Consider the following 111673-nt stretch of genomic DNA (forward strand, 5'->3'; position numbering starts at 1 on the left):
AAGTTTATTTTAAATCCATACCAATTATTCCCAGGGATGCCCCACATTCTGAAGCATATGTACATATTTTATTGCTGCCACTCCAACGACACCTCAAATAAAAACTGGTTCATTTTAACCCACTCTCCCCTATAGACGGCCCCTATAGCAGTGTCAAAAGCTGGCAGGAAAGAAATGTCTTGAAATTGATCGAGTGGGATGGAAATTAGGCAAAGCAGATTTTCATTTTCTTATCCTATTCAATGTCATCTGTTACACACTATTGAAGTTTCCTGTAAAATCCTATGCAGTATGACAAGCTGCTGAAAGACAGTCACTTTCAGTAAGATCAACAGCACCCTCTGGCTGCCATAAAATGTATTTCTTCTTCCTGCAATACTCGTCACTCCAGCAATTCTCAACCAAAAATGACCAATTAACCCTTATCAATTTAGAAGTGGTTCAAACTGTGCATTTGAGAGGCTACGCTCTGATCACTTCGCATAGATGTGACTCAAACAGTGCACATCGTCATTACGTTTTTGCTTTTGCCTTTTCTCTTACAAGAAATTTAATTATAGCAGCTCCTCGAGTCAAACGCAACACACCGGATACAAATTCAATCAAGAATCTTCACTTCTCTGACCACAAGTGTTACTTTGTTCAGAACAATTATTTTATTACAACAGGCACCAATTCAATAAAGAGTGTACAGTTCAGTGGCATAACTCATTTATTATTGAATAAAAGTTGGACATGAACACGTGCAGACTAAAAACCAGTGTAACAAATTGACAAACCTAAAAATTTTTTAACCAAGTCTGCGTTCCCTGCTGGAAAAATAAAGGAGGGGGGAGAAAAAAGTAAAGTATATAACCAGTTTGCTTTTTTGCAACTGTACAAAATACAGCTTTTGCAACATACATGTGTTCAATAAAAGAAAAGAAACAAAAACCACTCGCCTGTCAGTCCCCTACTGTGCAAACATATTGATCTTTCCTGAATGACATTTTTATTTTACATTTATTCATTCAATCCTTTCACTGAGCTGTTCGCTTTTATAAATCAAAGCATTCACATTTTGTCAGTGGGTATCAATCCAACTTTACACTGTAAATAAGTTCCTTTTCCCCCAAAAGTCCATAACTTTACATGTAAAACTAAGAACACAAGGGTAGGCTAGATGGTTGCTTGTAGGTGTGTGTGTGTGTGGTAGGGAGGAATCATGGGAAAACAAGACGACAGGCCTGAGGCTGATGTCACACTGCACTGATGCCTGTCCTTACCTACAGATTTTATCTGATTAGGTGAAAAGAGGCTCCATTACACAAACCCACTAACAGAACACTTCATGCTGGTAGTTACAGCTGCAGAATATCAACCACCTCTACAGGTGAGCTGCTGCACAGAAGCGATTCAAAGCAACAATGTTGCCACTGAGACAAAAATAATAATGGTACTCAATGTTTTCTTTGACTCACATCAACAAAAATAAAGGAAATGAAGAACCAGGTTAATTATAGAATTTGAACAGTCAGTTTTGGGATGCATATGAGAAACCCAGAAACAAAATTTTGGAGGAATAAGGCTTGGAATATACCAAAAATCCAATCCAACTTGACAAGTTCTCAGTCATTCTCAGCATTTGGCCACAGTCAGAGTGCTTAATGTGTTGACATTTTTGCAAGTTCTTTGTGTCCCACAAGAGACATGTCAACAATGCCATCTGACGGAGTACAGAGAGCAGATATTTGGTTAACTTCCATAGCAAATTGTTTCTGCTGAATTTACTCCATCTGGCGTTAAATGAACAGACCATGTCAGCAAACGCTACTTAGAGAACATGTCCAAGCTGATCTTGTTTTGCATATACTCAAAATACTTCTGTGACCATCAGCCTCAGAGCTAGTCTGTTGTTGTGTCTCAGCGTCGATGTCGGCCATGTCCTGAGTGCCCACTACTGCTGTGATGTTTGCTCTTGTGGCTACGCTCCCTCTCTCTGTCCCTGTCATAGGAGCGAGACCTCTCCCTCTCCCTCCTGTCTCCTCGATGGCCACCTCCTCGCTCATGTTTGTGTTTCTTGGATGACGGGTCAAAGGAGCTTCGGTCTCTGTCTCTCTCCCGCTCCCTCTCTCTGTCACGGTCCCTGTCTACTTTGACTGGAGTGCGGGACCGCGACCGAGAGCGCGACCGCTTCCTCTTGTGACCAGATCCTCCACCTCCGCTGTTGCTGTGACGACCGCTGGGCTTGGAATCACTATTGCCATGGTGGCTGGACTTGGACTTGAGGTGGGGTAGGAGGGGTGAGGGCTGATGTCGCCGAGGCGATGGACTGCGGCTGTGAGAGCGAGAACGTGAACGAGAACTGTAGGTCCCTGAGCGACTTCGTCTGCTGTTGTAACTGAAAAATAAAGAGAGAAGATGAGCAACTGATTCAACTGAACAGAAAGATTTCTTAACACCTTTAACAACATTTACAAGTTAGTGCTACACTGTCATACAGGTTGATATTTTAAACTAGCACAGTAATAATGTCTATGCATGTAGAAGAGCTTACTGTCTGCGAGGGGAACGGGATCTAGACCGGGAACGTGTTCTTGAATGAGAACGACTTCCACTCCTACTGTTTCTCCCAATCTTTACTTCCTTCCTTAGCCTGGAGAGAGAACAAGATTAGTCTCGTCAAGTTAAAGACACCTACAAATACTGTTATGTAAGTAGTAGAGAACATTTGCCAGCTTTAATTCTGAAATAAATAATGACACTAAAATGCCCTCAATAAAATTCTGAGTTCATTTCCTACCCGTTGTGTGGGCTTTTGTTCAGCTGAGTCCGGTTGTCTGGCTCCTTCTTAACTGGTTTGAGTGTCTGGGGATTCGGCGATTTCTCCTCGACCTTGACCACATTTGGGGAGGAGGGCTTGGAAGCAGGAGAGAAGCCACCAAGTGTGGAAAGTGCAGGGGTACCGTCAGGGTTCAGGCCCTTGGCTTTCAGTTTAGCCTCTGCCAAGAAAACCTTCCTTCGCTCCACCTCCTTCTCCACCTGGTCATAGTTAGGCTGGGGGTGTAAAAAAAACAAAACACACAAGTCAGTCCACACAAACACTACAGCGAGTACTGCATTTGTATTAACAGGTAGTTTGCACTGTGGCGAAGTACGCAGAAGTCTACACCATTGTTGTTTTGAGCTCAGTGGACTGACGTCATAAGGCACATCTCCACAGGGTGAAGAACAGACAATATCTAAAATGATTGCAAATTACATTATGATCCAAGGTCAGACAAATCCTACTCAAAATAATTACCTTCTTCCTTGTGTACAGTTTCAGGGTGGTGATGCAGATCTCTTTAATCTGTTCTTCACTGGCTCCAAACAGCAGGTACCAATGAGGTCTAGATGGCAGCGGTATCTGGGAAAAACATGTACACAAACAAGGCTATAACCTCTAAAAGGGACAATACTGTACAGCTATAGTTTTAATGTAATGACATTTATTGCAAAAGCAGGACCAGCTAAAAACAAAAGTAGACTTATGACAATGTGAAATTACTTCAGATAATTATTTCCTTTTACCTGCAGAGCTCTGGCAGCGAGGTATATACAGGCACAGGCGATAGTCTCAGCTTGGAACCTCACAAACACGTTTGTCCTCAGGCTGTCATTCATGTAGTTCCTAAAAGGCAAAAACAGCATAGAAACAAACATAGCATCTTCTCCACACAAATCCTCCTCACACTCATTCCCATCTTTTAAGTCATGACATGCCTTTAACCATAACTTTATACTGAAGGTGAATAATCTGCAATATTTACTCTCTTTTAGTGCCAACTCCTCATCAGGGCTTTAAAAAAAATCATGAAGACTTCTATTTTTATATACATAATCATAGTCTTCTCCATTTGTGGTTGGTCACCTCTGGACAACTACCAACACTGTAACTGGTCACTGATTTTCTGGAGGCTACCATTTGTGGATATGACCGGCAGCATTTCAGATTAATCACTGACTCTGGTATACAAAGACAACAGCTAAACATTTTTAGGTAACAGTAATTAAGTGAGATATACATTTTCTTCTGTCATGTTTAACTTTGTCCATTTCTCTCTGGGGTATCCATGGGAGTGCTGTACGTCACAGATAAAGCATGAAGACACAGATGGGGAAAAAATTTACAGATGACCCCGCCAAGACCATCTTACCACACTACACCCTTAACAGTATCGAGATTACACCTAATGATGATTGAGACAATGACACATGCCTTGTAAGGTGGGAAACATGCAGGCATACAGATGTATCACAATCATCTAGAATGCAGCTGCCACTTTCAGATTGTTAGATCCGAAAGAAATAAGTAGGAACAGCATTTGCAGTGGCATGCAACAGCTAGTTTTAGTAGTCAGGACCCTGTTAATGTGCTAAAATGATGCAAAACTCACGGAATTTTGTGAATAATAAATATAAGTATTTTAACCATCATGTTAAGAGGTTTAGCTGCATAAAAGCAACCATATCCCACTTACAGTAAATGGCTTCAAGTCATTAGCTACAACTAACCCCCATAAAGCCACCAATTCTATTCACCTGCAATTCCATTTCACTTGGTGGCATTACAAGACTCCTTTGAAAGACAGGTGGAAATCTATTACTCACTACTTAGACTGAGTGAACTCTGTGAACTACGGAACAGATTATGTGTCATAGGGTTGTCTAGGGTAATGGACAAATGAGATTAGCCAATGGGAGGGTATCATGGAAAAACAAAATGGCCAGGATGTGAATCAGGCAAACACAGGGTGATGAGATCATCTATGTCTTCGAGAAACATAGAGCTCGTGAAGACAAATAACATGTTTGAGAACAGAAACATGATGTTAAAACCCCTTGACTAAGTTAACACTGATCCCACTCAGAATATTTTCAAAAGGAACTACAACCAGGCAAAAAAACTACAGATAATCTCAAGGCAGTCAAACTTCCTTTATAAGTGGTGACACTATGCCATACACTGTGTCAGTTTCCACCCATACATATAATTTATATGTACTGCTTCAGTGGAAGTTTGGTGCAAATGTTGAAAACCAGCCATACAGAGATTACTTCCAGTCTAACCTGCCTTCGACAAATGACCTGACCGGCTCTTTGACAGGTCAGTGTGAAACTGCCATGCCAACGCTACTATAGACAACACATGGCCGTTGGATTCTGATTGCTGCGTGGGTGAAACAGGTCCGTGGAATCAAAACCTGAGAACTGGATCAGCCTGTAAGACAGACACATGTCTGGACACCACGTCAGTTGGGGATAAGACACAGTATTCTACTGTCAATATAAAAAATAGGCAGGTAAACTGGTCAAAAAATGTACTCTGTTCTGGCTAAGTTTACTTCATTGCTAAATGCAAGTAAACTAGAAAAAAAGTTAGAATGTGAATCTATCTGTAGCTACTTGGCAAAAATAGGTATCACAGTTGAAAACCTTTGTAGCAACACCAAAAAATACAAATCCTTTTGGACACCCAAGAGAAAACAAGACGATGTTGGCTGTTGGAAAAGGCCCGCCCGCCCCCTTCAGTGAATCTCGGCATTGGGATTGGCTGTCAGGAGAGGGGCAGCCAGCCAATGGGGGGAGCTTCCTGAGGTCATGTGGTTGGAGGAGGCAGAGTTCAGAGGTTCTTTATGTGACTTACCAGCATGGACTACCCTTTAATCAAAGAGTAGAGAGAAAGGACAAAGTTAAACCAAGTTCCCTGGGCACCGAAAATCAAACAGACTTTACAGCAAGCCATGTAAGGGCAGACAAGAGAGTGAGACAAGTAGCAGGTTTGCAATAAAACAAATTGCTCCATCAGAAAAAAAAAAGAGGTGGGAGGATTCAAATGGAGTGAGGGAATGTCGCTGTCAGACCTGGGCGAAATGGTTGTTGAATGCTTTTCAAATTTACACCTTCAAACTTGAAGGGCACTTGAATATCACTTATCTGACAGGTGTTGTTTCCATATATGGGTCTGTCCCAGGTTCCTACCAGATAAATCAAGTACTCTTCAAAATTCAACCATTTGAAACTCGTTCAACTTCATCTTTAGCCCAGGTCTGGTGGCACTTCTTGCAGACATGACACAGGTTGCTGCTGTGGGGGGTGGTCAGTGAAGAACTACAAAGGAACTTACCAGGCAGTCTGGACCAGTGTCTGGTTCTTTTCACATTCCAGGACTTGTAGGTACATGACGATAATCTGGAATCATACATTGACTACATGTTAAAAAAAGACACAGAAATCAGCCCTGGTGTGCCATTGTTCAAGTTCTAACTGCCTGAAAAGTAAAAATGGTCTGCTAAGTCTGCTCCTTGTGTTTTGCATCTGCACAGCTCAACACAAATTCAGTAGCTAAACTACACTGTATTCCAAAGTGAAAATAGGTAAAAATGTAGCTTAAACTCACCTTGTGTGGATGCTTGACATGCACACAGAAGCCCAGCTCCTTCAGCACCCGCCGCTCCGCTTTGATGACTTGGTTTTTGGTATTTATGTAGTTCTGATCAAGTATCAATGAACTTGGAGTCCTAGTTTATAAAGGAATCAAAATAAAATAATGTACCCCCTTTCATTATAAACGTAAAAGAGACAGTGCCCTTTTGAATCTTGTACTCTTTTTCTTTTTTCCGTTTCAACCAACTCAAAGCAACAGGTTCAACTGTTTGAATGCCTGACAGTTTGCTGGGGGTTGTTGACTCCTGTGGTTCCAGTTAAAGCTTGTGGGATCTCCAGAGAGCCCTCGACCTCAATCCCCCCATTTCAGCACTTTAACAGAAATATCAACTCAGATCACCACCAATGTCATTGCTTTAACACAAAAACATTTTGTTCATTTAAACTTGAACTATAAACTCAAACAGGCAAACTCACAACCTCAATATTTCACTAATAATTATCACCTATGCAAATGTGCTATATGACTACTCAATTGTCAAGCAACAAAAACAGACTTCATACTTCAGTACAGCACAACATCCAGAATCAAACGAACAGACTGTCAGACGTACAGTTTTCCTTGTCTAGTGACACTAACTATAATATATGAGTCTGCAAGACACATGCTGCTTAAACACTGATAATTTAAAATCATACAAAGTTCTAAAAAAAGAGAATTTTCCATTTAAGAAGTAAAATAACTGTAAAAAACAAAAACTTTGACCACATGAATTCTGAATAAAATCTGGTACAAATCGTAAATCGGTTAACAGAACACCTGTCAATCTACTTAATATTAATGATCCACTTTCTGCATTCAGGCCCATCACAGATTAAACTAAATAAAATCAGGCAAAAAAATCTCACTAACATCCTTCAAACGCATCCATCACCTGTGTAATAAATCAGCGTTTCAACAATTTAGAAGCAGCAAAGTTCAAATTTAGCTTCCAAATCTAGTGTTTTGATGTCAAGTTAAGAAACTTAACTGTGAATAATGTCATGCTACAAACCACATGCACGGCAAAAAACTTCAAAGACCAAAGTAATATCCAATATTAAACATGAATCTTTAGAAGACAAATCTATACCTACAGAAATGCCTTGTACAAGTGCATCCCAATTATTGCTACACTTGATTTAAGACCGATTCAAATTAACAGCATATAATGACAAACTATTAAAGCCGCAGTACATGCACGGACCATAACTCACATGAACAGCAAGTAACTAATTAATTATTCTAACTTTAACAGACAAGTTGATATTTCTTTAAAGGCCATGGGCCACAGTTGGTGAATGAGGTCTTGCTCTTGAAACACAATCAAATTAAAGGGTGAGGAGCAGCCAGAGAAGAAGACTACATTACCCAATGGTCCGCAGATTGACGGACAGATACCCAAAGCTTAAGACTGAACCACAGGAGTCCTCAAGGTGCCCCAGGGGCCAAGGACCTTCGGCCAACCTGTCATCCCCGATCCCAGTGCCCTGCGGTGGCTCAGACCACGGGAGTCTCCCACAGGACGGGGTGGGGTGGGCCTGGGGGAGGAGTGAGACCCCCTCACATCATGGTTGTCATGCCGACTGCTTCATCTTACGTACCATTCCACATCACCCAGGCTTTGGTAAATGTAGCTGGTCGCTGTTAGTTGGTTGCAAGGGAAAAAAGAAGCCAAGTTAATGCCAAGGTCTACAATACACACATGAACAGATTTCTATGAAGACAGAGGCACAAATTAAGTAGTCGTGCCTCGTCTTACAATGTTTAAAATGCACTCCGTTTTTTGAAGTGAGCTTGTTGAGATATCAACTTCAGTGTAATGTCTAGCTGATGTTTAATGTAGACAATTACACTTCTGAAACTACCAGTGAAGCGGAAACTGAAAAGTTTTAAAATGGTTTAGAGGACATGGATAAACAGAAGAGCACTGTCACAGCAAAAACACATCAACATCTTACATCATTGGATAAACACAAAAAAAAGGTATAGTACAACATGTTCAATGTGACAAACATTAGTTGATATTCCCATAATGAGAATACTGGATTCAATGTTGATGCTTACTTTTTGCATCTGATCTGTCTCAGATGATGGAAAACATTGATGACATCTCGTATTCGTCGTGGTGCTTCTTCAATCTTTGAGGCCAGGTTGATACAAGCCATAGCAACAATCTGGGGAAAAAAACATAATCAAAGCACAAGTTGGAAGGAGGAGTTTAGTAACTCAAGGCATGCAACCAGAGGAGTTTCCACATGTGAGGAGCAGGGTTGGGCACGTGACAAAATATGCCACAAGAACAGTGGAGAGATTGCCATGATTAATGTGTGCTTTTGATAAATTAGTAAATCAAGATTATATGGTAACTATGATCGTGTTAACACTACATTTCTTAGTCTGCAAATACGCTGTTTAAGAGGTATATCATTTTCAGCCACGTTCATCAATAAACCAGCCTTAACACGAGTCTGAAATGTATAACATTGCTAAGTGTAATAGCACTGGGTTTTACTTCTTGATGACTTGACGTCTGCCACTAGAGAAAAGCAACAATTTTTTTGATCCACAGTTCCTTTCCACTTTTTAGTTTGTGTTTTGTCGTTCTCTTTGTTCTAACGCAGTTCGGAAAGTCTTGGTCAGCGTATTGACAATATGGCTGCCACAAACGTAACTATAACGTTATGCTATGCTAACATCACCGGCAGCCGGCGGCATGACAATAATCCAGAAACGTAAACGTACTTACCTCAAAGCTGTGCTTGACGAAGGACTTGGAGTAGAAAAAGCGTTGAAAAAGCACCTGCGCCGTCGCCATCGCCACCTTAAGAAGAAAAGACAGAGCGTGACATTTGTACTCCGTCTTGTGTAAGCTGGCCTAACCTTGCACAATGGACCGCCGCCATTTTAACTCCACCACGCCAACGTCAAAGAGCTAACATTAGCTAAGTGCTAACCAGGCCGTGACGTGCCGAGGACTAGAAAAACATACCATTTCTCGCTTGTTTTGTATTAAAAGTTGGCCAATGTAGGTTCCTGTAGGTATTTTAACTATTACAGAGGGCTTACCTGGGGCAACCGGAGGAGAATACCCGCCGACTGGATCAGTTCGCATCCAAGGATGCGAAGGTCGGTCTCCGTGTTCAGGTCGAGGCCATCGAGCATCGACGGTGTCGGCGAGAGCCGTTCCTCCGGTATAAGCGAGTTGTCTATCGTGAGGTACACTTCCGAGTAAACTTTATCACCGATGAGGATGCCATCGTTGTTAGTGGACGCATTGGAAGATACAGAGAGAGGACCCGCGGCCATGTTCACCTGAATAACAGCAGTTACCAGCGACAGCTCAGCCTCGACAGGACGATGGCGAAGCAGCGGGGCGACTGGCAAAGTACGTGACGTCACCGGCCCGTCGCGACGCTACCGTTAATGCCCATCCGCAGTGGAAAAATAGTTCCATAATCATTGAACACGAACTAGACAAACCCTGAAATAAAGTTGATTCAGCGTGTTAAATATAATAAACACATCTATTTATTTTTTTCATTATTTAGAAACATTACAAGCCATGTTTCTTCATTGAGTTTTTTTTTTCTGCAAAATAAGTGATCTTCAGCTATAAACTCCAATTATTCATATGTCTCTGCAATATTTGACCTGCTCTGTGCCTTACATTGTAACAAATACAGTTAAAATACAATTTGACATAGATCTGAAGGGTCAGTTCAACTCATAAAATGCAGTTTTTCAGCCCAACATTGTGACTGCACTGTTATTAAGGCTTCAAAATAACTTCATTTCATTCGGGAGGATTGTACTTTAAAGGATTATAACCCAAACAATAATTCCGAAAGCAACAATTTCTTATGATGAATGTCCTCATAAATCATGTTAATTACAGTTTAAACAAGGGCATACCTAAAAGGTACAGATTGACATTAGAAACAATAGGCTACTGTAGGATGCAATCACACTAAATGTCATGTCTGATTATGCTATAAACTACATTTTTTTGGTCACAATTATTTGGTTACAAAAACGCTGCAAACAGAAATGCTTTTGTTGCTGCCACAGACAAAGTTCTGTGTATTTGCAAGTTCGGACATTTTGATCCAGACAGAAGCAGCTGTAGACATATATAAACTTGGTGATTAGTTTTTGGCAGAGGATAGCTTTGTGACACAACAATGGCACAAGTTTTCCAATATTCCAAAGTGTTTTGAAAGACACGTCATTTCCAAAACACAAATTTTTCCCTGTTAAAAGGGTGTTTTCCTTGCCACTGTCGCCTTTTGGCTTGCTCTGGGGGTCAGGCATATGGGTTCTGTAAAGCGTCTCGAGACAATTTGACTGTAATTGGCGCTATATAAATAAAATTGAATTGAATTGAATTGAAATGCTTGTTGCTCAACGGGATCATTATCATGACAAAACAACATTAACGCCCTGATACTCCAGAAAATGTAGTTTTCTGGCATTAATAATTAACTTGTCTCAACTAATTCAGTGCACTTTTAATTACACAGAGGGCCAGTTTAATTCTAATTGTAGCACTACTTCTATACATTTAGCTCTCTAAGTGACATATGTTTATATTTTATTAACAGAAGCATCTCAATTGATATAATTTTAGTAGTACAGACCATGATTGTACTTTTTTTGGTACATCATTACGTATTCAACGTCACCAGGAGGAAACGACTCACCAGCAGCGGTTTCTGTGACGTAATTTACGGGAAAGTCCGGACTTCTCACTAGTACCTCTGGAACATATCCATCCGCCAGTTTAAAAGAAAGAAAGAAGGAAATAGACAAAGCAGAAATGTATGAAATGTTATTAAGAAATCCCTGTTGGTGTAGTCTACACACTGTGTACTAAGAGTTTGTAATGTCTGCCTTACATCTGTTTAAATATACAGCAACTCAGGCAGGGAGCAGAGCCAAATGGTTCAAGGCTGTTTATTAATTTAATTTTAACACCCTTGCATTGATTGTGTAAGAGAAGGCTCGGCCCCTGTAAACAAATAGTACAGGGAACACTATGTTCACTCACGACCTCGCCATCAGGATTTTATAGCCCGGAGCCTTGTAGTAACTAAAAATGGTCAGCAGAGGAAACTAGAGACCCACCAGTTAAGGTTTTCTGAAAATATGGGCCTCAAGTGAAGCAATAGGCATCCTGAGGTTAATGAGAGCTTGTTCTGTGAGCAGTCATACACTGACCTCGGAGGGCTACTGAATCCTCACCAAGAAATCGATGGTGTTGACAGTAAACAGCAGTGCTTGAGTACAATTTCACTGTCGTCAAGTGAATACGTCATGCTCATTCACAAACATGTCTCTGCTGGTTTACATCTGGGTCTGTTGGCAAAGACAGCAACTGTCCTGCATGGAGCCTCTAAACCTCAAGTTTAACTGCCAGTTATGAGGCACTTATTGATTTGAATAGTTGCATTGTGAGGGGAGTAGATGCAATATGTTATAATCAAAACGAAAAATGTAAACTGTGGAAAATCTTTGTAGAGGCCCTAAGTCGAACTGTAGTTTTTGGATTTATCGGCTTGAAGTTTCACAATAATCAGTGTCCACCTCTGGGACCGCTTAATTTCAATATGTGCTTCAGGTTAAAAAAAAAAAAAAAAAAAGAAAAATCAAACAATAAAATTTCACAAAAAAACCCCCAATAATATTAAAGTCCTAAAATGAAGACGGATTCCAATTTGTGTGACAAAGCAATGATTTATTTTTTTTTATCCTATTAAAAATCTTGTGACCTCTCGGCTTTATCTTGTGACCCACTGGACCAGTTTATAATATGCTTATGTGGTGCATTTTCCAGAGTAAGTTGTTTTTAATCAACATATCACAAACTAACTGGCACACAGCGAACTTGGGGTCAGGTAGTTTCACAGCAACAACAGCTCTCGTTCTTTTTCCAAATGCAAATACAGTGAAGTTGTCATTTGCTGTGTGCAGTAATAACAAACACAACTCACAGACCCACGGGCCCCACTAACAGGTTGATCCGGCCACGGTTGGTTATTTCCTGAGGTTTTATGCGTTTGCGTGTGTGTCTGTAGGCCTCTGAAGCTATTGTAAGCAACAGCTGTAATCATGTGAACGCAGCATAAGGGTCCACTTTCATAACCTGTCTGAGGGTCTGTGCGACACGACGAGGACAGACAGATCTCCACACACACTCGCAGATTTACCTATCTTACTTTGACTAACACCCCACATGAAGCGGCAGACTGAGGTCTCATTGTCCGCGTCATTAACCAACACCTACAACCAGCACCTCCGGCCCCCACACTTACGCAGTTACCACGACGACAAGAATACTGAGCATTCTTTCTCCGGTTGCCCGGGTGACACTAATTATAGGGCGTGGGAGGGCTCACGGGACGGCAGAATTCCGAAACGACCATAACGACGCAGCAGAGAGGCGTTCAGGGACACCCAGTGACGAACAAGGGCTTAGTTATACACACACGCCACTCCCTGGAGCGTGTGTGTGTGTGAGAGTGTGTGTGTGTGTTTACGAGAAACTTGCACAGATTCCCCAGGGACACGTGTGCATGCCTGCCCTGCTATGATAATTGCTGTGAGGAGATCACACTCCCAATGTGTGCGCATGGCATGTGTGTGTGTACATATGCATGTTTGTGTGCAAGGGCATTTGTTAAGGGTGATTAAATCTGAGCGATCAAATACGTCATCCGTGTCAACATACTGGGGCTTTATGCTGTGCGACTGTTACGCACGTATCAAGATGCAGTGAGAGCTTGAAGGAGCTGTATCTATTCAGACCAGATCCCTCTTTCTCACACATGCCCTGTGGCTCGTTTTCAAACACACATGCACACAAACCAGGAAGGACACCAGGTCAAGGGCTACAAAGCAAGGGCACGAGCAAAGGAAAAAGCCCCAGTAAAAGAGCAGAGGGGAGTAGAAAAGAGGGAGCTGACTGGATCAAAAAATAAAGTGAAAGTACAGATAGCTGAGGAGGAGAGGCTGAGAGGGAATTGCTTTTTAGCAACAGGGTCAGAGGGTTTGAATACCAAAAGAAGGCCGAAGAGATTAAAAGAATATTGACACAGAGACAGATTTATATGCGTCTGTGAGATGCAGAGGGAGTGAGGGAGACATGGAGGTTTGTGTTTTTGCGGACAGCGAATGCTGTGGGATGAAGGAGGAGCAGGGAGAGCATGTTAGCGCCTCTGACTGGCATAGAAGGAGTTTTTATTTCTGCATATATGCAGCAGAAATGCAGGTCATAGCTGGAGGAAGTAGAAACAGGGATAAAAGGGGAAGGTCTCAGGTCAGAATGTGAGCAGCTGTCAGAAGGTCAGCACACGTTTGGAACAGACCCTCTTTTCATGGTAGACGTTTTGACCAGTCAAAGCAGGATCAGCGCAGGTGTAAGTAATAGCATTAACGGTAGCTTTGTTCCATTCAGTGTCCCAGTAAATGTTTGTCAGTGGGCCAGCATGTCCACCAGCCTACCAGAGCCGTGGAGGTAGCTCATAAAAACAAGCTATTATTAAAGACCCCCTCCAATGAAAAACAATCTTCTTTTGGCTTTAACATGTCCACATGATGTTTTTTGTTTTTTATGTGCTGGAGGAAGACATCATGAACAAAATAAGCAGTCAGTGACTCGGGGAAGCATTTTGACCTTCAAACTGTTGCTTCTCAAAAACACAGATTCAGACTTCTGGGATTTCATACATAAAAAAACGAAGAAAGCAATCCTGTCAACTTGAAGGGTGGGGTTTTATCATCGGAATGAGTCTCTGGTTCAAATATGTGGCTGAAATACCTCAATATTACAGCTTACCATTGTGTAGCATAGACTGGTTTTACAATGTTTGGTGAGCTGGTGTGCTCAAGCTTCAGCAAGCAAAAAGCGGTTCATAGATTTGCATACTCTTGAGGAAACAACGGCGTAGAGTTACATCTAAGCCTTTCTAAGGCAGGAAGAGATGATTTTCATAGAAAAAGCTTCTCAGTACATGATTTTAACACACAGAGATGAGTTTTTAGTGGTTAGTCAAAGACCACAAAGGGATTTTAGTATTGAATGTCATCAAATCCAACTTTACTTTTCCAGTTTTAAAGAGAAATTGGTCTGCAAGGCTTGGTGTTAAACCTCAGTAGCTTATTGGAATTGGTCACAAGGTGTCTGTTCTTCCAAGTACCTACAACTACAAAGCATTCAAATCCAGTATGACTTTTGTAGTCTCAGTCATGGCTAGTTATTCTTTGATTAGACAGGTTCTAATCTAAATCAGAAATTTTCTAATTGACACATTTCAAGTTAAGATCTCCGTACTCTTTTTTTCTCAGTTTTCTATGTTAAGAATGAACTCATAAAGTCACTCTAATCATTGATTTAACCCCTAAAAATTCATCTCTGTACACCAGTGTTCTACATTTGGAAGTGTTCACCAAAATAATAATCCCTTGGTAGCTGGAGTTCATCAGCTCACCTATGACTCTGCACGGACACTGTAAAACTACTGTACCCTACACAATAGCAAATTGCACTACTGCAGTCATCCAGTATATGTTCAAGCTCATAGGATTAGGTTTTTAGGTTTGTTACATATGAAACCCTGGATGAGTGGAAGTGGAAACACTCAGATGTTATGTTGACTGCTTATTTTACCCATGATGTGTCTTTCAACATAAAAAAAAAACACCATATGGATGTGTTAACAAAGTAAAAAAATATTTCACAGGGTTTTTAAGCTATTCAGGATAATGAAAAATACAAAACAACTACAGTTTCATGACAACCGAGCAAGCGGCTGATGACCTGTGATAGGGTCAGAAGAAAATAAATGAGTAAATAGACACTGAATTGAGATTGTTCTGTCAAACGATGTTTCCAAGGACAAGAATCAACTGTCAAGCTTATTTGTTCAACCTATTTTGTTAAATGAAACACAGTTTGGTAGAGTAACCCACTCTATAGTAAGTATAGTAAGTAATGACAAAATAATAATTGCATACTGAAAAAGATATCGTGCGCATTCCCACAAGTAGGTAATGTCTTCCAGTTTCACCCACATAAACACACACTAACAAAACACTGTGATGATGACCATAAAATCAGCGACTTTCAGCAATAATACATGATTACAAAAAATGAGTGATGTTGCTGTTATTATACAATTACTCCCTGGAGACGCACACACACGCACATGCACGCGGCAAAGTGTCGTGCAATCAGTAAACATACACAAGGCCACACATTCAAAGACAGGAAGGTAACATCCAGTGAGCTGTACAGCACAAAAGCAGCTACCTCTGCCATATAAATCACATCATAGGAAGATGTATTGTTATTTTTTGTCAAAGGGAAGTCTATTCACTCAGAACTCAATGAAATTGCAGCTTGTAGCACATGAAAGATATTTCTGTAATTATGATTTATTAGGACAATTTAGGTAAAAATCTTAGGCAACCAAATGGATTGAATGAATTAAAAACCTACATTAATGACTTTACTGTGGGTTCATGACAGTCAGTTCAGGAAAACATTCACCATTTTTATATGTGCTATAGGAAGTATCCCAATTAACCCCCTAGGAAAAACATAAAAGGCTGAAACACAGGTTTTAATGGCACATAATGTTCTGCATTTCAGAACAACCTCTCCACACGGACCGAGGGTTTTTAGCAGATAAACCATATGTGTGTGTTTTGGCAAACAGGAAGCGTTGGCAGGACAAAATGCTTTTCTTCCCACCTTTTCTGTGAGAACGAAGCGCACGTGTGCATTGTCTCACAGATGGACTGGAAGAGAGCGACACGGGGGAAGTCAAACTAAAAGCTTGTGTGCATGTGTGCCAGCGAGGGGGAAATTAGTTCCATGCCACACACACACACACACACACACACACACACAACACTCACACTTCACGCATTTCTCCCATCATGCCAATTCATCCCAAATGTAGAGGGAGAGGAAGAGAGGAGGAGGAGGAGGAGGAGGAGGGTTGGATGGAAAGACCTTCCATGGAGTGAATGATGTCAATAACACACAAAGCCTGAGGGGAGAGGGCTGGGTAATTGTTGTGTGTGTATCTGGGGGTGTCTGCCGTACAGTGTCTTTTGTGTTTGCCTGTCTTTTGTTTGTGTCCACGGGTGGCAAGGGACATGCTGTCATGCTCCTTCAGCCCTGCCCCTGTGACAGGCCATGTGTGTGTGTGTGTGTGTGTGTGTGTGTGTGTCTGCGTGTACACGAGTGTGTGCGTGCGGGTGTTTGTCTGTGAAATCCTGTGCGTGCCAGTGGGACTGCGTGACTCAGGTTGTGAGAAAACAAGTGCATGTCTGTTGGAGAGAGTGTGTACAGGGAGTTACTGGTGTACGAACAGGACTCAGAAGTTGTGCGTAGTATTCTGCTCACGTGTGCGTATGTGTGTGTGGAAACATAAAGGGGTATTTGAATTTAAGGGGAACAGTAACAAAGAGTAGAAAAATCATTTGTATCAAAATGCTGTTAAATTACTACCCAACTACAACAGGTGGAGTAACTGTTTAATCCTTCATTCAGTTTGCTTGTTACAGTTTCTCCTTCCTCCCCATCCCTATGCTGACCTTACGTTTCACTTCACTGGCTGTGCTGCTTGGTTTTAGTCGAGGCAGCGCACCCTCTTGTTTTTTTTCCCCACCTAACACCCCACTGCTATTCCAGGACTCCAAACTCCTCCCTGCTCCTCTTCCATCTGTGCCCCAGCCTTTGTCTTTGTCCGTGGAGGCAGGGGAGGTTGAAGAGCGACTAAGAGGTAGCCGAGCTTGACTAGAGAGATGGAAATTCTTGTTCCCCGGGGGTGTGTGTCTCTCCGTGGGGTCTGGAGGAGGCCTGGAGATGCCCTGATGAGACATGAGGGATCGCAGCCCAAACAGCTCCTGCTGAGCTTGAGACAGAGCAGCGGTCAGCTCCTCCCTCTCCTCACACTCCCTCCTCACTGTCTCCTGGAGCAACGCCACCTGCAGGCCGGGAAGGGAGAGAAACATGAATGAATACCACATATTCACTGGACTGGGTGTTTCTCTAAACTGATTTATTTTTAATCTCTACCAGTTTAAGAAATAGTTCATAACTTTGGGAGGTTTGCTCATTTACTTTCTTTTGAAGTATGCTTTATATTTACATCAATGGTAACCTAATCTCTACGTGTTAATCACAGCACTGGAGTCAGGATGTAGTTAGTCCAGCTTAGCCTAGTTCAAAAGTCAGACCACCAGCAACACTAAAGCTGACTTATTTACACAGCGTGTCTCATTTGGTGTTTAATCTCTACAGGGACAGAAATGTAAAAATGCCAATTTAGAGGTTTAAGGGGAGTTATTTGCTGGAATTTGACACCCTATCTGAGGGGTGTACTATGGAGCGAGGTTAATGGGTGAGTGGCTGTATGTGAAGCCCTTTGCTGCTACTCTCTCCAAGTGATTCGCATTCTCAGTCGAGGGAAAACGTTGCATCTGCAAACCTGTTGAGTTGTACATTAGTAATCCCACTGATCAAAGCTGTGTTGTGACAGCAGACAAACTGTATGCGTCACATGCCATGGAAACCTTTCAGGGTACTTTAAAAAGTTCATGGCCTCCTGAGAAATAGTCACAGAAGAAAGATTGTTCTTGCATTATTTTTCAATGCACTTGGTCCACTGATGTTCAGGCTCATCAGGCTTTCTCTTCACGATTGCTTTAAACATTTGAGTTTTTGTGGACAGTGATGTAAGGCTTTATAGTGCACAGTTAAGCAAAAAAAAAATCAGTTTTGTCACTTGATTCCTGATGGGCAGAGAACTTTTTGAAGTACCTTCATATGTGCATTCAGTTGGAGATGTAAAAACTACATAAATATGTTTTTATGCTTGGTTCTGATTTGCTGTCAAGTTTTGTTTTACACTGCTGGCATTGCACCTACTTGAACATAGATTAGTAAACTGATTAATCAATTGGTATTTATCACAGAGAATATTTAACCAATATCATTAATTTCAATTTAATTTCACTTATATCCTTCATTGTATGATAGTAGCATAGTGTCCAACCGTAATCCACTTCTTGAGTTTAAAACTTAAATAATTGGAGGTTCAAGTTTACCAGCTGTAATGTGCAGCTGGTAAACTAGAAATATGCGGCTACACGGAGAGTGCACTAAATGCTTTAATAAATATATTCACTTACATGATTAACAAGGCACCCACTGCAAAGAAAACTGACTATAACAAACTCTCCTTGTAGTACATCCCTCTAGCAAATTGGGAATAAAATGATTTATTGATATCCTGTGCAGTTTTTTTTTTTATAAACAAAGCTTCTGCCAAATATATTTAATTCCTTCTCATGAAACATCTCCCATGCCAATTTTCTGAACACTGAGAACCTGCATTACACCAGTGATTACCAGTTTTAGCTACTAGCCTTCTCAACAGTTTCCTCCTACCAGTGCAATAATGTGCAATTTTTGGACAGAAGTACACACACATATGTGTGTCCTTGTGCTCAGATGTGTAAAAAAGAGACAAATTGGGAGTCCATTTGTGAGAACACTGCTTGAAAGCTTTACTAGTGGTCAAAACTTCCACAACAAACCTTTAAGTCTTTGTCGTGAAAGCCAAAGTGTTAGCCTTAGGGAGATAAGTATGGTTTGAGAGAGGAGAAGGGGGTGTAAGAAATGGAGGCAACTTGCCACTTCAATCTGAAAATCTATTTTGTTACAGGTGTAGTACAAAAGGTGACCATTCAGAGCGACTCAATGACACTGAGAAACTGGCACAGTCAAAGAGACTCGGTCAGCAAGACCCGACAGTCAAGCTACCCTAACACAGTCACAGCGATACAGTATTAACAGCACACAGTATGATGCACTACAAAGACAAGCATACAAAAATAACCAAGTATAATTTAAGTGTTCCTTTCAATACGCACTGTATAAAAAGTTCTCTAAAAAAAACCCCAAGAAAATCTGGCAGCGAGGTTTAAAAAGAATATATTAAAAAAGGTGAAAAACTGTAATGGGTGATATCTGTGAAATTATGAGTTTTAAAAAAAAAGAAAACAGTGTCATTTTATGGTTACACATTGTAATAAAACAAATTACTGTTTGTAAAAATACAGATTTTTGATGTGGACATTATGTACAATTTGGATCTGGTTTTTAAGAGGTAGCATGTCATTTTACTAGTTATCTGTAATTTAGCAAAACATCAAAAATCTGCAAAAATAACCATAAATTGTTCAGACTCTTTTTTAAACTGCAAAAAAAAACTTTCATTTTTTAAATATACTGCACTTGAAGACAAAATGTGCCGATGCAAATTGATAAATACACAAACATGAAGTTTGTTTCTGTCAAAATCACAGAAGAGCTTAGAGTAGACTTTGGATGGACTGTATCACATGTGGAAAAGGTAGCCAGAATGTGATTCATTATAATGTTTACATTGTTAGGTCTACTGACAAATAAAGCTTCTTCCACTAAATCAAGTCTGATTAAAAACAAACTGCAGTTCTTGTTATGTGACAGCCACACAGCAATAGCTGCTCACTTTACGCTCCAGGCCAGAGTTTAAAAATAAAAAGCTATCCTTTCAAGGGCCTCCAGTTTTCTCATGATTTTACATGCATTCCCCACCAATATGCCACACTGCCATAAATACTGCTCACTGGCTCATTTAATTACAAACATGTGCCATTTGAATGGTTTACACCATTACGGCCATCTGCTGTTTGATAACAGACACGTGTTACATGCAGTACAAGTGACGAATCTAAACACTAGTATTTGACAGATACTTAAAGATAGATTAGATTCAGGCAGATTCATAATGTAATTAACACCACACTAATCCTAAGTCACTGACCCTCACATTTGGCACATTTGCACTTTTGTCACAGCAAAAAAACACCCCAAAAAACATGGTAGTGGCTTGATGCACTGACTGTGTGGCTTCTATGGTACATTTGCTACATTCCAATTATCAGACATAAAAAGACAAACCATTTTACTCACATCACGAAAATTAGATTTTTGCCGAACAGCAGGCACTTTGGCTACAAGTGATAACCACAGAATAATGGCAAATAAGACATAATTACGAAAGTTTAAGAAGACGCCTCTTAAAATTAACAACTCAGTTACACACCAATGTCTATTAAAGTTTGGTAACATTAACTATTGGTCATAACGGGTCAAATAAGGCAGTAGCAGGTAAATGAAATTAATTATTAGTATATTTTATTGATTTTTAATGTTACTTCTCATTTGTTTGTTCAAAATGAGATAGCCACTGGTCAATATTGTTGCTTATTTTCACACAATATCAGATGAAACACCTAGATTTAGTCAACCTGCATTGCCAGGTGAATAAAATGACACCACAATGCGGCAAAATGTGGTATTTTTTCAGACCATGCTGATAAAATATAGGGTGGAACATGATAATACATTTTTAACTCTTAATATTCTCACTAGCTGCACTGTACATCAAACATCAATGAATCCATCAGCTTCACCAGGATGATACGTGATGCTGTGTAAACAGCTCGACTCTTGCCAGCACGGAGGAAGATTAAAGGTTAGGGCAAGCGCCAAAACATACAGTGTGCTCACTTAATGAGAGATGCGTGTGTTTTTGAAAGTGAAATACGTACTATATCCATCCACTGCTATGAGTTAGTTAGCTGTGTGTGTGAGACTGTCTATGTGTGTAAAAACTGCTTCATTTGTGGTGAACATGTTCAGTGCTCAGTAAAGGGAAACCCCTAGTGATGCAGAACACATAATAAATGTGTGTGCTCTATTACGCTCATATGTCATGTGTAATTTTCTCTATATGCGTCTATAATTATCGACATATGTGTATGTGTTAATAGGTGCCCATTTGCCCCAATGCCCATGTTCTGTGTGCAGCGTGTCACACCTTGCGCTATTGTATGCAATTATTGCAAGAGCGTGTGACAGTTTGCGCACACGTGTTGGGCGACTTCCGTTTGGTGTGTGTATGAAAGACTTGGAGTGTGTGTGTGTGTGTGTGTGTCTCCTTCCTGCCTGTTTATATGCAGTGTGCATGTGTTAGATCATGTAAGCATGTGTCAGTGTGTGTGTGATGTCGTGCATGCCCGTCTAGCTACAGAGAGAGACAGCCATCATTAGGGGCTCCTAGTGAGAGCAGGATTACAGGGCTATTAGATGGAAGTCACACGCAAACTCGCAGAACCCCGGCTTTTAATCTAACACTGTAAACCACATTCCACTGGCAGCGCACACATAAAATGCAGTCAAGGATCAGCGTATACTCTATGCCGAGGTGCTTAGAAGGCTTGCACTGAGAAGGTTTTGCACACCCAGCTGCACACACGCACATAAAGCATGCGGATACACAAACAGCAGGCGCAGATTTTTGACCTTGCATGTGTTGTGTGTCCTCAGTGCTTAGCGGGAGGTGAAAGGTCAGGCGTCTTTTACCCCAGACACAGTGACCTTTTCCGCTTGTCCTGGTCAACAGCAACAAAACCACAGACAGAGAGGAGGGGGAGGGAGACAAGAAGAGACAGGGAGGGCGCTGAGAGTGACAGAGATGGGCAACATAAAGAAAGACAGAGTTTGGGTGGGGGCAGAGAGGATAACAAAGCCAGGCAATGAGGAAGAGGAACCACTCAGACTGAACGGGGACCACCTGTGTGTTCCAAAGCCTAGTGTGCATCCATGTGCACATTTAAACACCTATTTCCTGTTTTATCCCCATAAAGCCTCAGCCATTGAATGACAAAAACAGCATCGGCAACACTATTGTTACATACAAGGTCTTAAATTTATTATGATACAATTTATAGTCTAAACACGTTGCTTCAACCACTGGTACATAAGCGAGAAATGGGAACACACGTCATGTTTAATAAACATGAATGGTTTTCTCCTTACACACAGGCTTTATAAGCCTCCTAGGAGAGGACACAACTGTTGCTTCTCAAATTCTTTAGCCATTTGGATTGGATCTGGAAGAAGATAATCTTTCTTAAAGAGACAAATCATAAATGTAATCACTAATACAGTGTCATATTATTGGAAATGCTAGTTGAGGTTGTGCTTTCGGCACAGTTTTTGACCTGAATTTTCATTGATCAGGCCTAAAATGACTCCTTCATCCCAAGAGATTGATTATTATTTTGCTCTCTGGGAAATTGCCAGGTGAAAGGTCACTGATATGCTCCATCACTTGCGGAAAATGCCCAGGCCCTGCAACAGTCTCTTAGCAACAGAGTGATATCACAAGGTCACGATCAAAACCCAATTATCTCTATACAACACGTGCGCGCACACACACACACACACACACACACACACACACACACACACACACACACACACACACACACACACACACACACACACACACACACACACACTAACATTTACGGATCAATAGAAGTTTTACAAAGAAAAAAGCGATAAAGGCCTGGGCTTGAATTAGATAAGAAGTGGGAGCGATCATTAGAGACACAGATGAAGAACAGAATAAAAAGGGTAATAATACAAAGAAAGAAAGAAAGAAAGAAAGAAAGAAAGAAAGGAAATCCATCTAAAGGGATTATACTGACTGATCTGCTTTAACTACAGCACAGTAAAAAAAAAATGGCCCCTTTAAATTAGATGAGAAAGAATAGAAAGACAAGGGTGGTGGGGGGAAGGAGCTGCTGTGCTGAAGGTCCATGAATGACATAAAAGAGCATGTCAGCTGTGAAATTGGCATCAGGGCACCTTGAACTGGCTGAACCTATGTGGATAGGCACTCTGAAAGGCAGGCAGTTAAAGAGACAGTGGGTGGACAAAAAGGGAGGGCTGTTAGAGGGCTGTCAGACTGCAGCGCTACAAAGCTCAGCTGGATGAATGAGAGAGGGAGGAGGTGGAGAAGAGACATGGAGTGATCAAGGAACGATGAGAAGAGGACAGCAGGCAACGACCCGATTTACTGACCTTCATAGAGGAATGGAGGATCTCAGTTAATGACTTTTCTGTGATACCGACTTGTGCTTTGAAATCGAAAATTGAAAATTTAACACAAATTAACAAAAAGAACTATTTTTTGCAGCCTTTAATGAATCATCGGTGGTGGTACAAAATTGATAGTATAGACACTTTGGTGTTGTATTTTGGCATGCAGTGTGTGATAAACTATTCAAGGAGAAATCCAAAACAAAATATTCTGTAGAATGTTTTCTCCCTCATTTATTATTTCACTGGCAGCGCTTGAATTTTTAACAGCAATTTTGCAAATGAATATGATGTAGAGCTGACAGTTTTAATACAGTATGTTCCCTCCAGCTCAGCCATGTGCTTTGATTAAATACATTATCATTTTAAAGCTGCACTAACGTATTTTTTTCAAAGCTGCATCAACAAATATTGTTTAAATAGTGAATCAAACTTCTTGTAATGTGGAAGGTGTTTCTTGTACACAGAAATCACCTGATCTGCAGTTAACCTCAGCATCTACGGAACCCATTAGCAACTTTCAGTTCGCTGTTTTGGTTTTACAGGTTACAGCTTCAATACAACTCTCAAAAACCTTTTTGTCAGCCACAGTGGGAAGCTGTTCTTGGCAAAAAAAAAAAACTCAAACAAAATAATGATTGTTTCCTGTAAAGTACCAAATAACTAATAGGCAAAGCTACCAACAAAATCCAGCATTTTGAAGTTTAAATGATATGTTTTTTTTTCTTCTTTTTGCCATTCTCTTGTCTTATTCAGTTTCTCTATTCAACTTAATAAAACACTTTTGTTTTTCAATTGAATTTCTTTTTAATTACATAATCCTTGATACCTTGGGAATATTGTTGACCTGATATTCATGTCAATAAAGCAAACTGAATTGAATTGAATTAAATTGTTGAAGAAATAGCTCCCAAAGAAGTGTAGCTCCAAGCATGCTTGCTATCCATGTAGACAGGGTTAATAATATGTCTGTTGTGTCTGAAATGACCAAAATTTTGAAAATTGTGGAACAATTTCATCATATGTTATTGCCATAAATCCCATCGTTATGAAGTAATTAAGAGTAAAATATACGGACAAAAGAAGCATTAGATAAAGATGCAGGATAAATAATAATAATAAGAAAAAAGTAAAGCTCCTGCAGGCAGAAATTTGGAAAAGGAAACAAACAGAACAAAGAAACAAAACAAAAACAGCTCCCCTTTCTTTTCTCAGCTTCTCCCACCAAATGGCCACAGGGGTATTCAAGTGTGCACAAGTATTCAAGCTAAAGGTCAGCATGGACTTATGGCTTTACACAGGATTCCAATCCAACTCTCCTTTGGAGAGAAAGTCCTCTGTTTATTCCTCTGTAGACTTTGTTTTTCTGAATTCTGAAAACAGAGTCAAGAGGAGGTGAAGAAGTTTAGTTTCCTCTAAGACCACTTGAATTACAATACGCTGGAAATGTTGGCCAACAATGGGAACAAACACTGCCTACTCCAGCTTTGAATAAAAGGGAAAGTTAAGTTAAAGGGCTGACATTAGGCAGTTTGTTTGTCTGGGACTGTGTGTCATTGCAGATAGTTAAGGTGTGTCATGATATCTCCCATGTCACACACACACACACACACACGCAGAAATATACACATTCACACCGAATGTCTAGCAAAGCCACTCTTGGTCATCACTTTTGGAAGCTGTCCTTCCTGTCCTGTCTTTGTTCTACCTCATAAGATTTGCTCCCTCGGTCTCTTTCATTCACTCCCTCACTCACTTGCATACACAGCGGCCGTCCTCCATTCCTTTCCTCCATCCAAACTCTTTATATGTACGCCCCCTCCTGCTTCCTCTGTGTGCCGCTTCCATCTTTTCACATTTTACTTCACAATTTAATTCAGCTCCATTTGGATGGTGCTGGCACAGACATCCATCACTGCACACTCTGCTGCCAAAGCAAATATGAACTCTGTCTGTCTCTGGCTCTCCCCCTCTCTCTCAATATAATACTCTCTCTCTCACTTCCTTGTGCCGTGATCCCATTCTCACAAATACACACTTTCTAAATTTAATCCAGTCCTGTATGAATAGCACTGGCATAGAAACACACTGGTGGAATATATGAAGCAAATGCAAATCTCTTTGTTCTCACATGCACAGTGACAACTTCTGTCTGTCTGTCTGTCTTATTCAACTGAACACCACACGATTGAGAAACATTAGAAGCACTCATGTGGAGACGATCACACACCTCCTCTTGTAGTTCAGCATTCTTCTCAGCTTGGCTCAGCTGTAGTGCCTCCTGTTGGTGGATCTCCTCCTCCCTGCTCCTCCTCTCCTGCTGTAGCTCCTCTTGCAGTTGTTGTACCTCCAGCACTTTCTCCTCCAGCTAAAGAAGAAGATTATATAAAGGGAACAGTTGTGTTGCTCTATGTGGGTCATGCTTGTCACTCGTAATGCGCATGTGATATCTTAGATGCTTTTTTGGCCTTCTGCTTTTACACTGACTCGTCCAAATGCGCTGCAGGAATTACAGGGAAATCAAGATGACAGAAAAGTTTAAAAGCTTCAAGGGTTTCTGTGTCATATGTTGGGGGCAGCATGTTTTCTGTGACCTTGTCTAGACTTTGTGCAGGAAGTGGGCAGGAGGGGAATTTGCAGTGACAGACACAGTGGGAGCTGAAGGGGTTGAGGTGGAACTTAGCATTTTACTACACTGTGGAAATTCATTGCCTGTCAAATCTTAAGCCTGCTGAAACGTCCTTGTCTTGTGTTGTTACTCATACAATGAGCGGTTATACTGTGGGCGGATATGTATATTTCAGGGTGTGGGAAGCCTGTTCACCTATATGCTGTTGTTTTCTGCTGTCTCACCTCCACTGTCTGGATTTAAACTCTGAGTTTTCTCATTGTCTCTCTTCCTTCTTTATTCCCCTACACTAACCATATTGTTGCTTTCTGCATGCAGATGTTTGTCCCAGTAATGCTATAAGCAGAAATACGCTCAGTAATGCAGACTGATCAGACTAGCTCCTGGAGGCAGTTGCCCCAGCTGTAATGTAAGTGTTTTCTAAGTAATGATTTACATATAACTAAATTTAAGCAGGTTGAACCACACAAACTAGTTTCACTTAGATGTAATGGTTGCCTAGCAGATAACCAGCAGTCTCAGACAAAAATAACAAAATGCAATATGTCTCATTTGCTAGTTTAAAACTAGCTAGTAGTTACAAAGAACTTAAGAAGGACTCTGCACAGAAACTATGACAAAAAAACAGGTGCAACCAAATCCTGGTCTTACATTTTTGGAGGATGTAAAGTCACAGAGAAAAGACAAACAAGCAGAAAGATAGACATGCAGGGAAATTGTAAGGGCAAAGAAGAACAGACAAAGGAGACAGATGGCAAATTACAAAAGAAAACACAAGAGTAATATATATACTGAGTGAAGCACATGCTCTGTCCTATTCTCTGCAATGTCAGAATGATTTCTCTCCAGCCATCTGTTCTGATCACTTCCTCAAAATGCAGTAGATGAAATTCAAAGTGTGAAGGGAAAGAGGTAGGAAGGTAAACACAAGAGGATACTGAATAAAGCTTGATATTGTAAATAAAACTATTATTTATGTAGCATAACATGAAGTGTTCAGTGGCAATTTTCAGCTAACAAGTATGCACCTTGTGCTGTAGCTTTGAGTTGTCTTGCTGGTACTGTAGAAGCAGCAACTGGTTCTTCTCCCTGTCGACTGTCAGCTCTAACTCCACCTCCCTGCGAAGCTCCTCCATCTGCTCCTTCAGGTGCAAAGCACTCTGGGATCTCTGCTCTTCTAAGGCAGCAGACAGCTACAATACAAGATAAAAACAGGATAGGCTACCAAGATCCATTTACTTATGCATGAGAATTAACACGCACAGGACTGGACATATACTGCAAAAATATTTCAGAATTGCGGTTAATGACAGTAAAAAGTCATTTTTCATCACGAAAAACATTCCTGTATATGTAATGCGTGATGAAAACTCCAAGCAGAGTTTGTCTAGCCCACATCCTAAGGCCTGTGTCCAATTCAGAGTTTTAAAAGAGGCCATAAAGTGTTGATTTCTCTGTGATATAAACAGGAGGAAGGAAGGTCACACAATGCTTTGTCAGTGCAATAACAACAACAACAAAAAAAAGACAGAAAGAAAGCGCAGTGGTGTATTTAACAGCTGGGTATAGAACACTGGAAATGCATCTAATGAGGAACACCTTGGTAGCTCAATAGTACAGTATGTGCTGCATAACCACACAAGGTGCAACTGGGACCTTTGTTACATTTCATTCCTCTGTTTCTCCCCTTGTTTCTTGTCCACCTCTTCACTTCTGATTGATATTGCTCTCTAACCTTTTAAAACACATCAACACTAACCTTAACTCAAGGGCTGTCTGACTCCTTGTGTCTAACCTCTAAAAGACACTTTTGACAAATATTTGTTTGTTCCGTATTATGCTGCATGCCATTGGTGATGCAAGTTCATATTAGAAACAATGCTTTAACAGAGGGACTCTAGTCATGCAAAGCTTTGCTTGTGAGTGTGACAATGATAGCAGCATGACTAGCCTTCACATCATATTCTCGCAGTCAAAAAATAAATTGTTGGGGGGACATGAAACACCAGTTTTGGCTCTGAAAACAGTGGGGCCAAAGTTGCATGTGACATATTTTTAGTCAGGCTTGGCCAAGGCCACCTTGTTTTCTTCCCACCAGCACAAGAGATCAGACAAACTGAGTGTCAGCGCCACGGGCTTCGACCAATGCGATTGTGTGTGTGTGTGTGTGTGTGTGTGTGTGTGTGTGTGTGTGTGTGTGTGTGTGTGTGTGTGTGTGTGTGCGCCTGTGTGCATTTGTGCCTGCAAGTGTGAAAAAAAGAAACAGTGGATGTGGGTGTCAGAGGGGGAAAAAAAGGCAGATTGGCGTGTGAAAATGTGTATATTTGACCCTGTGCATGCGTGTTATGGTTTTGGTTTGAGAGTCTGTATGAGAGACTAAGATTGCGTGTGTTGGATCAAATGAGAAAACACCACTTCCTCTTTGCTGGGTGAATGTGCGTGTGAGGAGTATGGATGGTTTGTGTCTGTATATCCTTTTGTGTGTGTGAGTGTGTGCGTCTGTGTGTGTGTATGTACACAGCTGCCGTTTGTATTTAAAAAGCACACCAGAGTGACCACTTCCTTTTCATGGGTATAAACCCCTGTGAGATCAGGAAGCTCAGAATGAACAATAACCTGCATGGATGTGCGTGTGGGAACATCTGAGAGCACACACAGTGTGTGTCAGTGTCTTCACATGTATGTGCATCCATGTGTGTGCTCAACTTTCCTACAGCATGTGAAACTTTGATATCTACATTTGGCACTTTTTACAGATCTGAAAAACTCAGGCGTAGCAGTGCAATGTCTTCAACAATCCCAGGATTATTTACAGTGTACAACTGAGTAGGAGAATAAAACAGAAATAAAAGATCAGAGCAGAATAGGCCTCGATAGATACAGAAAGTGTTTCAGATGTTTTTAACTCAGCCGTCACATGGAACAGACAAGCTTCCATTTCATCAAGTGTATTAGTCCACACTGACTCAGAGACTCGTGCCTCACCCCAGGATCCTTCAGATTTGCTACGCTTCCAAGTCTATTTTTTTCCTCTGGTGCACTTAGTGAAGTGTTTTGCCCACACAAATCTTAGCTGTCTACATATTCTGAATGTATGAATAGTATCTGCAATGTTTAATCAAGGCTTCCAAAATCCGTATGACCTTTTGACAAGTTTCTGTTTTCAGTTAAACTATGCAAAACAACAATGTTGATTTCTTCCAACATGAAAACTATATTTTTTCTGGTAAATTCCTCTTGCTAGTCAGCTTTGTGGAAACAGACTGTCCAGCCATTCAACTTACAGCTCCTTAAGAGCTGTGCTGCTGACAGACAGACAGCTGGATCTGATGAGTGCGGTGGCTGAAGGGAGGTCGGAGTGGATTGAATGGACCAAATGCTTCAGTAGCCCTTTCACAATCTCATATTTTAAAGTGAATTCCCAGCAAGACAAACTTCTCATCTGTTTAGAGAAACTCTGTTTAGAGTTCTTTCTTTGATCACTGTGACCAAAAATGCTCGATGACAGAGATTTCAGGGTTTCCAGTGATGCATTTTATGGGGTTGAATATGTCTTAAATGTAAAATAGAAATTGTGTAGAGATGAAGTTTAAGTCAAGTAAAATGTAGAACAAAAAGGAAGCAGTGTGTTCTGTAGGACTTCATTTTATTATGATCAGCTCTGTTCAGAAATGCTCTGTTTAATGGAATTTGCTTGATTCTTTAAACCAGCAGCAACACAATTGCTCTTAAGAAAAGGCAAAGCACCATAAGCACTTTTTCTTATATGAAAATTAATTAGTGAGAAAAATACAAATGACACAGACAAAAACTAAAACAATAATTTAATTTCATTCATTTCTTTTGGTGAAATGCCGTCCTTTGTTGTGACGTACAGCTAAACCTCAGTAACTCTTGTCGCCAGACAGGCAGACAGTCAGACAGTTCAAGACACACTATTACACTGTTTGACTAATAAAAGACAGGCTGGTTTTGTGTGTGTTCGTGTGCTCATTTGTGTGTTTAGTTTATCTGGTGTCAAACAGACTGGTGGTCTTGGAGCCTCATAATCTCATCCACATTGTGTGTGTCAGGATTCTCCCTATTAAACTCCTCTGAACTGTGACAATGGTTTGGATGCTTTCCTAAGCGTCTGTTTACTTCAGCACACTGGAGCTAAATGTCTGCCAGTCATAAACTGATACACCCACACTCAGAGAAGTTTTGATTTGTTTGAATTCATCATACATAATTATAACATGACATCATGCACATTGCATCTGGGAAATAAGACTACAATGAGAGGACTGTTGGTTACAAGATTGTCAAGGTCTTTGATGACTATCTGCCGATGCAGTTTATTTGCAGTATTAGTTTTTTTTCTACATAATTCAGCCGCACAGTGTGTAGTCCCTGCAATATTCAAGATCAAAATTCGAATCTGAATATGTTGGACAGCTGCTAAGTTGCTCATGGTGATGTGGTGCTATAATGTGTTGGAACGGATCTGGCTTTTCATGTTAAATATACACAAATTTTTATCCTCTAAAGTGGCTGAGAACACATCTAAAATGTTACATTTTTACTGCTGTTTAATCGAGAGTAACAAGATTAATATTAGTATCAATAAGAATTACCTTAGTGGCCAGTTGATGTCTGTGATCCTCCTTCATCTCAGTCAAAGCTCTGCCATGAGACTCGATCAGAAAATCCCTGTAAACACAAAAACAACACAACAAACACACACACACACCCTGACATTAGTTCATCCAAATATTGTGTTTTGTCATAAAAATGATGTACTATAGTTTTCTCGCTTTAACTAATACAACATGTCAACATTAAGCAAGCATACACTGTGTACTAGGAAAATAAAAGTAACATCAGGTCAACTGCAACATCTGAGACCATGTTCAAACAGCAGCTGCCCTAGGACTAAATAACTCATATTCCCCGAGTTGATACAGCCGAAGCCAACAGCCATCTGTTTCTAAAACCAGAGGGAAGACTGCTGCAAATGCCCTGAGATTCCCATATGAGACCAAATAACATGTTCACAGTCACTGGCTGCTTTAGCTTCTGAAGTTTCACAAAGACTCCCAGTGCCCTCAAGGGCACAGACAGATAGAAATACAAAATAATAAATAACAAAAACCACAACAAACCATCTATATATTCTATTGCCAAACACAAAACCACATAAAGATTTTCACAAATGTTTTAAAATAATAGCATGCAACAACACAGGCTGCATTAAATTTTAACTCTGACAGTCAGTGAATGAAGCAACTGTGAAAAAGTGTAAAACGCTCTCTCTCTCTCTCTCTCTCACACACACACACACACACACACACACACACACAAGATTGCATTAACCATTTTAACAGTGCTGCACTTTCTGCAGTTGAATAGATAAGTACAGTAAGTAAGCCAACATCACATCTATATCTGTCACGATCCAAAAGGCTCTGATAATATTTACACATGCTTCTTTTTCTGACGATCCTCTCAGCATGTCAGGTTGCATAAAGAATATTTAACAAGAAAACTCCTAATGGTCTCTGGGGAGTAAGAAAGAGGATAAGAGAGGAAGGGCGAAGAAGGAAAAGGAATAAACTAAGAAAGAAAGAAAAAAGAAAGAATCAAAAACTTATGTTTTAAGTATGAAGAATTGCTCTTTCCTCGATCCATTTTTTGCTTTTCTACTTAGACAAATTGGCCACAGGAAATTCAGCAGTTGACCTTGATGTCAGTAAGATGTCAATAATGTACTAAGTGCTTTCAAAAATGAAAACAGAAAGACAGAAAGAGAAAAAGAAAGAAAAAAAAGCGATGTGGTTGAGATAACTTGAAACTTGATTGATTTGTTGCTCTTTTGTCCAAATATAAGTTGTCATTTCAGCAGCTGGTCTCGCTGATAAGATGTGAAGGAGCATAAATCTGAGGCCAAACAGAGACAAACTGAGGAACCGGCAGTGTTTTTGCGAATGTTTATACAGTTTGATTTGGCGGAAAAAGGCTCTTTGTGAGAATATCCAAGCAGCATCAAGCAGCATTAGGCGAAAAGCAGCAATCATCCAAAAACAGTGATGCCTGTAAATAAATATGACTTTTGGATCTTAGCAACGCCAGTAATTGCAAGCAAAGTGGCATGACACTATTCATGCACAGATTTTTTTTGGACACTGCCTTCTAGCACCATGTGTGAGTTATCTGAGGCCATGTGTATAAGAAAAGTGTCTGTGTGAGGACACTTGACTCTGTATATCTGATAGACGAGTAGACAATCTACAGTATAATAAAGAGCAGCACTACGTTCCATCTCTTCCCAGTCAGGGCAGACACAATATTATTCACTCCACTGGCTCTGGCTAATCACATCAGCCTACTCACCACACACACACACACACACACACACACACACACACACACACACACACACACACACACACACACACACACACACACACACACACACACACACACACACACGTACAGAGAAGCACAAAAATAGACGCAGACAGACAGCCATGCATGAACGCTCCCCAAGAGTCGCAAGTTTGATGCCGAGATCTGACTCCCATTTAAATAAAAAGATGGGGTTTTGAGAGGAGATGTAAGCTAAAGAGGAGCCATCGCCGCTGAGCATTATGAAACTATCCACCGGAGCGAAAACATTTCTTATAGATATGTTTGGAAAAGTTACCGCGTGGCACGCACACCTCTGAGATAATAGGATTTTTTTTGGGCTATTTTGTGAGTGTGTGTGGGTGGGTGTGTGTCCAAAGCACAGACCCTTCAGGGGGTTTTCAGCTAAGTCTTAACTCTTGAAAAACCCTGAAAGTGAGGATTTGACAGTTTTATGAAGCGTTTTTAACATGTAACAAACTGCTGATGCATACAATATTTGTGTATATCTGCATGTGAGTGCTTGTGTGTGTGTGTGTGTGCGTGTGTGTGTGTGCGTGTGTCACTGTCAGATATGATTCCCCTCTGATTATCAAAAAAAAAAATTAAACCCCTGCAAAGGTTGTGCACCAAGAAATTTTAAGATCAACTTTTAGCCTGAGTGTGTGCGCATGTGTGTCTCTGATAGCATGTGTGTGTGTGTGTGTGTGTGTGTGTGTGTGTGTGTGCGACCCCCCGGGGAGCGTGAGCGTGCAAATTCAGCCCTCAGAAGGAGGTCTGGGGGGATTACAGGGAGGAATGATGGGAAAATCTGGGAGCACTCTCTCATTCGCTCACACGGCAGGCTGCTTTTAAGGACAGGCAAGTGTGTATGCGTGCAGTGTGTGTGTGTGTGTGTGTGTGTGTGTGTGTGTGTGTGTGTGTGTGTGTGTGTGGAGTGTGAGCGGCTGTTTCCTCATCAAAAGGCACATTCCATTTTTTGCACTTCATGCTGATACAATCTTTGCGTGCACGAGCGGACACAAGAAAGCCGACTCCACTCCAAATGATGGCCCGATTTTTACAGCAAAGCTCAAGGTCCAATTTAAATGGTTTTTATGATGCATTCATCAACAGCAAAATAGATCAACAGTTAACAGGAATCTCCACTGACATCATACATCCTCCGTGCTTTTTTACAGGCACAAAAAGTCTCCACCTGGAAATATGATTAAGATTTCAAAGTCAAGGTACTCCTCACACTCAGACTTTCAAAGCAGAAATGGACTGCCTTGTAAAAAAATTTGACATAAATTTACAGCAAAGGCAATTTATGAACTGTGAATAAAAGGGACTGAGAGCCATAATAAAAAAGTCCCAGACAAGGATGAAATAATACTTTCCACTCAAGAAAACAGAGAGGGAAAAAAAAGAGAAAATACAGAAATAGAAGAGATTTTTAAAAAAGAGCAGCAAACACAGATGAAGGAGTCATCTTATGGATGTGTTGTTGACGTTAATCTTTTCTTTTATTAACCTCTGTGAGGAAACCCGAGGCGCTAAACCACTTCTCTGCACAGGGACAGCCCGACCGGAGAGCTTTTGAGATCATAATTTTTGTCACGAAAACTCTGCCGCTCGAAACCACTTGAAACAAGTCCTCTCACATTTAACAGCTGGATGAGGAAGCACACAGATACTCCTGACCTCTCTTGACTTTTAAATCTTTTACTCTCTCCACTTTCTGCCACTTTCACTCTTTTTTCCTCTCTCCCACCTCTTTTCCTTGCACACTCTGTCTCTCCGTTTTTAACTTTGTGTCAGTTATAGTGAATCAAGGGCAGGCTGTCATGTTCTGCCCGCGTGTGTGTGTGTGTGTGTGTGTGTGTGTGTGTGTAGATGGTGTGCGGCCCCTGTGACCCAGGCTGTATGCATGCGAGAGCCAGACAGTGTGTGAAGTAACCACTGAAACCACAGTCACGGTCTCCAGCCCTCCTCCCTGCAACAATCCCTGCCTCCCACCACCCGCTCTGCTCTCCTCCCTCTGCCCTCCCTCTGTTTCTTCCCTTATTCCTGCCTCCCCCTTCTCCCTCCTTTACCCCTCATCCGTCCTTCCATCTAGCAATCTAACCAACCCTCAATCTTAACCCTGCCTGAGGAAACTACTGCCTGCTGGGTACTAAGATTGTCTTTTTTACAGACTTCACAACTTGTTTTCATCAGCAGCTCCATTGTTTCCCCTTACAAGATCTATAACTCTAGTTTCAAACTGACCCATAGACAATGGAGAAAATAATCACCGTTTCTGGAACAGAATGACTTTCTTTAGTTACAACAATTTTGCTTTGACGTTTGCTATGAATTTATCATAACACAACTGCCCCTCATTTTAAGATCCTCAGATTCAGAGAACAGATATTTCGAACAATTTTCCAGTTATAGTCCTGAATAAATCATCGCATTAGTTAATCCCCTGAACCTCAAGCAGATTCTGGATCTTTTCTCATCCCCATAACTAGAAGTAGAGAAAGTTAAAAAATATCTTCTGTGCAGTATGACAGTTATAATGCCATACATCATTTTAAAGTTACATTTCTTTGTGTATGCTTACTAAACTATTTTTTGGTTAAATGTGTAGCATATCAATCACAGGCTCCTATGTATTCAGAAAAGCTGAAATGATTAATTAACTTCAACTTTAAAAGTGCCAAATACTGCATACTATTATAAAATTGCAAGTATCTGACTGCCTTCATGCTTACAGCAAGAGACATATAGATTACACTTTACATGAAAAGGGAGTAAAACTCTAGATGTAACTGTCATACACCCATATTAACATGTAGAGGCCTTACTAGACATGATATATGGTCTAAATATTTCACATATTTTAACTCTAGTAAACACTTTACCACAGTTACAACATTATTGCATAAACAGGTCCTTGAGGGCCAAATAATGACGCCTGTTCCTGGTTATATCATGCAACAAAAGCATGGAACCGGTGCAGTGACAGAGTGGCGCAAAGGGTGGAGTGTGTGTTTGGGGGTGGACGTCAACAGGGGTCAGAAGGGGACAGAGATGGAGCTAGAGAGCCTTTAAGAGGATGCACAGGAGGAGTGGTGACAAGGCAGATATTGCAGAAAGGTGAATGCGTGACTATGTAAAAAAGAACCAATGCACAAACAAGACAACAGTGTGTCTTTTGGTGGGTAACCATGTTGCAGATTAGCAGAAGTAGACAAATCTCCTGACTTAAAAACAAGGCTTGTGTGTCTGTGTATACGTATGTGTGAGGGCTTAAAAGTGAATTTAGTCAAGCCAGTAAACCTGCCTTTTCCACTCTGGGCCCTTAATCAGCATCTGTGGTAATAACTTCCAGAAACATGAACTGATCATTAGGCCTCCAACAACTGCACTCATTTCACATGAGGGCTAACAAGCTCTTTGTGTCCCACCAAGCCACTCAATTACATGTTTAGATCAACTAGAAATATTAAGCTATTTCAGCCAACAGGGGCATACTTTTCCCAGGTTACCTCTGAGGTTTAGCATTCCAACATATGGGGGATATTCTTACATGACCTTACTGAATTCCAAAAAACAAGTTGTTGAACATCAAGTTGTGCAAGAACAAAAACCTTTAAAAGGACATTTCAATAGAATAAAAAATAAATTAATAAATAAAAAGACATTTTTAAAAATGTCCTGCAATCTATACACATTATGAGACTTTGATTTCATCACACGATGCTCACTGCTGTCTCACCTTCCAGGATGAAAAGGGCACAAAATGGTGCATTTGAAAGTACAAAGCACTGAGGTAATTTTTGATGAAAACACACACACACACAAGGGATATGTCCACAGCTATACATTTGTATAGACACTTGGTAATAAACACCAAACCCTCTTATGCAAGATGTCAGGCTTTTTCTATGCTAAGTCAACTCCTGCCACAGGTTGCAGTGCAATTTAACTTAAGAGAAATACTACATAGACACAAATCTGCTTCTACAACGCTTCTACACTTATTGTTCTGTTGCTAAATGATAACAATGCTAATTTATGCTTATTATTGGGATAATAGCAGATGTTGGTGGTTTACAGAGCATGCGGAGAAAACAGTCTAATAATAATGAAAAGAATGTATTTTAGATTGTGTGTGTCAGGAGTCTTTGTTGACTTGCTTTGTTGAATTACTGGAGGTATATTGTCGGGTGAGATTGTGTTAAGTGTGCTACTTAGTGTAGTTTTGCCTCAGATGGTTTATGGTTGTTCTGATTGTAATGGTTCCTTGGACCATTAGGTTTTGTTGCACTGGAAACTGGTGAATTGATTACTTTAACAGAACAAGGATTCAGCTTGCCTGCAGTGTCCTGTGTTCTGGGGTCACAAGCCGGTCAGTTTGCTTGGCTGCATTATCTGAAGGTAATAAGCTTATTCCATCATCCCTGCCTTGTGTCTCCATAGCCGTAAGTCTGTCACCAGTGGAGAACCTTGATCAAGGAATATCTGAACCAAGGATGTAGTCCTCATGGACAGAGCAGAGTTGGCTGCTGTGATTGGTTCATTAGTGATTCCACTGACTAATCAAGACATAGCAGTTTAATTGTCTTGTGTAAAAGGTGGAGGGAAAGTATGTTTTTCATGTAGGATTTCAGTTGGTGCTGCAGTGAAGTTGGTGAAGGCACTTTTATATGTCACAGCATTTGAAAAACACACACAGGCCTATGGGACATTCCTCCCATTGTAGTACAAGAGAACTGTATACATGAAAGATTTGTACATTTGTATGTACTGTAAATCATTTAAATATCTTAATGGAAATGCACTGTAACCTATCAGCTTCAGCGCCTCCTAGATTTGACATGGGAAATACACCAGTGTAAGGTTTTGATGTCTGTAATGTGTGTGTGTTTATTACATTTTTTATAGTTTCATTTCTATATATGTTTTAATAGTCTTCTGAATCCCAAAAACATGCTGGAGGCTTTGAGAGGCGTGTTACCTTTATAAAACTTGAACAACTGATCTGCGACATGCTGTTTGGTTAGAACATTTAAAAATGGAAAAAAAAAAAAAAAAGGAACCAAGTCAAATCTTAAAATTGTAATTTCATCAAAATCATCTAATTTTACATATCTCATTTAAAAATAAAGTTTTCACAAACCAGATGGTAAAAACAGAACAAAACTGCTGGACACCTCAGCGCAGACATTAGTGACTCAGCTGTGTACAACAGTATTTTTCAGCTGAACTGCATTCAAATAGTAAAATAGTCTATAAAGTCACTATTTTCCCCCAGTACTGTTAACACCTGTGGGCACTTGGAAAAATGCTGTACATGTTTATTATAGGTTTTTCATTATGTGCAAAATAAATTTTAAAAAATTTAATTTTGTATTTTCTTTTTTAATGAATAATGGCATGATACTTTTGCAATACTACACAAAAGACACATTTTGAGTTTTTTGTACTTTTGTACAAGGCTTTACACTACAATAAAAATGAACTTGGAATTAGTAAAAATGTGGCAATCAAACAGTGTACATGGTTAACATTAAATGTTATGTATTCATCTAAAATTTTTATCATTGCTTCATTGATATTTGTCTTCATGAACCTCAAGCCATGTTAGGTGTACTTTTTTTTGGAACAGCAAACAAACCAAAACAAACAAAAAAAAACTAACATTATTTAAATAATTCTAAAAGAAGTCACAGAGACTAAAAATAAGCCTGCAGGTATTGACATATTTCTTATCTATGCAAAAGATGAAAGAAAAAGTCAATTTACAGGTTCATTGCACTTTGAAGTTAGTCAACTCTAATGTTACTGAGAATGACAAATTCGTGTTTGTAAACTTTGGTGGGGATTAGTTGTATTTGCAGTTATGATATTTACACTTAGAAGATAATAAAAAAGAAGAGAAAATATAATAAAAAAAAGGGTCATTGACCTGTTTATAAACTTCATTTATAGCTAAAAACATTTTTTTTCTCTTCTCTTAAAAATGTGTAAGATAACCGGCCGCAAATAATAATCTCATCTTAACTGAAGAAAATGACCTAATACGGGGTAATTGTAAAAGCACTACGTAACAACCCTGAAAGCCTGAGCTCTGTTCAACATTATCTGCGGACACTGTAATCAGGGACATCTAGTCAATGTGAAAAGCAGTAGATAAAGTATTGACACAGATAAACAACCCTAAATGCAAGGTTATTGAGCAGTGTGAACCAGCCACACAGAGAGAGGTAACACCTTACGTAAGAAGCTGGGAACAGATCCCAACACTCTATTAGATCTGCACTCACAGTACTGCACCCACAGAAAGGATGCAGGCTTTTGATTTTGTATTGATTCCTGCCGATCTATACCCAATGTCCTCTCAGACACATAAGAGCTGTAAATATTTATTATTAGAACCAAACAGGTTCCCAACTATGGCTTTAGACAGGAACTGCACGGACATGCACTAACACTGGCTCCCATTGTGGTTTGATTAGTCAGTACTTCAACCAAAAGCAGCTACTCTGACATTATGGTTCATTATCTGAAAATATCTTACAGATATGACATGGGTTTCTCACTTGTTTTAAAGGGCCAGCACGCCAAAGTATTTTTTTTTTTTTTTTTTACAATAGCAAATTCTGTTAAGCATTGTTAGTGACTGAATTAGAGCTGCCTCGTATTTTGTTTCTTGCATTAGTAACAGTTTTACAGGTCAATGTTAGCATAAGTAGCTGTTTGACAAAATGGTGAACTAATCCTTTCCAAATGGTGAAAATTCATTTTTGAATTTTTCACTCCCAGCATCTGTAAAACTGACAACCCAGTGGATTACTTGTATTATTCATGGCAATGTCACCTCGACAAAACGAAAATCCTTAGTGCCAGCACATTGTGTGGCTAATGTGGCTAAATAGCTCTGGCCTCCAGTATATTGGCGAATTCGGTTATTTGTACTTAATTTATTAGCATGATTTCTTTTTAATATGTTGTCTACAGACTTAATTACTTCTCTGTCTACTTTTCTTACTCCATGTAGGTTTCCCAGAGACTATGGGTTGAGGAGGAACTGGAAGTTTGTCGGCTTAGACCTGGTGTCATTCCATCAGTGTTAAACTTCCCGGCTCATCTTGGAAGAGTACGTGCCAGAAAGACCATGACCAAGCAGCCTTGAGATCTTAGGCAGCATCTCCCTCAGGTGGGTGTCGACGGTGTTCACGGTCAGGTCTGTAGAGGGGGGAGGCCGCCACCCACCTCCCCGCCTACTCTCTACCCTGACTCCACCCAGACTCCACCTTGGCTCCACCCATGTGGTCACTTTATTTACTACGATGCCAAAGGGACGACGAAATGCCTTCTTTTCATCTGATCTGTAGCTCAGTGAGTTAAGGGTTTACCTGTAGAGCTGCAGGTTGCTGGTTCAAAACCAGACCCTTCTTAAAGTTTATCAAAATCCTGACAAAGACAAAGAAAAATGCCAGTGGTGGGTCTTGAACCTACTACCTTCCACTTGGTAGTCTCACTTCTCACCCCCTGAGCTGCTCGCTCAGATACTAAATCTTCTTTTTTTGCGCATTTATCATCTATTTTTTTGCCATTTTCGAGTTTTTTTTAACTTGAGTCTCGACTCGACCGTTTTTCTCAGGAGGTTGGACTTCAGCCTTTGTGCTGGAGGGTTGAACCCTCAGTTTCAAGACTTTCCAAAGCCTCCACACCTCCCGAGTCCTCAGGACCTGAGCTTTCACACAGTCTGAGGGCTGAAATTTTCTAAGTACCACAGTAGTTATCTGTTAGATTGAACTTCCAGACAGTCCAAGGACTGATATCTTCTAAGTTCCTGAGTAGTTCTCTGTTAGTTTGAACCTTCAGACAGTCTGAGGACTGAAAACCTAAAAGTTCTTCAGTAGTTCTCTGTTAGTTTGAACGTTCAGACAGTCTGAGGACTGAAATTTTAAAAGTTTCTCAGTACTTCTCTGGTAGTTTGAACTTTCTGGTTAACAGAAGCCTTAAAACTTGTGACCATGAGTCTTGATTTCACATTTAGATCATCCATCTGAGTTCTTCTCAGACTTTCACCTGTGGGTTTTTGAGAAATCCTCAGCAAACTTTGATTCTCTTCACTGAACAGTAAACTTTGTGGAGATCAGAAGGTAACATTAGTTTGATAAATGCCTTCAACTACTAGTAGACTTTATCTGGAAAGCAGTTTTCTGAAATGAGTTCTTAGTAAATCTGTCCACAATCAAACCAAGAACGTAGAAAGAGGAAATGTTTGCAGAAACAACTTGATGTTTTCAGACTAGAAAACACTTTAAGACTTTTATCTGTTGTTGCTCTTTTTGATCGTTTTATTGTCTCTTCTGTTTAATTTGATCTTCTAAAGTCTAACTGGTGTCTTTTGAAATGTTTCATCTTTAGTTTGATTCTTCTTAAATGTTTAGTTTTGCTCTTTTCTCACCTTTTATTCTTTTCTAATGTCTGATTTGATTTACAAATGTTTTGTCTTTTTAATGTTTAATTGTTTTTTCAAATGTTTTATCGGCTTGTTTGAGTTTCTTTTTCTTTCCCAATATTTAATGTTTCGATTAAATCTTTAAGGTTTTTCTTTTTAAATGTTTTACCACCTTTTAATGTTTAATTTTCTTTTTAAATGCTTCATTGTATTTTCTGTTTAATTCCTGTTTGAAGTTTTACTGTCTTTAAGATGTAATTTTCTAATTAAACATTAAATTTTTTAATTAAATGTTTTGTCTTTTTATTGGATAGGCGTAGTGAAAGACAGACAGGAAACGGGGGAGAAGAGTCGGGGGAAGACTTGCAACAAAGGGCCGCAAGCAGGAATCGAACCCGGGACGCTGCGTCAGAGACCAGCCTCTGTACATGGGTCACCTGCTTAACCCGTTGAGCTATATGGGCACCCATGTGTTGTCTTTTTAAGGGTTTAATAATCTGATTAAATGTTTTGCATTTTTTTTTAAATGTTTAACATTCTTCTTGTTTAATTGTATTTTTTAAATGTTTAATTGTGGAAAATACTTTATCTGTAATTTCTAATATTTGTATTTTAAAAATATTGTTTAATTTCATAATGACATGTATTGTATCGTGTTGAATGATCTCATTCAATATTTTGTCTGTTTAATAGAGTTAAACATTAAATTACATTAAATTATATTAAACAGACAAAATATTGAATGAGATCATTCAACACGATACAATACATGTCATTATGAAATTAAACAATATTTTTAAAATACAAATATTAGAAATTACAGATAAAGTATTTTCCACAATTAAACATTTAAAAAATACAATTAAACAAGAAGAATGTTAAACATTTAAAAAAAAATGCAAAACATTTAATCAGATTATTAAACCCTTAAAAAGACAAAACATTTAATTAAAAAAATTAAATGTTTAATTAGAAAATTACATCTTAAAGACAATAAAACTTCAAATAGGAATTAAACAGAAAATACAATGAAGCATTTAAAAAGAAAACTAAACATTAAAAGGTGGTATATGTATATATAATTTAATTGTATTTAATGTTTAACTCTATTAAATAGACAAAATATTGAATTAGATAATTCAACAACATAAATACATGTCATTATGAAATTAAACAAAATTTTTAAAATACAAATATTAAAAATTACAGATAAAATATTTTCCATAATTAAACATTTAAAAAATAAAATTAAACAAGAAGAATATTAAACATTTTAAAAAATGCAAAACATTTAATTAGATTATTAAACCTTTAAAAAGACAAAACATTTAATGAAAAAATTAAATGTTTCATTAGGAAATTACATCTTAAATTTCTTAAATCTTTTTAATAATAAAACTTTTTAAAAGTTTTATTGTATTAATATTTTTTCCTTTGATTTAATTGCTTTTTGTTATGTAGTTTATTTCTATAATCTTCTTTTTCTGTCAAGATTTTAACCCCAACCTTAAAAATGAAATAAACCCTTAGTTAGTCACTTATTCAGTTTATCAATTCAACTTTATTTGTTTAGCACCTTTTACACAGATGACAAAACTAAACAAGCAAAGAGAAAAAAACTATGCTAAAACTAGGATTAAAACTCAAAAACATAAAAAAATAAAATAAAAAAAAAAAACATTTAACATGGTAATAAAATGTGTTGTGTCCACGGGATGGAGGGAGTTTATTGAAGTCTTCTTGGGCTCACATGGGAAATCATTTAAAATATAAACTTGATATTCAGTCTAAGGAAACTGCAGAGTGACAGAAGAACCAACAATATCTCCTGTTTTCTCCTTTAATGAGTCGACTCTTCTTGTGCTTTCAGACCAAAGAACTACAGACTCTTCACAACCTGCTCAAACTCTTGGTACAGGACCTCACCACACGGGTCAAGAAGGTTTCTGTCTCATTTCTACTCTGAAGATCACCTTCTCCTGCTCAAACTGCTGACAAATGTTTCTGCTGCTCTAAAGTCTGGTCTCCAGAACTTCCTAAAAACTCTCAAAGTCTCTTCTGCTGCAGGTTGCTTTGTAGAACTGTTGCAGAAAACCTCACTAAACCACATGGAGGGGCCTCAAGATAGTCGTCCAAATGAAACCGTACAAAAACCAAACTAGCACAACCTAAACACTAAAGTCTCCTGCAGCCTACCAGAGAACCTCTGAGAACAGAGAATCAGGACAGGAACTCTTACCTTCTGGACAACCAACATTGGTTCTCAAACAAGAATACAGAATGTGTCTGACCAAAAACCTCTAACGACTCACTACAGCCAAGATAAAGACACAACTCAGCTGCACCAAATCCACTAATCACTGCACACATTAGCACCATGTACTAACTGTGGCTAAAGAACCACATTTACCAAGACAACTATCCAGTACAAAGCCCTAAAACACACCAAGAAACACATTAAAGACGATTTTACTGCTGGAAGCTGCAAGCCAACGCCTAAAGAACAAACTACAGCAATGGAGCCAAACCCAGTTCAGTGGTGAAGAGAAGCAGAGGAAATGTTTGTCTGCAGCTAAATAAAGCAGGAAGACACTGAGCTGCTCAGGTGTTCCTAATAACACCAAGCAGCCACCTGGACAGCCAATAGGAACACAGCCACCTGGACAGCCAATAGGAACACAGCTTCCTGGAAGTCCAGAGGGCTGGCTTAGTGAAGGAAATTTAGTTTAAAGTTGAAGCAGAAAGTTAATAAAGAAAGTTGAAAACCACCTTCTGATACCTGAAATCTCTGAGTTTTCACACAAAGAATGCCTGAACATGTCAAACTGGTTCCATAGTAGAACCATCATTGTAAAAACGTCATAGTATGGTGTGTTGCTCAAAAAACATTAGGACCTGGCTGTCAGGGGACAAACATGTAAGAAACATGAGAACAGAGAGAACCCAACCAGTAGGTCACAGTTTATCATCCCCCAGTCATCTCCTGAAGTCCATATGGTGAGAGACATCAGTATCTGGTTGTTAATTTACCAGAGGATGCTTATAATCATGCTGATGTGGTCTGTACTCTACAGTATTTTAGTGACTCAATAAATGCCTAAGTTGTTTTTTTTTAAATGCTTTTTAGTTTTTAATAAACATTTAACAGCCTATATGTAATCAATAAGTGGCCTTTGCCTATCTTAAGAAAAATTCACTCAGAACTCTGATATGTTAACAGTACTAAATAAATCAATAAATACATGCATACACACAAAAATAAGTTAATACATTAACTGTGTTAAGATAAGATTTAGATTTTTTTAAAAAGTTGTTTATGTTTTTGCAGAATCCAGTATTGCTCACTGGTTGGTCATTACATTTTGTTAGTTTGATTTCACTGTTTAAAATGATGCCACCTCTTTTCAGACAGAACCTGTGATAATAAAACAATACAAAATTTTTAGTTCCGTGTTAATAAAGCACTTAAAGCTTTAAGTATGGCTAAATGCTTTTTTCAAAATTAAATATATCACTCCTTAGGTGGTAGTGGCCCCAAGTTCAGTAAAGTTGGAAAGATATTCACAGATTCGGACTTCCAGCATCAATAACTCATTAGATATAGGTTGTCAAAACATAAATGGTGCCTCTTTCCCATTGTTGCAAGGCAGACAATGTGCTACAAGCCCAGTTTTATCAAAAGTAGCTGTCTTTCAAGCTACAGGAATAACATTGGTGTCTATGGAGTGAACAGGGTCCGTCTGCAATTTGCAAAACTGCTGCAACAGTAAAGAGAGACAAATATTCAATAACTTCACTCTTATACATTGTAGTGTCACTAAAATCACTGTAGCCTTCAACTGGCTCCTGTTGACAAAGTGTTTTAACAGAAATGTAAATGCTGTAATTTGATTCTTTTAATGAACCATGTAACTTGAATGGATGTGATGCTGGTGTGACCACAGTGCACACGTCTGATGTTGCTCACAGTGGTCCAAGGAACGCTCAGGGAGTTTGTGTGTTTGTTCAGACTCATGGAAAATTACAGGGAACATTGATCATGAGGTTTAAAGTATGTGTTGAATAGAATACTATAGAATAGTGTGGTGCCCTGAAAAGAGAAGAAAGTAGAGCTGAAAAGACATGACAATAATGACCTTTCTCTCCTTAGTTCTTTTGTTTCCTCCTGGATCCTCTCCAAAGTTCTCCTCACTTCAGTCACTTCCTCGACAGCTGCACAATACTTCCGGTTCATTTGTTTCTCTCTGTGGTCCCATGACGACAGCTGCTCCTGCAAGGCATCACATCTTTGTTGGCATGACAACCATCTCTCATGTTCCTCCTCCAACTCCATTTTTAACCTGTTGAGAAGACACAGAAGATGAATGGTTGCGCAGACGCGTACAGCGGCTATCCATACTGTAATATTCTGGGAGGAAGTATTCTTTTCATCTGCATTTGGATAGGGCATGTGTATACATGTTCAGGACAACCGCACAAGCCCACACACCTGCAGACGCACAGTAACTCAATGCTCACGTCAACAGGTGAGCGTGAGCATCAAACCAAGTTTGTTACATAAGAAAGAAGCTGTTTACTCTCCAACCTTACCAAGTTTCTTTGACGTTTTATTCAGCTGACGCACATAGATATCAAAACTGGGTCAAACTGTATTTTAAACATTCAATTTTATGTTAGCAACAGTGATTTGGTACATCACGTAAGGTTGGGAATAAATATAGTACACATATGAAAGCACAAAGGAGACAATAATAAACACTTAGAAAATGTGTGCGCACAATATATCAGTGTCTGTGGTGGTGTGTCTGTGCTTCCTTTTATGGACTTCCCCATTTATCAGGAGATAAACTAGGATGAATAAAGGTTATGAAAAGAGAGTTCAAGTACTTTCTGTATTGTAACTCTCTTTTCATGAACTTTATTTATGCCAGGGACAAGCTGACAAAGAGGACACAGAAAGAGGTTGCATCTCATCTCATCTCCCTCCTTTACTCTTAACTTTATCTCTTTCACTTTTTAACTCAACAACCACAAAGCAGCAACCTACATAATGAAAATTTCAAGTTTTGTGAAAGCTTTGGATCATGCAATAAGCCTTTTTTTTGATGAATTAACCATTTTAATGACAATGAATGCCTTGTATACAATGCAAATGGGAAAGGAAAGAATGTTTTTCCCCCTTATGCAGAATGGCTGCATTTTTGGATGTAGGTCTGGCTTTGTGAGACTAGTGATTTAGCAGTCCCTGTGGTATGTGTTTTAGGTCACCGTGTGAAAGGAAACTGCAGAGACATTAACATAAATTCGTTTGAAACCATTTCAGCAAAGATAAACTTGATGGATTTACAGCCCACTTAACTAGAAAATCAGCACCAAAAGCACTAGCACCGATGGACTTATTGATTTGGCCAGATTAGCATTGCCTTTTTGCACTTATGGCCTCCTTTATCGGACAATTTGGTGAATTGTTATCTGCCGTTACATTTTCTCACCGCTATGGAGAGGTGCTCCCTCCTCCGAACTCTCATCCCTTCTGAAATAGCCTCCACCCCCCAGTGGAGCGCTATCATATGTTGAGCTGCATAGGAGCCAGAGGGTTAGATCAGAGACTGTTGTGTGGGAAGGGAAATAAATTGACAGTGTAATTGAACACACCAGGCTGCCAGTGGCTTAGAAAGGGAATACCAGCAGATACCATGTGAAAAAATACACACCCTACATACATCTAACGCCTGCATGGAAAGATGAGAGGCCCTGTGTGTGTATGTCTGTCTGTGGGTATACACATGTGGGTTGGGTGTGGGTGACACACATGTGCCTGCCTGCGTATTAGTGTGATGCACTCCAATAGAAGTGCCACTGCGCCTCTGCATATCTGCATTATGTGCGTGCCTCTGTGCACAGATGATTGTGTGTGTGTGTGTGTGTGTGTGTGTGTGTGTGTGTGTGTGTGTGTGTGTGTGTGTGTGTGTGTGTGTGTGAGAGAGAGAGAGAGAGAGAGAAACATGACTCCACGCCAGCTAAGAAGTACTTCCATCTGTCGCGCCAGCTTCACACGAGACTCTGCTGTGTCACTGGCACTTTATGGAGCCTAAGATCTCCTCAAATTATCCAAGAGCTGATCTCAGCTGACACTAATATGCCCACCTCTCTTTGGGAGAAAGGAGAAGGGGAAGAGCACAGGAAGGGGATGATTTGGAGACGAGTGAGTGGGATCAGAGGAGAGATTGTGGGAAAGTTGGAGAAAGGAGATAATGGGAATTTATCACATGAGATAAAACAAAAGTCTTTGGAAGAAAAGAAGAGAGATGAGCAAACCTGAGTAGTTTTCCTCTGTGCTCCTCCTCGGAGTCTTTGTGTTGGGACAGCTGCTCCTCCCTCTGTCTCTTCTGCTCCCTGGAGACACAAAGTGCATGGCATGGTCATGCAGATTTCACCACTTGTGAGTCAATAAATTTATGGCCAGGATGAAATGACACAGCTTAAGATACATTAATATTTTGTTTTCCCAAAAATGCAACTCACATTAATTGTACCCACATTTCCCATTCAGGCAGAAGGAAATGTAATATTTACTTGCTTAGCATGTTTTTACAATCTCAAGTGACACTGTAAAGTACTTGAGCAAGATACCAAATCCATATAATGGCTATTCTGTGTCCTCCTACGCTTGAATCTCCATGTGGAAGAAGCCAAGCTTAACAAAGAATTCTCCCTCTGGGATCAGCAAAAGTTCAGGAAGCCTTCCTGTATATCGTAATTCCTTGGGCATGAAAAGTGCTGGTTGTCAGTTTACAACTGAATTTAGGTGTGGTGTACTTTCAATGAGTACATATTTTTGAGTTGTTAAACTCATAATACATAAGCTAAGTGTCTTTGGCTTTTCTTCCATGTACAGCTGCTGCCTTGTTCTTGAGAAAGTAAAGTGGAAATCAGTTGTAATTCTGAGTCTGCGTGCTATGACAGTATGTGGTACTCCTGCCCTTTGTGCACACACACACACACACACACACACACACACACACACACACACACACACACACACACACACACACACACACACACACACACACACACACACACACACACACACACACACACACACAGACTTTACCCTAACCCTCCTAACCCTGTCGGCTTCTCAACCTAATCCCCTCTCTGGCGGCATGATCAGTTAATGTGTTTGTGTGTGTGTGAGTATGTTGCTGGCTGTCTAGCCCCATGACCTTGCAACCACACGCAATGAGGATACAGAGTGAGAGGGCCTGAATGTCTGAGCTCACAGGCAGACAGCCTGTTTTCACTTCCAATTTCGCAGATTTTTCTGACAACTGTGTGGATTTATTTGTGCATTTTATTAAAGTGGACTCAGTGAAACAGCCAGTACAGCTCATCCCTCTATTAATAATTTATTTTATCTGCACATCACAATATATTGTATCACTACTATAATGCTTTGATGCTATGATGAAGTAATAGTGCAACAATGTCTAGATGCCGGAAACTACCAAGATAATGCCTTGGAGTATTTGGCTAATATTTATAGCAATGTCATCACTTAACCCTCTGAATTCCAAAACTAGGTTCGAAAGACATGTTCAAACCATTTATTTATTCACCATTTATCAGAGCTATAAATGGTAAAAACAGAAAGAATAATTTTATTTTCTACTTTCTGTCTTTGAAACCCTCATTTCTGATTTGCCATTTTGCCAGGAAAATTATCCGTGTGAGCTTAAATTTTATTAAAACCACTTTTATCTGTATGTCTCATTTTCAAATTTGCCAAAAACAGACTGTTTGGACTAAGCAAATTCTACAAAAAACAAAAAAGTTGGTGCTCCTTGTTACAACCTTGAGGCCACTTGTAACCCAGTTGCAACCAATAGTCAAATATCGACAGGATTTACAGTGAACATTTTTTCTAATATTGGTCACACCTGTGGGCACTTAGATAAAGACTGTACATAATGATTCCAGGCATTTTCAATTTTTATCTTGAAAAAACAAAACAAACAAATAAAGTAAACTTTTCATGACTTAGGTTTATACCTTTGTTACATCGCACAAAATATATGTTTTAGTTTTATCTACTTCTAGTCTTGGTTGTGCTGGTAGCTCAGAGGTGCAGGACTTTATATTGCTGTGAAAAATGACCCCACGGCAAAACGGCTTGGAAGATTAACCCTCATCCTACCAAGTGGGGTACCGTCAGACTCCAGAGGTATCATGTGGGACAAGACTAAAATAGTATATGTTGTCATGCATGTGACCGACATGCATTTACAGCATGATCATGTCATGATGCGGGGAAAAAGCACTAATATTTCAGGCTGCAGATGGAAGGAGCTAGAACAGGGGTATGCAGGGTGAAAGATGTGAGGAGGTTTTTCCTGTCTCTCAGAGCAACAAGATGTGTTTGGCTATAATAAATAATAATTGGGAATGTACATGGAATAAAAACTGCAATATATTTTCAAGAAAATGATCTGTTTTTATAGTATTAAAAGCAACTGTAACGTTTCTGAAATAATAATAATCTTGTTGTTACACTCCTGGGGTCCTAAGGGATGGCAGTTGGTAGTCTTTGTGAAATAGTAAATATGCTGGTAGAAGGACATTGGCCTCACTGCTGTCTGACACCATGACCACCGTATCAGCCTCCCTCTCTTTGCACTCTCACACATCTCCATCCCAGTTCTTCTCTCTTGCTCTTTTCCCCTCTTTTCTAACCTTCTTTTCCTCCCTTGATGTCACAGCCACTGATGATTTGGAGCAGGCCCCTGAGTACTCCTACATTCCACCTATTTAGCTACAGCAAACAGTCTGCTGGGTCTGTCAATAGTCTCCCTGCCTCTCTCTCCCTTTTGTGTCTTCACAGGCAGAGATGACATGAAATCTTATTCCCAACTGCTAGTTTCACAATTTTTCATTCTCTGGTCTCCTTTTACTGACTGTTTTTTTTCAGAGGTGAAAAGGGCACTTGAGGAAGAGCAAGAGGAGGAGAGAAAGACAGAGGTTGGTGGTGTTTTTGTGAATTGCATATGGTTCAAAGTACAGTCAACTGTGCAGCGCACAGTAAGAGTGATGAATCAGTTTGGGTATTTTTGTGACTGCAGGCATGTGGAGCACCCAGTGTGCACATGGAAACAAAGTAAGACTAGGAAGTATCTGTTATAATATATTATCAATGGGTGTGCTCGGTGCAGGTTATGATCACAGGATGAGGATTCCTCTTTAAAAAATGGAGAAAATGTTTTATTGTCTTATAATTTTCCATGGAAAGGAGTGTACCAACTGCATGTGCATGCATGTGTGTGTGACCTAACCCTTTCTCTACCTGTAGTGAGTTGTATAAAATAAGAAAAGGAGTGAAAAAGTTTCCTGGTTGCACAAGATTTAATCAAAGTAACAACAGTAAATCTGGCATCACGTCTGACAGCATGTGTCACTCAAATTACAGACTGCAGATGAAACACATACCAGCAGCCCTTAGCTGCCTGTAAAGATCGTTAATCAGCTGTTCTGGGTGACAGATTCTAATAAGAATCAAACATTTGTCTGTATTTTTTTCTGTGTAATTAGATGTGTCAACCAGTCAAAGAATGAATCATAAAAGTGAAACCGACAGGCAAAACATGTGAATGTGCCTCCACAAATTAAAGCGAAGAAGACTGAACATAGTTCGCTGTTGATTCAGACAGGTGGCAGACACTACAAAACATGGTGAATCTTGACACTAAAATTGCAATGTACCAGTGGCTCCCTGTTGAGTCTCTCTTCCCACTGTGGTGTACGCAAGTCACCAGAATACCAAACAGCCACAAAAGAGAGAAAACCTCTCAGCATTTCAGGAAAGTGCCGATTATTATGTGGCATGTCTTTTCATGATAGCAGAGAGAGAGAGAAACAAGAGTGAGATTTCTTTTGAATCAAAGAGAGAAAGAGGGACGAAGAAAGAGCTCCTCTTTCCCGAAGAGCTGTGACAGATTTTATCTAATATGTGATAAACAGCAAGCTCAAGTAAACCACGGAAAAACAGGAAAAAAAGTCTGTTTCTGTGTGTGTGTCACAGGCACATCTTATGGGAAACAGGGTCCTTGGATACGCTCTAAGATCAATAGATGTATTACTGCCAATAGTTACGAAGGCACAAAGACACACACGGAGCCGTCAGCATGCATCAGCCTTATGAAAACAAGCTGTATCACATCAATCACATCAATGCTTTGCTTTCTCTCTTGACCTTCACTCATTCCACCATCCACTCTTTCATCTCTCCTCCCTTGCTCAGCGCATCCATCCTATCTTTCATCTATCCTTCGCTTCCCTCTAATCCATCCTTTCAACCGGTCCTGCGTATGTCTGTGCTGGAGGATCCATGTGTTCATTCACCAATGAAAGGATGAGCTCAGTGACTCCTGCCAATCAGAAAGCAGCAGGAAGTGTCACACCTTTCACATACATATCATCCAGATGTTACAGGAGGAGGTTTGCAGAGCTCACAGTGATTCACTGACAAATGCTGTCAAAGTTCCCTTGGATGTGTCCAGTGGCCAGCAGTATCAGTTGTAAGTCAGAAAATAAGAGGCGATCGTGAGCTTAACATCAGACAAGACTATTCACATGCTACAGAACCTATGTACAAATGCTGTGAATGCAGGAAGTTTCAGGGACACATAGATGATCTGACAACAAGCTGAAAGATCCTGAAGAGTGTGTAAGTGCATGCGTGTGCTAACAGTCGCGAGAAAACAAACAAGCTGCCCTTGAGTGTCCCTCTGGCATGCTGATCAGATTGCACGCTCGGATCAGAAGAATTCCAGAGCCGCACACTGTCCTTAGACCGCCCCTGAAATATGTGTGTATATGCATGTTTCCAGAGCAACAGGCTGGCGCCACAGAAACACAACAGGTGCGGAGCGTTGATGCCTGATGGAGGTGGGGGGGGTCAAAGGTTGAGAGGTTGTCATGGCAACGCCTCTCGCACACAAACAAACTTTTTTTGTTCTTGGATCTCAAGAGCGAATCAAAGGAAGCTGATATGATGCATAGTGAAGCTGAAAGGATACAGAGCACACAGACACACACGGAGCGGCTGTGGAGGAGGGTGTTCAAACAGGCAACCAATCAGCATCAACTGGACAGTGAAAGGAGGGTTAGCCGATCAACTCGGACATCCCATCTGGACCTCAGTCTAGACCTCGCCTGACTGTCTGCCACGCACAGGACAGACAGACAAGTCATTGGCTTGTGTTTATTGTGTTTGGCAACTTGGTACAGGGAGTGTACTTACACACAAATTTGGGTTTACATATTTGAGAATTAAACAAAATGTTTTATATAGAATGGATATACACTACATAACATGATGCAATGTTACAGATTAAATTATGCAACACAGTATACAATTTAACCTTTATACATCAGTGATGGTAAGTTAATACTCACAGGGCACATTATTCTACTTGAAGAACATTTGACTAGTTACACAGATTTCCTTTTAATTGAGTGACATTATTTTATATAGATGCACGTGTTATACATAACTGGTTTACTGTCCTCTGTCAGCTCATGGTGGTCCATAAACTTAACTTAATTAAGATTAACATTAAGATTATCATCAATTTGTCTGACACTCTTTAATTAATTAGATTTAATTAGATATTTACTTAGTGTTGTACTTCATGATTTTCTTCCTCCATAAACACCTCACTTCATTTCCTGTTAAAGTTTTTTTTTTGTGTTTTTTACTCGTCAGATACTTAATGTTACGTAGTACAACTGCTCTATTCCTCTTGAGACAAGCTCATTAAGACAAACAAAGTTCATTAGGTTTTAAAAACAAGCAACATGGCTTTGCTTGAAATTACATTTCAACAGATTGCGCTTTCAAATAAGCAGTACGTGCGTAAACTATTAGATTGGATTTTCTTTTCAGAGTGCAACAACAAAAAAAATGTATTAAAAATGACCAATATTTAATACTGAGCACAGTGTTGTGTAGCAATTTTAACAGCAGAGTAGATAGATGTGACCCCTTGTTTTCTCACACACACACACACACACACACACACACACACACACACACACACACACACACACACACACACACACACACACACACACACACACACACACACACACACATATATGTATATATACACAAACACACACACACACCAGACAGACTCCTTATCATGCAATAAAGACTCAGACTTGAGCACACCCGTCTCCTCCTCCACACACAACTCATCGTGCAACATGGCCTTAAGGCTGAATCATGTGTCCATAGGTCTGGGTGGGTCACGTGAGACTGCAACATCCCTCCGTCTTCCCCGTCTCAGCTATGATCCCTGTGCTGGATTGATGTGCATGTTCCACACACACGTATGTGCAAAGTCAAACTTGTGTTTGATAAATGTGCTCAGCGGTATGAACAATTTGTACGGGAAGTAAAAAGGCAGGGGATCCATTTTTCTAATAGTAACTTCTCTTGCACAAAGTCCAGATGTTTAATCACTTACACAAGAAAGCCAGAAGAAAGAGGAAGAACAAAGAGAGTGAATGAAAAAGACCAGCCTGATATCAAAAGCTGCCTTAATGTGAAGAATAAAGTGAAAGAATTAGAAGATCAGAAAGGGGCATGGGGGCATTAACAACTCACTGTAGAAGGAGGGAAATTTGAGGATTGAATATGTTTTAGTTGATGTTTGCCAGGTCAATTAGTCTCACTGTCAGAATAAACAAGATAAATAAAGATGACATAGTAAAGCCATTTTTAATGTCTTAATTTACTGTATACTGTGTATTCATTAGTGTCTCACCACAGCACTGTATTATTCTTTAAAATGCACAAAATATCTGCATCGGTTTCACAAAAACTGTTTTGCGCTAACATACCTGTATCATATCATGATATAGGTTTATGTATAACAAATACTCTGAAACCAATGAAAAGCTAAAATTTAAAATTATAATCATTTAAAATGTTTCTTGGCCCCACTAACTTGAATGTATATTTAGTTTCTGTGTAAACAAGGCATCCGTGTAGCTAACCAGTGAGGCAGAAACCTATACGGCTTTCTACAGAATCATACACACACGCTACAAATATGTTATGAGTTATATATGTGCACATATAAGTCGACTCCATCACACCTCCTGCATGAGATAATCATTCCTGTAACTGAAAGCAGCAGCACTCTGTAGTGGATAAGATAAATAGAGAGAGAAAACCAGAGCAAAACCAGTAATTTCAGGGAAAAAAAAGCTTTTGGCAAAGACAACTGGAAGAGAGAAAGACAGAGTGATTGGTGGGTTAGAGAGGAAGAAGGAGGAACCATTAGTGAATAAATGAGTCCTTCATCTGAAGTCTGTCATGTCAAGTAGATCTTTCATGCTTTGATTGTCGGATAAAAGTAACATTTAACATTTACTCCCTTTGTGTGTAGGGGTATGTTTGCGTTTTTGTGTACCCTTGTGTGTGTGTCCACTTCTGAAGTGGTTGATTTTTCAAATGTTATGAATGTTGTCACCAAAACAACATTAAAAGCATTCTCTGTTGCTAAAAAATAACACTATAACTCAGAACGGGGGAATATGGGCAAACATTTGAAAACATTGTCACTGTACAGCGCAAACTGTTGTCAGGATCAGACCAAATATGGAATAATTTATCCGTGAGGAATTCTTGAAGAGTTAAAAACAGTTTAATGGGCGGCAAAATCTGACTTACAGTGGCCAGTTCAAACAGTCTTGTGCTTGTGAAAACAGTTGATAGTGAGTAAATATACAACACACTGCAGGGTAAATACTTAGGTCTATGAAAAATAGGCTGGCTTTAGGTTTATGTTTCTAAACTAAAACATTTTGTGTTGTGGGTTCACATTTTTCTCAGTTTTGTCTTACTTGCACACCTATCTGTACCCTGAAATGCCTGATGGAATCATTCTTCTGTTTCATGTCCTCTATTAACATTCTTCACACACAAGAGATTGGGGGAAAAATTATACACATTTATGCTTTATTGTTGTTATATAAATTAAGATAATTATGAGGCTTCCATCATCTCAACTAATCGAGCATACTCTTTTTAGTTTGAACTTCAAAAGATACACGCTTGATTTGTCTGACTCAACTGCTACAGCCATATAAAAGTTTCAGATAATCACAAATTTATGAATAGGAAAAATGATTACAGTAAATCAAAAATGTGTCATTGCATATATGGTTACCTGACATTTTTTAAGACAGACTTTTGTGACAAATAGTGAACCTTTCTGTCAATAAACTATCCAGGTTTTTAAACATGGAGTGAGAAAGCATCGACACAGGGGATTTTTAGGTAAAACAAGTAGATTGTTAATTAATTTTATGTATAATTCTGCCTAAAACTCACTATGTGACATAGAGTAAACATCATTACGAAACTGTGGCCGTGCAAACAGCTCTGTGAACTGCAGTGCTTTGAGCTAATGGCTAATATTAGCATGCTCGCATGTTTAGGAGGTATAATGTTTACAATGTGCAGCGTCTAACTTTAGTTTTCCAGCATGCTAGCATTTGCTGATCTGCTGGCACCAAACATAAAGTACACTTGAGGCTGGTTGGAATGTTTTGCTGGTGTTTGGTTGTATATCAAAGTATTGGACAGACTGAAATTTGTACCTGATGACGGTGCTGATGAGAAGTTAAGAGACCATCAAAGTCATTAATCCTGAAGGGAACATGAGAGCATGTGCCAAGTTTCAAACCAATCTATCAAACAGCTGCAACAACATTTCACTAAAGCCATAAATATCAACCTCATGGTGGCAAGAAAAAGGAAAGGCATCACTGGATACATCCTCTTGGGGCCTATGAATGTTTGTGCAAAGTTTAATAGCTAACCATTCAATAACTGACTAACTTAAATTTAAATGACAACTGCAGTGGCTTAGACATATGAGAACTTAGCAGTCTGTAAAAACCTCTGATTTATGTGATTTATTGAATCTGTTGCTGTATTTGTAGAATAGCTGTAGGGGTAGATTTCAATTTATCTGTGTGTGCGTGTGTGTGTATTTGTGTCTACAAGTCCAGGTATTTAGTAGAAGGAAAAGGGAAAAAACTCAAAGCATTTGCAAAATCTTTGAACTGATGGAGCTTCATCATCAGCATATTTTCAAAAGCCACAGGGGCATATTTATTCTGAAGTCCTAAACCCCTGACTAGACATTTGTGTGAGTGTATACAAGTCAGATCCTCTGTTGTTGGAGCTTAGCAGGCCTGGTATGTGGAACGTGAGCATTTCCTGGTTTGGGCGGCGTCAGTGGGGCTGTACAGACGGTTTTGATTGGTTGAGGGAAATTATACATAGAGCAAAAATTTGCAGTGGCCTGTTCTTCACCCAGCATATTCCAAATACCACAATCCACCTGCGTCCTCATCTGTACATGTGTTTTCATATGTGTGTGTGTGTGTGTGTGTGTGTGTGTGTGTGTGTGTGTGTGTGTGTGTGTGTGTGTGTGTGTGTGTGTGTGCGTGTGTGTCTTTGCGCATGTTTTACCACATACTGTAGACACTTACATCAGCTGCTCAGTTAGGTGCCTTTTCTCCTCTCTCCTTTTCTGAAGCTCCACACTGGAATGTCGCAGCTCCTCACCCAGTGCTATTCACACACAAACACACACATAGATTTGAGTTTACTTGACACCGTGAGGATGTGGTGAAGGTTGACAAAAGCTAGCCTGCATACTGGTGCAATCCAATGCTCACTCACTCAAAGCCAGGCTTGTCACCAGAGGCTGTTACACTGTGTGATTTACAGAAATAGAGACAAAAAAGAGAAAAGAGGCAGTCAGGTATAGTAGGTAGAGTGTTCTACCACATTTCTTCACACATGAGGCTGGACATTAAATGAAACTACCTACACAAGTAAAAAGACTGGTAAGGAGAAACAGAACAAGAGGTGGAGGAACAGTAAAGAAAGATTTTATGGAGTAACAGAGTAAGAAAAGGTCTAAAAGAAAAGCACAAGATAATTGAGATACAAGGAAGCAGTGGAAAGAGAGTTGCTGAACTGTGTTGAGAAGAAGGGAGTTTGTGCTCAGGGGGGAAACCATGAAACAGTATACCACAGTCTGGCAGTGCATGCTGCTGTGTGCCTGATACAAAGTAGCTGCTGTATTGCTACTGTTTCTTTGCTACACTGTCCATTGCCAGCTGGACAGTTAGGATACAATGTGTACTGTTGCAGCAGAACCTTCAAGATAGTCCATATCTTTGACATCTCCCTTCATGCTTCCCTGCCTTATCCATCTAATTCAGATTTTTCTACTCTTATTTTCCATTTTCTGCTAACATGGCATGTCAATTGGCATGACATTGTCAGCAATGGTCCATAGCTTAGGTGCCAATTGCTCTTTTCAAAACATACTGTTGGAAAGGACCTGTTTGCTTATCAATAATGCTTCATCTCACCTTCAAATGCTTCGTCTCATCTATTCTACCAGCCACCCTTGGTATTTCATCCATAGGTTCCTGTAAACTATTAGCAACCTTACTAAAAATGATCTTTTACATAAGACTGCATGCTGACTGGTCCTGCAGTTTTCCCTCGATCAGGAAGCCCTGCCACGTTCCCTTTCTATCAATCCCTTGTGGCCTGTTCACGTAAGACTGTCTTCTGTCAGCTCATTGTGTACATTTGCAAAGGTTTCTCTGGCAATCATTAACAAACTTTTTGCTCACACCTAGGTGAAGTGCAATTCTTTTCAACTGCATCAATACAGGTCTTTAACTCATTCAGTTTCTTTCAATTATGCACAATAGTAGACAGTGATTAGACATAATTACAAAAACAGCAATACATTAACAATAATTACCAAGAAAGACTGAAATTATCAGGGTGGCAACGTGATGCAGTGGTTAGCACTGTTGCCTTACAGCTTCGTCTTTTATGTATGGAGTTTTTTTCTGTGTGAATGCACTGGAATTGCCAGGTGCTTGAACCCACAGTCCAAACACATGCATGGAAGGTAACTGACTCTAAATTGGCCATAGCATGAATGGTGTCTGTTTCTTAGTTTGTTAGCCCAGGAATGAACTGGGTGTAAACTGATTCTCACTCAATATCAGCTGAGCTCCAGATCACCTGATTTATATCTACAGGAATGGGAGGGTATAGCTAATGCTTGTGAACTAAGTATCTAAAAAACAATATTATTAAAAATAACACAGCTACATGGTTCCTGGCAAGAATTTGAATAAAGAGTGAGTGAGTGTGCTGTCTGTTATATATATGGCTAATTTGATCATGCGTAAATCTAAACCTGCTGTGATCCTGCAAAGGCAGTGTCATTTTAATCTGCAAAGTCTAATTTACATAATAGGTGTAAACACTAGTTAAAAAACAGGCCTGAAGGAAATGCTTAAGTGCAATATTTAGACCTTATGTCACACCAGCAACTTGCCAGATTGTTGCACTGGACTTGCTAAAGCTCCAGGCAGGAGTGGATATCACGCAAGAGAAAAGCCCCGAAGTTCCAAGTCTGAAGAGTGAATAACCTGAAACATGCTACTATTTTCTGGAAAACAGCTTGTGCACATAGCTGACATAAGCAGAAGTATTTGCATACTGGCAGTGGTCTTCAAGCACACATACGCACGCACACATGCAATCGTGATTTGCATATTCAGCATCCACATTCATTACATTCATTACCATAACCTTCACCCACATAATCACTAGCTTCATCCGCAGTCCTTTTCATTGATAGCTGTAAGGGTAAAAGAAGGATTCCTATAATGTCTTGCATGCCAAAGAGTAGGTTATAAAAATGTAAGCATGGTCACAAAAATCACATCATCATCCACATTATCAATATTGCTGCCAACATGCAGTACAAGAGATGTTTCTATAATATATACATATCAATTCCTATACTGTATACTGAACTGATTTGGTTGCTAAAGAAAGATTACCCTTAGTGGAACGATTATGTGGGAGGATGAGGTATAGAATTTATGCTAATTCTGGTTCATCTCCTTAAGTCCGATTAGTGTTTCTGATTAAAAGCTTCAAAATGGCGCAGTGCCAGAGAGACGGAACTATAAGTATTACACCTCGGCTATGTCAGCAGTATCGTGAAAGCAGTACGTCATCAATGTTAGTGTCGGTGTCTATACTGATATACAGCTGCAGTCTATACGGACTGCAGCTGTTCAGCCACAGTACTGCTGTGCACTTGAAGCATTTTGACACCACTCACAGACTAAATACTAAGCCAATGTTGTTATGCATAAAAAATTTGAAATATAAGTGTGTCTTGGGTTGCAGCTCTTCATGTGAAGAGGATGAGAAGAACTGACTTTGTGTGGTTGGTGCTGAAACTATATTGTTTAAAATGGAAGTGTATCCACTTCAGAAAAATGATGCTAGAGCTTTTTATGTACATATTGCAAATGATGGCAGTGTCACATTTCACAAAATAGCTACGTTTGAAAATGCTAGATAAAACTGTCATTATTACAAGACACTGGTATGCTCATGCATGAGACGCTATTATGGTATTTAACTTGATTGATGAAGTGCTAATATTAATGCAAGAGGAAAATATCTTATGTTGCCACTGGCAGCTGTGTTGCCATCCAGATACACAGAGTCCTGGAAACTATTTTTGTCAGTTGTATTTATATAAATATACCATATGTACTACTAATCTCTGTTCACAGTCATCTACTATACCATGTCTATGATCTTATGTTTGTATGTCATGTACAACTATTAAATATATTATTGAATTTCTCTGATTTAACTTTTTGGTGGTTGCTATAACTGAAAATAGTAAACAAGTCAGGACTGCATAGGCATATGTGTTTGCATAAGCCAGCCCATTCAATGTGTCTGTATAGCTTCTATATACAGTGGCTCATTTGGAATTTACATACACCAAAATCGTGAACACAAGTCAGAAGCACAACAGCACCACTGAAAAAAAGAGGAAAAACGGCAGGACGTATTAAACATACTGGTCTGTTGGTATGAAAGAGAATTCCTGCTTTATACATTTTATTTCTGTAATATTTGCAATAGATTGTGTATGGGTTCAGATCAATGCCAAAATTAGCACTAACAGCACAGCCATTAGGATAAGCACTAAGCATGTAGCCTGGCTGCTGTTTATTAAAACCAAAAGGCTGTCAGAAAACCCACCAGACAAAAGCTCTGTGTGGGTGTCTGGCTAGTTGTTTGCATGGCCGGCGGGGTAGCTGTGTGGGCACTGGAGTGTGTTGAAGAAGTGTGATGTGTTTCTATTTGTGTGCGTGTGTGCACATTTGTGTGTCTACTGTATATTGAGAAAGCTGTCTGTGAGGGTCCTTCAGAGGGGTGCAGTAGGGCACAGTGGCTGTGGCCCTGGAGAGCTCTCAAACTGATCCAGCAATGTCAGCCTGACATTCTCTTCATCCAAGTCTTTGTTTTCCTCGCTCTCCCTCATTGGTTTTCTCTCTTCCATTCTTCCCCTCGCTGTCTCCCCTCTCAGCCTTTCTTTATTCATCTTCCTCTCTTTCTATTGCTCTGTTTTCCCACTTCTCTCGTAGCCTCTCTCTTGACTTTCTCATCTTGCCTCTCTCTCCCTCTCTCTCCTCTTCTCTATCAGCAGGAAGAGGGGAGTGTAGGAGGTCCTTCTCAAACCGGCAATACACCGATAATTGCTTTCTGGTCACTGTGACATGACAAGGTCTGCCAGGGTAAAGCAGCACACACTCCGACAGACACACACAGAAAACACAAGAATGCGTGTACAAAGAACCACTTGCACAAAAACACACAAGTGCCAAAAAACACACACACAGAAGCACTTACAACTACACACTATAACAGTCATGTCCAAACAGCAGTAGTTGTGTAAATACTTGATGGAGCAGAAAGGCTTTGCAATGAAAGCAAACCAACCTGTCTGACTCTCCCTGCAGCACTTCCATTATGTGTCTCAGTGCTAACAAACAAAAACGCACACGGTGTAACAAGCTTGCTGTAAAAATTACAGCAACTTACTGACAGCTGGCCACCAACTTACTATAACAGTTTTACAGTATTGTCACTGACTTGGTTGTTTGCTGTGCTGTAGTCACAGAAAGTTTTTATTTATTGTTCATTATATTACAATGCAGAGCTGATATGACTACCATACCAGTAATAAATACAAACTCTGCTTATTATTAACAGTTGTCATGATAATTTTACTACATGTTTCTCCCTTATTGTAAATATGTCAAACTCAAACATCAGGAAGGACCGGGGAAGAGCATAACGAACATTTCAGACATTTGGACCAAAACAATCGACCTAATTAGCCAGATATCCATGCATTATTGTTGTAAAAATAACTGGAAAGACAAAAGTTGAACTTGTGGTTGAATTGAACAGTTTGAAGATAAATTTATAGATTGTAGGCATCTGAGCAAATTCAAAAATCTCCAATAACTAGAAGGGCACTCGGAGAGAACACACCTCTGCCAAGGCCAGTAGTCCATTCTTCTATGCTACACACTAGATCTGCTCCAAACTCCCATCTTGGCTCATGATGTTCCTCTCCACCAAGCTTCAGGAAATTTAGCCAGGTAGTTGTTGCAAAATCTTACTGATAAACAAACAAACACACCAGTCAGTACTGAAAACATGATTTTAACTACCACAGTTTGAGGCTAGCTAACACCAATGGTTGCAAGATGGTGGATCAAAAAACTCCATACTGACTCCCATTCCAAAAACGACATTTTTTCTTGAGCGATATTAAGTAAATTCAATATGTCTTCAACATTATATTCGCTCACTGAAATTCAGAGCCTGGTGTTTTAATGGTCATTTTGGAACTTACTGCCTCATTATTAAGTTTGAAGGCTAATAGAAGGCCTGTATCTCTGCTGTGTGGCCATTGATTAAAAGCTGTGATTGACAGTTGACTTGCTTGCTGCTCTCCTGGGCTCCAGGACTCAAACAAAATGTGACTTTTAGAGCCTCTACATAAAGAATAAAGAGTGATTTTTCCCGAAACGTGCCATTGAAATGAGTTTGTGGTTAAGGAGTTACACTAAGAAGACTGTAATAAAAAGGCTCTCAAGCAAAATCAGATTAAGTTCCATGTCTGTACTTGAATGCGATAGCCGCCCTTTGCACAATGTAGCCAAAGAAGCTAATGTTAGCCCATGTGTAATGGTGAAAGTTCATGTTTTCAGCCTTTGCTCACTTCGGTCTAGGTTCGGGGGGCATGATTTCAGACTTTAAAAGGATGGTGGTAAGCCTGAACCGCAACTCTGGGCTTCAAACAACTTCTAATGTAAAACAGTGGGTGATCTCAGTCCTTGTAATGTCCATCTTTACATACAAGGAATCATATTGAATCATGCTATAAATAATTTTTGGCAACAAGTTAGGAAGTTAACCACAGCTAATATGAGCCCTCTGCAGTCAAAGAAAAACTAATGACAACATACGTCAAAATATGTGGTAGTAAGCAAACCCATATTGAAGGGTACAATGTTGGTGTTACACAACTGTGGGCAATATCAAAGGTGATTTACTGTACATTTAGCTAGCTGTGTCTCAGCTAATGTGGCTAACTCAAACACGAGAGAGGCTTCCTCCTGCCTCAGCTGCTGCCATGAGCAAAGAGAGACATTATTAAAGAAAATATCCACACACTGCTATAGTCAGTCTAAACCAATTAGACATTATAAGATATATGGATAAAGGTGTTAAAAATGCAAATAAGAAATTGAGATATTCCAGGAAATGTAAAAATTAAATGTTATATAGTCTCTCTTACATAATCTCTTTCACATAATCACAATGATACACAAACACACCTCCTTGTATAGTAGGATTTACATTACATGAGGTAGTGTAATCTAGTATACAGAGTCAACATATCTAAGTAACAGTAATCTACATTACCACACCAACATAAAAGGTCCAGTACATCACAGCTACCTTCACAGTTACCTATTAGCAAACACACGCAGCTGCACCCTGGAATGTTTATGAGAGTCTGCATTACTATAATATCACATTCTCAAGCCTTTGGGTACCACAGCCATTTTTGGGTGTCTGCCTAGTTTATTATGTGCAGTAAAAGTATACCAACTTCTAAACCACAGCAGCTTCATGGAAAAAAAAGTCAGGGATGTGCTGCATAGCAGAGACCTGAAGGAGTGTCACTCAGCTTCGAGACTATTTTTACTTCACTAAAATACTCAAGAATTTACTATTTGTTCAACCACAAACTCACATTTACAAAGAAAGTTATCTTGAACACCAGATTTCATAAAGAGATGGCTTAGCAGTAGTAACTTAGTACAATACTTTAGCTTTATTTTTCACTGACAGCAGTGTATGTCGGGGAGTATTTTTTTTCCTAAAGCAATCCATAAATCTTCCAATGATTTACATGTTCTAACACATACTTTTCTTGCCTATCTCTCTCTAATAACAAGCTTGAAATAATAATGCTACTGGGCTAAGAGACAAACAGCCAGTTAGATGCATAAGCAGTGCGAGGCAGAGGGGTGACTTCATGTTTTTGTATTTCTGCTGTCACTATCAACACACACATATATAAATTTGGCTCCCAGGGAAATAGATACTATATAGGCTTTGGATGGCCCAGGGTGTTGGCAGATGGCTGCGGTTCATGCATCGGTCACACACACACACACACACACACACACACACACACACACACACACACACACACACACACACACACACACACACACACACACACACACACACACACACACACACACACACATACACACACACATTCATACAAACTTAGTCACTGCATTTCTGCTTCATCTGACTGTCAACGTTTTTTCCTCTTTTCCGCAATGTTGAATGAAAATTCCTACACTCTGGAACCTCTGCCTGCATCACCTTTACATCAACTTGTTCAAGTTGTCTGCTGACATTTGCACAAATTGATCTGGGATGAATGATGTCTTCATCTTTCTCTAATCCCATCACTTGTCTCTGTCTCGTTCTCTGTAAAATTCCACACATCTTGAGGTTTCTCTCTAGTCTCCTCCCTCTTCTTCTCCATCTAACCATAAACCACACTCCTCTGTTCACACAGTAGACAACCTCCTTCAGTTTCTCTCTGCCCTTTTTTCCCTCTCCTTCTCCATTCTTCTGTTGTTTGACGCTAACCACAGAACGCTGACAGACAGGTAGCACAGTTTCAACGCCAACTGACGCCCATATCAGTTTGGAGTCATATGCAGGTGACGGGCTTCAGTTTGTGCTTTAGTTTTGAAATTACAGTAATTTCTTTCCAATGCTATAATCAAGTCAAGTCACCGTTATTTATATAGCTCATTTAAAATCACAGAAGTTGAGCCAAAGTGCTGTCCAATGGAGAAAATAGATTGAGGCAGGGCTGAAAACAAGTCAATGATTAAACAGTCAGGTGAAGCAAAATAGGGTTAAGCAATATAGCAGAAAAAAACGATCACACTCAAATATTATATTTCACACATAATATAAATTATTGATCATTTTTGATTAATTGCGATTTAACCAACTTACTTTGAATGTGAACACTTTATTTATCAAGGCAGACAGGTGATCATTTTGATGTTAACACAATGCACAAAATTTACACACATTCTGGATTTTTCTTGCTGGATAAAACAGCAAGAAAAATCAAGTTTGGGTCAAATTGATTTAACATCAATAAGACGGAATAAACAAACAAACTTCAGAAGCCTGAATAAGTGTTACAAAATATGTGCGATGGAAAAGTGATTTGGAAATGGTTTCTCCGGTGTTGAGGTTATGATTTGGAGTGGCTGCCTAGGATCGAGTGTCACAGGGAGCGTGGGAGTGGGTCACTTAGGTAAAGGTGGGGGTGGTGGTTTCTGACTAAGAAGCCAGTCCCTCTCAGCCACAGCCTCCACCATTAGAGATCTGCAGGTGTGGTGATGAGAGACCCTGGCAGCAGTAAACTAGTGTACCTCAGGAGACCTGCACCGAAGCCAACAGGGAGAGTGAAGCGGCTGCATTATTGAGGGATATGATAGGCTGTAGGGACGGAGCTCATGTGCACACTTTGCATTTTCTTTATGTACTTTCATGGTGATTTGCATTTAACGCATTTAAGCGAAACTACTGAACATTCAATTCAACAATTTTCTTCCTGCTATTGATAAAGTTTCCATTTCAGATACATGTCCCTATCATTTAGTCATCCAGGCCTAATGGAAAAAACCAGCTGTATAATTAAAAGGTTGTCAGACACTGCCAAGCTCAAGCTTCTTATTTGTGAGAATTTGCTGCTTTTCTTTGTCTAATGTGATTGCATATTTAATATGTTTGAGAATTAGGCCCACAGTGGAACAAAACAGACACGATATGTTCACCTTGAACATATAATGCACATTTTTAAAAATACTTTCTGATATGTTACAGACCACGTGATTTATCTACTGTGAAAAAAATCTGGAATTATTCAATAATGATTTTTAATTGCAGCTCTGGAATGGTGAATGAAGATTATGAAAACACTTTTTTGTGAGTTCTGTTTGAAGCCCTACAAGTTCTGTACATTTCTGCATAGCTTTGTTTCCAATAGGTACCATGTCATTTGTATGTTTTCCTGTCTGGCCTGATGTCTATTCCATTTTGTCTTGCTATGTGTCTTCCCTTTCTTACTAACGGAACACCCAGTATAGTTGTATGGTTGTACATCACAATAACCTGGGTTGAATTTTTTTGACAACATATGGGAAAAAAGACTTAACATTACACTTTAACTAGTTTACTGCAGTTTCAGTTCAGCAGCTGTTGGACTTTGAACTGATCTGACACACTTTTGCAAACCAATAGGCTTAAATTAGGCAAGATGATTTGTTACATTATACTATTTTTTATTTTATCAAACTACAAGATTTTCTTACTGCAAAATTGAAAAAAGTAGATTTTACATTATCAAAACTACATTTACAAGCTATTGCTTTTTTGATATGAAAAAGAACAATGTCTAGAACACAGCATCCAAGAAAATAAAGTATCATGATTGCCTTAAAGTAGGTTTCCGAATGTCAAGAAAAGTTTAAGAGAAGTTACTGTGTAGGTTTTTGTGGCCATATGTGCTATGTATGTACTGTATGTACTGTGTGTACTGTGTGTGTGTGCACACATTCCTCACTGTGTATTGCATTGTATCCGTTCGTGCAGCAGCTGTCTTTTATGATCACGTCACTAAACAAACACATACTCACACGGCATCAATACAAACAGTATAATACTTTAACTTCCTCTTCCTCTATCAAACTCCCACCGACCCCCTCTTTTACTCTCCGCCATACACACACACATGCAGACGTACAAACACAGACGCACATACACATACACAGTGGCAGCTGTTTGGAACGTGCAGCAGAGAGAAAAAGACCCACCCACGAGGTGAGCCGGAGGTTAGCTCTCCTTCAGGCATTTACTGTCAACGACGAACACACACGCACATCGACACACACACACACACACACACACACACACACAGCCTGCAGTCTCATTTCTTTTGCTTGTATATCTTTACAATCTATACTAGGAATTTCATCATGTCCATATATCCATGAACACACAGACACATCATTCCTCCTTAGATTCTATTTAAAGGTTAGTAGTGAAGAGAGCTAAGGGAGTGTATATTAACTGTAAACACACACATTGTGGTCCATCCATTATGGGTGCTGCCCTCCGAACTAAAAGAGTCCACACCACAGTTAAACTAATATTTATTCCAGCTAAGAGATTATTTGCTCAACTCTCTCTGCCTCTTTTCTTTCATGTCAGCGCTCTGTATGAAAATACATTCTCTGCTTGGCTGTAAATCACCCTCATAGATCTACACCTCCGATTCTCTCTCTCGCTCTATTAATATTTGAAGCTTGAATTGTGTGCGGTAATGTTTATGTACGTATGCGTTACCTGAGAACACCTGTGTGCTGTGCTGCAGTATCTGACATCTGAAGGCCTGCCAGGCCCTCGTCAGCTGGCTGAGGAAACCCCGTACATCCATGAGCTCACTGCCAGAGGAGCGGAGCATGGAGAGAGTAGCTCGCAGGGCCTGCTGCTGCCGCGCACACACACCTCTGACACACAAACACACACACGCAAAATAACAGATTGAGAATAGCTGAAATATATGGGGGAAAAAAAACAACAATTTGCAGGAGAGCCTTTCATTTTTTCCCTCAATAAATTGACGGTGTTTCATTGCTGACACATTTGGCAACAATATCCAAACATCTAATGGGAGCTGTCAGTATAAAGGTTAGGACAACACTGTTAATGGTGCAAATGTTATTAAAGTGAAGTCTGTGTGAATAAGACAACATAAGCCTTCGAAGGTGTGGCTCAGAAAGACTGTAGTTGGAATCCCAAGATGGAGGGGAAATTCTTCCTCTCCCTCCTTCACAAATACTTTGATGAAGGCTCCTAATCTCTAATTGCTCCAGTGGAACAAACAGTGTACTGCATGTTGTGTGACAACATTCCCTGGACAAATCTTTTTTTTCTTTCAAATAAAGCTCCTCTTTCATTACAAAGACCCAGCAGTTGATGAATACTTTCTATTGTATTGTCAGAACTTTGAAAATCACAGTTTGTTCAGTATTTCACTAGCTAACAATACCTGATCTTACAATTAATTCTGTGGCATTTAAGTCAACATGTGAAACTGTACAGACGCAGAGTTTCTACAAGAAGTCTGAATCATTCTGTGTTTGCTTTCGATTTTTCTCCCCCGTTTTTTTGCCAGATTTTGAGTGCTGGAAACTGCAGCCATTTTTGACAATCAGGCTTTAACATTACAGTTATGTTAGTGGGAATGTTAAAATCGTCCTGCCTCGATGAGGGCCATGGATCGTAACTGCATGTTCACCCTACATTTCCCGTTTGCCACTTTACTATATGCCATCAATTAAAAGCTTTGTCTCGCTCCTACATCCATTCCAAAGATATGCGGGCCAGGATAATCTGCCTGATAGTTCTGTGTGTGGGACATGGAGCCGCAATCGGAGGGCATTATTGTTGCACCTTTAAGCCAGCAGTGTTGGTAGCAACAGAGATGAATCAACAACTTTGAATAGGGAAAGCTGGCATGGTAGAACACCCAACACTGACGCTGTTGTGTTATATCACACATCTGAGTGCAATTCTGCATACAGTGGAGTGGCACAACACCGACTTGTTTGGTTCAGTCTGAATGAGCAAAGACGAACAACGACAGCAAAACAAGGGGGTTCTGAGCTGCATTGCAGTGCGATCTCTGTGTAAAAGGTGCTCATCTGTCAGCCCTGTTGTTCACTAGCGACTATTCCAGTGTGCCCTCCACCTCAGGTACACTGATAGGAAATATAGTTAACGGATGCCAAATGCTGGAACAGAAATCAGTGCCTCCATACTCTCAAATGTTGGCCTGTAGATTGACTGTCATGTATTCACATTCCTCAATGTAGTGAATGCATTCCAGGTTTAACTAAATTTCAATATATAAAACATAATTAAGAAATTAATAGAGAGACAAAAAAGGTCATACAAACAAATTTAAAGTTGAATATAAGAGATAGAAGGCAATTGAGGACTGATGTAACCACAATGTCCTTAGAAAAAGGTCCATGTTCTACAGCACTCTCCCTTTTACTCCCTCACTCTCAAAGAAATATGTTCAGAAGAAAAGCACTTTGAGAAACATGAAAGATCACTAGCTCACACTTACACACATAGGTGTACACACACACACACACACACACACGCACATACACTCAATCAAGTCACAAACCAATGCAAGGCGTGGAAAACTAGAGCACTGGAATAGAACATTCTGTTACTCCGAGAACACTTTTGAAGGAACATGTGGGTGAGAGCGCACTGAACAGTTACCTGTTTTTTGAATACACACATATAGGTGGGAACACACAGACACACATATATCTGGAGGGTGAGGACACACATGATGACACACACAAGTATACATTGACTCATATCTGTATACTTATAGACAAATGTCATGAACACTTCTCAGTCTTGCATGCAAAATAATGTGGCTGTTTTTGAGAGGTCCGCAGGGTTGAGTGGTTGTTGTTTTTCTCATTCAAGGTTTGTGGCTTAAGGTGATCAAATATCAAGAGAGTCTCAGACGAGACGAGACGGGATGAGAGGGCAGACTTTGAGCTGGTTTGCAGTGCCTGAGAGTGTGTATGTGTGCGTGCAGAGTGGAGGAGAGCATGGGCACTGCTTGTCACGAGATCCGGTTTTATAATGTCAGATGACATAAATCATAAGGCTGACAGCACCAAATGGAGGAACAGATATGAGCCAGATCTGTCATCGGTGATAAGGTTAAGATAGTGAAAACCAGAGACAGAGACTGCATGCCTTTGCTCGTCCGTCCAATGGTTTACTCATTTAGCAGCTTTCAATGTCACAAGCCTGATTAAAAATCACTTTTCCCCTCCTGACATCTGCTCTACCTCTCTCCCGCTATCTTCACCTCCACCTCTCCCCACTGTCATTAACTGTTCATGTCTTTTCCAAGCTGTCTCTCTGTTTCCAGGAATTAACCAGTAGGTCGGCCAAATTAACTTTATCTCTTCTGTTTTTCCGCTCTCTCTTTTATTGTCTTCTGTCTATCATCCCACACAGTTGTTTCCCATCTGCCTTGGCCTTCCTGTATCTGGTCAAAGAGCGGACAGCCAAACAGGGTGATGGAGACCAATGCTCTACTTTATTTTTTCCATCTTTTACTTTTGTGTTGTTTTGTGTGTGCTGTTTTGGCAGGAAGGAAATTGAAACACCAATTCCATGCTGTTTTTAGTTTATTTACAAAACCTTTAACACATTACTTTACTCCTGGTCTATCATTGTATTTATTTTTTCTTCACTCTCTCTAATTCTTTCCTTACCTAAGAATTTCACCTTGCTGCTTCTCTTTTTCTAGAACCAGCTCTGCTTCTTCCTTCATGGCAGCTGCTATCTCCAGCCTGTCGAAGAAGAAGAAGAGGAGAAAGACAGAGCAGTGAGTGAGAAGAGTGTTGGGCAATATCCATTCATTAGAGGGTATGAGCCAAATGTATTGCCACTGAACTCCCATGGGGGTAAAATGAGCTTATAGACGTTGCAACTTTAATGATATAGAGGAGGGGATGATTGTGATGAAATGGAATTAGATGAAAAATTAAAAATGCCCCTCAGTAGTAATTGATCTAAAGAGATGGGCTTCCCTTTCTGTCTCTTCAAATCTTGTTCTAGATATGATAAATTGAATTCAATATGAGGAGTATCAGCAAAACATGAGGGTCAAATTTTAATTTCAGGTGCAAAATAGTAATAACTTGAACTGGAAAAGAAAAAAACAACATTGCCCTCAAAGCTCTAAAAAGCCAGACAGTATTTTGAAAGTATGGGCATAACAACAGACCCACAATACCTGCACTTGCAATGTTGAGCATGTATGCAGTGGTCCACATCTGCTAAAAATAAATACCTAGTTTACTGCACCCCACCAGTCCTATGCATCTATAATCTGGTTTTGTGTCCAACAATAACCTGCACACACATGAGGAAGTTAAAGGCTATGACATGTGCTTGACTACTCACTAACAAGCCTAGTGTGGGTATGGGGACAAACAAACTCCCTTTCAGTGTAATTTTCCATTCAATTCAATTCTACACCGCCATTTCACAACACGTCATCTCACAGTGCTTAACATAGTAAGGTACAGACCTTATGAATTTTAAACAAAGAACAGAGACCCATACACTCCACAGTTACTGTTGGAATCCTTATGAACAAGCGGTCGACAACAGTGGGAAGGAATCAAAAAAAGCACGTGCTTTCCAGACAGGAGCGATCAAATCTGACAGGTTCCAGCGATCAACCACAAAATATAACTAGTGAGACTGTGCGACCCGGACACCAGAAACAACACATCCTGTTCTTTTCTAAAACACCACAAATGAGCACTGACAGCGAGACAGAGAGAAGAATAAACATAATAAGCAGTAAGAGTTATGCAGAGCAGACTAGACAAATAGACACGAAAACCAGACAGATAATAATCATGAAGTTTAATCAAAAAGTGTAATTAGAATGACATGTAATGATCCTGGCAGGGGATTTTCTGCTCACTGGCAGCACTTTAGACACAAGCATGAGGTAAGCTGTTCAGGGGTCCAACTATCTGGTAAGACGAAAGGCAAGGTTTTCTTCAATTACAGATCAACACCGCCTTTGTTTATGGAAAGTAACTTGTGCTGTGTATGCCAGAGCATTCTGTGGAATACATGTTTTATGAGCAGTATGGTAATATAACACCTTACCCTATTTTCAAATTTTTACAGGTCACTACCAATCTGTGGGTGTGGTAATGGTTACATAGTTGTGTTATTGATATCAACTTTGGGCCGTGCCTTGTGAAAGCCAGCTGGCAAACAAATCTCATCTGCTTTATTTGAACAACCTGTGGATTACACACAGCAGGGGGAAAACTGCAGTACAAACAAGAAGGCTCTCAAACATCATATCTATGAATATACCATATCAAAAACAATATCAGAAACTGACTGTAGGGCTACAAGGGAGGCACTTTACTATTTAAAATAACACAGAAGCAAAAATAAGAAAGCAAAGAATTGCTGAGTGACAGAAATATTAACTGTTATGTGTGTAGGGTTATAAACTAGATTAAATAATCTAAAATGCTACATATATAAATGTTCAAATATATTACTAATAATCAGATACATGCTTGCTGCAAGGGGGAGGGATTATGCAATCAAGAAGTCAGATATGGAGGTTTCAGGTTACCGATGGTAAATAAAATGGTGTTTCTCACGTAGCTCTGCTGAATCAACAAATGAATATAATAGACATCATATAGAAAACATTGAATTATTCTTTCATGCTTGAGGAAATGCAGGTAAGCCAACACAGTATAAGTGACCAATATGACAGCATAGGAGACATGTTGCCAAGATACTGATGCTCTTTTTGTTGTCCTTTTGATGTGCAGAGACTCATATTGTTTTGTGTGAATTCTGACAGATTTCTGTGGTGAGGACTTCAATGGTCTGAACCATTATCATAATAATAGGCTAATTACATACAGTGGATAATTTTTATAGCCAACAGCTATTGTCAGCCAACAGCAGATTTGTTTGTGCCTTTATAGACACTAAAACTAGTGCCAAACATATGCAATAAAGGTCCAGAGATGCCCACCACAAAACATATATGGTGAAAAAACAGGTCAGCAAGAAGAGGAGCTCCTTAGTTTACGTAAAAAAGTCAAAAAGAAAAAGTGTGTGTATTAACAAGAAAAGGACCAAGTCTATGCATACAACAATCCCTAGCAATCAAACAAAGTATACATTTTTACTGCTGCTTGAGCTATATTTGGTCAGTGTCAAGGCCAAGTTATATTCAATACGTCTGATGCTGCGCCAACTGCCAGATAGAGAGCAGGCAATCTATAGAGCAAAGCAGATAGTCTTGTCCTGCCCAGCAGGGTGAAGTAACAACATCAGCCCTGTTGCCATGTTATGTCAAGGACGCACATAAATTCATTTTTATAGCAACACACTACTTTCTGCAGTGCAATACTGTTCAAATAATGCTTTTGAGGGTACGGTGCCATGGTGTGTTCCAACACTTTTTTTATGCAAACAGAGGGGGTTGTAAGTAATCAAGATACGTTGGGACACCTGCAGGATTTGGTAGCACCAAATTTCAAGTCTTGATCAACCTCCATAGCTGCAGAACAGTTTAAAGTTGTTAACCCATTTCTTGTTCCCTGAAAAAGGCCCTTTTTTATATATATATAAAATTCGGAAATGTACATTATTTTTCGATTTTGGGTAACCTAACCTTTTTTTAACCTCTGGCAGTTCACCACTTATCTTTGTACAATTTCAAGCTATTCATTGGACCTGAACTACTTGAATTTCAATAAAAACTAGAAAAAGTGGGGCGCGCTAAAATTTTTTACCGGTAGCGTACACACTTGAAAAAAAGGTAAATTCTCTCTCTATCTGTGTGACACACTCTCTCAGTAAGATTTGCATGTACAGTAGGGATGCTGAGAGCCATGTGGGGTGAGAAAGGGTTGAGCTAGTATGCGTGTTTCTAGTAATCCCATGTCTGCGTGTGTCTGCGTGTGTCTGCGTGTGTGTGAATGGGAGGCCATGTTTGAGTCTGAATGCGTGTTTACAAATAAATAAGCAAGCATGTGACTATGGCTTAGCTGATGTACAGTAGACTATGTGGTCCCGTCTGTGTGTGTGTGTGTGTGTGTGTGTGTGTGTGTGTGTGTGTGTGTGTGTGTGTGCTTGTGTGCATGTGTGTGTGAGGCCGTGAGAGTTAGACTTTTCCATGCGCATTTTAGCCTGTGTTTGTATGTTTGCCACTCTCTGACCAAGTCTGTGATCCTGTGTGTGTGTGCGTGTGTGTGTGTGTGTGTGTGTGTGTGTGTGTGTGTGTGTGTGTGAAATGTGTGTATTTGTGCGTGCATGCCGTTGCTTTTCGAGTGATGGCAGCCCAGACTCCCACTGTTCACCCATCTGTCCCCACCAGTCCCAAAGCGAGAACAGAAAGAACTCTGCCTCGAGAGGGCTGTGCGTGTTTGCGTGAAAACACACACACACCCTCTCATGTGTGTGTGTTTTGTATACGAATTTGTGTGTACTTTGTGTGCGTGAGCCCGAGCTCCTGTTCCCAGGGCAGTGGCTGTCAGTGGAATAACTAGGTAGTGCTGTGCCAGTAAGTGCGTGCCAGATTAGAGTACCCCCTACCAGCAGCCCAAATCAACTGCCTCATCAGGACATGTCACACACACACGCACGCACGCACGCACGCACGCACGCACGCACGCACGCACGCACGCACGCACGCACGCACGCACGCACGCACGCACACACACACACACACACACACACTTACAGCAGACAAACAGTCAGGCACACACACATCAACAACACTGATCCCAGCCACAGTGTTATCGTGACCTACCAAGTCAAATGTTTTCTGTTTTTGGGTGTGTATGCGTCACACAGTTTACAAGTTTAGTGCCGCTTCATATTTTCAGAGGATGGAGCTTGAAGGTCAACGTTACAAAGCCAAACTTAACATCCCCCAGGAGGCTTATTTTCAACCACTGACTGTGTACAAAATGTTCTGTCATTATGTCTGTTTATCCTAGCTGTGGTGCCGGGCTAAAACTGGGTGAAAAGAGTCATTGTGATGAACTTGACTTTAAGGCCAGTCTTTATCATGTTTTTAGGGGGGTGTTGGGGGGAGGGTAGTAATTATTGATTTGGTGTAATTCCCTGTTAGCCACAAGATACAATTAAATGAGTTGGAACATTTCAAAAAGCTGCCCACCATTGACGGCTGAAGGCCTTTTAACAGTGGTCAGTGTGAATTTGACATAGAGGCATTAACTTAATAATACAGCATGTCAGTGTAATGTGGTCGCATATTTTTGTGTGTGCTTGTGCTGGTATTTTCTGTCATCATTGGAAGTGACATAAAAGCTTCCTCATATCAAAGTGTCATCTGTTCCCCCACTGTGTGTGCGCATGTGTGTGAGTTAAAAGACAGTTTTGATCAGCAGCCTGGCAGGACATTCAAAGCTGAAAGCCATTTTACTTTGACCAAAAAGGAGCACAAACAGAATGTAATACACCTACACCCAAAGAAAGACGCATTAACATGCACAAAGTCATCCGCAAGTACTGCTTTCAAATGTTTCTGAAACTAAAAATCTAAAAGCACATTTTGGACTTGTCAACAGCTGGTTAAATGTTACAAAGACAATATTTTAATCATTCATTTTAATCATTTACTGATAATGTCTCTGTGTGTTGTGTGTGTATGGCATGACACCTGTCTGTATATATTTTGTTTTTTCAGGTTATCTGGTAACCATGTCTGGGATGCCATAACAATGATAGCAATCATCAAAACAACACACATAGACACAAGGACACACACACACACACAAAGTACAAAGCATAGACACTGATATCATTTTATAGCTAACAAAACTAACCCAAAGGATGAAATGCCTTTGTCTTCCAGCTTCATTTTAAATTCTGAAAAGCCATGTGTATGTCTGTGTTTCATTTGTATGTGTGGGTTGCTATGCTACTGCTTCAACATGTTATTGTTGACTGCCACATAAACCCTGTCATATTGTGTGTGTGAGAGAGAGACAGAGAAACACACACACACACACACACACACACACACACACACACACACACACACACACACACACACACACACACACACACACACACACACACACACACACACACACACACACACACACACACACACACACAATAATACCATTGTTTATGTTTGTCTTGTTGTCATGAGCCCCACAGTGAAGCAACTATTACAGTCAAGCAGAGGTCTTCTGTCAGGGACAGTTCTCCTTCAACGCAAAAAATATATGCACACAGTAGAGTGTGTGTGTTTGTGTGTATGTGTGTGTGTGTGTGTGTGTGTCAGTGAGTGTGAGAGAGAGAGAGAGAGAGTCAATCTGTTTGATGTGGTAATGTGAACTTGAAGTTGGATCTGTGCTGCAATCTTACATGCAGGCTGTAAAGGCTGCTTAACTCTGTACATAGAAGACTTGGCATATTACCTAACAAATATGCACACACACACAAACAGAGAGGGATTGAGTGTATAGTCATTTGTGTATTGTTTCTGTGGTTGCCAGTGGAAACCAGAAATTGAAATAAAGCCGCATGAGTACATAACTAATTTGCATGCGAAGTACTTCCTTGTTACAAATGGATGCCTTTCTATTTGCCATCCATCATTTGTCCCCCCTTCACTCCCCCTCTCTCACCTGCAAGTTGTCTTATCACTGCTACGATCCAGCCCCAGGTGTGTGCATGTGGGTGTACGCATGTGCGCTCACACTTTTTTATGATTCATTCTTAATAACTGCCAAGTCCAATTTTTGTTACTCTGCGCAAGAGTGATTATCCCATCCACTGCAGGTGTATACAAATGTGTTCATGCGCGTGCACTCTTGCACAAAGGCCAAACACATGACACACACAGTCAGGTACAGACGCATACAGCCTCACACCAAAACACACTGTTTGGATCAAGAACAAGAGAAGCCAGCCAAGAGGAAGCAAGCAGAGCATATTAAATTCCCAGACACTTCTCTCAAAGCCATAAGCATGCGCACAAGTTACATGATATGTTTCAACCTGTCTTGAGTTAAAGAAGCGCTGTCTGTCCAGATCAGTTTTTCACACAAAGGGAGAAGTTTAATATCTCAGTCCCTTTTATCCTCCCTCAAAAATTTCATGGCTATTTATTTTTAACCTTCAATATGGAGTTCAACTTTTCTCACCCTCTCACACCGACTTGGTGACAAGAGTTAAAAACTAATTCAGAGCCCCAAGGGTCTGACCTGGCTTTGTAGCCCTCCACACAAACAGCTTTAACAACAGATTGGACACTGCTTGGTTTTGGAAACCTGGTGTGGGATGGAAATGTAACTTTTTGTCACGTTAAACTGTGTACACATTGTTGTTTGCATAGCAATCTGGCATCTATCAGGGATTTTTATCTGAACTTCAACAACTACAATAATTAGCCTTGTATCTCTTTGAAAATGTTACAAAACTGAGAGTAAAAATCTTAATGCAGCTTGTTGAGAATGGTGCTGCTGGTGTCCTGACAAAAATGAATAGAACACAATAGATCCTTAGTAGGGTGCCAATTGCAAGTGTTACTGTTAATGAGTGTCAGTTACACCCTGAACACATGACGATTTGTTGATGAGCAGGGGGTTAAAAATACTTCATATTTAACAGTTGCGTTGCATTATTATCTTAACAGGGACAACGTAAAACATCCTTCATCACTAAGGGGAATATTACGGACCTTTCAGAAAAAAGATTCCACCTCAGGTCAATCTAATATGAGGTGAAAACAGCATGGTCTGTTTCCCTCTTCCTCGCTTTCCCTACCTCTGCCTTTCTCATCAACAGATCAAAATATCTCAAGTTCATCTGTGTTTGAACTTGTCTAGCAGGTGACATTTCAAAATGAGGTTTAATTGCCCTGTACACTATCTAACTGCAGAGTGATATCATTCTCACCTTACATCCTCCTGTCATACACCTGTTACCAACACACAAACACTCAGACACTCATGTTACGAACATGCACACTGTCTGACAGGTGACATTTTTATTTCACTTTGGTGTGTGTATTATTATAGACCTACCAGTCAGGTTCTCCCACTACACACACAACCCGATCACCCCTCTCATCCTGTCATACTGACACAGGATCAAAGTCAGATACAGAAAGAAAGCAGCAGAATGTCAAGAGAAGAAAGAAGAGGAAAACCTGTGTTGGTTTGGCTCCAGATGTGTGTGTAGGGGTAGGAAGGTTTGCGTGATCTTTGATCAAACCTGTGTTCATGAAAAACTAGTTCAAGTACAAAAACAGCAACAAAAAGCCAGAATGCTTGTTTAAGAAGCATTCTGACTAGAATTTACACTGATTCTTGTATGAAACCTGTTTTTTTTATTGTGGTAAATTATATATTCTCACAAACAAAACTAAGAGGGAGAGTGGAGGGCCGTCAATCACAAATATATCTCACTCCTGCTGTGTAGCCAGCCATTCATCATCATTAACTCCCACACGCTTGCCATCTTTTCCTTTCCTATCTCTTTCCCCTGCCTTTTATTATTATGAGTGTGAGCGATGGTGTACAATTACAGCGAAGTACTGGAAAATTACTGGTGTAACTGTTGAGGGTCAACTGAGAGGAAAAAGAGAGGAGAGTGAAAGAGTGTAACTAAAAAGCAAATGAGTTTGTGAGCAGTTAAAGTGGAAGACTGAATTACAACATGCCGTTCAGCTGAAAAGAAAATTTTGTAAATCTGAGTGCAAAAGAACACAGAGATATGTTGAAAAAGGAAAGCAAGCAAGGAAGGCAGAAAGTCTGTTGCTGTCAGTCCACACTAGCTTCTCACACATCACTGTGTCGTGCATCATTATCTCTGCCTGAACTCTGACCTCCTGACCTGCGTTTGGCCCCGAGGCTCCAGAACACAACAGCGCGCGCCATGTGTTTGTGTGTTTGTTTGCGTGTTAACTCAATGAAGAAGCAGCGTATGACAGAGAGATAATCAGCTTACATTAGACCACGCAGTGGATTGGCTCACCAGTCTACCGGACATATACCAACATACAGACAACCTAAAACCCTGCTTACCATATGAGCGCACCGGCTGTGCCATACACACACACATACACACACACTGCAAAAATTAAAGCAAATTATCCATCATGAACCAATCCCTACTGTATGTTTAAGCCAGGCTTAAGTGACAGACGTAAATTATTTGTCATGGTTTCCATCAGCTCTTAATCTAAGAAACTTCTCTAGCCATCTCTTACTTCCACATTACAGACACTCAGCTTACTATGTTGTGAGCAGTTAACGGTTTGGACACTTACAAGTCGTCATCATTTTGTGTCATGTAAAGGACTGTGTCAGTGATTATGTACAATCTACAAAAATACACTGTGGGATCATTAATAGTATACAGATGGCATATTCACTCGCTTCATCTGAAATCACTACTTATCAGTGTCAGTCAAACCACTCAAATTAGGGATCGACTGATATGTTTTGTTGTTTTTGCTTCGATGACCGATATTTGGAACAGCTGTATATTGCATGTTATATATTACCAGCATGTGACAGTAGGCAACGTGTTATTCAAAACAAGATTACTTCATTTATAATGATTACTGTAGCTAAGTATGTACAATAGAAATATGACACCCTCCTCTGTTTACTGTATGATCGACAGATTGAGACTGAACAGTTAGTTTCCTCTTTTCCCGCAGCTGCGTTTGCTATTCTTGTCTGTTTTGCTAATCCTTCATTGTTCTGTCTCTTTTACTGCCCACTAAGGCCCCTATCTTAAAGTCGTGAAGGACTTATTGTTTTCCAGATACTGTTTTGGGGTAAGCTGTAGCTGCCTCCTAACTTAGTCACTAGCTGTTAGCATAGCTTTAACTATGGTGAAAAAGACCAGATTTCTGATTTGTGGCAATGACCTGTGTTTTTTGCTCAGTATTTGTAGGTTGTGTTTCTGCTAGAGAGATGTGTTTCTCAGTTAGAACAGACTGACATAGTTAATCTTACTTTAGAAAGATATTACAGTATTCTAGATAGCGTCAGCCACAGGCTTAGAGGCACAGCAAGCCTCTTAGTGATAGTCTTATCCAAGCATTATCAAGAAAATCAACTGGTTACAATTTGAGCAGTATTTGCTCTCACCTTCCAAACAAAGCTCTGGTAATTCATTGGTGCTGCTCTTCTCTGCAAATGCACTCATCTGTCACTGTTAACGGTAGCTTTCAGTGTTGATTGGCCGTTACTCATGACATGTAACCAATCAGATTGAGCTGAGACCACACAGTGACTATAGACAGAGTCGGCTTCATAACAGCCAAAATAGCGCAATTCATTTCATCAGTAACAAGCAATATGAATGATGATGCCTATAATTAAAAAAAAAAAAAAAAAATCCTGGTTCAAATATCTGTTTATGTGCATTATGTCAATATGAGGGCTAACCAAACAATAAGAGGCACAAGTAACACTCACTGCGGTGCATATTTTTCCTGATGTGCCCTGAGGTTGCTGGTGCTGGAATGGCAGACTAACTGTTGCTTACATAGCTTTCAAGAAACTTTATGTCGAGGTTCCACAATTTTGCTATCTCCTGTCGAACATGCAAAGTACTTTCCAAATAGGTTTGGTTCTTGGATTGCTCTGACTGTAAAGTCGTTAAAATTTTTTGTTAATTTCAGCTTGACCTGCATTTAATGTTCAAATAATGAAAGTAACATTATGTGGCTTCTGTCCTTCTTGTAGTGTGTTTAGTGGAGCAGCCCAAGCCAGCGTGAGAACTCATGTCAGCTGTTATCCGCCATGTTTCATGCTGTACGAAGACGAAGACAACGAAAGAAACGGTGAAAGCTAATCAGCCAGTGAGTTAAATGCTCCCTGTATTGAAACCTGTTTGAAAAAGTTGTATGCATCATCCATGAAGCACACTGACTCTTTTAAAAAGAAGTCACAAACTTGCTAAAAAGAGCATTTTTTGAGCTTCACAAATGTGCATAAAAATGCAGTGGGGAAACACGGTTTATGTCTGTACGAATTCTGAGTCAGTAAAAATATTCAGCAAACAATTCTCAGTTCTTTGTAAGGTTATCATACTGTTTGTCCACATCCGTCCTACCTATTTATCCAGTTCTAATAGCCATCACAGGAGTAAAGACTGAAGATGAATGAAGAAAAATTACACATGGTTGACATATTATTTCAGTCCAGATGTGTTTCAAATGCTTTATCCACTATCAAAATAAAACACTGGAAATTAACCATGCTGTAATTCTATCAGCCATAATGAGTAATAGCCTATAAATGCGTAAATGGCCCATGTCGTTCAACTGAAATTATGAGAAGGCCTACCATGCCATAAAACAAAACACAGTCTGCAAATTTACAGTTGCAGGAAGACGTTTAAAGTTACTGCCTGTTGATGACCTCTGTTCATGCTAAAGATGGGTGGAGTGATACTACACTATTATCTACAGGAATTACACAAAGTTAATTGAACAGGGTTCTGCCATTTGCATACCGCACAGGACCTTCATTTGGCTGATACAGAATTGACCTAATGATACTGTGCTTTTAAACTGACAGTAATTATAATGAACAACCATTTTATTCTGTCTTTCCATAACATCCTCTAAATTATTATACAATTGTGGTGTCCACTTGGAAACTGAAGTTGGAGCTGCAGATGTGGGTGCATGGTGTCATACACTTGTGTGACAAGGGCTTTAGAACTGAATCACTGTTTTGTGTGTCAACAGGACAGTCATTAGAGATTTTGGGCTGTTCACAGCATTTTCTCGAGACGTGGCATGCAAGCATTTCCTACATTTCTCCCAGAAACTTAACTCAGCCTTTGATGACAGTTTGTTTACAGACATCTGCTATTTGATTACCAACTCTTTAAAGCTGATGTAAGTGACACAACAGAAATCTTAACCACCTGCTAGCTTGTGTGCATGTGTGTGTGTGTGTGTGCACCATATGTCACTTAATGTGGGTAGCCACACACAGACAAACAGACTTTCCTTGCATAGATGATGTCAACTTTCCATGAATTTGGGCATATTAAGGGGAAATAGTAAAATGCAACTGTGTATTTACCATCTTCTTCCTAATTCTACAGCAAAAACACGTACTAGCAATTAACAAAGTGAATGAATATATATTTGTGTACAGTATGACTTCATCGTAATTACAACCTGAACTGATACCAATGATGTTACATTCATAGGAAAGCTACACTTTTGGTGTGCACTTACATTTCCCAGAATATCTACTGACAGCCCCCAGGGAACATGCCTGAGCCTGCTGAATTCAGCTGATACAATACATGTGTAGGTGGGGAGAAAAATAGCAATAAATAATGGGCTGTTAAGGCTGTTTTTAATCGAGAAAACCTTCTGTCGGCTTCCTTCTGTGTGAATGTTCAATGTCGATGCATGACAGTAAGTATTGAAAAAGGTCTTCCTCCATAATTCTGAGGGTCTGAGATGTTCACCTGCATTCGTTTTCCATTGGATATATGTGCTTTGAGGGAAGACTTTTTCTTAAAACTGATATTAAACTGGTTGAACTCTCAATGTGTTGTTTCACCATTGTTTGTCTGAACCTGACTGGACCAGAAAATATAAAACCACCATTCTTAAGGCTGTAAAGACCACAATAAAATGTACTTTCTTAAAGAGGCATTTCACCAATGGACAAAAGATTACTTAAAAAAGGACTTCTCTATTTAAGTGGCAGAAAGACAATAGCTGCAGTTATCTAATGCCTCTCTTACAGGTGAAAACCCTACAACACAGAACCAAAAAGGATATCTTTTATCCACCTAACACCTCCACACATCCTGATTCTAAAACAGACTCTGCCCCCTCATGTATCATTTTTGGACACTGATTCAAAGTAAAAGGCAGCAATGTGGTACAGTGTCATGAAGTTGTTACTAACTATAGGCAAAAAAAAAAAAAACACCTTCCATTTCCTGATAAAACGAGGTGGTTTGTCAAACGTTAAGTTCACAAAATTTTTTATGATACTAAGTCTGTCTACAACATTGTGTATGACTATGCTTTTCTGTGCAGCATTTTCCGCCTGTAAACAAACCTGAAAATATATTGCAAAACTGTATATATTCACTTGGGATTCAATCAGTAAGAAAAAATATGCTTTTTCGGATGTCTTCCCAAGTCTCATCTCCGCTTTTCTTTTTCTAGGTACATGATGATGGTGAAGGGGTGGAAGATGACAGTAGAATGTATAATTATGCTGCAAAGTTTGCATGAAAGATGCACATACATGTGTGTGCCAGTGGGATGGATGATTTGTCTGAGTTAGTTTGTTTGTGTGTTTTTGTGTTAGCAGCATGACTCACAGGATAATTGCCCACATGAAACCTGGCATTAGCGATCATTTCACACCAGGGATGGGAAGCACAGACAAACACCTACAAACCTCACCTCTCTTCCAGCTGTTGCACGTTTTTTCTTAGCTCGTCTAAATTTTTATTGGCCTTTTGAAGTGCGTCATTCAGAACTTTCTCTCTCTCCTCGGTTTTCCTCTCCAGGTCTTCTCTCTGCCTCCTGAGTTTCTCTGCCTCCAAGTCTCCCAGCTCTCCTCTAAGTTGTCTCTCTTTTTCTTCAGAGATTTTATGGTACTCCTCTTCCATCTCTCTCCTCTTCCTATAATATTTAGCTTCAAACTCATCTCTCAGAACTCTCGCTGTGTTTTGGTTGATTTCTTCTTGCTCTTCTCTTGTCTTTTTCTCCTTGACTTCTGCTTGGTGAAGTGCCCTCTCCAACTCCAGTCTTCCCAGCTCCAGTGCTTCATGCTGGGCCTTCTCTCTCTGGGTCGTTTCCCTCATTTCTTGGAGCTCGGACTCTAACTGAGCCAATTGGGTGTGCAGCTGATGGAACTCGTGGTATATGAGGTAGCTTACACCGCAGTAAAGACACACTATTTCACTGCTCTCCATCTGTAGAGAAAATAAACACAATTTTTTAGAGTTAATGATTAAATAAATAATTACCAATAACATCAGAACTGCAATTATTTACACAACTTTTATTATCTGGTGGTGGAAAAAAGTTTTCGGACACCCTTAAAATGTGACACAGTCTCAAATATCATCATGAAATATTTGTGGAAAAAAATCTTTTTTGTGTTTCAAAAGGTGTGGCTGCATTAGACAGACATAAACAAATATAAATAATATCAAAACTATATTCTTGATAGTTTCAATATGTCAGTCTCAACATTGTCGCTATCAAATTCAACAAATAACAGAGAATGTGTTCCTAACGGAACAAAAAATAAATAAACCATTGCATCATCAAATTAATATTTAGTAGTTCTCCCATTAGCAGGCAGTAGAGCTCTAATCCAGGCTGGCATGTTCCCCACGAGCCTTTCACACTGTTGAGGGGTAATCTAGTCCCATTCTTCTTAAATTAATGCTTATAATTCTTCTAAATTCTTTGGTTTACGCTTTGAAACAGACCTTTTGATAATCCATCACAGATTTTGAATGGGGCTCATGTCTGGGGATTGAGCTGGCCACTCTAAGACCTGGATACTGTGCTCCTGCAGCCAAGTTCTCCTGGCCCCGGATGTGTGGCAAGAGGCATTATCTTGTTGAAACATCCAGTTTTCACCTCGATGGAACAGTGCACGTGCATAAGGGACCATGTGGGTTTTGAGAATGGCACACAACACTTGGCAAAGTTGTTCCCAGACAGTGAGATGACCAACACCAGCAACACTCATGCATCCCCAAACCATGATACTCCCTCAACCATGCTTGACAGTAGGTACTGTACATGCTGGAGATAATGCTTCGTCTGGCCTTCTGCCTACCCTCACATTAGCAGGAGGAAGATAAAGTTGGAAACCGGACTCATCTGACCACAGAATCTTCTTCCAGTTCTTGGATGTCCAGTTCTTATATGCTTGGGCCCAACGATGCTGGACTAACCTCTGTCTCCCATTGACCAGGGGCTTCTCAACAGCCTTGTAGAACCTTAAGCAATGATCTAGAAGTCAGTCATTTCTTGCTGAAGAAACCCTTGGACACCCAGATCTTGGTTTGTCTTCCCAGCTGTTGGTTCATCTGTATTTCTGCAGTTTATCCAACTATTGTTAGTTGTACTTTGCATGTATCATCTGTCTTATCCACAGTTCAAAAGCGATGTCTGATTTTCATTGGTTAATTTTCATAGAATCTTTATTATTACTTTGGTCAGATTCAAATTATTTCTGTGACCATTGTGAGTTTTTCTTTCATTGACTGAGGGGTACCAACAATTTTGTCCACATGTGTACGTATGAGTATTTGTACCAACTGCATATTATATACTATATAAATCCATATTTCAATCTAATTTTTAAAAAAAAACATCTTTATTCTGGAAGTCAAATTAGGCTAAATTTAGAAATAGCATTTTTGGGTTTTTTTGTGGTTTATTGTGTGGGGCATTTAAAACTGTGCAAAAAAGACCTTCAGATTTATTCATCACAATCTGTTTCAACCATTGGTGTCACAAAGAGAATTTTACTGTATTTGTCAGCAGTTCAAAGCAGAGGAACTCAGATACTTTAATCCTTCCTTCAGATATTGTCTTTACCACTGTTCTCTCCCCAAATTATTTTTCCTTCACTGTGCATGTCAGCGTACTCTCTCCAAGCTGCTGTCACGTCTTTCAGGCTCATGAGGGATAAGATCGTATCCCTCGAGCTTTCATCTTCTTGACGATATGTGGCAGAGAGGCAGCTGATACTTGAATAGCATTCTGACAGCTCCCATGTCAGAAAGCTCCAAATAGACTGCTACATGATGTAAACAAGGTGAAATAAACTTTCAAACAAAGCTGACAAAGGTGAGCAGAACTGATTGTTTAACTCAAGACACAGGGGTCATGTCATTGCCTTTGAGTGCATATAATTAAAAACTGGTCATGACATTTGGATTGTACTTTTTTTTTCAAGACTAGGAAATCTAGTCATGGTGAATGGTGATTTTATGACTCTAGTGTCACATTTCGACTGGATTTACTGTTTTCTGATAAACCTCTTTTAAAAGGCATTCCTGTGGACATTTTTGCTTGAGAAATTAACATACTCATTTGTTTTAGGAACCCCGTAACCTTTCCTTCTTTGTCCTCAGGCCCACAACACCAAGGACTGACATTAACAGTAATTCCAGCAGAATGTTTTATCTCACTCATCATGTGTAACTCATCCTTTGGAGAGGATAGGAGCGGAAAACAGAAAATAATGTGAAGCAGGTAACATTTTAAGGGTCAAATTCATTACATTTACTGCTTAAGGACACTTCAAATAATGCCAGATATTATATGTTTTCATTAATGAAGAGCAAGTCAAAACATAGCTGAGAAATAATTCAGAGAAAGCGTGCTTCAACCAACCAGGTGCAAGAGCACAAAAAGCTTCCTAATTGTCAAAAATGCTAATTAAGATGTAAATATAAGACTACTGTTTTTATAATAAAATAAAACATCATTTAGATTGTATGATAAATAGCTCAAGACTGAAATCTATACTGAGATGACTTTTAATTAGCGTTTGAAAGTTCCATTATGACATCCCCTGTAGTGATGTACAACTACAAGCAGGTTAGAACAATTGCTAAGAGTCTAAACATAAAAAGACAGTTGAGTAGAAGGACAGAGATTAAAAGAATGGCAGCCACTGTTTGAAAGTCCTAAAAGGCACCGAAATTGGTTTTACTGAATGACCATCATTCTTGACATCCCGCTATTCTTCTGCCTCTTATGTTTCTTTCTTCTTTACGCTAAGAGAGAAGTCAAAAAGCCTGGCAGAGTGGTAGTCAAGACAGACAGACAAAACACACAGCATCACTTGAAAGCGCTTTTGACATGACAAATGATTGGCAGGTGACACGTTAATCAAGATAAAGCTTCTCTCGCTGTCTCTTCACCGGCCACATCTAACTTTCAGCATCTGTCCCCATCTATCAGCGCCTTCTTGTTCTGTGTTAGCATCTTGTCTGTCTATGTCAGGTGAATTTGCAGATTACGGCTGCCTCCTGTCTGGAGGACAGCGGGGGTCTGGTGTCGAGCTGCCATGACAAAAGACAGACAAAAGAACACTTTGTCGGAAAGCACTGCAGCCGACAATTAATCATCGTTTATAACACCAACTGTGCAACAACACAATAGTGTTTCTGTGATTCTGGACTGAAGCTAAACCGAATGCTCAACATAACTCACATTGACAATGCTAACATGTTGATGTTTAGCAGATATAATGCTGCCCACATTGCACAGATTTGTTAATTAGCGCAAAGCACAATTAAGAGTGTGTCTTGGTTTCTCTTTCAGTTCCACATCCTGAATACAGTACTAGGAACCAGCATGAGACTCCTGATTGATTTTGGTGCTGCTTAATGTTCACGTATTGTCTTTGCAGGATTCCTTGTGTATTTGGACGATTGTATAATAACGCAAATATGTGCTGCTAATGGTTACACTGTAGGCATTTGAAACCCCTATTGTTGGACATTTGCCCTAATAAAGATCTAGAAACATAAAGACAGTAAAAAAAAAATGGGACAGTGAAGATAGAAAGAGAGAGGAAGAAGTATATCAGTGCGGTTGGAGAGAAAGCTCCACAGCATGACAATGTATTACATTGTGTTGCCACAGAATGCACTCTGGAGAATATGGGCTATTATCTGCATGGTGAGTGTGTACAGTATGTGTGTGTGTGTGTGTGTGTGTGAGAGAGCGAGCGAGTGAAGGAGCGAGACAGAGAGAATAAGTACGTGCAAGTGTGAGCAATATTTGGGACTGGGGCTCTGGGGGTTTTAGTGTTTACTGTGCAGATGTCCTCATGGTTCCTGGAGGCACGGATACAGCAGTTTGTCAAATAATGCTTATGCATGTAAATCTGTGTGTGTGTGTGGGAGGGTGAGAGTGGGTGTGGTGGGGGAGTTCTTTATGCAAGTGGTGTAATCAAAGATGGACAACAAGGGGGCAATACACAATGTTAAAGTAACCTGAGGGCTGAATCGTGCCTTAGCGATGGCTTGACACACACACATAAAAGCTTTCTCACACTCATACAAACCAGCAAAAACACAGTCAAAAGCACATTGTGCACGCACGGGGGGCAGATGAAAGGCACAGACAGAGACACACACACCCACAGACCCACAGAGTGACAGACAAATGGACACGTTAAAACCCACACCGATACAAGCACAAACATGCACGCGGTGACAAACACAAGACACGGACATAGACAGACACATACAAAGGCAAATTTACTCACATAAGCATCTTCAGACAGGCAGGAAACTCACACAATCACACACACACACACACACACACAGATATACACACCCTGAGGGCAGAATGTCTGCGCCACCAGTGGGCTGTGTGCTCCCGTGACTGAGTTCAGCCCCGCGGGGAGACCCCTTGCCCAGGGCACTGACACGTTCACTTAGCACTCAAACCACAAAACTAACCCCTCCACACGCTCACATACACGACAGCTACCACACACAGGCACACATGCCTGCCAAAAAACCTGCAAGGAGGAGGAGAGAAGAGAGAGGGAGACGAGGATGGTTTTGATAAAAACAGGGAAGTGATGGAAAAAGAAAGAAAATTGGGAGAGGAGGAGGAAAAAAGGTCTTGTCCTTTAAATGTTTCATGCCGCAGCCGATTCTTCTCTTCTACACACCAAACCCCTTTGTCCTCTAGTGCACACGACACAGCTCCCCTTGTGTCTCTCTTATCTCTCTTTCATTCTGCCTCTTGATTGACTCCATTAGCATGCTGGACTGTTGCCAAAAGCAATTTAAAACATTCAATTTCAAGACACATACAGCTTGAACACTTGTACCACACTGGTCCAATTAATCTGCAATGAATATGACAATGAATACTGTATTATATATAGGGTTAATAAATATCTATGACAAAAGAGACTGCTGTAAAGTCAACATGCTGTATGTATGTATGCAAAACACACATAATGCCTCAGGGTACATCAGTGGTGTAGTAGCTATGAAAGTGTGTGTCTTTCCTTATCTTCAGTCAATAACCACAGCACACTGAATAATCAACCTCTTCCTGTAACTGAACCTCCAGCATATGTCCACACCTAACAGGTACCAAGACTGCAGTCAGTATGGGTGTGTGTCTGTGTTTTGTGACTTGGAACCTCTCCACAGTCCATGTTATCACCACAATGCCTCTGTGCTCCATCAATTAAACATGCAGCTATTACCTCTCAACTGATGTGAAACATTTAAGAGGGGTGGAGTGGCACAGGGTGTGCAGGTGGGGGTGACGGGGTGGGGGCAGTCTGTGGGTGGTTGGTGTCTTGCCAGGATGAGAAACATAATTAATTTAAACAATGCTTTTTTAACTGTCTGCATGTGTGTTTGCGTCTGCGCTCATTGTCTCATGCACTCAGAGTGGAGATGGATCACGGCATGCAGACAAGAAATATAAAAACTTTTTATATTTCTTGTCTAAATGCCGTGGTCCATCTCCACTGGGAGAATTAGATCTTTTTATTAAAAAGATCTAATTCTCCCAGTCCAACAACTTGTTCCCCTTCTACAGTTCTTATTTCATCCTGAAATATTCCCTAATAATTCCATGCATCTCATATTCTCCTTTGTCCTTCTCTCTTTCCTCCTCTTCCTCCAAAACAACTGTCCTTTCCCTCCCTCTTTTCCTAGTCTTCCTGCTTTTCTCCCTCGTCCACCTCCGCCTCCTCAGCTACAGCTGCCGTGACCCATCTGCCTCATCAAAACACCAGAAGTGGGTCACTGTCACGAACGCAGACCCTTCATGTTGCACACACATGCATGCAGACAACAGACACACACACACAGACACACACACATGAATACCCAGTTTACCCCCCCATGTCCATACGCACACCCAAACACGCATTCCGTGACCAAAACTGACCCAACAGGCATGCAGACACTTATACACACAAGCATGTATTGTGCACACAGACAGTAGTATGTACCTGTGTATCAGTGGCCATAAATAAATTCAGTACTGAATCAGTTTCCACATTCGGATCATTTCAAATGAAGCAACTGATGCACGTGTTTGCAGTATGTTATAAAAAGCAGAAATGGTTTTTAAAGAAGCAAGAGGAACTATACTGTGAGCACAGTTACTTACTGGACAACACATAGAGGTGCTTAAAGGCATTTAAAAAAGGCTTGGATTAGAGTGTGTTTTGTACTTCTCAAATCTCAGACAGAGACTAATACCAGTCAACATGAGCATGACCAAAATCTGACCAAAAAAAACCCAATTTGTGTCCCTTAATTGTATTTGACAAATAAGTAGAAGGTCAAGGCTTTTATTGCAGGCCACACACAGCAGGCAGAAACAGAGTATTGTAGACAGCAGGCCACAGCAGATATTCACAAACAGACAGACTAAACAGTTTATTGTCTCTAATCCTCAATACCCTTGTGTAATTTTAGATAGTAGGGAGGTCAGAAAAACCATAACCCCCACACACAGTTACAGACACATTGAGGAACAACTCAGTGCACACAGAAATCTGTTTAGAGATGTTATGCAGGGGTACAAGGCACTTAGGCATTTTTGGGGGGTTGCCTGGAGGATTAGAGGCATTAGGATTAGGTTTAATCAAGTGATATTACGATGGGCGCCCGATTTAGAGAGGAAAAAACAAAGGCAGGAATACTGCCTCACATCATACCTGGATCCTTCTCTTTCTTTTTTAAATTCTCTCTCTCTTTCAATCTAACAAATGCTTTCTCCTTTCTGTCTCCTAATCTGGCACTCCAGCCCGCCTCTGTCTCTGTCTGCCTGTGAAATCACAGACACGATAGATCACGCAAGCATTTAAGAAGGGATTAAGTAGTTAAGGGACTTACCCATGTTTTTTATCCCTAATTTTCTGAAATTATTTTTCTTTTTGGACTCTAACAGTGTATGAGAGCTTGTTGAGTGTGTGTGTCCTACAGAAAACATTGTCCAGCTGTGCTCTTGTTTTGCCGTGTCAGAATGAGAATGTTTTGATGAGCTTTGTCACTTTGTGTGCGTGTAAGCGCTTTTGTTGTGTGTTTTTGTTTGTTTTCCTTTTTGCTTTTTTGTCCGCTGCTGGTGTGTATGCTTATGTATGTGCGTGCTCGTGATTGGGATCAAGACAGCACTTCGTGACTGTAGCTTTGTTGATTTTCGCGACGATAAAGACCCCCTGTGGTGCTCAGTGTAGCGAGAACCAACACTGAGATTCCACTCATCTGGACCCCATGGCGCACCACACATCACATGACAAATGTGTGTGTTTGTGTGTGTGTCTACGAGTGAGTGCTTGAGTGTAGATGTGGACGTGTGCGTGAATATTTGTGTGCATGTGTAACTTCCTTGACCATGGCACGGTGTGCGTGTCTATGGGAATGAATATGTTTCTATGTCTGTTTATCTGGATGTGTGTGGAGGAGGGAAAAGGGAGGGGAGGTAGAAGTCACAAGGGATGGAGGAAAGTGCAAGAGTGGGGGCAGAGGTGTGTGAGTAGCAGAGGAGAAACAGGAGTGGCCAGACGGATCAGGGTCATACTGAAATGTGGAGTGGAGGAATCAAAGTATGTGAAAAGGCCAGCGTTACAGTTGTGTGGGCCTGTATGGAATAGCAACAGTGAGGGATCCACAGTGACATGCAATGAAGTTAAAATGATCACAAGAAAGTCAGGACAAAGTCAGCAGACAAAGAAGGGAATGTTGTTTTGGAGGCATGATTGAGCCAGTGGGGATAAAAAAGAAAACATAGGAACAATAAGAAAGTGAGGATTCTTTGCGTGACTGCGGTCTCCCCGTTTGCATTATCTTCTACTTTCCTTGCCTTCCCATCTCCGTCTGCCAAGCCGCCCACCTCACTTGCTCCTTTGCGTGGAAGCAGGGAAAGGGCAGTGGCAGGGAAAGAATCACCTATGGCTGCCTCGGCCGGCACTTGGCCACGCATCACATCACACACAAACACTGGGCGAGGCAGAGCACGGCATGGAACGGCACGGCACACACAATAACAAACAACTAGCCTGAGGAGCAGGCAGAGGTCTGGCTGGGTCCAATTTGTTCTGTGTGTGTGGAGGTTTTGGTTGTGTGGGAGTTAACCAATCAGCCCTCTTGTCTCAATGTATTGTTCTTAATTAGCTCAGCCTCCAAACTTGAGTGGGAGCTGCATCTACTGTGACTACGTAGCTTCTACTGCTCCCAGTATGGGGCACTATAAAGTGGGGCCTCATCTAATTACCAAAAGCACTAACAGGACACAGTGTCAGTTCAGGTCAGTTCAGGTCAGAACAGGTGACATGGAGCCAGTTGCACTTGTTCTAAGTTCAAACTGAGCCTTGCTATAAACTAGTATACTGAGGAGATTTCTACATTAGCAAAATAAAATGGGTAGCACTGTTAAAACAAACTATCTCAGGTGGAACTGCAACTGAACCAACTTACCAAAGTACCATCATTAGCTTGCTAACATATGACCTGTTTAGACTGAAGAGCAAACCAAAAGTTCATCAGAAATGCCAATAACGTTAATCATAAGCTCTTTTCAGAGAAGGAATATGGAACATCGCTGATTTCATCAATACGTAAAGGACACGGCATTCTATTATTCATTCACAGGTCAGTTTTCTGCCAATGTTCCTCATGGCTTTGTGCAGCGATACCCCCCACAGTGTCAGATAGAGCCATGGTTCACAGACAATATTTGTCATTCACGGGAGATTAGACAATACGTCGAGTGATGTATAATGCATGACAATGCAATAATGGACTACATCTAACCTAACAGCAGCTTATCAAAGTGTCCAAATAACTAACAGCCCAGTTTGTCTCTGATTTCTCAAACGGTGAAACTGAGAGTTTAGGACTCAACCCGAGAACAGCTGTGATGCAACAAAATATTCACCTGCAGCTGATAAACTGCAACTCTGTGTGTAACAGCTCAACTTTCTGATGCAAAGAAAAGTACACAGTGCAACTTGCTGTTTGATCCTATCTCTATGTCAGGGATAATTTAGAATTCTAACTTATCAATAAATTATTGCTGTTGCTCCATGTGTAAATGCACTCAACTCTCTCACTTTGGAGACGCTCATATTTTTCCTGCTGCCGTCTGATGTTGCAGATATTTAATAAATAAAGGAAATAGCCTTAAACAGCTGAACGCAACAAACCTAACTGCAATTCTATGTGTGACAACTCACCTTTCTGACAATACAAGTGGCTTCACAGTGTGACTTGACATTGGATTCTGATGTGGACTGATCTGCTCTCCATGCTTTCTTAGGGATAATTTAGATTTATAAAAATTTTAGAAGTTACCAGTGCTGTTGTTCTACTTGCGCAAGTGCGTGCAGCTCTGTCTCCTTGGAGATGTCACGGATCTTACGGCTGTCTGATGCTACCGTTATTTAATAAAGTCAGAGGAAACCGTCCTAAACAGGTAAAAGCAACACATTTTAGCTCCTGTCAGCATCTCATAGGGAGAAAAATAAATCTTGGATCTAGTGAGTATTAATATTCTAAGGTGTTAGTGTCTGTTTTCAAGTTTTATATTTATAGACATTTAATTTCATAGCCTAATAGATGTATGTAGAGCAAAAAAAGGTGTGTTGTCATTTGGGCACACAAACTGTGCGTTAAGTGGTCTCTATGATGTTTTTGGACAAATGTTGCAATGTGGAAAAAGCTTTCCCTAAATGACACAACTCAAAGTACCATTGTGGACTTGTAACTTGTGCATGTTTATCCATTATTGTTAAACAGAGCTCAGACTCGTGCCATACTAAAAAATTTAAAGAAATGTTGTAGTATAATATAATAGCTAGCAAGACTGCTGGCACGACTTTTACAAAAAGTGACCAGGGTCCATTCAGACATGAAGATAACACAGAAAAGTGTGTATGTCTGAAAGGAGCTTAAATGACTAGAAGAAGTTGGTGACATTTGCAAAATAAAATATTTTCTTGTCATTCTGCACTGCACACCAAACCTTTTTGTGCTGTTATGTTTAACAAATTATGTTACAGATGGTGATGCTGCACTGACTTTATGTTAACAATGTTAATGCGAATGACAGAACGACAAATGTTCCACCAAACAATCTACATATAATTAAAGTTTTAATGGTGCTACCCAATTCATTTGAAACAAGTTACATTTACTCCTGCTGCTCTATATGCTCCTCAAGTGGGAATATATTGTTACAGCAGGTCTGCAAAACCTCACAGCCAGCAGAATGCTAATATAGTTCCAGATATTTGAGCTGTCCTGAGCCCTGCATCTGGTGTTTTTGTTTTTCTTTTTTTACCATCTTACCCTCTAGACTGTTTACTTTATAGACTCCAGTACAGTACAAGAGACACACTGTATCACAATTTAATGGCTCTCTCTTTTTCTCAGGGCTCAGCTTTGCAATACAGACAGAATCCAGACAGAAGAGGTGAAAGCAGGACAGCAGGGCAGCCAGTTAAAAAAAAAAAGAGCCAGAGAGTAGGGGGAGTATAGTCTGTTACATTAATCAGAGTTAGCAGACAACACATGTGCTTCCGTTACCCCCACTAGAACACGCATCACAACACACGGCTCAGCACGACATGGCACGGCACAGTAAGCCGACAGAGGCCAGAGGAGGTAACACCACGGCTGAGCTTTGTGTGCATGTCTGCTGTGTATCTGAGCGTTTTATAGTTTTTGTTGCTGCAGAGTTAGCCAGTGAACCCGTACCTTCTTATAATTCATCCTCCTTTTCTGTTATTCATTTGCAGTTTAAGCCAGGTGGAATGACATTCTGTCTGACTAGATGACAGTCAGTGGAGCAAAGCAAATGTAGCCTCATTTAACCTTTGTCGTGCACGAGGAAACAAGTGTGGCGCCTGCAGTGTTTAACTCTTTGCGTAATCCCAGTACATTATGCTTATGAATGAGTAAAATAGAGAGCAAGTGAATTTGGCAACGCAGATAACTTCAACGGGGGTTTTTTTGCAGAGAGACATTTTTACTGCAAAAGGAAAATCACCAGCACCAAAATATCGGATGGTCTGAAATGCACCCTTTTTTTTCAAAAAAGGTGATGCAGACTCATTGCCTTTACGCAGGTCAGTTAATGTTTATTGTCATGCATAGTTACCCTCCCAAAAGGCCTTTCTGAGCCTGTTTATATCACCAAAGGCCACCTTTTGCGCTGGCCAGAATGTTAAAGTTAATTCCTTTTCACAAGAAAATCCTTTTCTCATGCAGTATTCGGTATGATCTGTCTGTGCTTCAGTTATTGGGATTTGCTGGAATGAGTATAATGATCTACTATTAGCAACCACAAAACATGCAAGCACTAACTCTATTCACCTGTGCAAGTAGTAGTAAACACAGTGAGAGTATGAAATTATGACAAACAACATTTGCAGCAGTAAATACAAATATTGTACGCGTTTTTTATGCTATCAGGCTCAGATGTAACCTGAGGCCGCCTGACATGATATTTACACAATGGAGGCAGTTTTATCACACAACAATATGGACACTGATACATGATACACATTTACAATAATATGCAAAATATACATTTTTGAATTCAAGGACTGACTGAACATCTGGGGACGGGTATCTTTAAAAACACCTTCCACAGTTGTTGGCATAGCAACTATTTCATAAAAGCAACACTGACCTTGTAATGACCCATGGATTATCATGCAATATTGTCACTTTGTATTACCCGGTCCCACATAACATCCGTGACAATATTGCACAAAAATCCCCCTGTTGTCTCTCAGTCATTACAGCAGATCAGCATTCACCTGATGAACACCCTCCACCCCCTTCCTGAGAATAATTTCTCTGTCGTCCCCCAGATTTAAGACTACAGACTGAAAGGGCAGGAAAGGTGAGGGTGAAACAGAAAAAACAGACGGAGGAGGAAGAGGAAGGAAGATGATGAAGAGGGAGGAGGAGGAAGCGAGCAGGTCTGAGATACACTGATTACAGTGAACAGACAAGACATGGGCTACCATTACCCAGTGACCTCCTGAAGTAATATTGCTGAGGAGGAGGATCAGGAAAAGAAGGACGACTGATCCTGGTTTGAAACTATCCATTATTCAAAGACAGGAGAATTGAGGGGATGAGAGAGAAAGAAAGTGAGACAGACAGAGGAAGAAGAAAACAGGAGTGTAATTTACTGGGACACGTGGCTTGTGTCTCCTCTCCTCTTTTTCTTTGCCATGCTCACATTAAAAATGGATGGATGAATTAAGGAGAAGGAGAGCAAGAGCAGTTGAGAGCCCTCGGTTGGACAGTCAATAGTGAGAGGCACGAAAAGACGTGACAGAGGCTGGTCATGATTTCGATTTACACCTTTCCATTGACAAAGATAAACAGGGAGAGGAGTTGACAGTAGTTTTGTAATCAGACACAGCAGGCATTATCTAAGTGTCGGTTTTTAGTAGAAGAAAAAGTCAGCATTAAGTGGTCTCTACTGACCGGTGACATAATTTAGACAACTGCATTTGTATCACGCAAATCTTGAAGAAGCAGGTGGTTTAAGCATTGATCAGTGGGAGCAAGTCATCAAAAAAATACTGCAGATCCCAGGATTTAGCACTTACCACAAGGATGGAGTCAACAAATGAAGTTAAAAAAGAGACTAAAGTGAGTGTTTGCAATACAACAGCAAAGCAAGGCAAGTCTGGCATTTGATCAAATTTTCCAGATGTTATTGAAAAAGGGAAAAAAATTGGACTTTGTTGTGGCAAATGTGCAAAGTATTGATACACAACAGGCCCAAATGTGGCTTTTCTGGAATTAAGCGACATGCAGTACCTGCCCTGCTCTCTCCATTTAAAGTAAACTCTCCTTCAAAGAAAAAGCACCTCTTACTGCATGTAGTAAACAAGATGCAATCGGGAAATGTGCAAAATTGTGTACTTTTTGTACTGGAATACGCTGTCATTCTCATCACTAACGGTAATTCTGCTATGATAAGTGTCTCTATATTAATAATATATTGTAAAATAATGTGCTTAACCTGCAGGAAGGAAAAAGACAGAAAGTCAGTGAAAGTCTACTATATATCATGTGGGTGTAAATCGTTAGAATGTTTGCGGGTGTGGGCAGTAACGGTCAGAAATCCAGTGGGAGTGGGATAAAGGAAACAGTCTACGGCTCTATCGTACTGTTAAAACTTCAACAACAGACTTTTCAGACAATATTATAGACTCTAGACTATACTGATACATCTCAGCTTTGTATTTGACTCTGCCCTGCTGGCAATGCAATATTGTTTTGATCTTACAAGAACTACTTTGTAAATGTCTGTGTGATTGTCCCACTCAAGTAGGTACTGAATGACTCTTGCTCAAGTGTCTGTGATTATTCCTTACAAATGCAGCTACAAGTACTTTACAAGGTGATAAAACAGTAAGAAAAAGAAAAAGTAGCACCATTGTAACATCACTTGAAAACGATAAGCAGTTTTCAAGACTTTTTGAAATTTCAGTTTAAGACTAAAATCAAACTTCTAGCTTTTTTTTAAAGCAAAAAACTAAAAAATGCAGTCATAGAATTATGAAATGGTTTGATTAAGGTCAAGAAGCTTTTTCTGAGTTTGAGCAACACTCAAACTTCGAATATGCAACAATGCAGGTATGTACTAAAGTTGTCTCTTTTGTACCTGTTGTATTACATACAGAGGGCAGTGTGACCACAGCAAAGACTGATCACAGTTGATCACATCAGCACATCTGTATCTGTACACCAGTAATACTCCATGTGGATCAGTGGCTGATATATTTATTATACAACTCAGATGCGATTGTGTGCTTGCTTTCAGGGCAGAAAAAGGTCAAATCCTAACATTAACGTGAAGTGCCACAACATGTGTTTAGGTATTTATGACCCAGGAAACGGGAATACCATGATCAGATTCACATTTGTTGTCACTTTAAAGTAAAATAAAATGCTACTGTTTTAAGCTTCAAGTATAATGTCTTCTTTTTTATCCACATAACTAGCGTCCATCATGCTGCGTCAAGTGCCAAAACATGAGTCACCTAAACTGAATATTATATCTCAACTGCATCCTGTGTAACAGAGGACTGAAGCTGCTGTTTTTGTTACACAAAGGGATTGTGTAAGGTTTCCCCTAATATCAAATATTTGAAGTGAGGACTAGGAACATTACTGAAATATTCTTCCTTTCAGGAAGTAAAACTCAAACTGCTCATCACAAAGCTAGGAACGCACGCACACGTTAGATCCCATAACTCCATACAGTTTTCCCTACAGTCTTATTTTACAGACAACAGCGACAGGGAGCCAAACCAGCCACACAGCCAACAGCGACACATGGAGAGTCTCTGCTCTGTGAGATATCAATGTAGAGCCACACACATAGAAGGTGAGAGAGTGAGAGAAATAACATGCTGCTGAGACTCTGGAGTAGGGATGGTAGCCTTAGGCAGAAACACACTATAATGTGAACACACTAACAAAACTCAGCTCCCCTTGAATTATGAATAAACTAGAGTCTGACAGGTAGTGGATGCATGCCATGGCGTGCAGTGTGCCTATGTATGTGTGTGGATGGAGGGGGGGAGTAAACACAGCTTTTTAAGAACCGATGTTTTGTCTATAATCTCCTGTTATGTTGGTAATGTGTATGTCTGGTGTTATGAAAGGAAATGGAGAAACAGCTAAACAGCAGAAGAAAGCTGGGTGTGTTTGTGTGCTCACATGTGTAGCTTTATGTATATGTGTGTGACAAAGTGTCTTCATTTTGAGTCTGTCTCCTCATTGACTGTCTCTGATGGAAACAAAAGACAAAGTCTTTCACTCATCTCCCTGCTCCCTAGGCTCGCTATTCTCTCTCTGCACTCGTGCTAAACTCACTCTAATTATCTCTAAAAGTGAACATCTTGTCCTGTTATATGGTGTTTCAGAGCTCTTCACAGACCACATTTCAGAAGTGAACACACAGCATTGTCCTTCCTTTCTCTGTTTGCTTTTCTTGCATCCTCTCTCTCTCTCTCTCTCTCTCTCTCTCTCTCTCTCTCTCTCTCTCTCTCTCTCTCTCTCTCTCTCTCTCTCTCACTACTTCCCTCTCTAAAGGTGAACGTCTTGTCCTGTTACACTGTGTTTGAGCTCATCTCAGACTGTGACACTTGAGGAGTGAACAGGTAGTATCAGCACCTCATGGAGAACAAGAGGTGCTCAGCTGATGCGTAAAAAGGCTGTGCTGTACTCTACCGGGTGCTGCACTGAAAACAACTAATCCTTCAGCCACATTTGGGCTAGAACACCGTGCTAGGAAACATGGAACACATTTTCAAGTTAAAGTGTCACTTTGACAACTTGAAGAAAATCCTGCCAAACAAGGATGGAGTGAAAAAGCTTTGATTTGAGTCTTAAGGATGGCAAAGGGCAAAAACTTTTGCCATTTTCAGGCCTCCTGCAATACTACTTTTTACCTCATGGCAGCCAAAAAATAAGATATTGTGAACACTGCCAAGATCATTTTTCATTTTTGAATACTAAAACCTTGTCTTACAATACTATCGACTTCTAAGCAGATGTATTAGCATCTGATAAACCTTTAAATTAATTAATGTTTTTAACAAACTAAATTTCCTGGATCATATTTCATTTCCCTACTTGTACCTGTAGTAATACATCAACCACAGCCAGACTTCCTGCATAGAGAAGCAGGTTTGAGTTGATTTTCAATTCCAAGACAATCAGTGGAAGAGGGGAGTTGTGCTCTCTGATCCTTGAATAATAATTGCTAATGTGCCCTTGAGAAAGACAAAGAGAGAGACTGAGGGGAAGTGTGACTTATTCACATGACACAGGGTGAAACTGAAAAGCAGCATGCATTCTCAGCATATTTGAACAAAATTACAAAAAAACACATTTTAAGTTCCCATGCAGAAATTGCAGTCAAATAAAGCTCTGTACTGTTTGAGGATGAAGCCATTGGTTTCACCACAAAACTATGAAACCAAAAAACTAAACTGTTCTTTCCTCTAATTCTAATTAAAATGGAAGCTGTAAGAGATGCATGCTGTTATTCAATGTTGACATAGACTTTTGGTTCTGAATTTTTCAATACTTTCACAGAGGAAATGCAGATTAATAGGGTGGCTGTTAAAACAAAACTATGTGACTGGAAATGCCCTGAGCAAATTTTGCAGGGTTAACACAAATTCCCACTGGAAAATTATGAGTTTCCAAGCCATCTAACCTGCACGTTTCTGAAGTGTGGAAGAAAACCCACATGAAAAGAAAACCCGTGTCAGTAGTTGATGGTGGCAAACCCTGTCTAATGCCGTCTACGTTATACAGCACCTGATTTACAATGATCTTTCTGTGTGTGTGTACATGTAGCTGTATCTGAGTTGCATCCCTGTAAGTACACAGTCACAATAAACATGTTGGCATGAAAGTTAAGGGCAAGTGCATGTGCTTCAGTGCCCGAGTGTGTGGGTGGAAAGCATGGTGTGTGTGTGTGTGAGTGTGTAACCGCAGCGCTCTCCTTCTCAGCAGCCCACCATTAAACCTTGGTGCCAGCCCTCTCCCAGCACACCAGGATTAACAGCACTTAAATGGGCCTGTTAGTACACCACCTCCTCTTTGCCTCCCACGCTGACTAGTGCACATGGTGCTGCCCACAGCTTTGCGCTTGCAACGCACACTGCCTCTGTTGTTTTTTGTTCTCCGCTCACCCCCAGCCACCTAAGCCTCCTCCGATAAATGGTGCTGAAGTGCACTCAGTGGGGGGCTAAGCCCAGAACATCCTCTATTTTACGGACCTATTGGAATCTGAGTAGATGACAGAGGGGGGAAATTGGGGAGGGAGGAAGGGAGGGAGGTAGATCCTGAGACTGAACCAGATGGGCCAAATACCAGGCTCTCCCCTCCCTGTCTCATTCTTTGTTATTGTCTCTCTTTCTCTCTTTCCTTTGCTCTATGTCTGGTTATCACATGCCCCTTGTGACAAATCATAAACAGAAGGGCAGAAATGTGCGCATACACCAACACACACACACATACACTGAGGAGAGATGGATGCCTACCACAGGAATCAATAAATAAAATAGATTCCCATTTGACTCTGTTGGCCATGGTGCAGCAGCAGCAGGCAGAAAGATAGATGGACAAAAGAATGGAGGAGAGAACGCACTGTGCTTGTGTGTTTTTTCACTATGTCTGCATGGGTGTGTCTATGGGAGACTTTTGAGGGTGGTTGAGGGATTTTGTATGCACATGGGTAGGGAATGGCCGCCCTCGCATAATACGAGGACATGCATTGTCCACAACCATCTACTGGCCTCAATGAGAAATTCCAGAAATTACTAGAGAGCACCAGACAGAGGAACTGAGACAGCAAACAGGAAGAGAGGGCAGAGCACAGAGAGATAAAGAACAGTCTCACAGATTAATCTTACTACTATGGGCCTGCTGCACTACATAATCTATGTGCAGAGGGTTATAAATGATGAATGTTACTGATAAGATTCAAGGGCTATTTAAATGTATTACAAATGAGGTATCATTTTTACTTCATTTTTTATTGTTTAACCAACAGAAGGGACATTCAAATCATATGGTAGCTGTTCTAATTAATGTAATTAAAACATATCTGATTATAATAGCAACTAAATTAGCAAAATGCTGACTTATTTATGTCATGACAGTGCAGCAGCAACAGACATCTCTGAAAGTGAAATGAACTTTGGTGCTGTGCGCCTTATAGAAGCACATGTTCCATAAATGGAGTGGCTTTAATAATGCTGAAGTGGTTTGATATTATTAAACTTTAGACAAAGAGCAGAGGCATTATATGCCATAGAAATGAGCAGATACCCCATCAAACTGTTCACATGTCACATTTGGATCTGTTTAATTTGGCTCAAGTGGCAATGAATTTTTGATTACACACTGAGGTAATATAATGTAGGGGGGAAAAACTCTTTACTGGTTGAGAAAACTGGGAGCTAACTGCCATCAGTCACAACTGTGATCATAGTATCATAAACACAATATTATAAAAATATCTTTAAATGTCACAACAATATTTTAAGGCCATATGGCCCAAGCCGACCCAGCTAAAGCATGCACAAAGGCACAGTTTTGAAAGCTACAGATATAAAGATTCAGTTGCAGGGTCCTCTCATTACCAACCAAGTGCCATGTTTGGAATATTCTGCAGTTGCAATGTGAAGAGATGCTTTATACAAACATTACTACAGTAGGTGGAAATGGCGCCAAATTGACTGGGTTTCCAACCGGCATGAGAAATCAATCATCTTTGCCAACTTTGAACCAAGGTAGAAAACGTTCTTTTACCTTGTTTATTGGCAGTCAGAATGGAAAATAAAACTGCTGCTTATGACCAGTGGCCAAAACATTTTCTTAGTCAGATTATTTTGCTTTGTATATCTGCAGTGCATGTTTTGAGGATGAAGCACTTGCATCAGCTCATAAACAATAGTTATTCATTACTGAAAAACATATAGATTTTTTAAAAATGCCTTTGCCAGACACAGAATATATTGCTGTACCTGGGACACTGCGTGATTTCTGTTTAAAAAGGAAAAGCAAGAGACATTCCCTGATAATTTACATTCATACCATATGGCATATCATATGGGAATATGCAACTGCCACCTGACATTGACAAGGATATAAAGCAACACGCCATCATTGCCATGTTACTCTCTGTGTGCTTCATCTTAAAACAGATGGAAGATTAAAAGATGACACATTGTCCCATTTCTTATTCAAATCATATGGATTACTGCAGCATATGGAGCGGGTGCAGTGCTGAAACACTCATCAGCATGTAACAAATGCGTTTTCAACACAGTTATATTTCTGGGTTGTAAAAAATAAACACATTTGTTAGCAACATATGTTGTGTCAGTATGGTCTTTCATTAGCATGCTGCTTTGTAACGTAACATACTGTATGTTACCAAACCAAATGCAGATATGCGCTTACGTTTTTTATCTCTTCTGGCAGTGGGCAGATAGGAGGACAGTGAAGAACAGCCTTCATTTCCTTCTCCTCCACCTGCTCTGCCTCCATAGATCCTTCCTTGTCTCCTAGAAACAAGTAGAAGCAGAATGAGCCACATTGGAAAAGGTTGTATGTTGTATGTACTGTAGATACAGTCGGGGCTAGAATATACTGCTGCAGCTAACACTTGTACTATATCATACTGACTAATCTTTCAGTTAAGTTGTTGTTAGTGACAAGAATAATCATTTAATCTGTCAGAAAACAGTGAAAACATCACACAATTTTTCAAAGCCTTGGCAATGTTGTCAAATTGTTTGTTTTGGTCAACAAGTCAAACTAATCAATTTATAATTAAGCAGAAAAAAGCAGCGTAACATCACACTGGAAGATATGAGACTGGCGAATGTTTGGTAATAGATTATCAAAATTGTTGTTGGTAGGTTATGCTGGTTGAGCTTGTAAGGAAGAAATGCTAATTCTTAAATAAATTGTCTTTTTGGGGATATTATTTGTGAACTTCTGAAATATTAAGTAGTAACTATTGTGTGTTTTCCATACTCATGTTTAAATCCACCATGAATCATTTTACAGGACAATGGCCAAAAGTGGCAGTTTCTAGAAATACACCAAAAAGACATCTACTCATCAGTACAAAAATATAACCTTAAAAGTATTACTATAATCATTCACTGTGATACTCACACACTATGCTCTGCTCAATATTACCCAGGAAAATTGACTACTCTTTTCAGGATAAAAGTGGGTGGTACTTTTAAACTGATGAATAGCACTTTGCCTCTGAGGTTAATGTAAGGGTAAATCCCTTAGCGTGATGTCCACCATATTAAACCCATTCGTCGTACACTCTATTCAATAGATTAATCAGTCAAGCTTATGGCATTAAGCTTACAGACTGTAGATTACAGCGTTTCACAGCTGAAGGTATTTTGACTTCACAGACATACATTAGCCTCTCGTCCTGTTGCAGTGCAACACATGGACTCAGTGCAACCTTAAGGACAAGAACTTTCCACAAAACAAAGTTCTAATAGCTACTTTTGTGCATGATGGTGTTAATTATTAATGAAGGTGATACAGGTTTAATTGCACAAAGTGTCATGTCAGCACATTAATTGTGTGCGTTCTTCTCTCAGTTTTTGTAGATGCTGCTACAAGGGGTTTGTTTGCCTTCTAGTGCAATAGTAACCACTTAGGTGTTGATAGTGATGCAGCCACAAGTGCAGGAGGTTGTGTGAGGAGAGCAGTAATGCAAGCCTAAGCCAGCCTCTGTCTGTCTATCTGTGTGTGCATGTGCTCAGAGCATTTATCTGTCAATTCACCATTAGGGATGGGAAACCAACATGTCAACTCAACACTTTACTTCAGATTAAATACCTCTGGGTAAGTTAGGGCCAGAGGTCACTACTATCAGATGGTCCTCTGTGCATGCCTGCATGCCAGACATTAAATGCCCTCGCAGACCATCAGACAGAAATAGATTGAGAGGACACAGGGGAAAATGTACAGCACAGACACACAAGGATTTGGTCATTAGCACAATGCACACAGACACACCCAACTACATACAATCTAAGAAGTCATGCAAAGACAAGCAGGTCTGATTGATGCACATACTAAAACGTTTAAGTGCTAGCATGTAAATAAGCACAGGCACTCCCTCTGCCTCTTTCACACTCACACGCCAGTGCAGACACACAAACCTTGCCCAATCAAAGAGTCAGCTTCATGCTCACGCACGCTAATAGCCTGATTGCCTCCCCACTGTCTCTAGGCTCTGCATTTAAACACAGCAGAGATCCTCAATCGCTGCCTCACACAACACAGATAAATTAGTAACGCCCTGTGACAACATTAAGCAGGCCTATCCTTTTAGATGGACACAGATATAAAAAGGCTGATTTTGCATGACAACTGTTCCCTTGTGACATTTTGTCCGTTTTAGCCCTGATTGAACTATTAATCAGTCTAATGTGAGAGAGGCAAGCTGTTCATAAACTCATCTATTCTGCATGGACGCATGCCTGAATCGTGAGAGGCAACATACACGAACACATAAAATCATGAGGGCCCACAGTTTGGCTCAAGCGCAAAGACTATCACTTAGGGGCAGAAGGCATTTGGCTACTAAGAAAGGGAGCACCCAGGAAGAAGATATGTCACTAATAAACCTCATCCCAAAGGGTGCACATGGATATAAAATAACAGTTTATTACTCCATAAATATACCTGTTTCTTCAATGAGTACAGCAAAATTAAGTTTATTATAGTACAATTTAGCAAATAGACCTCCCTACTGCCCAAATTTTAACTAATATCGGTAATTGAGAGTAGTCAGACAACTGCTCCCTGACAAGATCAAAGCACATGTTTGTATGGTTTAAAACATACAATCCAAACCTGCAGACTTTGGGAACATCCAAATGAGATAATTACATAACAAATTTAATAATGGCTTGCAGGTGCATACAGATTTGACAGGAAAGCACCCCAAACACAGAGACACGGTCTGAATGTGCTATTGCGACAGATAGTATGGTGTATAATACAATGAGTTGAATTAAATATCGAACACTGAATAGCACAAGTCCATTACAAATATTGACTGACGCATTCTAAATGCTACATTAGCTTAGCAGTGTGCAGGCTACTGTGTCCAAAATGCACTTTTATTTGGTTAAGGGAATAACAAACAATTGCTATTATAAACTCAAAAACCCTTAAGCTTTTATGTGTCCGAATAATGAGGGACTAAGTATGAATTTAACATACGCAGAATTAACTGACAGTAATGAATGGACGGTAATTCAAAAACTGTCGGAAGCAAATCAGTGCGCTCGCTCAAGTAACCAAACTCTTACTGCTGCAGTCAAACGACAACTCAAGCCTTGTTGTTTTAACTCGTGTCTAACTGCAAACAGAACAAACCTCTACCTACCCATTATCATTAGTTTCAGTCGGAACAAAGGCGAAAATAATCACCAAAAAATGACATCTTTACTGGCGTAAGTCGTGCTGTGGTTGTTGCTATGGCTACGACGTAACAGTGTGACGTTGCGACGCAGTAGAGAACTTCAAGTGTCGTTAGCGAACCATCAAAATAAAAGCACTGAATACTTTATTCAAGTAGTTAATTACAGTAGATATAGATAGATAGATAGATAGATAGATAGATAGATAGATAGATAGATAGATAGATAGATAGATAGATAGATAGATAGATAGATAGATAGATAGATAGATAGATAGATAGATAGATAGATAGATAGATAGATCGATACTTTACTTTTAAACTGTGTAATTAATATTTTAAAATTTACACAAAAATGACATACTTTACATCAAGCTCAATGTTCCCTCTAATTTTTCATGTGTCTGAGCAAACACACAAACTCCCTGAGCGTTCCTTGGACCACTGTGAGCAACATCAGACGTGTGCACTGTGGTCACACCAGCATCACATCCATTCAAGTTACATGGTTCATTAAAAGAATCAAATTACAGCATTTACATTTCTGTTAAAACACTTTGTCAACAGGAGCTAGTTGAAGGCTGCAGTGATTTTAGTGACACTACAATGTATAAGAGTGAAGTTATTGAATATTTGTCTCTCTTTACTGTTGCAGCGGTTTTGCAAATTGCAGACGGACCCTGTTCACTCCATAGACACCAATGTTATTCCTGTAGCTTGAAAGACAGCTACTATTGATAAAACTGGGCTTGTAGCACATTGTCTGCCTTGCAACAATGGGAAAGAGGCACCGTTTATGTTTTGACAACCTATATCTAATGAGTTATTGATGCTGGAAGCCCGAATCTGTGAATATCTTTCCAACTTTACTGAACTTGGGGCCACTACCTAAGGAGTGACATATTTAATTTTGAAAAAAGCATTTAGCCATACTTAAAGCTTTAAGTGCTTTATTAACACGGAACTAAAAAATTTGTATTGTTTTATTATCACAGGTTCTGTCTGAAAAGAGGTGGCATCATTTTAAACAGTGAAATCAAACTAACAAAATGTAATGACCAACCAGTGAGCAATACTGGATTCTGCAAAAACATAAACAACTTTTTTTTAAATCTAAATCTTATCTTAACACAGTTAATGTATTAACTTATTTTTGTGTGTATGCATGTATTTATTGATTTATTTAGTACTGTTAACGTATCAGAGTTCTGAGTGAATTTTTCTTAAGATAGGCAAAGGCCATTTATTGATTACATATAGGCTGTTAAATGTTTATTAAAAACTGAAAAGCATTTAAAAAAAACAACTTAGGCATTTAATGAGTCACTAAAATACTGTAGAGTACAGACCACATCAGCATGATTATAAGCATCCTCTGGTAAATTAACAACCAGATACTGTTGTCTCTCACCATATGGACTTCAGGAGATGACTGGGGGGTGATAAACTGTGACCTACTGGTTGGGTTCTCTCTGTTCTCATGTTTCTTCCATGTTTGTCCCTGACAGCCAGGTCCTAATGTTTTTTGAGCAACACACCATACTATGACATTTTTACAATGATGGTTCTACTATGGAACCAGTTTGACATGTTCAGGTGTTCTTTGTGTGAAAACTCAGAGATTTCAGGTATCAGAAGCTGGTTTTCAACTTTCTTTGTTAACTTTCTGTTTCAACTTTAAATTAAATTTCCTTCACTAACCCAGCCCTCTGGACTTCCAGGAAACTGTGTTCCTATTGGCTGTCCAGGTGGCTGTGTTCCTATTGGCTGTCCAGGTGGCTGATTGGTGTTATCAGGAACACCTGAGCAGCTCAGTGTCTTCCTGCTTTATTTAGCTGCAGACAAACATTTCCTCTGCTTCTCTTCACCACAGAACCGGGTTTGGCTCCATTGCTGTAGTTTGTTCTTTAGGCGTTGGCTTGCAGCTTCCAGCAGTAAAATCGTCTTTAATGTGTTTCTTGGTGTGTTTTAGGGCTTTGTACTGGATAGTTGTCTTGGTAAAGGTGGTTCTTTAGCCACAGTTAGCACATGGTGCTAATGTGTGCAGTGATTAGTAGATTTGGTGCAGGTGAGTTGTGTCTTTATCTTGGCTGTAGTGAGTCTTCAGAGGTTTTTGGTCAGACACATTCTGTATTCTTGTTTGAGAACCAGCGTTGGTTGTCCAGAAGGTAAGAGTTCCTGTCCTGATTCTCTGTTCTCAGAGGTTCTCTGGTAGGCTGCAGGAGACTTTAGCATTTGGGTTTTACTAGTTTGGTTTTTGTACGGTTTCATTTGGACAACTATCTTGAGGCCCCTCCATGTGGTTTAGTGAGGTTTTCTGCAACAGTTCTACAAAGCAACCTGCAGCAGAAGAGACTTTGAGAGTTTTTAGGAAGTTCTGGAGACCAGACTTTAGAGCAGCAGAAACATTTGTCAGCAGTTTGAGCAGGAGAAGGTGATCTTCAGAGTAGAAATGAGACAGAAACCTTCTTGACCCGTGTGGTGAGGTCCTGTACCAAGAGTTTGAGCAGGTTGTGAAGAGTCTGTAGTTCTTTGGTCTGAAAGCACAAGAAGAGTCGACTCACTAAAGGAGAAAACAGGAGATATTGTTGGTTCTTCTGTCGCTCTGCAGTTTCCTTAGACTGAATATCAGGTCTATATTTTAAATGATTTACCATGTGAGCCCAAGAAGACTTCAGTAAACTCACTCCATCCCCTGGACACAACATAATTTATTACGATATTAAATCTTTTTTGTTTGTTTTTCAGTTTTAATCATAGTTTTAACAGTTTTTTCTCTTTGCTTGTTTAGTTTTGTAATCTGTGTGAAAGGTGCTAAACAAATAAAGTTGAATTGATAAACTGAATAATTGACTAACTCGTGATTGTGACAACAGAAGTATTTTCATTGTGATTTAAGGGTTTGTTTCATTTTTAAGGTTGGGGTTAAAATCTTGACAGAAAAAAAGATTAAAGAAATAAACTACAGTAAAAAAAGCAATTAAATCAAAGGAAAAAACATTTAACATAAAACTTTTAAAAAGAAAATTAAACATTAAATACAATTAAATTATATTAGACAAAATATTTAATTAGATAATTAAACGGAAGATACAAAACATGTAATTATGAAATGAAACAAAAATTTTTAAACAAAAATATTAAACATTAAAGATGAAATATTTTAGATAATTAAACATTTAAAAAATACAATTAAACAAGAATATTACACATTTAGAAAAATACAAAACATTTAATTAGACTATTAAACCTTAAAAAGTCAAAACATTTAATTAAAAAATTAAATGTTTAATTAGAAAATTAAATCCTGAAGACAAAACTTTAAATAGGAATTAAACAGAAAGTACAATGAAGCTTTAAAAAAGAAAATTAAACATTAAAAGGTGGTAAAACATTTAAGAAGAAAAACCTTAACGATTTAATCGAAAAATTAAACATTGGGAAAGAAAAGGAAATTTTTCAAACAAGCCGATAAAACATTTGAAAAAACAACAATTAAACATTAAAAAGACAAAACATTTCAAAATCAGATCAGACATTAGAACAGAATAAAGGGTGAGAAAAGAGCAAAACTAAACATTTAAGAAGAATCAAACTAAAGATAAAGCCTTCGAAAGGGCACCAGTTAAACTTTAGAAGATCAAATCAAACAGAGGAAACAATAAAATGATCAAAAGAGCAAAAACAGATAAAGGCCATAAATTGTTTTCTAGTCTGAAATGAAAACATCAAGTTGTTTCTTCAAACATTTCCTCTTTCTATGTTCTTGGTTTGATTGTGGACAGATTTACTAAGAACTCATTTCAGAAAACTGATTTCCAGATAAAGTCTACTAGAGATTGAAGGCATTTATCAAACTAATGTTACCTTCTGATCTCCACAAAGTTTACTGTTCAGTGAAGAGAATCAAAGTTTGTTCAGGATTTCTAAAAAACCCACAGGTGAAAGTCTGAGAAGAACTCAGATTGATGGTCTAAATGTGAAATCAAGACTCATGGTCACAAGTTTTAAGGCTTCTGTTAACTAGAAAGTTCAAACTAACAGAGAAGTACTGAGAAACTTTTAAGATTTCAGTCCTCAGACTGTCTGAAGGTTCAAACTAACAGAGAAGTACTGAGAAACTTTTAAGATTTCAGTCCTTGGACTGTCTGAAGGTTCAAACTAACAGAGAAGTACTGAGAAACTTTTAAGATTTCAGTCCTTGGACTGTCTAAAGGTTCAAACTAACAGAGAACTACTCAGGAACTTAGAATATTTCAGTCCTTGGACTGTCTGAAGGTTCAAACTAACAGAGAACTACTGTGGGACTTAGAAAATTTCAGTCCTCAGACTGTCTGAAGGATCAAACTAACAGAGAACTACTGTGGGACTGAGAAAATTTCAGTCCTCAGACTGTCTAAAGGTTCAAACTAACAGAGAACTACTGTGGGACTTAGAAAATTTCAGCCCTCAGACTGTGTGAAAGCTCAGGTCCTGAGGACTCGGGAGGTGTGGAGGCTTTGGAAAGTCTTGGAACTGAGGGTTCAACCCTCCAGCACAAAGGCTGAAGTCCAACCTCCTGAGAAAAACGGTCGAGTCGAGACTCGAGTTAAAAAAAAACCTCGAAAACGAGAAAAAATAGATGATAAATGCGCAAAAAAAAGAATATTTAGTATCTGAGCGAGTAGCTCAGGGGATAAGAAGACAGACTCCGAAGCGGAGGGTCGCAGGTTCAAGACCCACCACCGGCAATTTTCTTTCTTTGTCTTTGTCAGGATTTTGATAAAATTTAAGAAGTGTCTGGTCTTGAACCAGCGACCTGCAGCTCCATAGGCAAATCCTTAACTCACTGAGCTACAGATCAGATGAAAAGAAATAAATTCGTCGTCCCTTTGGCATCGTAGTTTCTGAAGTGACCACATGGGTGGAGCCAAGGCGGAGTCTGGGTGGAGTCAGGGCGGAGAGTAGGCGGGGAGGTGGGTGGCGGCCTCCCCCCTCTACTCCCCCACCTCCCCCCACCGCCCACCACACCTTCCCCCGCCCGACGAGTTCTTCGAGTCTCCACGAGTTCTTCGAGTCTCCACGGGTTTTCCCGAGTTTCTGGAGTTTCCACGAGGTCGGAGGCAGAACAAGCTGTCATGAAGAGATGTTGAAGTCGGCCAGGATGGACTGACTTTTTACAGCGACTAGAAGGAAGACGACTAGAAGAGCAGGTCTTTAACCACCATCTATAAAATCCATGGAGTCAGCTCCAGAGAAATGAAAGAAGGTCAACTTTTATCAACCTCCATCCAGATGTTCAACTTGATATCTTTACTTTGACATTTTTAGCACCACAAACCTTTAGTATCACACTTTATTATCATTTATTAGGACTTTAACGGAATCCACAAGCAGATTTAGTTTTTGTTGACAAACTTTATTCTTGTCATCGTGGGACTGCAGTATTTAAAACTGTTCCTTCTATTTGACCTCATGTTTATTAGTTTTAGTGGAGAAAGTTATTTTAGTTGTCGATTAGTCTCTTAAAAACCAAGTAATACATTGGATTAGTCAAGAGGTTTAAATTTCTTACTTTGTCATATTTTAAACATGACAAAAAATATAAAAATAAAGTGTCTTGAGACAATTTGACCTGTATTTGGAGTTATTATAAATAAAATTGAATTGAAATTGTATGTATCTTGTAATGTTGGAGTAATTCAGCCATATATGTTGGAAAACACATTTTCTTTGTCCATTAATCTGTTGATTGTTTTCTCCAGTAATTCATTTCTTGTTTTGGTTTATAAAATGTCAAACACAAATATATTCAGTTTACTGTCATGAAAACCAAAAAGATTTACATCCATGATGCAGGAATCAGGCAGTTTTTCACTTTTTATCTTAGTTTAGTCAGAAAGATAGTTGATAATGTGTGAATTGTTGCAGCTTGTGAGCCGTAGAAGGTTTTAATCTTTGGGGACGAGTGTCAGAAAACATTTAGAAACCAACATCAACAAAACACTCAACAAAGATTTGAACATCATTAAAGGGAAATCCAACTTTTGCATGACAATGTCTAATTAAAGGACATTTATTTCCAATGTAAATGTGTGATATTCATCCTCTGGAGCTTTCTCTTCACATCGTCTTCCACCTGGACTGGTTTGGTCGGGAGCATGTGCAATAAACATTTGAAAAACTGCACTTTAACATCAATGAATGACACTGAAGTTTAATCTCTACATAAATGAGACTGAGTCTGGATGTGCTGCTCTGTCATTAACCCCTAAGTTTAGGGAAAGTTCAAACAAAAGAGGACAGTTTAGATAAGACTTGAGAATGAGCTTATTTTGAACAAACATCTCAGACTTTCTGAGCTTCAGCACCTCGAGCAAGATAATTTAACAACAAGCAACTCAAGAGATCCAGAAGTTGGCGAGAGTTAGCTTTAGCTGAGCCAAAGAACATGTGGGATGCTAACCTA

At 39.8% G+C, this 111673-nt stretch overlaps 2 protein-coding genes and 1 long non-coding RNA gene across 10 annotated transcripts; 1 reads left to right on the forward strand and 2 right to left on the reverse strand.

The window, feature by feature from the left end:
• Positions 1-694: 694 nt before the first annotated feature.
• Positions 695-9844, reverse strand: ccnl1a (cyclin L1a). 8 transcript variants are annotated; one of them, XM_035943541.2, is made up of 9 exons: positions 9518-9841; positions 9198-9272; positions 8516-8625; positions 6422-6542; positions 6149-6213; positions 3553-3652; positions 3284-3388; positions 2783-3036; positions 2533-2635 (listed from the first exon to the last, which is right to left on the reverse strand). In XM_035943541.2, exons 1-9 carry the CDS (start codon positions 9755-9757, stop codon positions 2533-2535), a joined length of 1173 nt encoding a protein of 390 aa, XP_035799434.1. In that variant the 5' UTR covers positions 9758-9841. The 8 variants fall into 8 exon arrangements, with proteins under 8 accessions (XP_035799436.1, XP_035799437.1, XP_035799439.1 ...); XM_035943543.2 differs by lacking the exons at positions 8516-8625; positions 9198-9272; positions 9518-9841 and adding exons at positions 695-2380; positions 7916-8064 and having other exon boundaries at positions 2537-2635; XM_035943544.2 differs by lacking the exons at positions 6422-6542; positions 8516-8625; positions 9198-9272; positions 9518-9841 and adding exons at positions 695-2380; positions 5669-5682 and having other exon boundaries at positions 2537-2635; positions 6149-6175.
• Positions 9845-16058: 6214 nt separating this feature from the next.
• Positions 16059-105285, reverse strand: lekr1 (leucine, glutamate and lysine rich 1). The gene is made up of 12 exons (XM_023299524.3): positions 105193-105285; positions 102216-102319; positions 82624-83138; positions 69878-69955; positions 66900-67063; positions 56495-56576; positions 47243-47320; positions 45061-45264; positions 30708-30783; positions 27120-27284; positions 25693-25830; positions 16059-17446 (listed from the first exon to the last, which is right to left on the reverse strand). The coding sequence occupies exons 1-12, from the start codon at positions 105200-105202 to the stop codon at positions 17018-17020; spliced, it is 2043 nt and encodes a 680-aa protein (XP_023155292.2). The 5' UTR covers positions 105203-105285; the 3' UTR covers positions 16059-17017.
• On the forward strand, positions 39430-44225 carry LOC129349289 (uncharacterized). The gene is made up of 2 exons (XR_008602238.1): positions 39430-39610; positions 42795-44225. It is a non-coding gene; the product is annotated as an uncharacterized LOC129349289 (long non-coding RNA).
• Positions 105286-111673: the final 6388 nt, after the last annotated feature.

The sequence above is a fragment of the Amphiprion ocellaris genome, chromosome 7 (genome assembly GCF_022539595.1).
Source record: "Amphiprion ocellaris isolate individual 3 ecotype Okinawa chromosome 7, ASM2253959v1, whole genome shotgun sequence".
Lineage (NCBI taxonomy): Eukaryota > Metazoa > Chordata > Actinopteri > Pomacentridae > Amphiprion > Amphiprion ocellaris.

Bases quoted from the DNA above. Each gene is read 5' to 3' on its own strand.
- ccnl1a (XM_035943541.2), bottom strand. From the start codon at position 9,757: ATGGCCGCGGGTCCTCTCTCTGTATCTTCCAATGCGTCCACTAACAAC. The intron at 3,037-3,283 runs GTAATTATTTTG...TTACACCCCCAG, and splicing joins AACTGTACACAAGGAAGAAG to CCTAACTATGACCAGGTGGA. The intron at 2,636-2,782 runs GTAGGAAATGAA...TTCTCTCTCCAG, and splicing joins AACAAAAGCCCACACAACGG to GCTAAGGAAGGAAGTAAAGA.
- lekr1 (XM_023299524.3), bottom strand. The intron at 67,064-69,877 runs GTAAGGAAAGAA...TTTGTGTGTCAG, and splicing joins CAGCAAGGTGAAATTCTTAG to AGGTGTGTGTGCGCGGCAGC. The intron at 27,285-30,707 runs GTAATTCTTATT...CTTGTATTGTAG, and splicing joins GACATCAACTGGCCACTAAG to CTGTCTGCTGCCTTAGAAGA.